At 40.6% G+C, this 144,179-nt stretch overlaps 6 protein-coding genes across 8 annotated transcripts in view; 4 read left to right on the forward strand and 2 right to left on the reverse strand.

The window, feature by feature from the left end:
* Positions 1-12,270: 12,270 nt before the first annotated feature.
* Positions 12,271-34,559, forward strand: LOC139478305 (beta,beta-carotene 15,15'-dioxygenase-like). 2 transcript variants are annotated; one of them, XM_071260728.1, is made up of 12 exons: positions 12,276-12,344; positions 13,035-13,152; positions 14,157-14,266; positions 15,485-15,743; positions 19,203-19,341; positions 19,924-20,065; positions 22,120-22,331; positions 24,196-24,441; positions 24,985-25,087; positions 25,698-25,804; positions 27,483-27,597; positions 28,460-34,559. In XM_071260728.1, exons 3-12 carry the CDS (start codon positions 14,176-14,178, stop codon positions 28,609-28,611), a joined length of 1,566 nt encoding a protein of 521 aa, XP_071116829.1. In that variant the 5' UTR covers positions 12,276-12,344; positions 13,035-13,152; positions 14,157-14,175; the 3' UTR covers positions 28,612-34,559. The 2 variants fall into 2 exon arrangements, with proteins under 2 accessions (XP_071116828.1, XP_071116829.1); XM_071260727.1 differs by lacking the exon at positions 13,035-13,152 and having other exon boundaries at positions 12,271-12,344.
* Positions 34,560-39,071: 4,512 nt separating this feature from the next.
* On the forward strand, positions 39,072-57,928 carry LOC139478294 (beta,beta-carotene 15,15'-dioxygenase-like). Its single transcript, XM_071260706.1, has 11 exons — positions 39,072-39,139; positions 44,783-44,880; positions 45,523-45,781; positions 48,651-48,789; positions 48,995-49,136; positions 51,256-51,467; positions 51,867-52,112; positions 52,333-52,435; positions 52,842-52,948; positions 53,798-53,912; positions 54,905-57,928. The coding sequence occupies exons 2-11, from the start codon at positions 44,802-44,804 to the stop codon at positions 55,054-55,056; spliced, it is 1,554 nt and encodes a 517-aa protein (XP_071116807.1). The 5' UTR covers positions 39,072-39,139; positions 44,783-44,801; the 3' UTR covers positions 55,057-57,928.
* A 1,238-nt stretch (positions 57,929-59,166) lies between these two features.
* On the forward strand, positions 59,167-75,907 carry LOC139478295 (beta,beta-carotene 15,15'-dioxygenase-like). Of its 2 annotated transcripts, none has more exons than XM_071260709.1 (11): positions 59,167-59,792; positions 61,981-62,078; positions 62,255-62,513; positions 62,812-62,950; positions 64,137-64,278; positions 65,648-65,859; positions 66,541-66,786; positions 67,499-67,601; positions 68,838-68,944; positions 69,822-69,936; positions 72,812-75,907. In XM_071260709.1, the coding sequence occupies exons 2-11, from the start codon at positions 62,000-62,002 to the stop codon at positions 72,961-72,963; spliced, it is 1,554 nt and encodes a 517-aa protein (XP_071116810.1). In that variant the 5' UTR covers positions 59,167-59,792; positions 61,981-61,999; the 3' UTR covers positions 72,964-75,907. The 2 variants fall into 2 exon arrangements, with proteins under 2 accessions (XP_071116810.1, XP_071116809.1); XM_071260708.1 differs by having other exon boundaries at positions 59,167-59,760.
* Positions 75,908-76,863: 956 nt separating this feature from the next.
* LOC139479311 (uncharacterized) lies at positions 76,864-78,159 on the reverse strand. The gene has a single exon (XM_071262172.1). The coding sequence runs from the start codon at positions 78,157-78,159 to the stop codon at positions 76,864-76,866; it is 1,296 nt and encodes a 431-aa protein (XP_071118273.1).
* A 4,958-nt stretch (positions 78,160-83,117) lies between these two features.
* Positions 83,118-114,792, forward strand: LOC139478273 (tubulin beta-2 chain-like). The gene is made up of 4 exons (XM_071260689.1): positions 83,118-83,174; positions 106,129-106,237; positions 112,749-113,110; positions 113,971-114,792. The coding sequence occupies exons 1-4, from the start codon at positions 83,118-83,120 to the stop codon at positions 114,790-114,792; spliced, it is 1,350 nt and encodes a 449-aa protein (XP_071116790.1).
* Positions 114,793-132,225: 17,433 nt separating this feature from the next.
* LOC139480411 (uncharacterized) overlaps positions 132,226-144,179 on the reverse strand; it is a 13,663-nt gene continuing 1,709 nt past the window's right edge. Inside the window, exons 2-4 of the mRNA XM_071263475.1 lie at positions 140,926-141,093; positions 135,293-135,436; positions 132,226-132,934 (exon numbers count right to left, since the gene is read on the reverse strand). Of these exons, the coding sequence (XP_071119576.1) occupies positions 132,252-132,934; positions 135,293-135,436; positions 140,926-141,093 (995 nt within the window). The 3' untranslated portion in view covers positions 132,226-132,251. The remainder of the gene's footprint in view (positions 132,935-135,292; positions 135,437-140,925; positions 141,094-144,179) is intronic.

Genomic DNA, 144,179 nt, shown 5'->3' on the forward strand with positions numbered 1-144,179 from the left:
AGATTACTTCATATTCGAAATTTTCTTCTTTTTAAAAACAACAACAAAACGATTCTACTGCAGAAATGTGAAGTATAAAAGATATTTTACAAAATTATAAATTCTTGTAATTCGTGTTACTTAATATGACGTTGTCGTATGATTACTTAAAATCGTACATGACTGGGTTTTCATATACGAATGTGATATACAATATGGATATGTGTTTAGAATACGGCAGCCATTAACATGGAATCCATTTTACATCCGTTTTATATTAGTGTAAGCCCCAATCCGAAAACCCATCTTCAAATACGCATTACTATGTGTCGCTTGTGGCTACCTTTTGACATCCTTTCCTACTTACTACATGGGAAAGTACATTAAAAGAAAAGTATACACCAATGGCATGTTTAATTGAACAAACAACAAATGGTCATGGATGGTGGTGTATTTGATACGGGTATCTAGTTGTGTTCTGGACCTTAAGTTTGCAGTGTTTCGGCGACTGTTTTCAGCCTAGTAATGTTTTGATAACGTGTCCAATGTTTTGGTCAAATCGAATTTCTTTTCCCCTGCAGTTTATTATATATATATGGATTAAGTTACACTTAATTGCATATTTAAGACACTTATATCTTGCCAATTCCGTACAACCCAGCATAATGCTCAGAAAATGAAAGGTGAACATTTCCACATGTTTAGTCAACGTACCTTCTGAGTTTGTGTACTGAAACGTGAAAAAACGTGCCTTGAAAACAAAAATTGTAAACAAGCCGAATATTGTACTCGGACTAAGATGTTAACTAACTGATAGGTAATAGAATATGTGTTAATGTGACCCTCCGGTTATAAACACCCATGCTATAAACACAGTCACTATATTATACTGGCCGAATGTCTATTTCAAAAATATAATTGACAGTCGCAGCTTACTTGTAAGTTTGCCAGCACTAGGGGATGTTCCCAGTCAGCCGATGTTTCCGTCCTTAAACTATGAATATTCATGTACCCTGATGTGTCATCCTTATGTATTATACAATTTGCGATATTTTATGTAACATTTTTCTTCTTTATGCTCCAACTTTAAGGAAATTTAAAGACTATACCTTGAAAATCGGATGAGATTTGGCGCAATGGAAGCCATGTTGAAATGTACTTTTATATAATATTAAACCGTTCAGGATTTTTAGTATGTGTGATTTTGGCATGCAATATGTGTCTGTAAGTAATCACATACGCATGCCACTAAGTTTGACTGATCATTCTTTCTACTGGCGGTTATGTGCAAAATTTTGAATTTTCAAAGAATACCTCAGGAATAGTGTCTTGAAAAGATTACTTTGCTGTCCGGATTATGATTTCATCATTACTATGATTTTAAATTCTTCAAAGTTACAAATACTCAAATACTGTTACAAATTCTCAAATACTGTAACAAATATTCATTTGAAACTTCAATGCTATTTTACTTAAGAGTGAGTGAGTTTGGTTTTACGCGGCTTTTAGCAATACCGCGGCGGGGGACACCAGAAATTGGCTTCACACAATGTCGGGTGGGGAATCGAACACGAGCCTTCGGGGCGACCTGCGGACGCTTTATCCACTTGGCTACCCCACCGCCCCTGACTTCAGAAGTATAAAGGAGTGTTATAGATAAAAGTGAAATACCTATATTATGTTTGGTGGTTCCAACTTTACCGGTGTAATGCTTTCTAAAATACGTTCTTTTGCCTTTTAAGGGAAGCAAATTAAACAAGTCCGCGCGCGCGGAATAGGTCAAGGATTTCAACATTCATACCGTCTGTCATCTCATCACATTAAAGATGAGGCTGTTATCAGTCAACAAGTCAGGACAGGTCGGTCATTATTCAAGATGATATTGAGTCATATGAAGTGGCATTACACTAATTACTATAAGTCAGACTGTGGGGGTATTAACTACTTCGTGAGGTCTCATTAAGAATATTTATCAGACAAACGCCACATGTGTCATCGACTCATTGACTAAGCCACAGAAAGGCGGAAGGGAAAGTTTGATTCCGTGCGCGAACAGTTTCCTTGTCAGAACGAGGCTCGGAAACCCAGGGCGATGGTTATCGTCACTGCTGTATGGCAAACTTCCGGTCGAGAGGTCACGTGGCCCTGACTTTAAATTGAAAGGTATGGCGTCAGGCACGGGTATGGGGACATGTTCTTACATAGAATTTTTGTGTGTGTGGTTTTGGCACCCAACAGGTCCCCATTAGCCCTTACCAAGGATGTATTTTTTTCCGTTTTACGTTTGGCGCATGGGTACAGTGTTTGAAGCCATGAAATGGCGTGAAGAATGCTTAAAACCCAACTCACACACTTCTGCTCAAAGAAGAGCTGAATACGACAGATTGCATTTTCATGATCAGCTGCTAACTTCCAGTTTGTCTTAACTTACGCGTGATCCCTTTTGAGTGTCAGACGTGTAATGTTGTGAGGACATGAACGTAGAAAAATGTAGGTGGAAGATCGTAGACGTGATCAGAGACTACCCGTATTAAAGTGACAGAAAGCCACGTGAAACGCTAATGAGCTACACTACATGGTTCTCACTACAGTTCCAACATGAGTGAGTGAGTATGGTTTTACGCAGTTTTAGCAATATTCCAGCAATATCACGACGGGGGACACAAGAAATGGGCTTCACACATTGTACCCATGTGGGGAATCGAACCCGGGTCTTCGGCGTGACGAGCGAACGCTTTAACCACTAGGCTACCCCACTGCCCCAGTTCCAACATGAAGAAGGTGTCTGTATGGCGGGGTAAATAAGTCATTAAAAATGAAGAAAGGATATAAACGGCTATATAAAAACTGTCATTCTGATATTGCTAGTATTTATCATCATATGTCCGCCGCAATTCGCTGCGCCGAAAACATATGGGTTTGTGGGTTCGAATCCCCAGCCCAGATTATGTTTCTAGGTTTCTAAGCTTTATCAAAAGTGGACTTCCATCACTTTTGGGCAAGTTGACATCCAGTGATATGAATAAAGTAATGCTAAAAACGGCGTTAAACCCAACTCACTCAATCACTGTTGTCAAACGTATAGTATCTGATCGGCAACCTTGTACTGTGATATGTATAGTATCAACGTCGCTTTAAAGTGATACACATCGTATCTCAGCACCCGGTATCGTCATAATTATCGTATCCCCTGTGTTGTTTTTGACACCAGTGTAAGGTGATTATTTTTTGTTGCCGTATCATGATAAATACCGTGTCGGCGCCCGTGTATCGTGATAAGTATTGTATTGGCATCCCTGTATCTTGATAATTCCATATTGGCGCCCCTGTGTCGGGATAAGTTTTGTATTTGTACCCCTGTATCATGAAAAGTATCGTATTTGCATCCCCGTATCGTGATAAGTATCATATTTGCACCCCTATATCGTAATAAGTATCCTATTTGCACTCCTGTAGCGTGATAAATATCATATTTGCACTACTATATCGTGATAAATATCGTATTTGAACCCATATATCGTGAGAGGTATCGCATTTGCGCTTTATATCGTGATACTTGTCACGCCGATACCCCTGTATTCTAGGGACCTTTATAATATCGTGATTCGATATAGTATCGACATTAATTTATCGTGTTACGTATCGTATCTTTTCCTTGTCTGTGTGTCTTGTGCATGCATTGACACTGCTTTTGGCAATGTTTCAGCCCTATAGCAGTTATGGGTTAAACAATAGCTTCGCTCAGTGTGACCATCCGGGGGATAGCGCCCATCTGCATGACGAGAGAATCAAATGTTGCATGTGTCGTAATTAAAAATTAGAAGAACTCGCATGGTTGCATTATTTATGAGCATGAGGATAGAGCGTAGCGTGAGACAGTAGGGACAAATCGTGCACAGAGGGGAAAGTTGATCCCAACACACCGGAAGTAGGTCGCTTCACTCCGGAAGTTGATAAGAACCGGCGAAGTCGCTGCAATTATGCGCATCTGCAATACAAATGCTAACTGATCGCGGTGCAGTCGGACACGATTTTGCATGCAGTTTAAGCATGATAACTACAGGCAGTGACTAGACGCATATGAAAAAATGAAATCGAATAATGCAATACAGTTGACTTAATAATACACACAAGTGTGTAAAAAGCAGGTGGAAGATAAAAGTAGCAACATTGGCCGGATTTCCTATATCAGTGTACAAAGAATATGGTATTTTATCAGTTCATAAAATGCAACATATATATTTTACAATAACAATAATTTTATTTGAAAGGTATATTTTCAGGATGACCGACGTTCTTCAGTAAACTGGGCTGTCCCCATGGTCCTACACACACGCTATGTGCATATTTCTATACACTAGGACGTTCGTCAGTGAGTTAACACCGTTGTGCCTTGTATTATCACGGTGTGTCAGGTTAGTGTTGGAGGAAATCCCACGTGGTGCAGGTCTCAGATGTTTACCACTTTGTTGACATACCAAGGCTAATAATCAGGGTTCGAACACCTACCAGCAGATCCTTGTGGCGACACCAGACCCATACTGATCATATGAAGTTCTTAAAATGTATGGTAACATGTTTGATTATCAAGTGTATTATCTTTTATTCTATTATGATGTGTGTTTGTTTGTTTGTTTTTAACACACACTATTCAAGCTATATGTCGGCAGTCTGTAAATAATCGAGCCTGGACCAGACAATCCAGTGATTGATGTCATGAGCATCAATCCTCGCTTGTTGTTTATCAAAATTACATACTTTCAGAAACTAAGCGTTCGTCTAGCTAATATCCAGATCTAATTTCACAGAGTACAGCGTCATGACCTTCATGCATCAGTCTACCCGTGAAGATTCGGGGTAGAAAAGGTCTTCAGCAACCCATGCTTGCCGTAAAAGGCGACTATGCTTGTCGTAAGAGGCGACTAACGGGATCAGGGAATCAGTCTCGCTTACTTGACAGGTGCATGTCATCGTATCCCAAATACGTAGATCGATGCTCATGATGTCAATCACTGGACTGTCTGGTCCAGACTCAATTATTTACAGACCGCCGTCATATAGCTGGAATAATGCTGAGTGTGGCGTTAAACAACAAACAAACATCATAAATCAGTCTCGTAAAACACCAGTCAACACTTTACTAGATTGAATATACTTTTTAAAGATAAAGCTGCGAATAAGCATTAAACAGGATCTGCTCCCCGGGTACATATATAACATAACCAATGGCAGCTATCAATCAAATTTGGAACTTTGACACTTGGTGTCATTGACATCATTTGGGTGGACGACTGTGTGACCTAGTTACTTGTTGATGACCTAGATAAGTCACGTGATGAGTCAGAGTCTGGCGCTTTGATCATCCTGTAAGTGATGTCTTCAACCCTGGAAATGAGTCAGTGACGACTCGCTGATGATGACTGCAACTTCTGGTCACGTGATTTAAATGACCAAATTGGGAAGTCCACAGTTCAGTCGAAGAGTTCACGGCGACGCTTTGAGGACACTGATGTTAACGATGTTCCAACGCTATTCCGCTTAATGTATTCATTAAATAAGATAATACAAAATGTATGGCTTTCTATTCAATTCGATAAACCGCGTGGGGTTTCCGGGTTAGAATTGGTCCCCAGCAACCATTGCTGGTCGTAAGAGGCGAGGGGCGGTCGGGTAGCCTAGTGGTTAAAGCGTTCGCTCGTCACGCCGAAGACCCGGGTTCGATTCCCGACATGGGTACAATGTGTGAAGCCCATTTCTGGTGTCCCCCGCCGTGATATTGCTGGAATATTGCTAACAGCGGCGTAAAACCACACTCACTCACTCACTCACTCACACACGTAAGAGGCTACCTAATGGATGGGTGGTCAGGCTCGGTGACGTGGTTGATTGCGCGTCATTGTACCTCGACGGTGTGGATCGTTGCTCATAATATCATCCTCTGGATTATCTGGGCCAGAGTCGAATAGTTACAGGCCGTCATCATATAGCTGGAATATTGTTGAGTGCGGCGTTAAATAGCAAATACCTGATGACGAATGGCACTACACATGCAGACATCCACACAACAGTTCAATTATTCAAAGGGGATGTAGGCTCGAGAGATTAAGTTGTCCAGGGACCCACTCCTCAAAGTGATCTTAGCGCTAAGACCATCGTAAGACTATGTTGAAGTACGGCAGGTACGATCACCTTAGCGCTACGACTATCGTAGGCCTATGTTGACGTTACGATGAGTTTTGCGTTAAAATCGCTTTGTGGAACAGGACCCTGGCAAGTTTGTTTCAAGCTCCCCAAGAACAACTCCTTTCTCGACTTTAAAGCGTGTTAGAAAGCCCATGAGAGTCATTGGTCGTTGTATAGACACCCCTTTAGTGTCATGTGGTCGTGTTATAGACATCCCTCGAGTGTCATGTGGTCATGTTATACACATCCCTCGAGTGTCATGTGTCGTGTTATAGAATTCCCTTGCGTGTCATGCAGTCATGTTAAAGACACCCCTTGAGTGTCATACAGTCATGTTATAGACATCCCTTGCGTGTCATGCAGTCATGTTAAAGACACCCCTTGAGTGTCATGTGGTCGTGTTATAGACATCACTTGCGTGTCACGCGCGCAGTCATGTTATAGACATCCTTTGCGTGTCATGCATTCGTGTTAAAGACACCCCTTGAGTGGCATACAGTCATGTTATAGACACCCCTTGAGTGTCATGTGGTCGTGTTATAGACATCCCTTGCGTGTCACGCAGTCATGTTATAGACATCCCTTGCGTGTCATGCATTCGTGTTATAGACATCACTTGCGTGTCATGCAGTCATGTTATAGACATCCCTTGCGTGTCATGCAGTCATGTTATAGACATCCCTTGAGTGTCATGTGGTCATGTTATAGACACCCCTTGAGTGTCATGTGGTCGTGTTATAGACATCACTTGCGTGTCACGCGCGCAGTCATGTTATAGACATCCCTCGTGTGTCATGCAGTCACGTTATGGACATCCCTTGAGTGTCATGTGGTCATGTTACAGACATCCCTTGCGTGTCATGCAGTCATGTTATAGACAACCCTTGCGTGTCACACAGTCATGTTATAGACATCCCTTGTGTGTCATGCAATCCTGTTATAGACAACCCTTGCGTGTCACACAGTCATGTTATAGACATCCCTTGCGTGTCATGCAATCATGTTGAATACAGCCCCTGCCTGCAATGTGGTCGTGTTATAAACTGTCATTGACTCACTACAGCCAAGCAGTGTTGTAACCTTGTCGTGTCGGCAATAAGACGCATGACTCTTGTGTTGTCGTCACTCGTCTCGTCTATTAAACATCCCCAGTCCTCAGAACGGGCGTCTACTGAACTGACGAGGCAGTCCTGGAACTACAGCAGCATGGCCTGATGACCCTGTGAACAAGGTAGTGAATTTACATGGCTACTGCCATGAACTGGGTCGACCTGGCTACCATCACCGACACACAGTTAACACATATTCCGAAAACGAAAAAAATTAAGAAGGAACAAATAAATCTGCTTTGATTAAATAAACATTCGCATTAAAGGTTTTTTTGCGGAAAATGTCAGCGATGACCCCCGCGCAGTAACCTACAAGCATGGTTATGTAATTATGTACATATGAGGTATGTACTTATGACTCCATGGGAGCACGCACACTTGTGATTCACCCTCCTGCAACTGTTGAGAGTTGAACACACATTGTGTACAAGTGGTCAGCTAGCATGTGCATGACCGTCATATGCATGTCAGTGTGCATGTCCGTCACGAGTAGGTCAAGTAAGCTCTATATAAGTGGGTATTTGTCTTACGCTCAATTTGGGAATACCCAAGTCATAGCGCGGCGCGGAGGCCACAGTGTATCTATATGGAGAATCGAACCCGGGTCTTTGGCATGACGAACGAAACCAATATCCACTGTACTACCTAATCGCCTCTGGTTATATGTCAGAGAACACATGGTTGTAGAAGCTGTATCAGACGCCAGAGAGCCTTATTCAATATCTTACAGGGGAAGTTTACCCGATACCCGATTTATTACCGGATCCGCTTGTACAAAGCGATCTTAGCGTTAAGATGGTCGTAACAACCTGGCTTTAACATAGGCTCGCGAAAGTCGTAGCTCCAAGAGAGCTTTGTGCACATGGATCCAGATATGGAACGTCTAAAGCTACAGTGGGGATTCCTGGTCCAGATGGGTCCACGGGATCATTATGCGTGTGTTAGAGCCGACCAGAATAGGGATTGGGTGCTCATGGTCTGTGAATTGACTGTGAGTCAGTTTACCCTGTTATTGCGGGTTCGTCGCTCATGCTATCAACCACTGGTCTGTCTGGTCCAGACACATCTCACATTATGCACAGACCTCTGTGGTATGCCTGAAATACTGACTCCAGGCGTAAAACAACATCCACTCACATATAGAAAAATAAAAATCACTGCAACCAAATGGATACATATATTTGAAGGCAATTGCAGTTTGTGAAAACGATTTGGTTTGTTGTTTTACGCCGCACTCAGTAATATTCCAGCTATATGACGGCGGTCTGTAAATAATCGAGTCTGGACCAGACAATCCAGTGATTTACATCATGAGCATCGATCCACGCAATTGGGATCGATGACATGAATAAACCAAGTCAGCGAGCCTGACCACCCGATCCCGTTAGTCGCCTTTTACAACAAGCGTAGTCGCCTTTTACTGCAAGCATGGGTTGCTGAAGACCTTAAAATGGTTGCCTTAAAATGATACAATATGGCTAACAGTCCCAGAGAACGTTTGATTCGTGGTATAAAACACTTGGGCCCTTTTCACTTATAAATTATTTAATATAATCAGACATTCAAAATATCCAAAATGTATACACCCGAATCACGATGACACCGCAGCTAACAAGTGATCTACCATCTATAATTCATTCAAAGAAATTCCTCATCGACCTTGACCTTTAAGCTATAAAATGACCCTTAGGTGCTCCTCAAACTCAAAACAGGGGATTTACGAGGCCCCTAAATTATGCCAAGGGCCATTGAATATTGGACAAACACCCACTAGCCTCCGACTGAAAGCGGCTAGGTACCCGCTGCAAAGTTCCCCTTGAGAATAATTAGGGTGAAATCTTGCCTCTGCCTTCTGCTAACCCGAGAGTTTACTGGATCATTTTCATCGGGTAGATTGCACGGTCTACAACGCTGCATAAGTAGCTGTTGGGATAGTATTATGAACGGGAAAGTGATCTTAAACCCTTTAATTGACTCAAACAATACAGGCTAAGCACCGGGAGTACTGTATGAGTATGGCAAGTTCCCTCTAGGGGTCTTTTATTTGCTCTCCCGTGTGACCCTTACGGGGAAGCGGGTCTGTCATTCATCCGCAAGTTGTACAGTTTGGTAAACATTCTTGAGACTTTTGTGACAGTTATCACAAGTTGATGTATCTGGGTGTACATTAAAATATCAGATCAGGTGTGAATGACTTGCAAGCAGGTGCGAGGTTTCTTTCGGAAGCTCTGACTTATTTCCGTCACTCAGAGGGGATTACCGTTAGCTGAAGGGAACTCTCTGATGAAAATTAAGAATTTAATGACATGTTGAAGCTGTCCGGCGTTGTTAAATGTTGTTCTTTTTCTCGCATATGCTTGGAGGATTAACTAAAAGTATTGTTATTTTTATTATCTTAGGTTAACAATAACATTCGATAATAAATAAATGGTATCTTTAAGAGTAAAGGAAAAGAAATATATCGGGTTGCGAAAAACTTTATAGAATTTAGGATGCAGGAAAAACAAAGAAACAAGCTTGTCTGGAGCAAAATAGCCTGGGCTATGCTTGCACTGACTAGTGGTGTATAGAGCTGCCGATAGGTGTACAGGGGAAAGTAGCAGTGGGGGCAGATATGCGTCCTTTATGTGTGTCAGAAGCCTATGGTTGGGGGTTCGAATCCCAGAGTCACCCTCATTATGTTTCTAAGCTCCCCAGCACCATACCCGTGCTCATGGGTTCGCCTGAGTGGTGAACGTCTAAGACCTGCATCACTCCGGGCTTTCCTCCCACATCAAGATGACACGCCGTGATATAACTGCAACACAGCTCAATACGGCCTTGATTGAAATTCACTCACTTACACATACCACAAGTTTCACTTTTTGATAGTATAATAAATGTAATTTTAAACTTAAAATAAATTTGATCTTTAGATATAAGTGAAACTTATAACTTGTATTTTCGCTTGATTGCTAAGATGTACGAGTACGGCTTCGCCAGCGTATAATGTTGCAGGACTGACACGATTCTTCGTATTATCCATTCTTGGCGACAACACCCATCATGCAATACGCGATTTTATTGCTTTTGCTTCAATGCAAAAATTATATCTGAACGAGTCGACAGAGCAACGGTTTTATTATAAACGTACGTACGAGCTTGTACAGAAGGACACACAGCCAGGTCCCGAGTATCTGTATCGTGGGTAGAAGTGTTTCGCAACACCCTACATAGATCTGTGCTGACAAAGCGGTACATTTACAAAGGTGTTAGATATAATGCTTTGGGGCAAATTATGTAAAATGTCCTTGCTAAGAGAAGTACAACTAACTTGCGAATCATCTAGCCCGGAAAGTGAGGATTAGACTAAAGCAATTGGACGGTTCTCGAAAGTTTGACACTATGTTTAACAAAATGAACAGAGTCATATTAAGTTTTAAGGGAAAAATGCAAACATATTGTTTTATGTTTGTAAATCAAGGATCGTTCCACAAAGCAATTTCAGCATTACGATGATCGTAAGTCTGTGTTAAATAATGATTTTAACATAGGTAACAGTACATTGATTGGGCTATGATTGCTTTGAGGTGCTAGCGGCCAAAACCTGACTAAATGCGTATATTTTATGAACGCTTCAATATATTTACTTATGCGATTATTTTGGATAACAATAATAGTTCACACCTGTAGCTCAGTGCGTTGAGTTCCGAAAACCCGTAAAACCCGTGCAAATACTTTTATTCACCTGATGAAAGAGTAAGTATATGTTCCTCATAATAAAGAAATTGACATCCATAAATTCTCATCCTTATGTGTATCACTTCTAGATGCCTTTCAAGACTTAAATTCAATGGGGATGATATCGCGAGCAAAATGGTTCATTCTTGAAGAGCGCCTTTTGCAATGTTTTCACTTCTGTATGTAATATTCCTTATCGCCGGAATGGCTTGTTTTCGCCTTAGAAGCACGAGCACACGTGTAGCTGTCTTCGTTAATTAATGATCGCGATATTTTGTGATTTGTGATATGTTAGGTTGGGAGGACAGTGCAATTGTTAGCTTGCTCATTCGTAAACAGATGTTTTTCGATAAAAAACTATTTCACGTGGATTTTTGTCTGGAAATAATTTGGCAATAGTGGATACTCGATTATCTTTCCTTCAATATTTAAATGATTGAATTGCGTGCTCTTTGGAAACATGAATATCTACTACTTTAATTGCTTTTAAGCACTTCGGGGTAATAACACATGTTAGCTTGACATTGTTTTGTTTTTTTAAAGTAGAAAATACCCTCTCCTGCTGGAATTTATAGCTCTGTACACAAGTAAACTTTTAAAAATAACCCATCAAAGTAGGTACGTTTTGAATATGATTATCGAAACAGTAGACACATAGAGAATCTCACCCTCGTGTCTTTTGATATAAAATATATCAACACGAGTTGATAAAAGTGGAAAAATTTCGAGGCTTGCTGAGGATTTTTGCTACTTTTATCAATGAGTGTTGATATATTTGATATCAAAAGACACGAGGGTGAGATTTTATTTATCATCCAACATCATTCTTCCAACTCTTTCAATTTGTAGACAGTAATTAGCAGTGTCTTCGGTGTAAAAAGTACTGCTAACAGCTTCAGTAGCAGAGCCATTGGTGTTGTCATTTGATTGTGATGTCTTGGTAACCAATGACGTCACAATGGTCTGCAAAGCATTGTGATGCAATTTCATTGCAGCGATATCTACAGTGTAGATATCGCTTGATCTAATCCAAGAGATATCTCCTGTGGGGGCCAGTTTTGGATGATAAATACATTTTCACAAAATTGAATATCAATAATGTCATGTGTTTTCTGTTCTCTGTCGCAGGAACAAACGGAAACCAGTCTTTGACGACGACTACAAGCTACAACCAGAAAGTGCTTTGCATTTTTGCACCCGAATTCAGCCTTGCGTGGAGGGTCGCTACCTCACGTGCCTCTGACGCGTCTATTTCTTTCTTTTTTTAGATGAAGTAAGAGTTAACTCCCTTTAACCATATTGACTTCCGGGAAACAGCTTGGGCTTCAGGGAAAAAAGCCAGATACACTCACGGTCGGTTAAACATAAACATACGTCTAACAGACACTGTTGGGATAAATGCACGATAATCAAGTAATATTCTAAACAATGGGTAGATTTAATAATGTGGTTGTCACGAACTGAAATGTCTGTCATTCGCAGGGGCAAGAGATCACCATAATGTTGATAAGAGGCCAAGATTATATTGACAATACAATAAACACTTCAACTGTGAGTGTTGCCACTGTCAGTGTTGAACACAGACCCGTGCGATTATAGAATCTGTTCCCCACCCATTTGTATCATAAAAAAACTATATCTCAGGAAAATATATATATTTGACACTAGATAAGTCTCTGTGTAGCCAAGTAAGAATCTAAGATACTGCATCAGTCACCACATTATGACATCCTATTATTTGCATATCAAATTCTAAATTGTTGAATCTACTGAGTAGTACTACTGATCTAGAGGGTTAAAAAGACACCGTTTTCAGTTTGAGTTTGTCAGAAGTTTCACACAAGACACTAATTGTAGAGCCTATAGGCATGGACCATGCTGTGAATTATACTCACCATGACATGCACAATGACAAACTAATCGTGTTACTGTTAGCATGGTTGATGAATGCTGAATCATATTATATAAATGTGATGCAAACAGATTTTCAGGAAACAGTCCTGCAATTTTTTTTTAAGTTTTCCACAACCATGTATTCTCCAGAAGCAGTTCACCTTTCTATGACCTGTGAAGATCTGGGTTACAACCGGTCCTCAGCAACCCATCCTTGTCATAAGAGGCGTCACCGGGTTAGGTGGTCAGACTCGCTGACTTGGTTGAGGTATGTTGTATCCCAGTTGCATGGATCGATGCTGATGATGTCAATCATTGGATTATCTGGTCCACACTTGATTATTTACAGACTGCCATGATATTGTTAGCTGGAATATTGCTGAGTGTGCCGTTAAACAAGAAGCAAAATTTAAAGTGATAACACATAAATAATTTTAGAAAGTATTTCTACATTACTACTCTTAGTTTCTGTGAAGTGTACAGAAGTCCCAAGGTTTTAAAGTAAAAAACTGATTTAGAAGTCCTTCAGCATGATGACATTCATCTTTGCCTAATGAAGGGCCCTCTTTGCATTTCTTCGTGCAGTCAAGCTACACAGAAGTATCCACCAGTAGTCTGATTATCGGGTGTAAGGCCAGGGTCACACAAAGCCGATTCTGGCTCCCGTTTGAGATCTGACAGCGCTACGACACGTAAAGTGAAAAAGTCGTATTACTATCCTCAATGATCTGGAATGTCCTATCATTGTCTGAACGCAGTCTTATACATTTGTAACAGAATCCTACGGATCCGGTAAGGTCCAGAGAGGTCTGCCAAGCACTCCCGACAGTATGGTGCATCCCGTAACTTTCGGGAAACTCAGCCTATTTTGTTGTTTCTTGTTGATCGAGTCCAGACTGCGTCCAGATCTTGCTGAATGTGAACCATCTTTGTCAGTTCACTGTCCAGTCACTGTCTGATCTCTGTCGGATTGCATTCATGAGAATCGGGATGCTGTCGGGACAGATTTGGTAGTTTTTTACCATGCGAAGGATACAAATCGGATAAGCTTCGGATTGAGAGCAGGAAAATCGGGACGGATTCGGCTGGAAACGGCTGAATTGGGACGCTTCTTGAACAATATCTGATTGTTTGTGAATTTCTGGCCACGAATAACAGGATCTTGATCAGACTTTTGACAAATAGTAATCTGGATTGGTCCTATCAAGGGAGGCAGTAAAAATCCTGAATGTATGACTGAGCCCTAATGCTGACATTGTACCCTTCTTGCAGCTGACACCAGATTGCAGTCATGTCAACTGATGGTCCTGATGAGCTGCCGGGATGGTTGAACTACACACCAGAGGATCAACTTGAGAAGCCTGTGGATACTGATGTCACAGGTAGGGATATCATTGTTTATCATATTATGGGTAGGTTTCTCGGCAGGATAAAGCCAACGGATAAAAACGATATCCGTTGGGGTCATATGCGGATAATGATGCAAATATCAAAGGTCAAGTAGGGACTACTTTCAGTGCTTATAAACAAACATGGCATCGCCCTTGTCATTCGGCGATAGAATCAGAATTAACCATTGGGAATCTGGATAAACTACAGGGATAATTGCTATCATTATTAAAAGAACAGTCCAATACATAGTGTTTTAGGAATAAACTTTATGTATTTAGCTCGCCAAGACTCGCTAAATACCCGGTACAATGTTTATTCCTAATGCAGGATATTTACCATCCCCAAACACACTTGCGTGATAACTTCTATGTATGATTTGTGATGTATCAATAAATTGTGAATGTCAAAACTGTATTGATACAAATGTGTGAATATTGATACAATATTAATAAAATCACTCTGAATGGAATGTTTTCATTTTTTAAAATTACCATGTTTATGATGGACAGTGAGAAGGCAGAAAATACAATTTTTAACATTTAATTGATCAGTGTAGTTCGTACTTAGCATTAAGTGATTAAATGCAGGTCTACACAAGTAATTTGTATCTATGCAAACTTGTTTGTTTTGTTTGTTGTTTAACGCAACGCTCAGCAATATGCCAGCTATATGACGGCGGTCTGTAAATAATTGAATCTGGTCCAGACAATCCTGTGATTGACGTCATGAGCATCGATATACACAATTGGGATTTTATACGATCCTGTTAGTCACCTGTTACGACAAGCATGGATTGCTTAAGACCTGTTCTAACCTGACTCTTTACAGGACCTGTATATTTTCAGAATAATTAAATTAATTATTAATTATTATGTCGATGGTTATCTTGATACGTTATTGTGAAAGTCAGTCTATCAATACTAAAATATCCAATCAATGATGTCTCAAATCATGGGTACATCATTAATAAGAATTGAGAAATAATTAAAAGTTTTTATTTTTTTAACGTCAAGGGGAATAACTGTTATAAAACTGATCCAGAATTGTTCTTTGACTTGTGTTTTTTCATAGATTAGTGTACTCTGGGGTAAGAAATGAATGGTTTTTAAATTGTTATTTTAGGCTAAATTTGAGCTTAATAAACCAATAAATCAAGCTATAAGAAATAAAACATCCTTCTATGGACACAAACTGTTTTGATTGTCCAGGGACAATCCCACAATGGGTGACAGGGACTCTGTACCGGAATGGATCGGGGATGTTCAAGGTAGGGGAGACAACTGTCAAGCACCTGTTTGATGGCATGGCTGTCCTCCACAAGTTCATCATCAAAGACGGAAAAGTTCAGTATCAGAACAAACTCTTGGACTCGGACACCCTTACAAGATGTCTGAAGGCTAATCGACTGGTCGTTGGTCAGTTTTCGACAGCTGCATACACAGATCCCTGCAAGAGCATCTTTGCAAGGTATTTTGATGAGGACGGGTACATTGTAATTTTTAAAGAGTAGGCCTACTCTGTTCTGTGATTCATGCATTATTGCGAACATGTTCATAAAATATTTGACAATTTGAAAGAAATTCTGATTTACACTGCGGTACACACAAGGGCAATTTTTAAAGTACCAGGACATAGACTGTTCTGAAGTATTGTTTCCAAACAATAGCCGATAACCCCCAAGCATACTCCTCAAGAGAAGTTTCTGCTTCAGGGACCAAAACACAGGAATTATACTACCTCAGAAAATAAGAATTTTGAAGAAATTCACATTTTGAACCAAATAGTATTTGTTCCTAATTTTTCTTCCATGGCCTTAATTAGTTTGTATACCTAGCTAAATCCGTGAAAATATTTAATTATTTTTAAAGTTTAAAAAGGGAGCTGCTATTTAATTTAGACACAGCCACTAGTCTATTAGCCTAGAGACCAGTGAAAATCTTCTGACACTAACTGATTTCTCCTACAATTGATTTATTTTACAAAATTTACTTGAACTTCAAGCCCAAAATGAACAGCAGTCTGGTTGGATTTGACTGATAGAGCCTTTTCCTTTGAATATTATTATAAATGATATTGAAACAATCAACTATTATTTAAATCATGTAAATAGTAATGGTTGCTTAAAGTTTGCATGGGCTTTGTAGTTATTTCATATTATATTTCTTTGACATCAAGGGATTTTAAATTTTATTTTCTGATTGTAGCTTTTAAGGGTGTGCGGTATTATGGGTACACCGGTTTATTGTGGTGCAAATCTTCAGCAATACATATTGCGATATGCTTGTGATTGTAGCAATATATTGGGGCAAATATAAATAAGTATATTTATGTGTTCCTAATTGATATGGAGATGGAAAATAGTATCTTTCCGATACAACTTGCCTATGACGATCTCTTTATCAATTATCGTGTACACATCACAACTATCAAGCTCCTCACAGCAATAGCCCATTCGCAGAGCTCTACCGAGAGTATAACGAAGGTGTCACACGCTGGGAAGGAGCTTGTCCTACCATGTGACTGTTTTATCTCCCTTGATCGTTGCGGGGATACCAAATGGCAGATGATTTCAACATCGTCTCAAATAAGTGAGCCAAGGCTGATGTCTGTCAATTCTTTCGCCAGGTCAATACACAGCCCTACTAGCTTTGACCCCTGGTTGGTCGGATCCATAAACCTAAAAATAGGAACATACGAATACTTGACACTTTTTATCCCATGTATTTGCAGGAGTCAGGGTTGTCTAAGGAGGCTCTACAGTTCATTGACACTAATGACAGTGTGGTGTCCTTCAGCTGCTAGGTTTCCCTTGATTATATGCTATGTTCTGTTAACAGCGTCAGTATCATACCTTGCTTGTGTGTTTACAACCTGCATTACTTTGGACTTGGGGCTAGAAGTTATCTGATGTTGTAGGTGTCCAGGGCTAGGAGAATTTGTCTGATGTTGTAGGTGTCCAGGGCTAGAATTTGTCTGATGTTGTAGGTGTCCAGGGCTAGGAGAATTTGTCTGATGTTGTAGGTGTCCAGGGCTAGGAGAATTTGTCTGATGTTGTAGGTGTCCAGGGCTAGAAGTTATCTGATGTTGTAGGTGTCCAGGGCTAGAAGTTATCTGATGTTGTAGGTGTCCAGGGCTAGAAGTTATCTGATGTTGAAGGTGTCCAGGGCTAGGAGAATTTGTCTGATGTTGTAGGTGTCCAGGGCTAGGAGAATTTGTCTGATGTTGTAGGTGTCCAGGGCTAGGAGAATTTGTCTGATGTTGTAGGTGTCCAGGGCTAGGAGAATTTGTCTGATGTTGTAGGTGTCCAGGGCTAGAAGTTATCTGATGTTGTAGGTGTCCAGGGCTAGGAGATCTTGTCTGATGTTGTAGGTGTCCAGGGCTAGGAGATCTTGTCTGATGTTGTAGGTGTCCAGGGCTAGGAGATCTTGTCTGATGTTGTAGGTGTCCAGGGCTAGGAGAATTTGTCTGATGTTGTAGGTGTCCAGGGCTAGGAGAATTTGTCTGATGTTGTAGGTGTCCAGGGCTAGGAGAATTTGTCTGATGTTGTAGGTGTCCTGGGCTAGAAGCTATCTGATGTTGTAGGTGTCCAGGGCTAGGAGATCTTGCCTGATGTTGTAGGTGTCCAGGGCTAGGAGATCTTGTCTCATGTTGTAGGTGTCCAGGGCTAGGAGATCTTGTCTGATGTTGTAGGTGTCCAGGGCTAGGAGATCTTGTCTGATGTTGTAGGTGTTCAGGGCTAGGAGATCTTGTCTGATGTTGTAGGTGTCCAGGGCTAGGAGAATTTGTCTGATGTTGTAGGTGTCCTGGGCTAGAAGCTATCTGATGTTGTAGGTGTCCAGGGCTAGGAGAATTTGTCTGATGTTGTAGGTGTCCAGGGCTAGAAGTTACCTGATGTTGTAGGTGTCCAGGGCTAGAAGTTATCTGATGTTGAAGGTGTCCAGGGCTAGGAGAATTTGTCTGATGTTGTAGGTGTCCAGGGCTAGGAGAATTTGTCTGATGTTGTAGGTGTCCAGGGCTAGGAGAATTTGTCTGATGTTGTAGGTGTCCAGGGCTTGGAGAATTTGTCTGATGTTGTAGGTGTTCAGAGCTAGGAGAATTTGTCTGATGTTGTAGGTGTTCAGGGCTGGGAGAATTTGTCTGATGTTGTAGGTGTTCAGAGCTAGGAGAATTTGCCTGATGTTGTAGGTGTCCAGGGCTAGGAGATCTTGTCTCATGTTGTAGGTGTCCAGGGCTAGGAGATCTTGTCTGATGTTGTAGGTGTCCAGGGCTAGGAGATCTTGTCTGATGTTGTAGGTGTCCAGGGCTAGGAGATCTTGTCTGATGTTGTAGGTGTCAAGGGCTTGGAGAATTTGTCTGATGTTGTAGGTGTCCAGGGCTAGGAGATCTTGTCTGATGTTGTAGGTGTCCAGGGCTAGGAGATCTTGTCTGATGTTGTAGGTGTCAAGGGCTAGGAGAATTTGTCTGATGTTGTAGGTGTCCAGGGCTAGGAGATCTTGTCTGATGTTGTAGGTGTCCAGGGCTAGGAGATCTTGTCTGATGTTGTAGGTGTTCAGAGCTAGGAGATCTTGTCTGATGTTGTAGGTGTCCAGGGCTAGGAGAATTTGTCTGATGTTGTAGGTGTCCAGGGCTTGGAGAATTTGTCTGATGTTGTAGGTGTTCAGAGCTAGGAAATTTGTCTGATCTTGTAGATATCCCAGGGCTAGGAGAATTTGTCTGATGCTGTTGGTATCCCAGGGCAAGGAGAATTTCAGGCTAACCTTTCCTTGTATGTAATCACTATACAGGCTGGTAAATGTTTACTTTCCTGATGCTGTGTAAAGTCAGCATGACATAGTCTAGCCTTGCCTCCATACACTATTGATGACCGAGGTGGCATGTGATACACTGAATACAATACCTACGGTGCTATCATATTTCTATTTTAAGGTTTTTCTCCTATTTCACCCCGGAAATGACAGACAACACAGCAGTGAACATCGTCCCCCATGGCGATATGCTTCTGGCCTTGACAGAGACACCATCTGTCAATATTATTGATCCTGAGACACTCACAAAGAAAGGATCGGTATGTATATGCGAATGGTTTGACACATTAAAGAGACTGAAAAATAACAAAATGTTGTTCAAGCAGATATTTTATGCACATAGCAAACGAAAATAGATTTTCAAAACACATCCAGAATTTTCTGATGGGGGGAGGTAAAATTATTGTTTCCACTTTTCTTCTGGAATAATTTCTTTACCCCAATTCCATACCCCCCCACACACCCCATATAGTATTCATCTTCTGTTTTATCTTCATGTAATATAAACCTCCAGTGACGTCATCCTATTGTTCTCCACTTGGTTAGATCTCATAAGCAGAGATGTTATTATATCCCAGGGATGTGTGTAATATAATATGTTATAACATCCCTGGGATTTTATATAAGATCCTGGGAATTTTATTTATACTTGAATGTTTCTTGCTAGAAATGTTGATAATTGTTGTTTTAAGTTTGTTATTTTGGGGTAAAAGTTAGATAAATCCCTTACCCTCAGGTTTTTATGAGATTTAAAACCCTCTGATGCCCCTTTTGTCCCTTGGATGAAGGTTTTATCCTACACCCATAGTTCCCGTGTCCATCAGTATATATCTCCTTCCAAGATTCCTGTAGACAAGCTGGTTGCAGTTCATATCGCCACGGCTCACCCTCACACAGACTCTGACGGCACCATGTACAACCTTGGCACTTCATTCAACCACAAACAAGCTTACAACATCATCAAAGTACCACCACAAGAAAAAGGTAACTAACTGATTGACCTTGGGTTTCTGCTTGTCGTAAAAGGCGACTAACGGGATTGTATGGTCAGGCTCTCTGACTTGGTTGATGCATGTCATCGATCCCAATTACGTGGATCGATGCTCAATCACTGGATTGTCTGGTCCAGACTCGATTATTTACATACCGCCGTCATATAGCTGGAATATTGCTGAGCGCGGTGTTAAACAACAAACCAACCAACCAACCTTGGGTTTCCTTGTGATAATGAGTGATCAGATTGTCATTTTAGTCGTGTTTATTTGGAAGTATGAATGGGTCTCTTTCACAATCATCTATGGCATTCTTTATCGATGAATAAACTTCTTTTCATTATTGCATCAATTTAATGTCAGATTTGTCAAAATGCAAGTATAACTTATTGTATAATGCATTTTGCTGGGCGCACTTTCGGGGATTTCAGTTAGCACTGTGTAGAGGATCGAACTCATGTTGCCAAGTTGAAGCTAACAATGGCTAAAGAGTTAATCAAACTAGCCAACACTTTACTATAGGACCACTGGCGCTATCGCTATTAATTAGTGCTTGTTTTCCAAGTGATCAGGACCTGTTTATTTGCCTTTATGTGCATGTGCAGTTGCCAATTTCTCTGCAAAACTCGAAACTTGATAAAAATTGTATGGATTTTCCTCAAATTGATTAATTAATTTGTTAAAAGAGATGGCTTACTCATACTATAAGAAACAACTGACCCAAGGATCCTAAAGGGATGCTCAACCCTAAGGTTCAAAAAGGGTGTTGTATTGGCAAGTGGTACCCAACCCTCAAGATCATGAAGGGGTGTTTGATGGGAAATGGGTACTCTAATGATCGTAAAGTGTGCTTGATCAGAAGGAGGAACACAACTAACACTAAGGATCAAAGAGGCATGTGAGATCGCGAGGGGAAACAGCCATCAGCATGAGCCAAGTGCGTGGAGAGCTGTGCTCGGTAAACTGCAATGTTGCCTTGTAATTATCTGAAATGATACATAAAGTCGAGCCTTGTTTTGTCGAACTTATGCGATTCAGGTATATCATCGATGTCATGGTATATATCATAGCTTGAATACTGTAAATCTTGAAAATAATGCGAGCATGAATTAAATGTGAAAAATGTGAGTGGCCTTTGATTGCATTAATGAAACTTTGCATTTATGTCTGCAAAATGAGTGACTATCAACAATAAGACTGCCTCACTGCACGCTTTAGATAGCAGAAATACCAACTTGAATATAAACACAAAGACGGTTTATTGAGCAGCAGTTGTAACAAGAACGTAACATTGTCATTCAAAGAATAGGAATTACACAATTGGCATCCAATGAGTTATCACTGCTGTGGGCAAGAGTTCTTCCCACTCGTGTCAAACTAGGCATCATTGACTACTCCAGTTCAAGGTTCTTGACACCTTATCCGCATACCAATCAGTGAACTGTTGTTGGTTCAATTATTTTATTGCCTTTGAATTTCCTTAATGCCAGTCATCAGAATAAACATATAAATTGTTTATTGTTTTTACGGAAGTGCTAAAAAACAGTGCTATTTGCTGTTTGATTAGATTAAGGCAATGTGTCACTCCACATGGAGTAGGGGGAGTCGCATTGATACTGGGTTGTATTTTCGGCTAGGGATCAGTGGAACGTTATTTTCTATTTTGAACTGTGGGCGTCGACACATAATTTGGATAGTTGGGACTCACAAATAAGTTTTGAGACACATGAATTTGGCACATCCAGTTTGACAGATCCGAGTATTAATGATGATAAATATAGAAGTAAATCTCAGGGACCGGAAGATGAGTTTGAGATAACTGGGAATACGAAACATCCAATTTCAAACAGTGTTCAAATCAGGGGTCCGGAAAATTTGAAATCCCAATCATTTGAACTTCAAATGTAGTTGATTGATTTGATTTGCAATATGAGTAAATCAGTGTCATCGTCACTGCTTAACTTGAGAAAAGAGGCAATTACTTTGAATAGCTTGTCAACATGTACATCGTCAGGTTGTATTTACTTGCCAATTTTCTTGTTCCAGGGGGAGACAACCCCTTCAACCGTGCATCCCTGGTGTCGACCTTTCCTTCTCGCTGGAAGGTGAACATTGGCTACAACCACAGCTTTGGGATGTCGGAGAACTACTTCGTTGTCCTGGAACAGACTCTGGTTACCAACATCTTGAAGCTGCCTCTCATGCCTTTCACCGGAACTGGATTTGAGAGTTGTATGTACAACTACCCTGATGAAAAGGTTAGACGACTGCTTGTTGACGACCCGTGAAGATCCTGGGTAGAATAGGTCTTCAGCAACCCATGCTTGCCGTAAAAGGTGACTATGCTTGTCGTAAGAGGCGACTAACAGGATCGGATGGTCAGGCTCGCTGACTTGGTTGATGCATGTCATCGATCCCAATTGAGTGGATCAATGCTTATGATGTCTATCACCGGATTGTCTGGTCCAGACTCAATTATATACCAGATCATGAAAGTGACAGTCGGAATGTGTTTTCTAATCATGCAACCACGAAATATTTACCACAGGGTATTCCAAACGACAGTTACAGGTTTAATGATTATATCCATATAATCTAGGCCATCTATTAGCCATTCAAGAATATTCTTCTTATCAGTTATAATTTTTTTAATCAAGAATACGTCAAAATATGTTTGAAGTGTAGTCACCAGTTTGAAACTCGTGTCGTAAAGCTCGAAAAAGCTGCCTTCTGATTGGCTAATGTCGATTTCTTGTCAGTCATTTCATTGGTCGGTCAAAATTCGCAAAAGTTTGTTCTGATGTGTCTCGTGATGGGATGTCCTCAGATCTTTGTTTAGCGGTAGCGAAAATTGAGGTCTGATTTTAATAAGATTGATTTAATCAGAAATGCTCATTATTATCACCTGCCTCAAAGTGGGACAGGGGGGATATTGGAATTGAGTTCTTTCGTCCATCCTACCATCTGTCGTTCCGTCTGTCCGCTTCTCAAATGGGGCACATTTTTTCAAAAACTATTTAAGTCAGAGAAATGAAATTTTACACACTGATTTTACTGGTCATGACCTCCAATGAGTTCGAAAATTGGTGTCGCAAATGTTTTAAAGAGTTATGGCCCTTGGTCCGTGCTTTTCAACTTTGTGCATAGTGTGTGCAGTGGGCACCTGTTTTCTCAGAAACAACTGAAGTTAGCTTATGTAAGAGATACTTATCAAGACCGAGTTATAAGGTTGCCTTTTGTGTGTATTAATTTCACATTCAATCAATTTTTCTGATGATATAAAGCGGCCTTAGTGGCTATTTCTTTTTGAAGCTTTATATAACATTTTTTTATGGTTTATATTCACTACTGTATGAACAAACAAAATTCTCATGTGCCCCATGGCGGGGGACAGTGATAATACTGTTTTCTTGTTAATTTATTTATAAAACTGCAACTAAAGTAACCCGATATTGGAATACATCATTGCTGAAAATATAATAGATTCAGATACAATTTCTTCTGATCATTGCATAAAAATACCTTCAAGTTATATTACTGGGTATTCTTTAACCAAGTCACTGGTAGATTCGGGAGAAAATGTGTGAGCTGCTAATCGCCATTTCGAGCTTAGTTTACAAGACAAGAACACATGGTAAACTAAATCTCTGCATAGAAAACAATGCCTAGCAAAACAGGAAATATGATTGAAATGGTACATCATTATGTCCAGTGATTTTAACATTTTCTTTGACCAAGTTTGTAATTGATCTTCTCTTCGTTCCCTTGAAACGATATGATGTAGTTTTTGACTGCGCTTAGCCTAATATTTGAAATATCAGTGAAGGTAATTAACTCTCAGCATTCAAGCATTGGATAAGATTGTTTGCTTGACTACGGACGTCCTCATATAAGAGCATCTGTGCATGTGTCGTGCATCTTGACCACTGCCAGGAGAAATACAGCTTATGGGTGCGGCAGTGATTGTTAATGATAATCTACTGAGGCTTGTCCCTTGGTATATGGCCTCTGGTCAAATCACTCAAGTTGCAGTGACAAATTGATTCAGTTCCTCGAATTGTAGTTCAACAAGAGATCACTATATGAATTAGATCATGAATTGGTACATCCGTTTTTCCATAGGTTCTCATTCATCTTGCTCGGCGCTCAGACGGAAAGACCCTAACGACGCAGTTCACCGCAGATGCCTTCTTCTGTTTCCACTTCATCAACTGCTATGAAGAGGACGGCCATCTTGTCATTGATTTATGTGCCTTTGATGATGGGGGCGTAGTGCATGACCTTTATCTGAGTGATGTCAAGAAAGGAGTCTTAGGAAAATATTTTGCCAAACTGAGGCGCTATGTGCTACCTCTTGATGTTGAGAAGGTAATTCAGAATGTTCAGCTATACTTTCATCAGTATATCACTGTTTTTTTATGTTTTATCACAATTTGCACATTTTCTTTGACCAAGTTTCTTATTGTTCTTCTGTTTGTTCCCTTTAAGTGATATGATGTAGTTTTTGACTGTGCTTAGCCTAATCCTCAAAATATCAGTGTTATGTCAGCACGTGTGCTTGAGAGGAAGGGAAGGGATTTCCCCTCAGCATTCAAGCATTGCGTAAGATTGTTTACTAGACTACGTACGTCCTCAGATAAGAGAATCTGCGCAATATGCCAAATTGAGGAGCTATGTGCTTCCTCTTGATGTTGAGAGGGTAATTCAGCATGTTCAGCTATAGTTGCATCAGCACATCAGTGGGTTATGTTTTACACTTATTAATTCAGAAATGATTGCTGAGTGTAACTTAAAAGGTATTCATATTGAATTGTATAACTGTCAATTTGTCTGACAGCGTTAGAGATGCATCATGCACCTGCATCAAAAGGGATTCTAATTCTGAGTGAAATTGCTTTTTGATCCAAACAGGCAGAGACTGGCAAGAACCTGGTGACGCTACCGGACACATCGGCTACAGCAGTCAAACAGCCGGACGGCTCCATCTTCTGTACCCCTGACTACATCACTGGAGGTGAGTTTGATGTAGCATTTGTTGCTTGTAGCATTAGTTGTTTATAGCAATTGATGGTTGTCATGGTTGTGGCGTTTTGATGCTTGTAGCATTTGTTGGTTAATGCAAGTGATGTGTGTTTTTTTCAAAAATGCACTTATGACAGATGTCAGTGACTTCATACCTGATATGCCTCCTATATATACCTGGGAAATTTTTCCACATGTTATCGGATCACACTGAAGGTCAAGGTCACCTGATACCTGTACCTGTTTCTGATGGGAAGGCGTTAAAGCTGTCAGGTCAAGGTGGTGATGAGGCTGCTTCTCTGTTGCATGTAACTCCTTTCTTCCGGAGGCCCGGTCGTCTAAGGCGCGGCAATTCGCTGTGCAGATTTGCGTCCCTTTGGCACGCCAGAAACCTATGATTGTGGGTTCGAATCCCGGTTCACAGCGATTATTTTTCTAGGTTTGTCGGTACTATACCCGTGCTCGCGGGTTTCACCAAAGTGGTAAACATCTGAGACCTGCATCACTTCGGGCTTTCCTCCCACATTAAGCTGACACGCCATGATATAACGGGAATACTGTTAAATCCAACTCACTCGCTCGCTCACTCCGGTTATTTCCAGATGCATCCAATGGCATAACGATGGAACTACCCAGAATCAACTACGCCTTCAACACAAAGAAATACAGATATTCTTATGGAACGAGATTCTTGACAGACAAACCCATGGTAACTCACTTTGTACCATAGTTCATAGAATAGTGTAGAACAGCCTTAGAAATTAGATATTTGTTTTAAGACTAGTCCAGAGAACCAGTGTCAACCATATTTCACCAGTCTTCAGTGTTTGTAGCTAGTCCTGCTTGAACAAGCGAAATATGTTTACTATGTTTACATTAGACTAAAATCTAGTCTCTGAAATGAACATATCGTACATAAAAACAGTTGTTCAGTTATCTTAATAAAAATATAATAAAAAGGAGCCCAGTGACTCTCTTCATTTTCAGCCTGATACTGCAGTGATCTAGACTCGCCAAACACTATAGACTTGCATGGGCTGTATTTGATATATATTTGTATCAGGGTCTGTAAGACAGACTATGTTTACATTTTCTGTCAGTTTTATTCAGTTCCAGTTTGCAGCTAAATTAAGGCATGGAGAACAGCTATGGAATTATAGGCCACAAATGATATTAGCCAATGAGGACTACCATCATTGGGTTTCGACTTGTTCTCAGCACCGTTTAGCAGTCTCGGGCAAGGGTTGCGAAGGTTGATGACATAGTCTAGCCTTGCCTCCATACACTGCCATCATTGGATTTCATCTTGTTTAGCAGTCTCGGGCAAGGGTTGCGAAGGTTGATGACATAGTCTAGCCTTGCCTCCATACACTGCCATCATTGGATTTCGACTTGTTTAGTAGTCTCGGGCTAGCGGACTAGTGTGAATTTCGAAAGCTGGAACATGTAGATTCATGGTGTAAGCAGGCATAATTAATAGGAAGTCAGGGGCTGAGTTTGTGAATTTGAATTGTCCATGATTGTGCCATGACATTTTTAGAATTCGGGAGTCATTTCTTCAACAGTGGTATCGAATGTAGGCGATGATTTAGTTTGACGATCACTAGAAAACATAATATTTGAAACCAAACCAGACTGGTGTGCTTTTTCAGATACTAATTTACCTAATGTGCTTAATTATTCAAAACTGAGATATACAATGTTTTACAGCAAGTGTGGAAATATGGGGCATGTTTTGTGAACACCCAATGCCATTTTGAAGTGGTCAAATATAACAAATAACACTTTCTTAGTAAAGTAGTTTCTTGTACTTTCCTTTGGGTGAGTCCTGTCAGGGATTCGAACCCATACTGCCAGAGTGAGGCACCTAATCATCCAACCCACTCATCGACCAAGGTTTCCACAAAAATGAAAGTCCGACAACAATTTACACTTGTCAGAGGGGTACACAAAGTACGTGATCAAGACAACCAATTGTCAGACTTTAATTTTTGTGGAAGCCTTGGTGGCTGAGTGGGTTGGATCGGTGACTTTGTGCGCTGGCGATTAGGTGCCTCATTCTGGCACTGTGGGTTTGCTAAGAATGAGTTATTCCAAATATAACATTTCTTTCAACATGTTTTGGTTTTCTGAAGTCACTTTATTCTGTCTGGTTTGGGTCTATGGGAATTCCACGTTACAATAGGTCCCCAGCAACCAGCTTGTCGTTAGGACGATGTAGAGGATGATCAGGCTCGTGATACCCCAAAAGTGTGCTTCATTGCTCATAATATCAGTCACTGGATTGTCTGATCCAAACTTGATGTGTGTTTTTTTTGCCGCCATCTTGTAGCTGGAATATTGTGAGTGCAGAGTAAACAAAAACCAAACAATACGCTCGGTTTCAGCTGACCAAGGTGGACATGAAGACGAGGACCTGTGTCCACTGGACGACAGAAGATGGAGATCAACCTGGGGAACCGGTCTTCATAGCCAGGCCAGGGGGAACAGAGGAGGACGATGGTATGTGGTCGTCATGTTGTGTAGAATCATGTAAACATACAGGGCAGAGTAAGTATCTTGAGAGGACTGCCGGGGGAAGGGAGGAGGACGATGGTATGTGGCCATCATGTTGTGTAGAATCATGTAAACATACAGGGCAGAGTAAGTATCTTGAGAGGACTGCCGGGGGAAGGGAGGAGGACGATGGTATGTGGCCATCATGTTGTGTAGAATCATGTAAACATACAGGGCAGAGTAAGTATCTTGTGAGGACTGCCAGGGGAAGGGAGGAGGACAATGGTATGTGGCCATCATGTTGTGTAGAGTCATGTAAACATACCGGGCAGAGTAAGTATCTTGTGAGGACTGCCGGGGGAAGGGAGGAGGACGATGGCATGTGGCCGTCATGTTGTGTAGAATCATGTAAACATACAGGGCAGAATAAGTATCTTGCTTATCAGAAGGTTGGGTTTGTGTATCATCGAGTCAATGGAGGATTTTTAAGCTATCCTCTGCTTTGGATGTCTTGTCCCGCTTATAACTGATCGAAGCACTTTGATTGTTGTATGACTTATGGATGGGTGTGGCTTGCATTGTGTGTCATTGTACCCCATGAAGTAGGAGCATGATTGTGATCAAAATCAGGTCTCTGCTTTGGGTTGCTGTTTCACAAAGTGAGTTCAGTAATTGTTGTGTCACTGGTTGACCCAGTGGGATGCAAGGGTTCTGAACGTTTTGGATTTTGTCATCAAAATTATTAAGGAAGATATTTTATGGATGTCAACCTCTTTATTATGAAATTCTTCCTTATCCTTGTCTGCTTATGTATATCCTCTCTAAATGCCATTCTTGGTCAAAATTATTATTATTATAATTGTTTCAGGTATAATTCTTTCCCCTGTACTCCCGATGAAACCCGGTCGCAAGGGCTTCCTCCTGGTGCTTGATGGGAAGACATTCAAGGAACTGGCGAGAGCAGAGGCGCCCCCTGGTGTCAAGATGCCCCTCTCATTCCACGGGTCGTTCATACCCTGAGGAAAACTTGAACCAAAGATATCACTATGGCATTGACAGCCACAGTTGGCAGTAATTTCTTAGCTTTACTTCACAATAAGTTGTGGGAATACGTAAGCATTACTTTGTTGATTTTTATTCATATGGTATTGGTTTTATATTTTGTTATATTTACAGTTTTTTTGCATTATCTAACCACTTACTATTCTTGTTGCATTTAAACAGAATCTCAAGGCTTGTTCATGTAGCCGAAAAGTAGACAATTGCTGTAAAAACTGGGTGGAGAAATGTTTTGGCAGAACGTAATCGTCGGTGCCGAGGACGAGAAAGAAAGTTTGATGATGTCATAGGAAGTAGAATTATGATGTAAGTGACGGAAGATTGTAAGAGGAAGTGATGTAATGGAGGTTAACAGAGAGGTGCATTATGGTCTCAATACCGGTTAAACCCATTTATTGAGAAGCAGTGAATGAAATTATACTTATTGCATTGTTAACAGAATCTCAAGGCTTGTTAGTGTAGTTCCAGTCACAGACCATATTAGTACATTGATGTCTTGTTTGCTTCTATTGCACTGCTGTCATAGGGCTGGAATGTTGCTGAGTGCAGTGTTAAACAACAAAGAAACACACCTATATTTAGACACTGGAGTAGGGTTACAGACATATTGATGTCGCTAACAGTGTGTCTAGTTGTGACTGATGTTCCTGTAGACAAGGCTGGGCATATGCTATTTTACTGATACTGATGTATTCACTTTGGATCTAATCTCTTGTATATAACCAACAAACAGCCACTTTGGATCTAATCTCTTGTATATAACGAACAAACAGCCACTTTGGATACAGCAAATCTATGTATAACCACTTGGATAAAATGAAGTAACAACCACTTGGATATAACAAATCTATATAAAACCACTTGGATATAATGAAATAACAACAACTTGGATATAACAAATCTATATATAACCACTTGGATATGATGAAATAACAACCACTTGGATATAACAAATCTATATAAAACCACTTGGATATAATGAAATAACAACCACTTGGATATAACAAATCTATATATAACCACTTGGATATGATGAAATAACAACCACTTGGATATAACAAATCTATGTAAAACCACTTGGATATAATGAAATAACAACCACTTGGATATAACAAATCTATATATAACCACTTGGATATGATGAAATAACAACCACTTGGATATAACAAATCTATATAAAACCACTTGGATATAATGAAGTAACAACCACTTGGATATAACAATCAAATGACATCACTAATGGCTCTGCTACTGAAGCTGTTAGCAGTACTTTTTACACCTAGGACACTGCTAATTACTGTCTACAAATTGAAAAAGTTGGAAGAATGATGTTGGATGATAAATAAAATCTCACCCTCGTGTCTTTTGATATAAACAAGAGTTGATAAAAGTGGCAAAAATCCTCGGCAAGCCTCGGATTTTTTCCACTTTTATCAACTCGTGTTGATATATTTGATATCAAAAGACACTCGGGTGAGAATGTCTATGTATATTGAATCATAAAAGTATGTTTAAAACCCAGACAAATATCGGCTTACAGAACTCTTACATTTGTAGCATATATATATCGAAGTAATTGTAATGAAATTAAATCAAATATTGTTTAATAAAATATGATACTGGGCTATAATCAGTATATACGTATGTATGAAAAGAGTTTAGCAAAGATGCTGTGAAGCATATGTTTATCATAAAACATTTTTTAACAGAACCTTTGATCCCCAGTGCACTTTTTACAATAGAATTGTGATGTCACCATGTCTGTGTTGAAAGGGACAATATCAGTGCACTCTGAAACCACTTGTATTGTCCACCTATTGATAATACTGACTTATCTGTTGAACATGTCGTTGACAATTACCCGGTACAATCTGTGGTAAACTTAAAACTCCAGCCTTATCAAGATAATTTGACTGTCTCATTGAGGGAGGTAAAAAATCAGAGTAGAAGATCTGATTTTGATGAGACTGTTATTATAAATATACTGTATATAATTTTTGGCAATTTTAACTGTTATACTATTCATGGCGCTTGTACACCATTTTTAGCAGTTGTTTATTAACAATATCAGTCAACACATACTTTTTGCACACAGCTTACATATTTTGTATAGAAACTATATCATATTAATATACCAATGACATGGAGGTGGGAAAAGCTTTATTCATTTACAATATATGTATCTTTCAATGTTGTGAGGATAGAAGCAAAATAATTAGAACTATTAATCTGGAAATTTGCAGTATATGTTTTTGGTTAGAACTAACAATCAAGTTTGTGAATGATATTTGAAAGTATGTTATTTCCTGTTTTGCTGAGATTGTACATTACTCTAGACACGAAAGTCGTCCTTGCCATTCTGTGTGGGTGTATTTTTCTTTCCATCACGTAATATGCCACAGTTCATACATTTTTGCCCTTACAATCTCTCCTGGCAAGAGGTACCAGTGCGATTATTTTTGTGATTTCTTACATTAACTTATTGCTTGAGAAACTGCTTGGAAATATTTTCATGTTCGGTAACAGTAATCCGTTGTCTTTACATTTCCTTTTCTAAACAAATATTGATATTCTTTATCTTTAAAGTCCTTTATAATAAAATAACAAAATTACAGTTTCCATGTGTTACTCTAGACCTGTACACTCAAAAATTGTCAATAAGTGAAATATAATTGAAAGATGAAGACTATGAAGATCTGCCTGGAGTGCTGGACAGCTTGACATACATAAGTGATGATATCATTTTATGATACTTTGGCAGCATCAAACAAAATATTCCAAAACTGATGAACATCTTCACAATGATGTAGATAGTGTTCCAGTGAACCTCTTTCTTCATACTTGTCACAAGCCTCTTCCCGAGGCAAGAGAGTTAACTGTCATTAAAAGTCCAGTTTCCACCCTTGCCGAACTAGGCTGGAATTACTGGGCTCGATCATAGCGCCATCAGTGGCCTTTACTAGTTATGTCCCTTCTAAGCCTGTCCTATGGACCAATCAGATTCCACCTCTCGTATCACTTGCGTTCGTTTCACACAAAATGGTGGCGCCCAGTCAGGACGATCTGATCGATAATCAAGATCTATATTGGGTCAAAACGGGTCTTACATCGCGAAATGCATCAAATCACGTGAGCACCTTTTTTGAAAACATGAAAAGATTTGTCAAATATCTGCTGACAACGAGATGGTGGTGCACATGCTTTGCAAATCCTGCAATTGACCGAAATCTGCACGACAGTTTATGAACCGGATTTTGATTTCGGTGTGCGATTTTGATTGGACTATGCATAGACTCGTTAGTCCAGCCAAAATGTAACTTGATAATACCAGCTTAGTTCGGCAAGGGTGGAAACTGGACTTTCATAGTCAGTTAACTCTCTTGCCTCGGGAAGATGGGTCACAAGTGGTCACATGGACTTTTGCATTTATCTCTTAAAGATATTTATTAAATTTAATTATAATATGGCCGCATATGTTAAATTGTACCTGTTTATATGTGTTGTCTATTGGACATAATTCCTTGCCGTCCATCATCAAGCTGTTAGGCCAAAGGGTGTGAATACAGGTAAACCTTCCTTCTTTATGCATACCCTCAATTATCGTTGATCTAGTTCGTGAATACTTGGCTTGTATTACTTATGCATACCCTCAATTATCGTTGATCTAGTTCGTGAATACTTGGCTTGTATTACTTATGCATACCCTCAATTGTCGCTGATCTAGTTCGTGAATACTTGGCTTGTATTACTTATGCATACCCTCAATTGTCGCTGATCTAGTTCGTGAATACTTGACTTGTATTACTTAGATGGTACGTACTTTATTTGGATTCACTGACTCCTATTTTAGTTCTTGTTCATTTTGGATGTTGTGGGTCAATGTAATTATTTTGAAACGTTTTGAATCATATTGCCATGTACCAAATACTAAGGGTGAAGTAATTGAGAAAGGATATGTTTAAAGTTGTGAACACTTCCTGTTATGTATTCTGTTGGTGTGTGTCTTGGTATTTACCTTTGATTTAAGTCTTTAAGACTTTTTAAGTTAAGAAATGAGCAAATCTTTGAGAAAATGTTCTGAAAGTTATCAGATATGTTCATGTGAATGCCAACTTGACTTGTGTAAGTATTTTATCAGCCCATGAAGATTCGCGGTACAATGGGTCTTCAGCATCCCATTATTGCTGTAAGAGGCAACTAAAGGGACTGGGTGGTCAGGCTCGCTGACTTGGTTGATGCATGTCATCCAATTGCGGGGATCGATGCTCGTGATATCAATCACTTGATTATTTACAGACCACTGTCATACAGCTGGAATATTGCTGAGTTCGGCGGTTAAACAACAAATAAACAAACAAACAAACGAAGTGTATTACAACAGTAAATGTATACAAGTAGATGTTAAGCTAACATGTGTCAGAAAGCTGGTTTTAGAGGATTTCAGGAAGCAAATTCTAATATTTGAATATGACCCAAGCTAAGTTTCTTAGGAGATGTAGATAAAGACATGCAGACATATGGTAACAAAAATCATCTTCAGTCAAGGAATTGCTCATAGTTAGATTTCATCTACTTCTCCTTCTTCTGCTGCTCTCTTCAGCCATTCTTGTGTTCCTGGACATAGCAGAAGGTGACAGAAATTTGCAAGTGTAAGAAAAGCCATTAGAACATGTCTGATAATTATTAAACATTATTAAAAAAGATTCTATACCTTTCATATCCAACATTTCCAGTAAGCCAAAAGGGACCTTGTCCGACCTCGTCATTTTTAGTCAGGGAGCTTAATAGCCACTGTTGTATCCAGAAAGTCAATAACTTATCTTTTCTATACACATGTTCATTTTTATGTCTTGTTATGTTCACTTTTGTATAATTATTCAACTTACTGGTGATAAAGTCTTTGAAAGGCATGTAGAAGTGATACACATAAGGAAGAGAATTTGGGGATGTCAACTTCTTTATTATGAGTGAGTGAGTGATTCCAGCAATATCACGGCAGGGGACACCACAAATGGGCTTCACACATTGTACCCATGTCAAAAATCGTACCCGGTGTGACGAGCGAACGCTTTAACCACTAGGCTACCCGACCGCCCCTGGTATAAAAGGAACGATGTACTGTTCATTCACACCCAAACCGTTGGACAGAGGCATGCTAAGATAAACCCTACAACAAAAAGGACAAGCTGTTGGTACCCATTGTACCCATGTGGGGAATTGAACCCGGGTCTTCCGTGTGACGAGCAAATGCCTTAACCACTAGACTACCCGACCGCCCTCTTTATTATGAGAAACACAAAGTTTCAGTGTATATGCTTACTCTTCATCACTTGGTGAATATACTCCGAAATGTTGTGTTCCTCATAATAAAGAAGTTGACATCTATAAATTCTCTTCCATACAGGTGATAGTTTGGGAGGAGGTATATTGGAATTGTTACACATTTACTTAAAGTTTGTGAGGCTGTATCATGAAGTTTTAATCTGAGATGAGATTACTCATGTTTAGGAGCACTGGAATGAAACTCAAATGGGTCACAATACTTGACAAATTGTTTTGTCCTCTCTACCCCACACTCACTCACTCACTCACTCACTCACTTATCCTGTCCTATTTTATTACATTATTATCTTGTTCAGTGAAGTGGGTAATTATACAGACTCAAAAAGCATTTATTTTACATAGATTCATAGATGCAAGACAGTGCAGTCGTACAAACAGCTTTTGTTTGTTCAGCGCCTGACCAGTTAATATTGCCATTTTGGAATCCCTGTTTAGAGTAGGTCCAAAATAATGAGGCACCAAAACTGGACCGGGTGTAATGTAGCCTGTAACATCAGAACTTGTCGAATTTGATGTTTAATCCAAGGTTATTTGTTGAATATCTGTTTGAATGTCAAATGAATAAAGACAACGAATGCCAAATTTTGTTACTTTTTAATACTTTTTATTATGACCCGACCCCACGCCCCTCAATACACATCTGTGCCAGAACCAGTAATGTTTAGGACACCATTATATGGCCTGATTTTTATTGACAAAATACTCTGAAACTCATCGTTGCTCTCTTCCTTCACCCAGAGCTTACAGGTGGGTATAGATTAAAGAATAAACCAAAACAATCTGGTATTTTAAGGAACAAGACTGCCAGGTACTTAGCATGATATTAATATTCTGCACCTAGAACCCAGAACCTAGACTCAGGTCTATGGTAGTCCTAGCATCTGAACAAATCAAGTCACATGTGATTACTTGTTCGCCTTCTAACTGACACTTTATCAACCCTAGGGTTCCGGTTCAGAAAAGGTCCACACAGACCTATGCTGATCGTAAGCGACCATCAAATGGATCATGTGGTCAGGCTTGCACCTGCTATGAATGTACCCAGTTCCATCCGTTCCTCATTTAAAGAGCACAGTTTTGTGGGAAAATAATTGCAAATATCAACATAGATAATGTCGTAAATAGACGCTGCAACCAAGTCTCCATATCAGCCAATGAAAACGTGTCACGAACAATCTTGAAGATTCTAACTATGTCACTGATGGGGGATACAGTTTGTCATCTAATAAAAGTTAAGGGCGGACCATTTGACCAACTTGACCAACGACATTAGTATAAAAGGAGTGAGTGAGTATGGTTTTACGCCGCTTTTAGCAATATTCCAGCAATATCACGGCGGAGGACACCTGAAATGGGCTTCACACATTGTACCCATGTCAGGAATCGGAACCCGGGTCTTAGGCGTGATGAGCGAACGCTTTAACCACTAGGCTATCCGACCGCCCCTGGTATAAAAGGAACGATGTACTGTTCATTCACACCCAAACCGTTGGATAGAGGCATGCTAAGATAAACCCTACAACAAAGAGAACAAGCTGTTGGTATGATGCATCAAGCAGCAATGCATGATCATGTGGCAAGGATTTTTGGCTGTAGCAGAATGACAGTCACCAAGACTGATCTATTACAGACAGACTGAGCGGACGAGAGACAGGCCTAGGAGTGGCAGACCTGTCATCACCACCCGGGAAAACGTTACATACGTATCCTCCAATCTCATTTAAATCAGATATAGGTTCTCGCTGCTGCTAAAAAAAGATCTGAGGACATCCCGTTACGGGTCACGTCAGAACGACCTTTGGCGAACTTTGACCGACCACTGAAATGACTAACAAGAAGTCGACATCAGCCAATTAAAAAGCAGCTTTCTCGAGCTTTACATCACTCGTTTCAACCTGGCGACTTTCATTTCAGACTACGCTTGAAAAATATGTTGACACAGTTCTCGATTAAAATTTTGAAAACTGAACAAACGAACATTCCGAAATGTCGAATATATGGTTGAGATTGTCTGGCAGTGCTTCCCACGTACTGTGCAACGCCTCCTCCGTTCAAATGTTTATCTCACGGAAGAGAGAGATAGACGATAATTTTGACGGAATCAGTCGTACGGGCCGTAACTGCCGTTCATTATACTCCGTGTTAGCGTTTTCGAGGTTGCATGATCAGAAAACACATTCCAACTGTCACTTTCACGATCTGGTAAGCGACGCTCTGATTGGTCGGATGAAAGGTCGGTCTGACGTGACCCGTTATGGGATGTCTCCAGATCTTTGTTTAGCGACAGCGAGAACTAAGATCTGATTTTAATGAGATTGACGTATCCTCCATATTAGGAATCATATTATCACTGTGGCGGCATCAGCTGAGACAGTCATCCTGTCAGTCGCTGGACAATGTCCGGAAGACAATATCAGTCGGTACAATATCAGAGTTTGTAGACCACTACGAGACATAACGCCGTCATCGGAACACAGACCGATAAGCCCAAACACTGCAATGCAGGTAGAACAGAAACTGGTAAAGCGTCATGTTCACAGGAGAGAGCAGTTTCCGAGCAGATGGAACAATTCGTGTCCAACGCCGACGAGGACAACGAATCTCACGTTGTTGATATTCAAGATGTCGAACCGTTTGGAGGGGGCAGCATCTGTAGCCCTGTCAGTGCGACATCATTAGCCCTGTCAATGAGGCATCATTAGTTCTGTTAAAGCGGAATCTGAAGCCAAGTTAATGCGGCATCTGAAGCGTCTGGGGATTTACATTGACTAATCTCTCTACACTGTTCTGTTACCGTTCTTGCAAGAAAATTCCCTTAACCAGGCCTTATACAACATATTGCCCTGACCAGCACAATCACCAGACTTATAACCTATAGAACACTCGTGGGATCACCTTGGTCATCAAATAGGAGGAACAAGACCAGGTCTCCCTTACAACAAGGATCAGTTATTACATGTCTGGAGATATTATCTTCAGCTACAGCTGCATGAGCAGATATATTTTTGTTACAACAGCCTGAAGCATAATTACATTTTTCAAGAATTGTCTGGAACAATTTATGTTTTGTTCTATTTCACAACATAGTCAACAACTGTTTAGGTTATATCACAACAGGGCAAGTGGCGTCAATAACCAAGTGGAAGGATACAACACAGTGACTTGCATGATATGGCCACTTGAATTGGAAGATTGCATGGAGACTCACACGCAAAAGAAACGCAAGTCGAGTATGCAGTATACATGTTATTTATTTTCAACAGTAAAGACAAGAAATACTTATAGGGCTAGATTGACAAAAATTCGACTGAAGACTGAATGGATTAAAAGGCAGATGACATAATTGTTTTTTTCAAATGTTAAGGGCTTACACAGTTTCGGCTCAATACCCAAAATGTCAGTCAATACCTGGTGTGACCACCATTAGCATTGATCACTGCCACACATCTCCTGTACATTGAGTGGATCAGATGATTTTTGGAGGCCCTAGGGATCCTCCTGCACACATCCAGAGCAGCTGTGCATAGTTCATCGGCAGTTGTAGGGACTGGGTGCACATTGTGCATACGCCTTTGAACCTCATCCCACAAGTGTTCGATGGGGGTTCAGATCAGGGCTGAGGGCTGACCACGGTAGAACACGGATGTTGTGTTGTTGCAGAAAGGCCATTGTAGCTCTGGCATCATGGGGACGAGCGTTGTTCTGCTGGAAAATATGTTGTTGATGTTGTGCCAAAAATGGAACAACGTGGGATATGATCACTTGGTCGATATACCGCTGAGCAGTGACGCCGTGTCCCCGACCTTGACCAACATTCAGAAAGCACATGGGTCCAAGTCTCGCATGAAGTCCAATCCCTGCCCATATCATGACGCTAGGTCCACCCCATGGATCCCTTTCCACAACGTTTCTGTCAGCGAAAAGATCACCTCGACGCCGCCAAATTCTGACTCTTCCGTCTGCATGGGAGACACAAAAGCGACTTTCATCAGAGAAGATGGCACGCCTCCACTCACGATGACGCCAATTGTGATGACCCTGTGCCAACTGAAGTCGTGCTTGTCGATGCCGTGGTTGGAGAACAGGACGACGTGCTGGTCGGCGACATCTGAGGTTGTTGGAACGGAGACGTCGGATCACAGTGTCCCGGCTAATGTGTCGATTATGTGTTCCTATGGTCTGTCGAGCACTTTCTCTTGCAGTTTGGAACGGATGTCTCTGGTGTTGACGGGTAATCTGCCGATTTTGTCGAGGTGTGGTGACCCTAGGACGACCGCTTCGAGGAAGGTCATCTGTGGTCTGTGTAGCATTGTATCGATGCAGGAGACGGTAAATTGTGGTTATGTTAACGTTGAAATGACGGGCAACATCTTGGACAGACTCTCCAGCTTCCAAACGTCCGATAGCCTGGTTTCTCTGAACTTGAGTTAGGCGTGGCATTGTTGACCAAGGAGTGGTAGGTCCAAAAATCGGCCACAGTTTTATACCCACTACAGTTCGTGACAGTCCGTTCATTTTCGATTTCGCGAGAAATGGGTGCATGAAACCCACATGTTCATTGAAATGGTGCGTTTTGGCGGTTCGTTTTTTATGTTGCGTTTTTACTCGGGGCTTCCAAAATGCAACCAAAAATATGGATAACACCATCAGGCTTCACTACATGCTAAAACTCGTATCAATATATGGTTCCGTGTTTGTTACCTATTTGCTTAAAACCACTTGCGTTTCTTTTGCGTGTGAGTATATATTATCTAATGTTAATTTACATAAACGTACATAAACCTCTTGCATTTTCTGGGACAATTAAGTTTTTAAAATCCATTCCACCCTTTCACGCTGATGGAAAATAGTCACTCAACCAGTTCATGCATTCTTTGTCAAAGCAGATCAGAGTTGGGGTGTAACCATCAAACAAAACCCACGAATATACTGGTACAACGTGTTTAAGGTGATATTCGATCTTTTTAAGCGTTTTTGAATATAAGCGCTTCGCACTACAAGCTATTTATAGTGATCAACTCGTGTCTGCGGGACACGACCGGTGACCAATGAGATGTATAGTGCATTTTACTGTTACCACCCACCTAACACCGGCTTGCCTCAACAGAGACCTAGACGAAGACTTGAGCACGGTTGGTATAAAAAGGTACTGTAGATTGCATACTCTAAATATCACCGAACATATGTGTAACTTGAACGTACATGGTTGTCGGTGCATTGTAACGTTTATGTGTTACCACTGTGTTGATCGTTCGGTAAGTACATCGCAATATACTGCGCTACACTGTGCAGTTTAATGTTTGATAAGTAAACACCAGTTCGTAAAATATTTGTTTAATGATCAGCTTACATCCTGTCTATTATCTTGTTCAAACCTACGTATATATACTTGCATAAAGTAGGTTTTTATTAATAAATACCACTCTCGCACAGTTGAAGTATGTACTTGGGAAAATCACAAGTGCGGAGGTATATTCTGATCAGTGTGACCACACAGTTAACGTTGATAACAATATGAAGTGTATTACTCCCACTAAGCTGAAAATTAGATATGCATCAGCACTAGAGACACGTATTTCAATTCCAATGTTCCTTTGATAAAAACCAACCATTAACTATGGACCTGACTGTGAGTAATGTGTGCTAAACAACGTGTACATTCACATGTGTTTTACATGAACAGTTCAGGGTATTATTACAAGCGGACATAACTTCTGACTGAGTTTGAATTTACGCCGCTTTTAGCAATATTCCAGCAATATCACGGCGGGGAACACCAGAAATGGGCTTCACACATTGTACCCATGTCGGGAATCGAGCCCGGGTCTTCGGCGTGACGAGTGAAAGCTTTAACCGCTAGGCTACCTGACCGCCCCTCAAGCGGACATAAGACCCCCAGTATCTTGTATTAGTTTGTAATTTATGTGTTATGTACAAGACCTGTCCTCAGTGCATCCAAGTCTTTTCCTACATCTAGTCAAACCCTTTTCACTATCTGTTAGGTCACGTGTGCCACATGCAATTTTATCATATGCCTATGCCAATGCACCTAATTTTGCAAGATTTCCATATTTTACTCAGGGCGGTATCGCGGATATGCTTCAAAATGCACAATTCTGGACAGAGTTAAGCTGAACCAAACAGAATTTCAAAACAAGGTCAAACAGGAAAAAGTAAACTCTGTGTGTTATCGTAATACTATGGCCATGTGATGGTATATGAGCTATGCCATGTGACGTGACGCCTTGCACATTGCATACTGATATCACAGTTGGTAGGTTCAATCGTATGTTGGACAAGGTCGTTCATATCTATTAAGCTGTATACACGGGTAACATAGATAGTTGTGTTGTATAGACATTAATTACCACATCCACCTAATGCTCTCGAGAACGTGTGGGGCGATCCTATCCTATCAATGTATAATGCGGTATGTTGTAGCGCTAAACTTCGGTTTGTTTGTTTGTTTGTGGTTTAACGCCGCACTCAACAATATTCGGCGACCTGTAAATAATCGAGTCGGGACCTGACAACCCGGTGATTGATATCATGAGCATCGAGCACACGCAAATAGGATAGGATGACTTGCATCAATTAAGTCAGCGAAGATCCCGAAGTCAGAAGATTCCCTTATGACAAACATGGGTTGCTGAAGACCTATTCTACCCATGATTTTCACGGATGAAGACACAATTTGGTTTGATGCCCCATATGATTACAATGTGGACGTCTTCACGTACCCCGTCGATATGTTGCTGATATTTCCTAACGCGGTGTTTTTCCGTATCCACTCAATGACTTAGAAAAAAACGCTTCCCGAAAAACACTTTCAACAAAGAAGTTTAATGCTTAGAATAATCAGACAGAATAATTGTACAACCCTCAAGCGAAAATAATTGGGGGGGGGGGGGGGGGGGGGGGGGGGGGGTAGCCTAGTGGTTAAAGCGTTCGCTCGCCACGCCGAAAACCCGGGTTCGATTCCCGACATGGGTACAATGTGTGAAGCGCATTTCTGGTGTCCCCCGCCGTGATATTGCTGGGATATTGCTAATATTGCTGGCGTAAAACCAAACTCACTCACTCATTCATCATTTGGCTCGGTACCAAAGTGCAATAGTTTTGAGTGTTTTTCACTGCATCCGTTGTGACCACACATGCTACGCTTGGAACAATTATAGGAGACATGGTAAGCATGGTAAGCAGTTAAAGCACAATCTATTTTTGGTCACGAAATCTAGTCTCCTCTCTGGAGTCAGGAGTGTGTACTTGTCACAGGTAAATATGGCATGGTCACCAGTGCAGTATTTACAAGGAGGTAATGTTCTAACAGTCTGACTATTGTATGTCACTGGACCTATGTCCTTCAGAGCCTGTACCTTGAAACTTGACACATTGTCCCTTTTGTTCAGGCCCTGGGGCAACTTCTGACTGAAGTCTCTAGTGGTGACACGTGTTCCGAACACTAGGTCATTGGCTTCCAGTGCGGCAGTCTCAATGAACTCTGCCAGTTTAGATATGTTGGGATAACATCCAGTTATCTTCAGTCTGTGTACTGCCTCCTGTACCGCTAAACAAAGATCTGAAAACATCCCATTAGGAGTCACGTCAGAACGACCTTTCATCCGACCAATCAGAGCGTCGCTTACCAGATCATGAAAGTGACAGTCGGAATGTGATTTCTAATAATACAACCTCGCAAACTTTAATATGGGGTTTTCCGAACGATAGTTACGTGGTTAACGACTGAATCCATACAATCTAGACCATCTCTTAGCCATTCCGGAATGTTTTTTTGTTCAGGTTTCAAATTTGTAATCGAGAATTTGTCAAAATATGTTGCGAAGCGTAGTCGCCAATTTCAAATTAGTGCCGTAAAGCACGAGAAAGCTGCCTTCTGATTGGTCATTTCGTTCGTCAGTCAAAGTTCGTGCAAGGTCGGTCTGACGTGACCTGTGATGGGATGTCCTCAGATCTTTGTTTAGCGGTAGCGAGAACTCAGATCTGATTTTAATGAGATTGGGTTGTCCACTTCATTGAGTCTACCCATGGCAGATAAAGTAACGACAAAACTTCACACTGATTCAGCATACTGTCTCAACCGACTGCTGTCATGATATCGTAAGCATGGACCTTCTGTGGCCTTTTCAACCCAAGCCTTGGATACCCATACTGGTTGCCAAAACGTCCCAACAGTAATTATCTTGCCTCTAAATAACCAACGTCTGGGTCCATAACAGCACAACATTCGATGACTGAAAGAGCTTTACCTATGCACAATTGAAGTAGGCGGTTGAGTTTGGCACTATTACATGCAGCTGTGTCCCCGATACTGTTGTCGAATGACCTGATGAATAGCCAGTATTTAAGTGGATCGCCATCAAATTTCATGATCTTAGTCTTGGGAAGTTGGAGAATGCTAATCATTTGCTCTTGCGTGGAGATCATACTATCATCAGTTAAAGATGACCTGTATTTTCTGGCCACCTGAAACACCATCTGTCCTCTCTGCAGCTGATGGATTAAGCTCAAGCTTCCGATTTGACCCCCTGTCAGTTTTGACAATATTGACCTCTTTCTGAGTTGTATGTTTTGTTCCACCAGATGCAGCTGATTTGATAACAGGATTTTCATGTTCACTTAAATTGTATACTTCCTCTTCAGCTATAATAGCTGCAATATCTGTTTCAATCTGCAATGTCTCCTGCAACTGCTCTAATTCCATTTGCTTCAATCTTATATCTTGACTTTTCTTCAAAGCCTCTGCTCTAACCATCAATGCTGCTTCCTTAGCCACAAGTTTAGCCTTACCACCTGTTGAGGATGCAAGCGAAGCCTTCGACGCCCTGGTAACCCGACTCACTGAATCCCCTGAGTTCATTTCTTCTGGTAGTTTAGACTTATCATAACACCAAAGCATAGTACCTGAGCACAACTGTTCAAGCCTGTCCTTCACTTTCAAAAAGTATGTTTCAAGTTCATCACATTCACTCCTATTCTCTGAAACAAATGACTTCCACTCTGGAGTTTTGACCTTTAATTTGTCAAGTTTACAGCATTACTGTCTGTATGTCTGGTTGATATTAACATTTTTAATGCCCTTTCAACGCTCGTGAATGCAGATAATATGCCTGCTCTCTCCCTTGTGAGCTGAAATAACTTTTCCAGCTTGAAAATATCCATATGTTCATCTGTCATATTGAATTATTCTTCATCAAATGTCAAAGAACACTTCTGCCTCCCACAAAGGAAATTTTCTTGAACTACTATTGTTGTTAGCTTGACAAAAGGGGGTTTATCTTGCACTCATTTATTCTGTTGTCCTGGTTGTTACACTTGAACACATATCATCACATGCGTTGTACTTTGAAACGTTCTGAGGCGCCGCAATTAGCTGTGCAGAGTTGCGTCCCTTGACCACCCCAGAAACCTATTTCGGGTTCCACATTAAGCTGACCCGCCCTGATATAACAGTAATACTGTTCAAAGCGGCGTTAAACTCACTGACTCACTCACTGTTGTATAGGGAATGTCGTTACTCAAATTGACGCTCTAGAAGGTCGTGCGTGTGACTTTGAAGTGAAGACATGCTTCTATCTGTATGTTTGGAGGGAAACAGAGTATATGTATAACGTTCAGCTCCAAAATATACATTAACGATTAGCAATATTGTTTTATTATATACTTAAGTGTGAAAGACTGAGTTTTCCGAAATTGAGGAAAGTGATATTTTCATTGCAGTGAACATATAATTGGTATTTCACAACAGTGAACATAACACTTTGACGGAACCATTGACAACTCCCCTCAAATTGTCTTCCATTATTGTAACTGTCTGGCCCGTTCACAAACTGTTGACTTCCTTTTGACGCTAGTTCCACACTGACAAGGCAAAATAAGGACAGATGGTCATTTATGGAGTTAATATCGCCCCATGGCGTTTGTTCTTCTCTTGAAAATGTTCTGTTATAAACAGTAAATGTATCACTTAACTCGTCAATCGAGACCGTTCGATTCGCAAAGCGCCATTTTTGAAACCTGACCAGCGTGTATTCTTTCGCTTCGAACAGCGGTTTCGAAGTTTTCAAGAATATTTCTTGTTAAAGTTGACTTTGTATACAATCATATATATATGATATGTATATGCGACCCTAAATAAGTTTTGTTACTTTTTTATATATATGTTTTTTTTATGCTTTTGCAAACACTGAACTACTTTTTAGTCGCAAATACAAGGGGTGGTGACCCGTCCCTTTGTGTTAGGTAGGGAGAATTTACGTTTCAATGTTTTACGTTTGTAATGAAAAAAATAATTTTCCGGTAGACAACAACACAAAAAGTATATGATGAATGGGATATTTCATGTGTCGAGTGAAATATCCTGTTTCTCTCATCTCGTGTTGGTGGAAAATGAGATAATTTCTCCTACGCCACTCGTGAAAACTTCTCCTTTCCCCCTGTCACTCGATGAGAGAAACAGATAATTTCACTCGACTCATGAAATATCCTCTAGTCGCAAAAAAGAACAAAATTGCCGCGGATTTTCTGCGGAGGCTCCTTGGACATTTTACGAAATGACTTTTGCGTTGTAGTGTATGGTAAAAACAAATTAAACATCATAATCAGCGCAAATCTTGGATTCAAACCTCCGATCTTTGGATCCTAGAAAAACATAAGGGACATAACTCTGCACAGTGTATTATAGCACCTGAGACAACTGGCCCACCCCTGTCGTCAGTTATGAGACAAATTATATTATTCTTATCAAACTTCTGATGACTCTTTGTTTCAGTGGATGGTCAGTTGAAACTATGGCCGACGACTTGCCAGCATGGTTAAACTACACGCCCGGCGACCAGCTTGAGAAGCCAGTGGATACAAACATCACTGGTAAAATACAGATTCACAGCTAGCCCAAACATCATTCTTTTGCAGACTTTTCTGAATCTGAGTGAGTGAGTATGGCTTTACGCCGCTTTAAGCAATATTCAAGCAGTGTCACGGCGGGTGACACCAGAAATGGGCTTTACACATTGTACTAATGTCGGGAATCGAACCCGGGTCTTCGGTGTGACGATCGAACGCTTTAACCACTAGGCTACCCAACGCCCCTTGGGGCCTTTCTGAATCTGATGCCGATGTGATCATGACGGGGAAACAACTAAACTGAGGGACACCTAATTGAGTGACACTGCTACTGTAACTGTACACTTGTTAAAGGTCATCATTAAGGGGAAGTGAAAGACTTCCAGACCTTAACTGAGCTATTTATCTATAAACTCAAATGGTTCATACAATTGTGTAGCTAAATGTCCATGTAGATGTCACACATGACAAAAGGATATTTTAAAGATTTACAGACATAACAGTAAAAGAAAGTATTGAAATACCAGTACATCATTTTCTGATGCAACGTAGAACCTTTAATCTGCCTATCATGCAGTGTGGCTGGCAGATTAGATTCGCTGTATGTCCCATGTCTTGACAAAAGGGTAAAACTCTATCTTCTTATTCACTCTATTCACAATCCAGGGACAATCCCACAATGGTTGACGGGGACCCTGTACCGGAATGGATCAGGGATGTATAAGGTAGGGGAGACAACTGTGAAGCACGTATTTGATGGCATGGCTGTCCTCCACAAGTTCATCATCAAAGACGGAAAAGTTCAGTATCAAAACAAACTCTTGGACTCGGACACCCTTACAAGAAGTCTGAAGGCAAATCGACTGGTCGTTGGTCAGTTTGCAACAGCTGCATACCCAGATCCCTGCAAGAGCATCTTTGCAAGGTATTTTGATGTGGACGGGTACACTGTAATTTAAACAGGGTAGGTCGACTCTGTTCTGTGATTCATGCATTATTGTGAACAATACATATTTGACAATATGAAAGAAATCCTAAGTAGTCTTTGTGTTTACGGGTCCCAGGATTGTCCAAAGGTTCTGCAGCTTAAGGGCGACCCAAAAGAAGGTCTATTTGCGCCCAAGAACATCAAATAATATTTAACAATAATAAATGCAAATCGATTTACTGTTTCAAAGCAATTTACCATGTAAAATGTATTATTTTGTACGCGACTACTCTAATGAAATGACAGGATCCACTGCTTAATGAAATTGATTAAAAAAACATCAAGCAAACAATTTGTTTTGAAAAACGATGGCGCCCTTTCAATGAAATAAAACCCCAGAATATCTATCAGAAAAAGAAACATTAACCACAAAAGCGTTTCCTAAACTCAAAACACTCCTGGCAGTTATGAAATGTTTGATAAAACGTCAATAAGATGATGTCCACGGGCCACAAGACATGGAGCATTCCAGTGGAAAATAGTAAGGAAAATGAGAGCTTCATCCATATTTGTTACCAGCATGCAAATTGTTCAACATATCTCTTGACACATCAAGTTTTTGCAACGGATACATTTTTTGAAACCACCGGCAATGACCTCAAAATGTCATGCAAGGTCATGCAAGGAAATACCTAGAATGAGAGTTACTTGAGCCAAAGGAATAGTAGCAGTTTGCGCTGAATTAGTTGATCATGCATGCTTTATCTATAATGGAACCATCTGCAGAGCAGTTGCAAGAACAACCGGGGACATCATCTGTAACAGTGGTTGTTTCCAGATCATTTGTGTGAACATCTACTGGTGTCTTGTTCACTGGTGGAGAAACATGGCGTGTCACAGCGTATGCATTGGAGGGTGAATTGGTGGCATTGGCAATTCTAGCAGTTTCGGCATAGGACACCTTCTTTTCTAATTTGACTCTTATGGAATACTGCTTTCCTATATTTTTTATACCCTTTATAAGCAGCACTATCTGCAATTTCGACATTTTGAAACACCCTCAACGCCCCAATCGTCAACCTACTAGCCCCACTACTTCTTGTTCATTCAATAATATAACTTTTGCATTGAGATGAAATGGGTTTATAATTTATTGTAGCTCCTTATAAATAAATGGTGGAACAAAAAGACCGAAAGAACGTTCGACCCGTTCCGGAATACCAGGAATTGCAAATGTCAGCAATGCCCTCCGCGCAGTAAAGGCTTAATATCATTCTTCATCGGTAGATGTTACAGCACTTGTATTTAGGATACCACCATCCCCATGCCGTCATCCACCAACGATATCAAGGACCAATGACGAGTTCCCAAACCAGCAGAACTAAGACTTACCATGTGAGGCAAGAAGTCCGTGCAATAGCACAACGACATGCAAAGAAAAACATGGCAAAATATGTCCGTATAATCTGACCGTTATTTAACTTACCTTGGTGACGTTTTCAATCCATTTAATTCCGAAAGAAATATTACAATATCTGATCCCATAAGACCCAAACAGCGAGGGCGACTATCCGCACAACTCAGCTCGCTGACAGCGGAGGCTGTACCTATGGTCCCTTCATTGTGCTTGATCTGCTAACAGTGTCAACACTGTGCCCTTGCTTGAGTGGTAAACACAGGCTGATCATTTCTGCCCTTACATGCCTGATCTAACTGAAATGCATCTTTTGCAGCATCAAACCTACACGCGCATTGATTGATTATATGCTGTCCATACAGTAGCATGCTAATGTCATTGTTATTGGTATCCCAGGGCAAGGAGAATTAGTCTGATGTTGTAGGTATCCCAGGGCTAGGAGAATTGTTCTGATGTAATAGGTATCTCAGGGCTAGCAGAATTAGTCTGATGTTAAAAATTTCCCAGGGCTAAGAGAATGTGTCTGATGTTAAAGATATCCCAGGGCTAGGAGAATTTCTCTGATGCTGTAGGTATCCCAGGGCTAGGAGAGTTTGTCTGATGTAATATGTATCCCAGGGCTAGGAGAAATAGTCTGATGTTATAGGTATCCCTGGCCACATAATTGGACATCGCAGGACGCCCGTCCATGTCAGATCTTCCATCAGCTCTCGCCTGCTATTGGTGCGAACTGTCGTCTTATGATCTTGGAGAGACATGAGGGACATGAGGAACCACGTGCTTTAAGAAATGTTCAATTCCTGATGGTGTGGGAAGACAGAGTGAGTGAGTGAGTTGGGTTTAGCGCCGCTTTTAACAGTATACCAGTTATATCACGGCGAGTCAGCTTAATGTGGGAGGAAAGCCCGAAGTGATGCAGGTCTCGTTTACCACTTCGGTGAAACCCACTAGCACAGGTATGGTGCTGACAAACCTAGAAACATAATCGGGGCGAACCGGGATTCGAACCCACAATCATAGATTTCTGGCGTGCCCAAGGGGTGCAACTCTGCACAGCGAATCGCGGCGCCTTAGACGACTAGGCCACCCGTGCCCCCGGGAAGACAGAGTGACACATGGGTGTCTTTTTGTTGCATGATGCAGCCTGAGAAATTATGTTTCAAAAGGACTGGTGTAGACATTATTTCAAATGTCCTCAGAGTTTGCAACTAGTCCTTCTTGAACGAGACAAAATGTTTATGGTTTACAATTTCTGCCAGTTTTATCCAGTTCCATTTTATAGATGAATTGTAACATGGAGAACAGCTATAGAATTATTGCCTTCAAATGATACTAGTCAATAAGGACTTCAATTATTGGATTTCGACCTATTCTCGACACAATTTAGCGTGAATTGGCATGTGATGTACTGAACACAATACCAACGGTGCTATCATTTTTTATTTTAAGGTTTTTGTCCTATTTTATCCGGGAAACGACGGACAACACAGCAGTGAACATCGTCCCCCATGGTGACATGCTTCTGGCTTTGACAGAGACACCAATCTGCAATATTGTTGATCCTGAGTCACTCACAAAGAAAGGATCGGTATGTATATGCGAATGGTTTGACACATTATTTAAGCTGCCAGACTGAAAAAGATCAAACGTTTGTTCAAACAGACATTTCATGCACAAAGCGGAACATTTTGTATATTTTCTACAATATATTTTTTCAGCACATCCATCATGTTCAGCACCCCCTTCTCTACTCCTCTTCCGTTGTATCGCATCCGTGTGTTTCACCTTTCTAGATTCCGCTAGACAAGCTGGTTGCAGTTCATATCGCCACGGCTCACCCTCACACAGACTCTGACGGCACCATGTACAACCTAGCCACTTCATTCAACCACAAACAAGCTTACAACATCATCAAAGTACCACCACAAGAAAAAGGTACAAACAAACTGACTGACCTTGGGTTTCCATGTGATCATGAATGATGTTTCACCATCTCTATGGCATACTTGAATGATGAATAAGTAGAAACATAGAAAACTTACTGAATGACTGTTTCCTTGTGGAACAGTTTTCAGATTGCCATTTTAGTCTTGTCTCTTTCACGAAGCAATCTCTATGACTATCCTAATTTGCGTACTTCAACAATGAATAATTTTCTTTTCTTATTGCATCAATTTAATGTCATATGGGTCAAGATGCAAGAATAATTTATAAGGGGAGTTATTTTAAGGATTTCAGTCAGCAATGAGCGAAGGGTCGATCTTACATGCCAGGTTGAGTCTAAGCTATGCTAATGAGTTAATGAAATTATCCAACATTTCACTGACGGGACCACGGGTGCTATTCCAAATAACTAGTGTTCGTTTATCAAGTAATCAGCACCCGATTGTTTACCTATCTGCGCTTGTGCAGTTGTCATTGTCTCTGCGAAAATCGAAACTCGATAACAATTTACAGACTTTCCTCGAAATAAAGACGTAAGCCGTTGAAAGAGATAGCTAACTCATACCCTAACACACAACTAACCCTAAGGTTCGAAAAGGGGGACCTTACCCTAAGGATCGTGAAGGGGTGCTGTATTGACAAGTGATGCCCAACCCTAAGGATCGTAAAGAGGTGTTTGATCAGAAAAGGGTACCCTAAGGATCTAAATGGGTGTTTGATCAGAAAGGGGTAGCCTGAGGATCGTAAAGGGGTGCATGATCAGAAAGGGGTACCGTAAGGAACGTAAAGGGGTGCATGATCAGAAAGGTGTACCCTAAGGATCGTGAAGGGGTGCTTGATCAGGAAGGGGTACCCTAAGGATTTTTAAGGGGTGTTTGATCAGAAAGGGGTAGTCTGAGGGTCAGAAAGGGGTGTTTGATCAGAAAAGGGTACCCTAAGGATCTTAAAGGGGTGTTTGATCAGAAAAGGGTACCCTAAGGATCTTAAAGGGGTGTTTGATCACAAAGGAGTGCTATAATGATCGTAAAGGGGTGTTTGATCAGAAAGGGGTACCCTAAGGATCTTAAAGAGGTGTTTGATCAGAATGGGTACCATAATGACCGCAAAGGGGTGTTTGATCAGGAAGGGGTACCCTAAGGATCTTTAATGGGTGTTTGATCAGAAAGGGGTACCATAATGATCATGAAGGGGTGTTTGATCAGAAAGGGGTAACCTAAGGATCGTAAAGGCGTGTTTGATCAGAAAGGAGTACTATAATGATCGTAAAGGGACGTTTGATCAGAAAAGGGTAACCTAAGGATCGTAAAGGGGTGTTTGATCAGCTGCAGGGACGGGCATCATAATTATCGCAAAGGGACGTTTGATCAGAAAGGGGTACCTTAAAGATCGTAAAGAGGTGTTTGATCAGAGAGGGGTACCCTAAGGATCTTAAAGGGGTGTTTCATCAGAAAGGGTTCCCTAAGGATCGTAAAGGAGTGTTTGATCAGAAAGGGGTACCCTAAGATCTTAAAGGGGTGTTTGATCAGAATGGGCTACCCTAAGGATCTTTAAGGGGTGCTTGATCAGAAAGGGGTAGCCTAAGGATCGTAAAGGGGTGTTTGATGAGAAAGGAGTACTATAATGATCGTAAAGGGGTGTTTGATCAGAGAGGGGTAACCTAAGGATCGTAAAGGGGTGTTTGATCAGAAAGGAGTAATATAATGATCGTAAAAGGACGTTTGATCAGAAAAGGGTAACCTAAAGATCGTAAAGGGGTGTTTGGTCAGCTGCAGGGACGGGCATCATAATGATCGCAAAAGGACGTTTGATCAGAAAGGGGTACCATAAAGATCGTAAAGGGGTGTTCGAAGAGAGGATCGAAGAGGCACGTGAGATCAGGGAAGCAGGTGCCAAAGGCGGCTGCCGGACCCATTTAGCGCTATAAGCTGCAGCCCGTAAACAGCAGTGCTAATTATTGTGAAATAAAAAAGTGAATATAATAATTTGATTGATTTGATTTGAAAAGAGAAATGTGATCTTCAATTGGTTAACCTTAAGAAAGGAGACTATTATTTTAAAAAAAACATGTTAACATACAAATTGTGTTTACTCACCTAGTCTCTCATTCCAGCGGGAGACAACCCCTTCAACCGTGCATCCCTGGTGTCGACCTTTCCCTCTCGCTGGAAGGTGAACATTGGCTACAACCACAGCTTTGGGATGTCGGAGAACTATTTTGTTGTCCTGGAACAGACTCTGGTTGCCAACGTCTTGAAGCTGCCTCTCTTGTTTTTAACCGGAACTGGATTTGAGAATTGTTTGGACATCTACCCTGATGAAAAGGTTGGACAACTGCTCGGTTGCTCGTTGTATCATTGTTATTACTGAAATTGTGCAAACTTTGAGTTCTAAATCATCCTGATGTAGAGAGACTGTCAGGCTGTGTGCTTATCAGAATATTTGCAGCCTCTAAATTTGAAGCAGGATTTAATGACACCTCAAATTGGCCTCTGCTTTTATCTGGGTAAAGTATTTTTATGAAGCACTCGCTCGAGTCTCATTTGATGTTAAGTTTGTCAATTCAAATCGTGTAAAGTAGCAGACATTTGAGGCTTACTGAACAATGAATAGGTCAAATCACTCAAATTGCGATGAATATTGACTCGGTTCCTTGAATTGGCATTTAAGAGAGTCTGTTGTATTTTTTTTAATTCTGAGTTAATACATCCGTTTCAACCACAGGTTCTCATTCATCTTGCTCGGCGCTCAGACGGAAAGACCCTAACGACGCAGTACACCGCAGATGCCTTCTTCTGTTTCCACTTCATCAACTGCTATGAGGAGGACGGCCATCTTGTCATTGATTTATGTGCCTTTGATGATGGGCGTGTGGTGCATGACCTTTATCTTAAGGGTCTCAAGGAAGGAGTCTACGGACAGTATTATGCCAAATTGAGACGCTATGTGCTTCCTCTTGATGCCCAAAAGGTAAGTCAGCCTGTTCAGCTATTCAGATTTTCGTCAATACATTAGTGGTTTATGTTTCACACCATTAATACGTAAATTATTGGAAAGTCTGATATGAGAGATGTTGACAGTGAATTGATATGAAATACTCATTTGCCAGACGGTGTTAGAGACACATCATTTGATCTGCATCAAAAGGGATTCTAATTCTGAGTGAAATTGCTTTTTTTTGTCCAAACAGGCGGAGACAGGCAAGAACCTGGTGACGCTACCGGACACGTCGGCTACAGCGGTCAAACAGCCGGACGGCTCCATCTTCTGTACTCCTGACTACATCACCGGAGGTAGGTGGTGGCATTTGTTGGTTTGAGCAATTAGATGAAGCATTTGTTGGTTGTTGGGTTTTATCAACCATGCACTCATGACATATGTCTGAGACCTCATACCTGATGTGCCTCCTATCTACTCCTTTATACTGGGGAATTCTTTTGACATGAAATTGGATCACATTGAAGGTTAAGGTCACTCTGTATTAAACTAAGTGTACATGATCTCTAAAGCGGTGTCTCTATTGCTTCAACTTCTGGGTGCCCTCATTTTAAGGTCAAGGTCATTAGAGGTTCATATTTCATGAAATTGCAGGTTAATTAATAAAAAATATGTTTGCAATCAGTTAAGATCAACTAATATCAGACTCTGCTATACAACACACAATATGCTTCACTGTATTTTCATTGGGCTTGTTTCCAGATGCATCCAATGGTGTAAGAATGGACCTACCCAGAATCAACTACGCCTACAACACAAAGAAATACAGATATTCCAATGGATCAGGAATGATGACAGACATACCATGGGTGGCTCACTTTGTACCATAATTCATAAAATAGCAGAACAGCCTTAGAAATGATATATTTCAAGACTAGTCCAGAGGACAAGTGTCATCTTTATTAAAGAGATTCCTGCTTATTGTAGATAGTCCTGCTTTTGAATAAGCGAATTTTTGTACCATGATTACATTTTCAGTCAGTTTTATTCAGTTCAATTTGTACCTATATTGAAGCATTGAGAACTGGTTCAGAATCATCATCCTCAAATACTACCAGTCAATGAGTGTTAACCTTATTTGGCTACTCCTTAGTTTGTAGCTAGTACTTGAACAAACCAAAAATATGTTTTTCTTTGTTTACATTTTCCGTCAGTACATATTAGTAGTCTGACTAGTGTTAATTTCAAAGGCTGGTAGAACGATAGCGTGAGCAGGAATATTTGATAGGAAATCAGGGTCTAAACTTGTGAATTTGGATCCATGATTGTAACATGGCATTTTAGAATTCAACTAGTCATTTCATCAGTGGTATGGAATGTAGGCAATGACTTCGTTTGATAATCACTAGAAAACAAAATAGATTAAGTGATGCTTTCAGACTGGTGTGCATATTCAGATACAATTTTACCTGGTGTGCACAATTTTGGTTTTCTCAAATTCCTTTATTCTGTCTGGTTTGGCCCATGGGGATTCCAGGCTACAATAGATCCCCGGCAACCAGCTTGTCGTAAGAGACGACATAGAGGATGATCAGACACAGAGACTTTTATCGTACCCCCATAATGTGAATCATTGCCCATATTTGTCACCGGATTGTCTGATCCATATTCCTGAATGCGGACTAGACAACAATCCAACAAAAATTGTATGGTTTCAGCTGACCAAGGTAGACATGAAGACGAGGACCTGTGTCCACTGGAGGACAGAAGATAGCGATCAGCCTGGGGAACCGGTCTTCATAGCCAGGCCAGGGGGAACAGAGGAGGACGATGGTATGTGGCCGTCATGTTCTGTAGAGTCATGTAAACATACAGGGCAGAGTAAGTATCTTGTGTGGACTGCCGGGGGAAGGGAGGAGGACGATGGTATGTGGGCGTCATGTTGTGTAGAATCATGTAAACATACAGGGCAGAGTAAGTATCTTGTGTGGACTGCCGGGGGAACAGAGGAGGACGATGGTATGTGGGCGTCATGTTGTGTAGAATCATGTAAACATACCGGGCAGAGTAAGTATCTTGTGAGGACTGCCGGGGGAACAGAGGAGGACGATGGTATGTGGCAGTCATTTTGTGTAGCATCTTGGTACCGCTTAGATACAGGGCAGAATGAGTATCTTATGGATTGCCGAGTGGATATTACTGTCTGAATTGTCAGCTGGCTGGCTTTGCGTATCATCATACTCCTCAGAGTGAATGAAGGATTTCAGCTATACTCTGCTTCGGTTGACTGACCCAGACCACGTCCCTCTTGTTAAGTGATAGAAGCAATTTGATTGTTTTTGGTCGACCGCTGCAACTAGTGTCTGGCTGGCTGTATAGTGTGTCATCGTACCCGTGAATTTGATGGAGGATTAAGATCAAAATCAGGTAACTGACTTCTCTGGAACTGATGGCCGTTTTACAAAGTGATTGTTGTGTCACTGATCGACCCACGAGGGTGCAGGGTGGCTGAACTGTTATTTAAATACATAACTGTATGCGCCATATTCTTCAAACTTGCCTTCTTGGTTTTGCAGCTCGGTATTTTGTCTACACGTTTTAGAGGGCAATCAACACAATATCTAAGAATCATTAGAAAAGGATTGATCGGCCAGTCAACAAAATCATACATAATCGAGTATATCATCAAAAAATTTATTATTATTATTGTTGTTGTTGTTGAGTCAAATGACAAATGCAGACATATCAATCTGTACCCTGGTCTCTCCTCCTTCAGTCTTTTCACTAAGTGTCAAATCAATACTGAATCTTTCTGTATGTTCCAGGTATAATTCTTTCCCCTGTATTCCCGACGAAACCCGGTCGCAAGGCCTTCCTCCTGGTGCTTGATGGGAAGACATTCAAGGAACTGGCGAGAGCAGAGACGCCCCCTGGTGTCAAGATGCCGATCACATTCCATGGGTCGTTCATACCCTGAGGGAAACTTGAACCAAAGATATCACTATGGCATTGACAGTCACAGTTGGCAGTAATTTCTTAGCTTTACTTCACAATAAGTTGTGGGAGTACGTCCCGCTTGTCCAACTGAAACAGATATTTTGTAAGCATTACTTTGTTGATTTTTCTTGATGTGTATTAAATTTTGTTATATTTGCTTTTTTATGACATTATTTTGCATGACCAACCTCTTATCATACTTATTGCAGTGTTACAATGAGGTGATATTATTTTGCAAGGTCTAACCTCTTATCATACTTATTGCAGTGTTACAATGAGGTGGTATTATTCTGCAAGGTCTAACCTATTCTCATACTTATTGCAGTGTTACAATGAGGTGGTATTATTCTGCAAGGTCTAACCTCTTATCATACTTATTGCAGTGTTACAATGAGGTGGTATTATTTTGTTTAATGCGAACATTATTGTTTGTTTATAACGAACACGCTTATAACGAACTGGCGGAAAAAACGAAATGTGTTTTGATCCCGTCCATTTGCTGTATATATGCTTATACATGTATGTGCTTATAACGAACTATGATTTTAATTAACTAAAATTAGTGGTCCTTTTGAGTTCGTTATAACCGTAGTTTACTGAATATTGTAGCGCATTATGAAGATGCCGAAAAGAAAAACTGTCAAAACTGTCTTCCTTTTTTCCATTCAAAAACCGTGAAATCCAACGCAGTGCCTGGGATGATCCACAAATTTCCAAACATTGACATAGCTCACCATACTGATACTGATGTGCAACCCACAATCTCATTCAAATCAGATCTCGCTACAGCTGAACCAAGATCCAAAATTTGAAAACTGAATAAAACGAATTCTGGAATGTCAAAATACATGGATGATATTGTATGGCGCTGCTCAACAAAGCTCAACAAAGATCTAAAGACATCCCATTACGGGCAACGCTTTGAAATATTGATTCAAAATTTGAAAGCTGAACACAACAAATTCTGGAATGTTAGTTAGATGGATGATATTGTATGGCGGTACTTCCCACGGGCGATGAAAAGTCTCTTCCGTTTAAAAAAAAGTATCCCATGGAAGCGAGAGATAGCCGTACAGCCCGTAGCTGTCGTTCGGCATACTCGGTGTTGATTTTTTCGAGGTTGCATGATAAGAAAACACATTCCGATTGTTACTTTCCCGATCTGGTAAGCGACGCTCTGATTGGTCGAATGAAAGGTCGTGTCTGACGTGACCCGTAATGGAATGTCCTCAGATCTTTGTTTACAGGTAGCGCGAACTATAACATCTGATTTAATAAGTTGGTGCAAACAGGCGATTTAGATGTGAAGCCTAGATACGAGCAAAACGTTACTACTGGATCATGGTTAATTGTGGTGATTATGATCATGTATAAAAGTAATGTTGAAGTGCTTGTCCCATGACACAGTCAATACTTGGTGTAACCTTAAAAAATATATGGTATGACGAGTATGATCCCCGGCCGCATCATAGCAAGAGACAATAAAAGATGGTACTTGTCGTTACCCTTCCTGGCGCTAGACATTAATGGGTTATAATAAAGACTGGTCGGCTCGGAGTCAGTATACTGTGTCTGCGTGGGGTATTCATGTAAAACTGCGGCATTAGTCCGGGCACGCACACGCACGCACGCACGCACGCACACGCGCGCACACACACGTGCATGCACGTCGCTATGAAAGTGTTATAATCTTGAACGCGACGTTAAACTCCATTTCACCTCACCTATAACCTCTAGATATGAAGTTACAGAAATTGTCACAGCAAAGTGATCTATAGCTCCAGCCTCTTATTGATAACCCAGGATAACTCATCTTCCCGAGGCAAGAGAGTTAACTGACTTTAAAAGTCCAGTATCGACCCTTGCCGAACTAGTATAGGCTGGAATTACTGGGCTCGATCGTTGCGCCACCAGTGGCTATTACCAATTGTGTCCCTTCTAAGCCTCTCCTATGGACCAATCAGATTCCACCCCTCGTATCACTTGCGTTTGCTTCTCACAAATGGTGGCGCCCAGTCAGGACGATCTGATCGATAACCAAGATCTGTTATGAGATAAAACGGGTCTTACATCGCGAAATGCATCAAATCACGTGAGCGACTTGATTCAAAACATGAAAGGATTTGGAAAATATCTGCTGACAACGAGTTGGCGGTGCACATGCTTTGCAAACCCTGCAATCGATCGAAATCTGCACGACAGTTTACGAACCGGATTTCGATTTCGGTGTGCGATTTTGATTGGACTATTGATAGACTCGTTAGTCCAGCCAAAATGTAATTCCATAATACCAGCCTAGTTCGGCAAGGGTGGAAACTGAACTTTTATAGTCAGTTAACTCTCTTGTCTCGGGAAGATGGGGATAACTTGAACCAACACACAAAACGCGTTCAAGTAGGCAGTGCACAGATATTTGGGCAGCCATATTTGGTTTGTTACAGGTACAGACTGTAGCGAGGGTGTACGCATGTTGTGCCCGTGCAGGCCCTGACGAAGACATTGACTACGCTCCGGGGTACACGCGTGTTGCTCATAAGACTATTAAGAGATCGATGTGACAAGTCCACAGCACAGTAGAATTCTCTAAAAGTCGTTTGATAGACCTTGATTACAAGCAGATAAACTTGTCAAAGCTAGGTAAGCATAGCCAAATCATACATTCTCATTTATCGATTGTCACAGCACAACTGAACAGTGATTTTACCTTATATAACCTTTTTCACCGAGATTTATTAACGCTTGTGTGAGAAAAAAGTTTATAATAATTTGAAAAACCTGTAACATCCCTCAGGGGTGGATGTTTTTTACTCTGGCAATCAAGAGGTGCTAACTCAATAAAGCTCTTTTTCTAAGTTTCGCGGTGTTTGTAGTTTCAGGAGATGGTCGAACAACCCGTCTTGAGCAGGACTCCTAGCGTATATGGGAGAGGTATACCATGGGATGCGCTATAAAATCTGAGAGCGAAAGATCGGGCGTTCGATCCCCAGTCGCGTCATTCCAAAATACGCTAAAAGATGGTACTTGTTGTTTCCCTGCCTGGCGCTCGGCATTAAGGTGCTAAAACAAGGACCGGTCGACTAAGTCAGTATCATGTGTCTGAGTGGGGTATTAATGTTAAACTGCGGCATGGTATCTCAGTGGGCTAGCACTTAAAAACAGGCATGTGTCCTGACTAGTACAAGCAGCCACACTCACGTGCATGCGCGTCGCTATATGAATGAAACATTAAACCCCATTTCACCTCACCTCACTTCACCTCTGTTGACTTCCAGATATAACGATTGAACGTACTATCTATTCTCTATACAACAAAGAATATTAACAATTCGGGGTGCAACCATCCAACACAGCCAATAATATCCCGGCGCAAAACCTCTTAAGGAATCCGGCATATCAATAAATTTGTCTCTGCATAGGATCCAATTAAGAACTCTTTGGTCAGACCAGTGTGCACAGCTGCTGCACTCGGTAATATTTCAACTACATGACGGCAATCCAGTGGTTGATATCATGAGCAAAGTATACGCAATTGGGATAAGACGACATGCATCAATCAAGTCAGCGAGCCTAACCACCCAATCTCGTTATAGTCGCCTCTTACGACAAGCGTGGGTGGCTGGTCTGAAGTCCAGGTATAACCTGGATGTTCAAGAGCTTTTTCAACTATCACTTTTTATTTTTTGACAAATTACTTGCTGGCAATATATATATGATCACATATCGAGGACAAGCTCAAATATCAATATTAACAATGAAATCGAAACTGTGCTAAAATATCGATTTATATCGATAGATGTAGTAAAATTACCATCAGAAAATAACAGTTTGGTGTGTAATCAACATATGTCATATGCCCCAGCCCTAACAGAAGCTTTTTAAGGTGGTACGCGATGGGGTTTTTAGCGTTTTTGAATATATTATGAGCGCTTCGCACTTCAAGTATTTTCGGGCTCGTGATCAACTCCGGTCTTTCCGGAACCGTGTAGATTACGGAAAGAAGCGAGTGGTGACGAATGGGGTTTAAAGACACATTAGAGTTACCTCCCTTCAGTTAAGTGACCACAAGCTCCTTCCCAGCGCGTGACACCTTCGTTACACTCTCGGTAACATCGCTGCCACCAGTGTGGGCGCGGCCATTTCAAGAATCTTGAAATTTGCCCTCCAACCCCATATGTAGTAACGTTTATACTTTTGTTTATGTCTCTGGGAATGCCATCATATTTCAATTTGAAAAGGTTTACGACTGACCATGTTTTCCAGATGAATTCACTTTGTTGTTTTGATAATCAGATTGGTTCGAGATTGCAGACTAACGGAAAATCAACCAACTTCTCCCGTACATTCTTACTTTATCAATAACGCGATAGTTTTAATGAAACAGAAATTCAAATTGACAAACGAAGAAAGTAATTTAGCAGCGATAAGTGTATTCGGCGTCACGACAGTCGTCACTTGTTTGTAAACATAACGGTCATTCGGTTGCGAGTTCAACTCCAAGCATGGTTGTGGCCACCTATTCACAGTGGGGAGTTTTGACCGGTGGCAGCATATATCGCTGTGAGGAGCTTGAAGTAACCACAAGCTCCTTCCCAGCGCGTGACACCTTCGTTACGCTCTCGGTTGTATTACGGACTATCGCTGTGAGGAGCTTGAAGTAACCAAAACGAAGACTGTCAAGCGTACGGTTAGTTTAAGGCCTACTGTTAACTACATACTGTAAATACCACTGCTGATTTATCAAACTTAAACTGACATGGTTGTCAATGCATTGTTACTATATTTTTATTCACTGTGTTGACAGTTCGGACAGATGCACTTAATAGTTCATCTGTTGAGTGTTTTCTCTAAAGCATGCAAAGGGAAAGAAGAGATCAAAGTTCACTTGTCGAAACTTTCTTTCAAAGCTAGATCTATGAAGGCCACAAGTGTACATTGATTAAGTTAGAGACCATGTACCGGTTTGTGTTTTCTTATTCACAATAGGAAATGTTTACATTGTATTGAATTATTTATGATTTTATCTCCAGATAATAAATGAAATATACAAATCTAATTAATAAAGTGAGTTTGGTTTTACGACGCTTTTAACAGTATTCCAGTTATATCACGGCGTGTCAGCTTAATGTGGGAGGAAAGCCCGAAGTGATGCAGGTCTCAGACGTTTACCACTTCGGTGAAACCCACGAGCACGGGTATGGTGCTGACAAACCTAGAAACATAATCAGGGCGAACCGGGATTCGAACCCACAATCATAGGTTTCTGGCGTGTCCAAGGGACGCAACTCTGCACAGCGAATGGCAGCGCCTCTGACGACTGGGCCACCCGTGCCCCCCTAATTAATAAATGAAATGATTCAATATATAAGTGCATGTATGAGTTAGGTATAGTGAGTTTAGTTTTACAAATTACAGCCAGAGTGAGCCAGCACCTGTTCAGTTTGGGAAAAAAGCTCGAAGGGATTTTGCAGGGGCGAAACTGCCACTGTAGCAGAAAAGCAATTGCTTACACCTGAGAAAAAAAACATAATTTGTTTTTACACCTAACAAAAACACATTTTTAAAAAAAAGAGTGAACTTTAATTTACCATCTATGCTGAAAAGTTTTCATTCAAACTCAACACAGTCGAACATGATATTTATTGACAAACTTGAAAATCGGATTTTTTATGGTCTTAAGGATTTTAGTGGTAGATGGTTTATCATAGCTGTGAAAACACTGGTCAAAATGTCAGTGAGTTGCTTGGGCGCTTCATGCCCTCATAAAATTGGTTTTTCTTACATTTACAGAGCTACAGATAAGTCCCCCCAAAAATATTCAAAACCCAATTACGATCAACTAACTTGCGTACAGAAAGGCATGAATTAAATGAAAAACTCATATGTATAACAACAGCACGGGCCGGGAAAATACCCAATGAAGCTTTTTCAGCATGTGTACAAAGGAGCTAATTTCCGAAACACAATTACGAGTTAATTTATTTTCCGGGCTAAGCCGATATATTTAGAACAGTTATATACATATACATCCCAAGGACCTGTTCCACAAAGCGATCTCAGCGCTACGACTGTTTAAGTATGGGAGTTACGATCATCTTACCGCTAAGGTCGCTTTGTGGAACGGGGCCCTGAAACATTATTTCATTTTTTTTAATCTTAAAATGTTCACTAATTTGGGAAAAACCCAATAGAGTGATGAATAGATGAGTTAAAAAATATTGGTTACCCAATGAAAAATGTAATAACCCATTTAAATTGAAACCCTAGAGTAAAAACTCAATTGCTCAAAACGTTATCTGGAGCTCTGACTTAAAGTAAGCCTAGTTATGCCCCTGCTTTTATGTTTACCACTTATAATTATAACACAAATAACACATGCACAGCAATGGCCCAAACAAACCCAAGTAGCATCTTTTAACGTCTTTTGGGATGGAACCCCTGACCTTCCGCTCTACGGGGGAAGCCCTACCACTAGACCACGAAGGCGGTCTTGAGATGTTAGAGCTGATATTGGAACATAGCGCCTGATGGAAATCATCAGCAGCTCTTTCCTCTCACATAAAGGGGGCACGGGTGGCCCAGCCGTCTAAGGCGCCGTGATTCGCAGAGTTGCGTCCCTTGGGCACTCCAGAAACCTATCATTGTGGGTTCGAATCCAGGTTAGCCCCGATTATGTTTCTAGGTTTGTCAGCACCATACCCGTGCTCGTGGGTTTCACCGAAGTGGTAAACGTCTGAGACCTGCATCACTTTGGGCTTTCCTTAGAGTCCCTTATAGTCTTGCTAGCATCCAGTTAAAGATCTATCAGATCTGTGGCACCTGAGACAACTGGCCCACCCTTGTCGTCCGTGAGTTATGAGACAAATTATATAATTCTTATCAAACTTCTGATCACTCTTTGTTTCAGTGGATGCTCATTTGAAACTATGGCCAACGACTTGCCAACATGGTTAACCTACACGCCCGGCGACCAGCTTGAGAAGCCAGTGGATACAAACATCACAGGTAAAATTAGGGGTGACTATTGGTCTTGAAATCAGACTTCCATACCTACACTGAACTTATTTATCTGTGAACTCAAACTCAATGTCAATGTCATGCAATTGCAGATTAGATTCATTGTACATGCCAAAAATGGTTAAACTATATTTTCTTATTCACTCCCTCCTTTCACAATCCAGGGACAATCCCACAATGGGTGACAGGGACTCTATACCGGAATGGGTCTGGGATGTTCAAGGTAGGGGAGACAACTGTGAAGCACCTGTTTGATGGCCTGGCTGTCCTTCACAAGTTCACCATCAAAGACGGAAAAGTACAGTATCAGAATAAGCTCTTGGACACTGAGACACTTGGAAAATGCCTGAAGGCAAATCGACTGGTCATTGGTCAGTTTGCAACAGCTGCATACCCAGATCCCTGTAAGAGCATCTTTGCAAGGTATGGGAGAAGTTTGAGGGTCAACATTGCAAATGTTACTTGTGTTTTACTGAATTACAGAAGCAAATAAGAGACAAGTCTTTATTCACAAGTTTAGTTTTACTTCATGACAATTGAATACAATATTAAAATACCTCTGAATTTCAGAAAATATGGACTTAACAACTATTCAAAGCTGTGGACGAGAATAATGTATTTCCCCAGTTTGCCAGCCATAGGCACTTAGTTAAAACTCTGAGATGAACCCTGAAGGGCTACAAGTGTTGAAGAATGTTTATTCAGTCTGTTTTGTTTCTAGGTTTTTCTCCTATTTTTCCCCGGAAATGACAGACAACACAGCAGTGAACATCGTCCCCCATGGCGATATGCTTCTGGCCTTTACGGAGTCCTCAAACATCAATATTGTCAACCCCGAGACACTCACAAGGAAAGGATCGGTATGCTGACTTCAAGATAAGGGCATTACAAGTTTCTAGAAGAAATTCTTGGAACTATAATGATAGTTATATATTGACATGCTCATTATTAAGATACCTTATGGGTTCTGTCTATGGTCCATATGTCTTATGAATATCAATGCAATTAAATACTCTTCTCCAAAACTAGGACCGCCTCAGCACCCTAGTGGTAGAGCGTCCGTCTGGGGAGCGGAAGGTCCGGGGTTCAATCCCATGACATTTTTAGATGGTACTTGTTGTTACCCTGCCTGGTACTTGGCATTGAGGGGCTAAAACAAGGACTGGTTGGTTCAGAGTCAGTTCCGGTATATGGTGTATGAGTGGGGTATTCATGTTAAACTGCGGCAAGGTATCTCACTGGGTTAGGACTGTAAAACTAGCATTAGCCTGGACAAGTAGAAGCAGCCACACAAACGCACACACACATGCATGCACATCGCTATAGAAGTGCCATAATTTTGAACATGATGTTAAACCCCATTTCAGTTCAGCTTTTATCACAACATATTACATATATTACTGGTCACAGCAAAGTAGCCTTGCCTTTCGAAAATTCAAAATGGCTCAAAAATATTTAATCAAGCATTTGATTTCTTTGTTTATGATATTTTTTCCCCAGACCAGGGTCAAATTATCAGTAAGAAAAATTAAATGAGACATTTCTGAAAAGAGATCTTGCTGAGTAACAAAGTCAGGTAAAGTAAAGATATCGCAAAGCAAAGGAGTACTTTGCTTCCAATGTGGATCAATTTTGAACATGTTTCCTTCTGAGCTAGTACATGTAGTAGTTAACAGATTTGGGCTGAAGAAAAGACTGTTCTCAGAAGTTAGATTGAATTCAATATTAATGTAATATTTTTGCAGAAACCTTAAGAAATTGAACCTTAGAAAAGTTAATGACCAGGGACAAAGTTCGAGGTCAATATTGAATCTGTTAGGTCCATGAAAACAGGTAGTTCTGCATCAGTGTCATAACACGTGGAAAGCTGTCAGTTAATCAATTTATTTCAGTACTTTTAGACCTCAGCTGTCAAGGATTAAAAGGTGAAATTGACGGGTTTACTAGTGCCAGTGTCTTGGACTTCCACTATTTTCAGTGACTGAAATCAAATACAATAGATGCGCAAGATTTGAACCTGTATGTATTTGGTGTATTCGTAACTAGATACCCCTCGGGCAATTTGTGGCAGTGCACATTGCCACGGCTCACCCACACATGGACTTTGACGGCACCATGTACAACCTGGCAACATCATTCAACCAGAAGCAGGCATACAGCATTGTGAAGGTACCTCCACAAGAAAGAGGTATCTATGTTTTTATGTTTCTAAACCTGTTGATCAGGGTGCTGTTCCACTAACTAATCTTAGCGCTAAGACTATTGTCTTCCATCCTTAACATAGCCTTACGCCAGTTGTAGCGCTAAGATTGTTCTGTGAAATGACTCCCTGATACTTCTCAAAGTCAAGTTGACTCGGTCCAATGTATTCCAAAACAGAGACATTGGAATCACATGCTGATGGTAATAGTGATCCAGTGTAATGTCACCTCATTCTGTAGTAATGCCATATATGTCTCACAACTGTGAGTGTTCACATAGGGAGAAAGTGATAATTACTGATAACTAGTATTTTAGAATGTCGATAAACAATATGTGTTTTAGGTTTGCGGGTGTTATTGAGTACTTGATGTTCAGAGATTTTAACATTTGAAACCTATGGCGGTTCGAATTGAATTTTCCATGATTTGAATCCTCAAAAACCCATGCAAGTACCAAAACACATAACATGTATCTCCTAATTGGAGCATAATCCCTCTTCAAGATCTTCTTGTACAGAAGCTGTAAGTTACCTGATAGGAGGATGGATGTGAACTTGAAGATGCAACTTGACATACACATCTCTCAAATAATGAGAGTCATCTGTATTTAGAGACCATTTATGATTGGATGGGGGTGCACGTGGGTGGGTATGGTCTGACACCACAAAAGATGGGGGTGCAGGTGGGTGGGTATGGTCTGACACAACAAAGATGGGGGTGCAGGTGGGTGGGTAAGGTATGACACAACAAAAGATGGGGGTGCAGGTGGGTGGGTATGGTCTGACACAACAAAAGATAGTGGTGCAGGTGGGTGGGTATGGTCTGACACAACAAAAGATGGGGGTGCAGGTGGGTGGGTATGGTCTGACACAACAAAAGATGGGGGTGCAGGTGGGTGTGTTTGGTCTGACACAACAAAAGATGGGGGTGCAGGTGGGTGGGTATGGTCTGGCACAACAAAAGATGGGGGTGCAGATGGGTGGGTATGGTCTGACACAACAAAAGATGGGGGTGCAGGTGGGTGGGTATGGTCTGACACAACAAAAGATGGGGGTGCAGGTGGGTGGGTATGGTCTGACACAACAAAAGATTGGGGTGGCTAATATGTATCACAGCTATAAGTGGGGGCCATGAAACAATTGCACTGTTCTATTTTTTTTCAAAATAGTTCTGGATGAAAATATGTAACATAAAATGGGGTAGGGGTAGATCAGCAAAATTTGACAAGAGTTCTAAGACCAATCTCTCCCAAATATCCGAAGACCTACCCCTTCCCCCCACCCCTACAATACTTGACCAGTCCCTTAGTGTTGTAAATATTATTACGCAATGACCTTGAAGTTAAAATCATTCCAGGGGGAGACAACCCCTTTAACCAGGCATCCCTGGTGTCAACCATTCCATCTCGCTGGAAGGTGAACATTGGCTACAACCACAGCTTTGGGATGTCGGAGAACTACTTTGTTGTCCTGGAACAGACTCTGGTTGCGAACCTCTTGAAGTTGTCTGTAATGAACATCTGGGGGGCAGCATTTGAAACATGCATGGATAACTATCCTGAGGAGAAGGTAAGAAACATTATGTAGGAGGTTATTTAGTCCTGAAAATAACGTATTGTCATTTTATAATTAGGAGAGCGGACGGACTGTCATTCGATCCTCAGGCCGCCTCAAAAGATGCTAAAAGATTATACTTGTTGTTACCCTGCCTTGTACTTGGCAGTATGGGGCTAAAACACTGACTGGTCAGCTCTGAGTCAGTATACAGTGTCTGGGTGAGATAGCAATGTTAAACTTGCATGCATAGGATGGCATAATGTAGATCTGGAAATTAATGTCTCCAAATTAATACGACTGCTGACCCCTAGCCAAAAATGTGACTCAAAATCAATGCGACTTCCCCCAGTGGAATGATACATATCCTTACCCTAATCCAATCAAACAGCAAATAGCACTGCTTATTAGCCAGGAGTAGAGCACTTCCGTGAAAACAGAAAACAGTGTTTTCCTAAAAACAACACAGAGTATATATGCACAATACACAGGACATTGTTCTGGATGTTGGTCACAATAAATTCATATTGAAACTGTCATTTTGAACAGAACACATTTAAGTTTGAGCTAGGTCATTTAAGCACTCTCTCAGCAACAGTTATGTTTTTTTCTCCTCTTAATTTCATTACATGAGCCCAGGGTATTGATATTTCATTTTATATTAAAGAATTGTTTATTGAAATGACTTTCTTTCAGTCTTTGATTCATCTTACTCGTCGCTCGGATGGAGAGACGGTCACGACACAGTATAATGCGGATTCTTTCTTCTGCTTCCACTTCATCAACTGCTATGAGGAAGACGGGCATCTGGTCATCGACCTTTGTGCCTTTGACAGTGGGGAAGCTGTGCGTGACCTTTACCTTCACTCCATCACGCAGAAGGAGCCAAAGTGGGAAAATGCCAAAGTGAGACGTTACGTTCTGCCACTGGATGTCGCGAAGGTAATGTGTGATGAACAATTCTGGGGGTTTCAAACATAATATGTAATGGTTCGATATTAGTGTTGCTGAATGGCATCTCATTCAGAATTTTTACCTGTAATAAGTCAAGAACACCTTTGGGCTTTAAATCTCATTCAGCATGATCTTGAAGGTCATATGAAGATTCTGGGGTAGAATAGGTCTTCAGCAACCCATGCTTGCCGTAAAAGGCAACTATGCTTGTTGTAAAAGGCGACTAACGGGATCGGGTGGTCAGGCTCGCTGACTTGGATGATGCAAGTCATCTATTCCAACTGCGTGGATCGATGATCAAGATATCAATCACTGGATTGTCTGGTCCAGACTCAATTATTTACAGACCGCCGTCATATAGCTGGAATATTGCTTAGTGCGGCGTTAAACAACAAACCAATAACAAATGTCTCTAGCAAACTCACTGTGTCTGTATGAACAGTATTAGAGGCCACTAAATAATCAGGTGGTCATGTTTACTGACTTGGTTGAAGCATGTCATCGTATCCCAATTGCTTGGATCGATGCTCATGATGCCATTCACTGGATTGTCTGGTCCAGACTCGATTATTTACAGACCACAGTCACAGAGCTGGACTATTCCCGAGTGTGGAATTATACAACAAACAAACAAACTGTATAAACCCTGAAGCTAAATCTGGTTGTATTAGATTGTTTGTTTGTGACTCCCGAATTGCAGGCGGAGACAGGCAAGAACCTGGTGACGCTACCGGACACGTCGGCTACAGCGGTCAAACAGCCGGACGGCTCCATCTTCTGTACCCCTGACTACATCACCGGAGGTTGGTGACATTTTGACTGAGAACTTGCTGTGGGAAATCCTACATCGTTGACAGAAGATAGAGACACTGTGATCATTAATACTTCATCAGGCTGAACAAAATAACAGCATTGGTGCTCAGGCACTGCCTACATCATCATAAAGTCTGCCGCATGTTTCGGTTTTATTTCCATTTTTCCCCCAAATAAAAAAATCATAATACATGTTCTTAAAAACAATGTGATCCAAATATAGCACACAGTTACTTCCCTTTACATGCACACTGCTTTACTGGGCATCTTGTTTTATGGTCATGGCGGCAACAGGAGTTTGTATGCTAGTTTATGTAGGGAGGCCCTTTCACAGGTTGATGCTACACAAATGTTTATTTTCTTACATACTAGTTTGAACAAGCAAAAATAAACCATCGCCTGCCCACACTATATTTTCAAAAGTCATTGCCTGAAAATGAATTCTTTTATTTTTTTAAGCCTAATGATGTCACCAAGGTTTATAAGGCAAATTGTGTATGTTTATGAAACCCGAATTTCATTGTTGATACCCTATGGGGATTCCAGAGAAGGATCCCTCTATCATGTGTGTCCCATGCTGGTTGGCACCCGTGAATACCCGGGTCAGAATAGGTCTTCAGCAACCCGTGCTTGCTGTAAAAGGCAACTATCCTTGTCGTAAGAGGCCACTAACAGGATCGGGCGGTCAGGCTCGCTAACTTGGTTGATGCATGTCATCGTATCCCAATTGTGTGGATCGATGCTCTATGTTTTCGATCACTGGATTGTCTGGTCCAGTGTGACTGGCAGAGTGTGTGACACCATGCCCCTAGGTCGTGCTCATCACTGGTTTGTCTGGTCCAGACTTTATCATATGCAGACTAATGTCATATGGTTGTAATATTGCTGACTGTGTGTTAAACAATGTTCACTCACTCACTTAATGGTGAATAAGCATTATGGCATTATCACCTGACTCTGCTCGCTCTTCCTCTCACAGCTGGACAGTTGTGTCCCTTGGGCATGCCAGAAACCTATGATTGTTGGTTCCAATCCCGGTTCGCCCCCATTGTTTCTATGTTCGTCAGCACCATACCCATGCCTGTGGGTTTAACCAAAGTGGTAAACGTCATAAACCTGCATCACTTTGGGCTTTCCTCCCCATTAAGCAGACATGCCGTGATATTAATGGAATATTGATCAAAGTGGCATTACACCCAACTCACTCCTCCGCTCACTTTTTACAGATTCATCTAAAGCTGTATTAATGGAACTTCCAAGAATCAACTATGCCTACAACACAAAGAAATACAGATATGTGTATGGAACTGAATTCTTGACAGACAAGGCCAAGGTAGAGTGTCCTTGCACGGGTTCATAAAGCTTTGAAAAGGCCGCCAATTATAATTCTGCCTTCAAAAAAGCTTCAGAATGAATAATGTGACTTCTTGAAAAAGGCCTCAAAACCTACCAACAAACCCCATCTCAAATTAATTTCCTAAACATAACTACCTTTGTCATGTTATGGTTTCAAATCTTTTTCGTTGAATTCTGTTAAGTTCAAACAAATTTTTTGTATTCAGTCTATTGTCAGTAGCCACAGTGTTAACTCCATCCTAATGATTGTCTGCCCCTGGTAGAGTCATAAATAGCTGAAATTGTAAAAAATATTAATGTGGATGGCCTTGAATTTTAGGGATGGAGCCTTGGAAGGTTTTTCATTCCATTGTGAATTCCGCTTTCATCACTCGACTATCCCATCTCCATCTCCATAGGGCGGACGCGATTTAACTTTATAAAACATGCACCAGTGCAACCTATGATTGGAAATGCAACCTAATGTTTGTCTACATGCACCAAGTGCATGTCCAAAATATTCATATTTGTGACTAACCCTTACTTGTCTACACAACATCTTTAAACACACTCAACAATATCTCTAAGCTTTATTTACCATACTACCATTCCCCTCTAAGGCGGGTTACACAGAATTTTATCAAAATCACGTGGACCAATCAGATCTCATCATTCTGAAATGGAGGTATGATAAGAACATTTAGAACATCCATTCACTGTTCACAAGAGAAAACTGGACAAACTATACAAATTTACAAATGTTTAGTCGGCTTCATAAGGGTGGAGTGTACACACCATGCACCCTGGAGTGGATCCGTATGTGTAGTGTGAGGTTGGTGTCTGTCCACATCAACCAAAAATACTCGTTACTTCAGCTGACCAAGCTGGACCTGAAGACCAAGACCTGTGTTCACTGGCAGTCTGAGGATCAGGACCAGCCTGGGGAGCCAGTCTTCATTGCTCGCCCTGAGGGCACAGAGGAGGACGATGGTATGTGCTTCTGGAGGATCCTTGGTCCGTCCACTTATATCAGTGTGTGCCTGTCAGTGCAGTCTGAAGGTCTTAATTCCTACATTGATTTGACAGTCTGCCGAACCATGTTTTCTATTTACCTTCGTATTTATTACTTAGTAATGTTTTGGATTTGTTCATCCTCCAGATGTCTGTGTAGTTCTGATCTGCTGATGAAGTCCTCTTTTTTTTTGTCATGTCCTCTGTATGTTTTGGTTGTCTTGTACCCAGTGTCTTCCTGTCTGTTGATACTTCTGTAGGCCATGTCTAACTGCTTGTCTCTCAGTCTTTTTGTTCTTCTGTGTGTCTAAGTGCTTATCTCTTTGTCTTATATTTCTTCTGTGTGTCTACGTACTTGCCGCTATGTCCTTTAGTTCCTCTGTGTGTCTAAGTGCTTGTCTCTCAGTCTTTTATTTCTGTGTCTAAGTGCTTATCTCTTTGTCTTATATTTTTTCTGTGTGTCTCAGTACTTGCCTCTATGTCCTTTACTTCTTCTGTGTGTCTAAGTGCTTGTCTCTCAGTCTTTTTGTCCTTCTGTGTGTCTAAGTGCTTGTCTCTGTCTTTTAGTTCTTCTGTGTGTCTAAGTGCTTGTCTCTCAGTCTTTTTGTCCTTCTGTGTGTCTAAGTGCTTGTCTCTGTCTTTTAGTTCTTCTGTGTGTCTAAGTGCTTGTCTCTCAGTCTTTTTGTCCTTCTGTGTGTCTAAGTGCTTGTCTCTGTCTTTTAGTTCTTCTGTGTTTCTAAGTGCTTGTCTCTCAGTCTTTTATTTCTTCTGTGTGTCTAAGTGCTTGTCTCTCTGTCTTTTAGTTCTTCTGTGTGTCTAAGTGCTTGTCTCTCAGTCTTTTATTTCTTCTGTGTGTCTAAGTACTTGTCTCTGTCCTTTAGTTCTTCTGCGTGTCTGAGTGCTTGTCTCTGTCCTTTAGTTCTTCTGCGTGTCTGAGTGCTTGTCTCTCAGTCTTTTAGTTCTTCTGTGTATCTAAGTGCTTGTCTCTCTGTCTTTTAGTTCTTCTGTGTTTCTAAGTGCTTGTCTCTCAGTCTTTTAGTTCTTCTGTGTGTCTAAGTGCTTGTCTCTCAGTCTTTTAGTTCTTCTGTGTTTCTAAGTGCTTGTCTCTCAGTCTTTTAGTTCTTCTGTGTTTCTAAGTGCTTGTCTCTCAGTTTTTTAGTTCTTCTGTATGTCTAAGTGCTTGTCTCTCAGTTCTTTAGTTCTTCTGTATGTCTAAGTGCTTGTCTCTCAGTTCTTTAGTTCTTCTGTATGTCTAAGTGCTTGTCTCTCAGTTCTTTTGTTCTTCTGTGTGTCTAAGTGCTTGTCTCTCAGTCCTTTAGTTCTTCTGTATGTCTAAGTGCTTGTCTCTCAGTTCTTTTGTTCTTCTGTATGTCTAAGTGCTTGTCTCTTAGTCCTTTAGTTCTTCTGTGTGTCTAAGTGCTTGTCTCTTAGTCCTTTAGTTCTTCTGTGTGTCTAAGTGCTTGTCTCTCTGTTTTTTTGTTCTTCTGTGTGTCTAAGTGCTTGTCTCTCAGTCCTTTAGTTCTTCTGAGAGCTTATCTCTTTGTCTCATATTTCTTCTGTGTGTCTACGTACTTGCCGCTATGTCCTTTAGTTCTTCTGTGTGTCTAAGTGCTTGTCTCTCAGTCTCTTATTTCTGTGTGTCTAAGTACCTATTTCTTTGTCTTATATTTCTTCTGTGTGTCTAAGTGCTTGTCTCTCTGTTTTTTTGTTCTTCTGTGTGTCTAAGTGCTTGTCTCTCAGTCCTTTAGTTCTTCTGAGAGCTTATCTCTTTGTCTTATATTTCTTCTGTGTGTCTGAGTACTTGCCTCTATGTCCTTTAGTTCTTCTGTGTGTCTAAGTGCTTGTCTCTCAGTCTCTTATTTCTGTGTGTCTAAGTACCTATTTCTTTGTCTTATATTTCTTCTGTGTGTCTACGTACTTTCCTCTATGTCCTTTGGTTCTTCTGTGTGTCTAAGTGCTTGTCTCTCAGTCTTTTATTTCTGTGTGTCTAAGTACCTATTTCTTTGTCTTATATTTCTTCTGTGTGTCTACGTACTTTCTTCTATGTCCTTTGGTTCTTCTGTGTGTCTAAGTGCTTGTCTCTCAGTCTTTTTATCCTTCTGTATGTCTAAGTGCTTTCGTCTATGTCCTTCAGTTAATCTGTATATCTAAGTACTTGTCTCTCAGTCTTTTACTTCTTCTATATGCCAAATTACTTGTCTAACTGTCTTTTATTTCTTTTGTATGTAAGTGCTTGCCTCTCACTATTCTTGGTCTTTGTATATCCAAGTTCTTGTCCCTTAGTCTTCCTGTATGTCTGATTTCTTGCCTTCTCAGTCTATTAGGCTTTCTGAATATCTGAGTGCTTGACTCTCCATCTGTCAGGTCTTCTGAACATGAGGTGCTTGTCTCCCAGTATTTAGGTCTTCTGAAGTGCATGCATGCGCTTCTAAGATCAAAGGATGTATAGTGTGAAAAGTTATCTAGTAGAACAATTGTATTTCCGGGACTTGCAGCGGATGTTTTCAAACAGATTATTAGAACTCCATTTAGCGATAAACGGTTAATTATGCAATGAGAAACGTTATGTGCAAATGAACAACGAACAACAATACAATCATGTCTGTGTAAAACTCTCAGTATTAAAAGTGTACATAGATTTTGGGAGCCATGCGTTATCGCGCGTAGTAACCGAGGTAGCGCTTTATCGAAGAGCACAATAGTGAGGGATCACTGTATCTGTCTAAGTAGGAATGTGTTCGTGTTTTGGGGATTAACTCGTATTTGCAGCCATAACAATCTGCACCCTGATCTGTCCTCCTTAAGTCTTATCACTAAATGTAAAATCAATACTGAATCTTTCTGTATGTTCCAGGTGTAATTCTGTCCCCTGTATTCCCGATGAAACCAGACCGCAAGGCCTTCCTCCTGGTGCTTGATGGGAAGACATTCAAGGAACTGGCGAGAGCAGAGACGCCCCCTGGTGTTAAGATGCCCGTCACATTCCACGGGTCGTTCATACCCTGAGGAAACGACTTGGACCAGGATGTTTCCATGGCAGTGTCCTGTTGGCATTAGTGATGGAAGAAAAGTAATAAAATCAGCTTAGAACAGCATTATCTTAATAATTTGATTTGCAAATTCAATTTCCTGGTATTCAATTAAAATAGAAACAAGTATTTACCTAAATATTCTGTCCTCTTACAGAATGTGTATGTAGCAGTAACTGTATCAGGGCTTGCACGATACTGACTTATATTTTAACATTGTCAGCAAGGGAAATACATGTGATCTAAGTTGATGACATAAGTTATCGATAGAAACAAACAGTTTTAGTCCACTAGTCCTTATTATGATAGCATTAAGCAAAACCCTTAAAACGGGCAAATTTCTGCTAGTCCTTATGATACCTTAACTATTTGGCCGTTTTGCAAGGACGATAGGACAAGTGCCTATTGTAAGTATGACCTGAACATTAATGTAATAACCCTTTGTTATCCACACCTTATTGGGCAGTTGGGTAGCCTAGTGGTTAAAGCGTCACGCTGGAGACTGCTCATGTTACTCTGACACTATGCTGTAGTGTTTGTGGAAATGGCAAAGCAAGTTCAGGTTTGTATGTTTTGATACAGCATTATTAAAAGCATCTCATGTTCCACTGACACTGGTGTCTGTAATACATTGATTATGCTGTAGTGTTTGTGGAATCGTTAATACGGTTGTGTTCATTAATTCGGTTATATGATCCTAAACCATATGATAAACAAAATATGTATGTCGGGTTTCAGTATCCAACAAGAATGCCTTCAGTTTAAATGACATCACGATCACAACACACTGAGTTGTATTCAGAAGTGTCATTGTCATCATGTTCGATAGTGCCATAATTTTCAACTACACAAGTCAGTAAAACCTTGTTTATTCAGATGCATTTTGTCTGGAACGGCAACTTCTGATGGAATACTGTTGAGGACATCTACAATCCTCCATACAGCTATGAGTTGTTAATCTTGAATTTTGTAAAGTTGGATGATCATTGCTATGCAGACAATGTTTTGAAGGCCTATGCTGAAGGATTTGATGACTCGGCAGAATAGTACAGCACACAATATTTACTCTTAACATCACAGCCATTCCCTGTTATCGGGAAATATAAGCTTTTCTGAATCTTCAGTTTGTTACAAATTCATAATATTTTATAAAAACAATTGTTGTATACGCTTGTTATGCATGTTTTCAAAACATTTTGATGATAATTGTTATGAACCATCTGGATGAGGACATGAAGCAATTTAAATATATTATGATGTTGGTAGCCATTTGTTCTATTTACAAGTGACCAACTATTTAAGCTCAGTTATTTGTGTGACAATTTGTGGACTTATTGCTGGGGGAAATCACGTTCATGTTAGTTAAAGTGATTATTTTACATAAAGTTTACATACTTTATATTACATATTATTGCTGACCAAAATGGAATATACCCCATATTTTTTAGTTATATTTTACATATTTTGAATTGTAAAACAATGTTAATAATGAAACATGTTTATATTTTTCTTGTTGTCCCATGATAAAGCAACTTTAGTTTTCATATTTGTATACAGCATTATTTAAAGCATTATGTTCCTGATGAAATGTGTGTATTGTAATTGAATATGTTTATTGATTGGCATGTACTATGAAGTGTATGGGGACAGCAGTGACTTGTGTTAGGAATGAGTTAAAGAGGGATGTAAATTGGCCATTATCTTCACGGCGCAGTGGGGTGGTCTAGTGGTTAAGGCTTTCGCTTGTCACGCTGAAGATCCTGGTTTCGATTCTCTACATGGTTTCAATGTGTGAAGACCATTTCTGGTGTCCCCTGCCATGATAGTGCTGAAATACTAACTTACTCATTAAAATGACATGTGTTACTTTTTCCTCTTGCATGAAGATTCAATCTCATTAAAATCAGATCTTAATGCTCGCTACTGCTACACATAGATCTGAGGACATCCCATTACAGGTCACTTCCTAACAATGTTTTGCCAACTCTGACTGACCAAAGACTAACAAGAAGTCGACATTAGTCTATCAGAAAGCAGCTTTCTGGTTCTTTATTGCACAATTTTCAAACTGGTGAGACTTCCATTCCTGATTTTTATAGGCTTGGAAAAATATCTATTCAAAATTTGAAAACTGAACAAACGACAATTCTGGAATGTCTTACAGATGGTCGAGATTGTATGACAGCAATTCAAAAGTCTCGTTCATTGCAAATGTTTATCCCATTGAAGCAAGAGATAGACGATGACTTTGATAAAATCCGTTGTACAGCCCGTAACTTTTGTTTGAAATATGCAGTGTTAAACTGTTCAAGGTTGCATGATTAGAAAACAGTTCCGAATGTAAATAATAAGAGCCATGGCATTGTATTGTTGTGTAAAATGTTATACACCCTGACATTTCTGAGTGCAATTGATTCTACACCCAAAGATGTTCTGTAGTGTTTTGTGCTATCATCGAAATGCCTGAATCAAGGTTGTGTCGAATTGAAGCCAAATTGTTAAGGAAATCTGACAGTAACCCACCCACCTTCATTTAGACTGGGTGCTCAAAATTTAAGGTTCACCTGACACAACCTGTGGAGGGATGGATTGTCAGATCTTCAGGCAGAGAGGTATCATGTAGGAGTAAACATCTGATGTTAATTATATTTGTGCTTTAGTATTGTATTTAATATTTTTAGGAAGGGATCATGTTGGGTGTAACAGGAATTGATCTTGGACACTTTTCTTTACACAGAAACATTCATGGCTCTAGGCTGTTCTACAGAAATCTACCCATTGTTCAATATGTTGAGTCACTTTATGATGATTCCTTGTCAACTTAGTCAAAATCTCAGTTGACTTGGAAAATGACTTCATTGATCAATGACAATCTGTATTTGATACACATCTTTTTTATATTTAATGTTTGTTGTCATAAATATCTGTTGCTTTAGTGTTGCTTTTGTTTTGATTTGCATGTAGTTATTGTTCCTGTAAGTGAGACGTCATATAGCATGAATATTGCTGAGTGCGGCGTTAAACAACAAACAAACAAACAAATCCTGTAAGTGAATGGTGGTTTATTTTGTCATGGATCAGTCCATTGTACTGACAGGTTAACTGTGTCCATTCTGCTGACACAGGGAGTTCAACCCATCATAGATCAGTCCTTTCTGCTGACACTGAGTCCAACCCTGTCATAGATCAGTCCATTCTGCTGACACAGGGTGTTCAACCCTGTCATAGATCAGTCCTTTCTGCTGACACAGGGAGTTCAACCCTGTCATAGATCAGTCCTTTCTGCTGACACAGGGTGTTCAACCCTGTCATAGATCAGTCCTTTCAGCTGACACAGGGAGTTCAACCCTGCCATAGATCAGTCCATTCTGCTGACACAGGCAGTTCAACCCATCAAGATCAGTCCATTCTGCTGACAAGGGGAGATTAACTATGTCACAGATCTATGGATTCTACTGACAAAACACACACCCTGTACAACATGATAAACAAACCTGATGAGTATCCTGCATACCAGCTACAGCTGAGGAGTGCATTACGTCCAAATGTTTTAATGAAGATGCATATTGCACATTCTGAGTGCTGCTGTCTCATCGATGCTGTAATTAGGATACCAGCTGTGATCACCATCACTGTCACATACACATTCATTCCAAAGTCCTATCATAAGGACTGCGTCACTACAAGATCGCCTTCATATTTTTCAAAATATTTGTACATACAATGCCTTAAACTGCAGGGCAAATGAGACCAGCGGCTTAGCACTCAACACATGGAAACATCTTCAGTTTATTTTTTAAGAACAAATAATTACGTGTCTGGTTTTTAAGATCACCAAGGCCGAAGCTGTAGGTGAACTTAACTTACTAGGTCTTCCCTAAACTGCCCATGGTGGGCCTATGGTGGGAGGGAGGTATGGTGGGCCTATGGTGGGAGGGAGGTATGGTGGGCCTATGTAGGGAGGGAGGTATGGTGGGCCTATGGTGGGAGGGAGGTATGGGTGGCCTATGGTGGGAGGGAGGTATGGGTGGCCTATGGTGGGAGGGAGGTATGGTGGGCCTATGGTGGGAGGGAGGTATGGTGGGCCTATGGTGGGAGGGAAGTATGGTGGGCCCATGGTGGGAGGGAGGTATGTTGGGCCCATGTAGGGAGGGAGGTATGGTGGGCCTATGGTGGGAGGGAGGTATGGTGGGCCTCTGTAGGGAGGGAGGTATGGTGGGCCCATGTAGGGAGGGAGGTATGGTGGGCCCATGGTGGGAGGGAGGTATGGTGGGCCTCTGTAGGGAGGGAGGTATGTTGGGCCCATGTAGGGAGGGAGGTATGGTGGGCCCATGGTGGGAGGGAGGTATGGTGGGCCTCTGTAGGGAGGGAGGTATGGTGGGCCTATGGTGGGAGGGAGGTATGGTGGGCCTATGGTGGGAGGGAGGTATGGTGGGCCTCTGTAGGGAGGGAGGTATGGTGGGCCTATGGTGGAAGGGAGGTATGTTGGGCCTCTGTAGGGAGGGAGGTATGGTGGGCCCATGGTGGGAGGGAGGTATGTTGGGCCCATGTAGGGAGGGAGGTATGGTGGGCCCATGGTGGGAGGGAGGTATGTTGGGCCTCTGTAGGGAGGGAGGTATGGTGGGCCTATGTAGGGAGGGAGGTATGGTTGGCCTATGGTGGGAGGGAGGTATGGTGGGCCTATGTAGGGAGGGAGGTATGGTGGGCCCATGGTGGGAGGGAGGTATGTTGGGCCTATGGTGGGAGGGAGGTATGGTGGGCCTATGGTGGGAGGGAGGTATGTTGGGCCTATGGTGGGAGGGAGGTATGGTGGGCCTATGGTGGGAGGGAGGTATGGTTGGCCTATGGTGGGAGGGAGGTATGGTGGGCCTATGGTGGGAGGGAGGTATGGTTGGCCTATGGTGGGATGGAGGTATGGTTGGCCTATGGTGGGAGGGAGGTATGGTGGGCCTATGGTGGGAGGGAGGTATGGTGGGCCTATGGTGGGAGGGAGGTATGGTTGGCCTATGGTGGGAGGGAGGTATGGTTGGCCTATGGTGGGAGGGAGGTATGGTGGGCCTATGGTGGGAGGGAGGTATGGTGGGCCTATGGTGGGAGGGAGGTATGGTTGGCCTATGGTGGGAGGGAGGTATGGTGGGCCTTTGGTGGGAGGGAGGTATGGTAGGGCGATCATGTGAGGGAGGTGTGGCCGGCCTTTGCATGTGTTTTGGACGGGTACCACCGTTTGGGTAGGATATGCACACCTTGTACTCACGTGATACCATGACTGTTTGAGAGTGCATTATAAACACATGCTCAAGATATAGTCGGAATTGTACAATAGACTCTGCTTTTGACAGAAATGTCTTATGGGAGTAGTTATTGTAGCTCTTATTTGAGAAATATTTGAGTGGGAGTTGTTTATCACACAGTAAAACACTGCAGGGAGAATAAATCATGAGGGGCGCATTGTACGAGAAACAACGACCAGGTTTATTTGTTTATTTCTTACATGAAATTTAAACCTGTACAGCCTGTTTATGTATGCTAATAAAATGTACAACGTTTAAAAAAATATCTACACGTATTTAAATAACGATGACTTCCTGAATACAATCCGACGTCGTCCAATTTACGATGTCATCTTGTTGGGAATGCATGTTCGAATATCCAGAAATGACGTCATGATATTTTACAACGTATCGTTTTTCATTGTTCTTTGCGATTTAGCGCGTAGCTATCTTATATATATAATAATGATATATGAAAGTGACTTAAAACTTCCCATAACCAATGAGGCATGCCTACACAACCCTACTTGTTTCATGAATCTCCCCTAATATTAATTAACCTGTACAACAGCATTGTTATTAATTGGACCTCTCTGCAATTATTGTTCCCATTATATCAGAGCTTGTCATATCCCATTGGCTTGCCTTTCATGGTGTTTTAAAGAATTATCTCCCCTCGCTCACTGGGTATCAGGTCCCCTATATTTCAATGATAACATGTGAGTGAGTAAGGGAAGGTCGGGAAGCCTAGTGGTTAGAGCGTTCGCTCGTCACACCGAAGACCCGGGTTCGATTCCCGACTTGGGTACAATGTGTGAAGCCCATTTCTGGTGTCCCCCGCCGTGATATTGCTGGAATATTGCTAAAAGCGGCGTAAAAGCAAACTCGCTCATTATGAGTGAATAAAAAATTAACATCGCATCAGCATTATTTCAGCCATATAGCGACTATGATACGCATATAAACTACAGTACGTGTTTTTGTAAGGATTACAAATTAATCTTCTTAAATATGCTGTTTGAAGACTTTAATTTGGGCCAAACATTTGTGGTTATCTATCTTGAAAATTCTCGATACTGTATTTAAATTACAAGATATGAGACATAAAAAAACCTATAGCAAGAGAGTTAAATGACCTTAGAAGTCCTGTTTCCACCAAGTAAACCTTTCAATCTTTGTGGTCCGTCTGGCTCGTAGCAGAATATGACATGTCAATCTCCACTATGTATAACCGTAACACCCGTAAGATGTAAGTGGAATGGAACATGGAGTCTAGCATTTCTGTGCAACCAGTGTTTTTGTTTCGTTGCACCGGTCCTATTCGCTATCTGAAAACGATATACTTGTCAAATTTGAAAGCAGACTCGATTCGTAGCAGATAAACGCTTTGACAGTAACTCTTCACTTATCTCCCGCAACATGTAAATGAATTGCAACGTGTATAGATTTGTTTCATCGTTTCATTGCCATGCATGTAACCAAAACCTGCGACAGTTCCTTCAAATGAATTTGCAATCTGATATCAATCTTGTAGACGGATTTCATGTTTCATAATGAAACATATGTTAAACAATGTTTAAGCCTGATGTAAGAATATTCATGACGATTTGATCCTGTTAATTAGCAGAAGTAATAATGTCCTTGCCCAAAGTTAGGATAATCAAATGCACATATGTCTTTCAAATCAATGAGTCCACGACATACTGTCACCTTTGCCATAACACAGTAACCCGGTAGGGTTCATTTCGTGAATTAAAAGTGTTTACAGTTGACCTGTCTTTGCATGTGTTTGGGGCAGGTAGCTACGGTGGAGCAGGATACGTTCACCTTTTACGTGAACATCTGATATCATTACTGTTTGGGATCGCCTCCGTGGTCTAGTGGTATAGCGTCCGCCCGGAGAGCGGAAGGCCCGGGGTTCGATCCCCGGCCGCGTCATACCAAAAGACGTTAAAAGATGGTACTTGTTGTTACCCTGTCTGGCGCTCGGCATTAAGGGACTAAAACAATCACTGGTCGGCTCGAAGTCTAAGTGGGGTATTCATGTTAAACTGCGGCATGGTATCTCAGTGAGCTAGCACGATGAATCGACATCAGTCCGGACTAGTACAAGCAGCCACACAAACACACACACGTGCATGTACGTCGCTATATAAGTGCAATAATCTTGGACGCGACGTTAAACCCCATTTCACCTCACCTCACATTATTACTGTTTGATAGTGATTCATGAACATATGCTTATGATATAGTCGGAATCCTACACTTAATTTCTTATGATTTAAGACAGGGTAGGTCCGCCTTATTTAAAATGGTGTTTACAAGATGAACTGTGTTTGGGCGCCCCTTATCCTTTCTTCGAGACCGCCTCCGTGGTCTAGTGGTAGAGCGTCCGCCCGGAGAGCGAAAGGTCCTGGGTATGATCCCTGGCCACGTCATACTTAAATACGTTAAAAGATGGTACTTGTTATTACCCAGTGTGGCGCTTGGCATTAAGGGGCTAAAACAAGGACTGATCGGCTCTGAGTCAGTTAACTGTGTCTGAGTAGGGTATTCATGTTAAACTGCGGCATGATATCTCAGTGGGCTAGCATTATAACTCGGCATCAGTCCGGACTAGTACAAGCAGACACACGCACACACACACACGTTATATAAAAGTGCATAAGTCCATTCCACCTCACCTTTCGTGGATATGTCCCGCTCCTTTTGAAAATGTGTGTGCATTTCAGTTTGTTGTTGCATTAATGTCAAGTTGCACAATTGTTTGTAAATTATTACATACACAATAATTTATGTTGCTTGTTTACACAGTAGTAGCGGTGACACTGCCTAAAGTAATGGTAACATGAGTTACCCACAGGGGGATTCCTTATTAGAATTGGGCCCAAACACCTGTCCTTATCGTACTAGGCGACTACGTGGATTGGGTGGTCAAGACCGATGAATGTGTGTCATCGTATTATTGTTCATAATATCAGTCACTGGATTGTATGATCCAGACACGATTATCTACATGCCACCGTCATATAAGCAGGATATTGTTGACGTTAAACAACAAAAAATACATTTTATTACAGTAGTAACGATAACATATAATTTGTAGTAAAACATTGGTTCTAGTTATATACATAACAAAAAGCAATAATGGTGATATTAGTTGCATGTACAGTGACAATGGTGACATTTGTTGCATGTATAGCGATAATGGTGACATTAGTTGCATGTATAGCGATAATGGTGACATTTGTTGCATGTATAGCGATAATGGTGACATTAGTTACATGTATGCCGATAATGGTGACATTAGTTGCATGTATAGCGATAATGGTGACATTTGTTGCATGTATAGTGATAAAAGTGATATAAGTTGCATGTATAGCGATAATGGTGACATTTGTTGCATATATAGCGATAATGGTGACATTAGTTGCATGTATAGCGATAATGGTGACATTTGTTGCATGTATAGTGATAAAGGTGATATTAGTTGCATGTATAGCGATAATGGTGACATTAGTTGCATGTATAGCGATAATGGTGACATTAGTTGCATGTATAGCGATAATGGTGACATTAGTTGCATGTATAGCGATAATGGTGACATTTGTTGCATGTATAGCGATAGTGGTGACATTAGTTGCATGTATAGCGATAATGGTGACATTTGTTGCATGTATAGCGATAATGGTGACATTAGTTGCATGTATAGCGATAATGGTGACATTTATTGCATGTATAGTGATAATGGTGACATAAGTTGCATATATAGCGATAATGGTGACATTAGTTGCATGTATAGTGATAATGGTGACATTAGTTGCATATAGCGATAATGGTGACAGTTGCATGTATAGCGATAATGGTGATATTAGTTGCATGTATAGTGATAAAGGTGATATTAGTTGCATGTACAATAAAAATAACGGTGATATTAGTTGAACCAATAGTAATAAAAGTGACATTGGCTGAACCAATAGTAGCAGTGGTGACATTAGTTAAAAGAATAGTAATCATAGTGACATTGATTGAACCAATAGTAATAATGGTGACACCAACTGAAACAATAGTAATAATGCTGATATTTGTTACACGAATAGTAATACTGATATAACGAGGGTTGCATGAATAGTGTTAATGGTTATTGGTTAAAATCAATAGTAATACTGGTATGACGTTGGCTGTATGAATAATAATATATTAATGGTGACATTGCTTGCACCAATAATACTACTGGTATAATGTTGGTTGCATCGCTAGAGATACTGATGCCATTGGTTCTAGGCGTATTAAACGAGGCTTTATTTCCAGAAGTAATAATGCTCTGGTGAAATTGCTCGTGGTACTAGTCAGTGCTACACGTGGCAGTGCATTATCGCCTTCATCCATTTGACATACCTATAACTACGGTGAATGAGAGAATCGTTGCTTCATAACTGCAAAGAATATTGTCAAATGCATCGAGCAGTTTATATCATCAACTGTTATCTCATATCAAAAGTAGCGTCAATGTACCCTGGCATCCAATGGGATACCACCTGGTAACAGTGTGTGTAACATGGAAGGTGAGCTGCAGAACTAGTAACCAAGGTATATATTCATGTTACAAGTAATAATTGAATCCCTAATGTAATAAACATTCGCAAAATGTGTGCAGGTTACATATACCATTGGCACTAGGTGTAACTAGGCAGGGATCTTACTGAGCCATTCGCCAGGAACTCGCCTTCATAAGAATCTCTGCCAAGCGTAGTGATACCACCAGACTCAGTGCCGGGGATCCAGTAAACGGTCCCTGAATGACAGCACCCTCCGAGACATAGAAGTGTGGCTGTGTTTGAAGCAGGTTCCAGGGTTTACCATGAGAGAGATTGTCCACATACAGGTTGGCCAGTGCGGCAATCGGATAGGTTCCAAGGTAGGTTTTATTACTTTATCTGTTTTGTATTCATATAATTTGGAGAAAAAAAATCATGAAATTTAATATTGACTTGAGACTCTGATTACATGTTCCGATTAAATGAGTGTCTGCAAATGAAGAAACAATGGATACCGTTATTCCAGGAAATATTATTTTAGATTTAAAGCCAGATACTGTTTATGTAAATAATTCTTTTGTGGCCGACAGTTTTGATTTATTCATTATTTGGTGTTAAAACAATGTCATTTTGTGCATCAAACAAGATTATTCTCAGTACTTCTTTGTCTGTCATTTTTATATAGCCGGATTTGGTTAATACAGCTCGACAAACATGCATGTGACATATATTCACTTTCTCAAACACAAACATCCATTCACAGCGTTATAATTTTATTGCACTGCATTCATTAATATGCGTATGTACCTGGCTTTTACGTCAATCAAACAACACTGATTGACATGTGTATTCCGAAAATGACATGTCGGTTACCTGTCCTTTTCCGTACAAAAACGAGTTCTGCATTTCCTCATCACAGTCGGGGAGGTATTTAGGTCGATAAAGTTCGCGCTCTGTGGACATGAATTGCACGGAAGTGTATCGAATGCACACGTGGTGAATTTGTGATATTCTCCAAGCTGAGCTGGTACATGTGTCTTAGGCACAGGTAACACATGGTGTGTGAAAAGGTGGGATGTCAAGAAATTGACAGTTGTTGAAATGTTTATGCAGTGACCTTGAGTGCGTTGTTCGTTCCAAATGTCCCCTTCAGTCTGCATAAAACATTCCCCGGTACAAAGTGCAGAGGGGAAAATACAGTTTTTTGTTTTCCCACCACGAATACGAAGAAACACATTTGGGCCACACTGATTTGTATCATTAATACATTATCAGTTTTTAGCATGTAATTTTGTAGATAACGGAGTACGTTTCATATAAAGCGGGAAATGTGAACATATAATTTATTTGCATTATTAATGACTGACTGATACCCCGCTTCTCTCGAGGTAATTATTCAGTGACATTTAGGTTAACTCGAACTCCTTAAACTCGATATATCGCTCAAGCCGTAACGTTATGGTACCGATATCTGCGCTATGGTCTAATGTTGACACTCCGCTTCAAGGTAAATAAACATGAATATTAGGTTGACTCGAACTCCGATATCTCGATATATCGTTCATGACGTATCTTTATGGCATCGGTATCGGCACTGTGGTCTAAAATTGACACTCTGCTTGTCTCGAGTCATCTTTCAAATGACGATTAGTGATCTCGAACTCCTTTAGCTCGATAATATTTTTTAAGGCCGCAATTCATCGGTCCTGGCAGAACCCGTATCACCATTGTGTACTGACACGCCGCCTGTCTCGAAGTACGGATAAATCGATATATAATGAACAAAATAAGTTAGGGATCATGTGAAATATGAAATTGCGTGCTCAGTCTTTAATACAAAATAATATCCTCCAATATATTTATGATCCCTAAAACAGTATATTATCGACGGTCCAGTAGAATCCGAGTTAACGAGATTTCACTTCTTTAGATTTTAATAATTATCAAAAGTATTTTGTATAAATAATAACAGGAATACAGTTATTTGTTCAAGGGGTGAATTGTCAGATAAGCAGCGTGGTAAAACAAATATTTCGATGTATTCAGTTCTCTTTATCACATCAATCTTTGATGTCATTTAGCGCAGTGTGAACGATAAACGGCTCAGTTGAATCATGTCATGCACATTTGAGACACATCACACATGACCCCAGGGGTAACAGAATGACATGGATCTTCTGATGACAAAAGTCAATATTTAGCTTACCCAAAGACTTGAAGTTGCCTTGTGTTGCGTAATAGTGTGAATGAGGAAAATAATGGCTCGATGGCACGTTATCATTAAGGCCTAGCCCTAATTGCTAGTTAAGGTAATTGATGTTTACAGACCCCTTCTTGTAGACGTGATACTACGCAGGTTTAAGATCCATAGAGTGAGTGAGTGAGTTTGGTTCAACGCCGATTGAATGATATTTCTCAATGAGAAAATGTGTCAGCGTGATGAGAGAAACGCCCGAAGTGATGGATGTTATAGATATTTACTATTGGTGAAAGCCACAACCACAGGTGTGGTGCTGACAAACCTAGAAACTCTATCAGGACGAACCGGGATTCGAACCCACGATCTTTGCTCACAGTACGAGAAAATCTGAAAATGACGCATAAACAACAATCTTATCAAAATCAGATCTTTTACTCCGATATCTCTCTCTGTGCAGAGTAAAAGATCTTATTGGAATGACAAAAAACATGACACATCATTAAAGTTTACAGGCATGTTTAAAATTGGACCACACTCGCATACACTACAGGTAAGAAAATGTGAAATGTCAATTGAAATGTCAAATTTTAACGTTACGGAAAACAATGAAATACATAGTTTTAAAATGGACAAGTAACCTTATCTTTGATACACTTGCAGGTCTGTGATCAAATACATAGTATGGCTACATGTACAAAGCTGATCTTCCAAACTTCAAGTGAAAGTGGTTCGACCCGATTATGTTTCTAGGTTTGTCAGCACCATACCCGTGCTCGTGGGTTTCACCGAAGTGGTAAACGTCTGAGACCTGCATCACTTCGGGCTTTCCTCCCACATTAAGCTGACACGCCGTGATATAACTGTAATACTGTTAAAAGCGGCGTTAAACCCAACTCACTCACTCACTCACTCAAGTGAAAGTAGAACTAAAAGAATCCGTGGACAAATATGCTTTTTTAATGTTTGGACAGTCCTGGACTTACTGGTCGGTGCGACAGGTAGAGCAGGACATGGTGTCTTGTTGTTGTTTAAGTGAAATATATCAACATACTCGGGGCGAACAAACAATGACTGCGAACAAAATTTCGTTGTCCTCGTAAATCTAATTTTATTCCGTTTTCCTCGTAACTTTAATTTCATTCCACTGTCCTCATAATTCTAATTTTATTCCACTGTCCTCATGTTTGTAATTTTATTCCACTGTCCTCACAATTGTAATTTTATTCCACTGTCCTCAAAATTGTAATTTCATTCCACTGTCCTCATAATTGTAATTTTATTCCACTGTCCTCAAAATTGTAATTTCATTCCACTGTCCTCATGATTGTAATTTTATTCCACTGTCCTCATAATTGTAATTTCATTCCTCTGTCCTCCTAATTGTAATTTCATTCCTCTGTCCTCCTAATTGTAATTTCATTCCAATGTCCTCATGATTGTAATTTTATTCCACTGTCCTCATGATTGTAATTTCATTCCACTGTCCTCATAATTGTAATTTTATTCCACTGTCCTCAAAATTGTAATTTCATTCCACTGTCCTCATGATTGTAATTTTATTCCACTGTCCTCATAATTGTAATTTCATTCCTCTGTCCTCCTAATTGTAATTTCATTCCAATGTCCTGATGATTGTAATTTCATTCCACTGTCCTCACAATTGTAATTTCATTCCACTGTCCTCATGATTGTAATTTCATTCCACTGTCCTCATAATTGTAATTTCATTCCACTGTCCTCATGATTGTAATTTCATTCCACTGTCCTCATAATTGTAATTTCATTCCACTGTCCTCATGATTGTTATTTCATTCCAATGTCCTCGTAATTATAATTTCATGCCAATGTCCTCGTAATTGTAGTTGTAATCCACTGCCCTCATAATTATAATTTCATTCCACTGTCCTCATGATTGTAATTTTATTCCACTGTCCTCATGATTGTAATTTCATTCCACTGTCCTCATAATTGTAATTTTATTCCACTGTCCTCAAAATTGTAATTTCATTCCACTGTCCTCATGATTGTAATTTCATTCCACTGTCCTCATAATTGTAATTTTATTCCACTGTCCTCAAAATTGTAATTTCATTCCACTGTCCTCATGATTGTAATTTCATTCCACTGTCCTCATAATTGTAATTTCATTCCACTGTCCTCATAATTGTAATTTCATTCCAATGTCCTGATGATTGTAATTTCATTCCACTGTCCTCACAATTGTAATTTCATTCCACTGTCCTCATGATTGTAATTTCATTCCACTGTCCTCATAATTGTAATTTCATTCCACTGTCCTCATGATTGTAATTTCATTCCACTGTCCTCATGATTGTAATTTCATTCCACTGTCCTCATGATTGTTATTTCATTCCAATGTCCTCGTAATTATAATTTCATGCCAATGTCCTCGTAATTGTAGTTGTAATCCACTGCCCTCATAATTATAATTTCATTCCACTGTCCTCATGATTGTAATTTCATTCCACTGTCCTCATGATTGTAATTCCATTCCACTGTCCTCATAATTGTAATTTCATTCCACTATCCTCATGATTGTAATTTCATTCCACTGTCCTCATGATTGTAATTTCATTCCACTGTCTTCATGATTGTAATTTCATTCCATTGTCCTGATGATTGTAATTTCATTCCACTGTCCTCATAATTGTTATTTAATTCCATTGTTCTCATATTTGTAATTTCATTCCACTGTCCTCATAATTATAATTTTATTCCACTGTCCTCATACTTGTAATTTTATTTCAGTAAGGATCGGCGGATCTGTGCGACAAGTAGTAAACAAACAAACGCCAAATTAGAAATTGATTAAAATTCCCTACTTAAATAATGATCTACTTATCCATTCGCTTTCAAAATCAGATCTTCCCAGTCCCCTGCCGGAGTTCAAATTTGTTAAAGGAACTACGTACTGTAAACCCGGCGCCCCGAAATATGCACAAACCGCAAAGATATTTTATCAACTGCCGTGTATTTCTGTTGCCGCGTAACTCAGTATGTGTAAACATTCCGATGTCTTGGTGTGCTTAAAAAACCAGTTGGCCTGACAAAGAACATACGTTATTGATGGAAAGGTACACCACATTGTGTATATTTCAGAGTAAACGGAAACCGAATTTGCTCAAGATATAAAGGTATTATCATTTCGGGTTACTGATAAACCCGTACGCTGAGATAACAACCCTGAAATAGACGTCTTATCGTATGCAGTAGGTATTGTCTTCAGCAGACCATGGTTTATAAACGAGTAGGAGCGTTGTTCACATTATATAAACTCTCCAAAGATTCCATTACTCTTCAGTCAGTCTCCACTCACCAGGTCACTCTGCTTTAATAGGATCTCCGTGGATCTCCGTGGATCTCCGTAGTCATTAAGCTGAATAGCCAAGGATAACAGCATCTTATTTCCACTCAACATAGACATAAGACAGAACTTCAAATTTAGCTTACCACTTAATCTGAAACCATTATTCTAACAACGGCGGAACCTGCCTCTTAACCCAGGAATAGCATTGCCCAGAGTGGCTTAAATGTGGTCCTGTTACACGAATGATTAGATCCTCATTTAAGGAGGTGTGTTGGTTTAGGTTCGCCTATGTTAAATGCTGCTGCTGATTTTACTTGGGTTGATTTATGTAACTGTGATGGTCATACGAGGAATGGTGGGTTGACTTGATTTATTTAAGAGCACATGCGCATTCGGCGTGACATAAGTGAAACCTCGTTATTCATAACCCCGATACTCCGGACACCCTGCTTTCAGGGCGATGACTGTGGGCAACGTATGTATATATGTTACAGTCAATGTGTAAATCAAGAAATGTGAAAACTTTTCACTTAGGCAATTTACAAAACGCCTATATTTTTCATGTATTTTAAAAATTAACTGAAAAAAATGTCTATTTATTTTATTATGATGAGGAATTCAACATATTGATGTTTAATTTCATTACTCAGTGTCTGAAAATGATTAAAAGAAAATGAAAGTAGATGTATATACATTTGTTTGCCCCTTATCCAAGCATAAGTAGTAAATTGATATTTGTAAATCCCTTTGAACTTCTTAATAGTTTCATATACAGTTGATCACGTTGCTAAGTAACGATGATTCGTTAATATATTCGTTGACATATAGTATACATGAAGCAGCATTCAACTTTCACGCGTATCGAATACGTAGGCAGGTTTAATAGTAGGAGACGGACTGTTAGGGATATAAGTACATAATCGCGTACGTAGCATCTCGCGGGATATATTGTTTAGTCGAAGTCATTTTTGACACCATATCGGTACACCGTTTGTTTCGAAGAACGGGTAAATCGACATACTTTTGATGGACCCTGCGACTCCTTGACAACACAGTTTCACTCTCATCATTAGCAATCTGTAGATGACAGACTATCCCTGTAACATTGTGTGTGTTTTTAATTTGTTTGTTTGTTGTTTAACGCCGCACTCGGCACTATATTTCAGCTTTATGACGGCGGTCTGTAAATAATCGAGTCTGGACCAGATAATCCAGTGATTGACATCGTGAGCATCGATCCACTCAATTGGCATACGATGAAATGCATCAACCAAGTCAGTGAGTCTGACCATCCCGACCCGTTAGTCGCCTCTTACGGCAAGCAAGGCCGTGTGCGTGCCTGCGTGCGTGTGTGCGTTCGTGCGTGCGTGCAAGTGTTTATGTATATATACCAGTCTCAAGTAGGTCCTTCATTCCGCGACCGCCTCCGTGGTCTAGTGGTAGAGCGTCCGCCCGGAGAGCGGAAGGTCCGGGGTTCGATCCCCGACCGCGTCATACCAAAAGACGTTAAAAGATGGTACTTGTTGTTACCCTGTCTGGCGCTCGGCATTAAGGGGCTAAAACAATCACTGGTCGACTCGGAGTCAGGATACTGTGTCTAAATGGGGTATTCATGTTAAACTGCGGCATGGTATCTCAGTGAGCTAGCACTTTAAATCGGCATCAGTCCGGACTAGTACAAGCAGCCACACAAACACACACACGTGCATGCACGTCGCTATATAGATGCAATAATCTTGGACGCGACGTTAAACCCCATTTCACCTCACCTCACACCTTCATTCCGCTGCATTTGTTGCTCCTACGCCAGCTTTCACAGTTTACATAGACCCGTAGACTGGGCTCGAGCTACCGGAACTAGCAATCCGCCATATGCCCGGACAACCATTGCCCAAAGACGAAGCCCCTTGATATAGAGCTAATTAATCTTTAACCTATGACTTCGCTACGTTGAGTGTTGACAACGTAAATTACCTTAAATTACGTTTTAATTCAAACCGGTTTTCAAACCCTTCCCAAACCAACTTAGAATATGAACGATTAATTGTGATATGTCCAAGGGAAGCTGCAAGTGCATAGATCAGTTGCAGGGTTGCATTTATGTGCTTGTAAATTCCTCAAATAGTTCCTGACCAAAATCTTTGAAAAGGCATTAAAACGTCTCTCCTCCTGGTTTGACTTTGCAATTATTCTCATGCATAGAAAAGTACATCAGTCTAGTGGAATTAATTAATTAATTCCACTAGATTATCATTCATCAGCCGCTATGTTAAGCAGATTTCGAAAGTTCAGATTGTTGAATCAGTTTTAAATGTAACATCATAGGATGCTTGAAAATTCTGCAGAGGTGAGTATATGCCCTCAACTAAGTGATTTGGGTGAGTGAGTTGGGTTTAACGCAGCTTCTAACAGTATTCCGGTTGTATCACGTCGTGTCAGCTTCATGTGGGAGGAAAGCCAGAAGTGAAGCAGGTCTTAGACGTTTACCAGTTCGGTGAAACCCATGAGAACGGGTATGGTGCTGACAAACCTAGAATATAATCGGGGCGAACCGATCATAGATTTCTGGCGTGCCCAAGGGACGCAACTCTGCACAGCGAATTGCTGCGCCTTAGACGACTGGGCCTTCAACAGAAGGGACGTCAACGCGGAGCGACCTCTGGTTTGGGAGTGAAGGTTTGGGGACACCACGTCAAGGCATAAAAAATGTCCCTCTTGTCCAGCGACAAAATATTTTTATGGGGCAATAGGCATTTTTTGTGAAGTTAACATCTTAAAAAAATGTTTAACATGTATTGCACTATCAAACAAAGAACATTTTAACCAACAATGATCGTTGAGCATAATTAGTGTGAGTGAATGAACTGCCTTCCTTCTGATGATCGATGAATTACGATCTTTCGGTGTGACTGTAAACCGACACACCAGCAACAAGCACGTAACCTTTCAATCGAGGGACTCAAACACAAGTGACGCAGTGCAGGCTTTCACAAGACTTCATTTTTCTTTGTTATCTTTGTTATGAGGCTTCCGACAAGCAGAGATTAGTGGAGATGGTGGTGAGATGTGAGGGTTAGAAACAGATGCAACAAAAACAACAGCAACTAACACAAACACTCCGCAGCAAAACAAACAATTTATCAAACTAATGAAGATGAATTAATTGCTTTTAAAAACAAAAACATCTTTTAATACCGACAAACGTAAAATAGGTGTTTGGCCTCAACGTGTGTATTTGTATTATTTTAAGATGTATTTAGTGCAGAGTATTTAACTACTTCCGTTTAAAACATGTTTAGTGAAAGATTACTTTAAACGGGATATTAGACATGAAAGATTATCAGAAAGCTGAGCCTTAAGGCAGTATGTTTTTTTTGTTTTTTTTGTTGTTGTTGTTTGGAGCCTGAACAATATTCCAGCTATATGGCGGCGGTCTGTCAATAATCGAGTCTGGACCAGACAATCCAGTGATTGACATCATGAGCAACGATCCACACAATTGGGATCGATGACATGCAACAACCAAGTCAGCGAGCCTGACCACGCGATCCCGTTAGTCGCCTCTTACGACAAGCACAGTCGCCTTTTACGGCAATCATGGGTTGCCGAAGACCTATTCTACCCCGGATCTTCACGGGTCTTAAGGCTGTATGCTATATCATCAATAGACTAACATTAAGTCCAGAAATACAGTTATCTTATTTGTTAATATATATCGAGAAAATATATAATAAAACCAAAAAGGAGTCAAGAACAATGCTAATTTCAAAGCTGAGGCAACCTAGACTTGCCAAATCATTATAGACTTGAGTTGGATTCGTTTTATAAAGTTTATTCTCTAGAGGGTGTGAGACAGACAACATCAGAGTGTTAATTTTAAGACAAATGTTGGTTCTCAACGAACGACACGGGGATCTTGTAACGTGTAAAATGAATTATGAAATCATGCTACACTTCCGTTGTCCCCAACGTTTCATATATAACACCGGATTTATCTTTAGTGCTTTTCTTTCAGATGAGACATGGGCCTTTAATCATATCCCTGTCTATATCACCAAGCTTCATCGGGTGTAATAATCTATATACACACAACCATGAAAAAGAAGCACATTTAGATAAGAGGGCGTATGGCGGTGGCAGTTAATTACGATAGTGTCGTGAATATGTTACATAGACATTCTTCATGATAAGTCTTGTTGTGCCTCCATTACAGAGGATCAAGGAAACGAACGTAAACATATGGCTCCCTCGCTCAACCCATCTCCAGCTTCGACTGCACACATTAACACGGGCTTAACGGCTATATATATTCACTCAGAGCAACGGTCGGGTCTCTGTTGAGAATTGCAACAGCGACATGGGGCAGCTCGACTTTAAGACAAGCATAACTTGCCCTGGTACTGTAGCTGAGGTTTATTGCTGAATATCGCGTTTTCGCGAACACCTGGTGTCATCACTTATTTTCAGTGATCCATTTATATAATTTTTATGCGGTCTTCCCCCAACGGGATCTATTTCGGCAGATACTCTAGACTGATTATTCTCCAGTGTTGACGTTTTAGATGTGGAATTTCGTCAGTGGGACCTTGTTTCTGCTGGAACTGTACATACGGTACCCTACCTATTATGGTAACCCTAAAAGCCGGACGATTTGTGAATTCAAAGAAACCGGACTGGAAACACCTTTGAATAATTTTAGTTTGATTTGTACTGCGGAACTCTAAGTCGGATCTTCAAGATGAAATTTCAAATCTGTAAAAAACGAACCGGGAATACAAAAGGTCTACATATCAACAAAATGGTTAAAAGGGTTGCATTCTTAAATTTAACGAATGTTGTCCAAACCAGTCACCACTCTTGGCCTGGTTTTGTATAATTTTACTAAACCCTGAAAGACAAATTTGCCAGCTGTCATAACTTTTGAATCTTTCAATTCATTTCAGAAAAAATTGCCATGCCTTGAAAATTGTCAGTTTGAGTTGTGGAAGAGGACCCTTTTGTACCTTTGTACTGTTATGATTGTCACGTATTTGTGAGGAGTACTGTACAGTCTCGCATGGGGTAACTACTGTTTGCTATGGACGGTACCCACACACATTCATCTGATTAAAATTCTGTTATAAATTGAAACATACTTGACCTCGGTAATTGAGGCATTTCTAAACATTAGCATAACGGTAATGTCCTGCTTCTGAAGAGTTATGGGGCGCTGTTTATACCGTAGTTATTTTATCGGATGTGCTTTACCATTCCAAACTTGAAGGGTTCCTCATAACGGGATGGGCGCGTGGCCCTTGACCCGGCTGTCAAGGTCTGTAATAGCACATTTCCACTCAACGTGATGCTATAGACTACAGACGCCCAGCTGGGGGTTACTTGATAGAGCCAAACCTCGTTAATCCGTACTCCGTACTATCAGACTTCGCATTTATGGCGATCATAGACAGACAGACAGACAGATAATTTATTTAAGTCTCACCTCACAAGTACAGGGTAAAAATATGCTATGCAAAATACAATAAAAAGTGAGTCACCCTTTAAGGGTTACGAGAGACTATATATGAACTAAAACTGCACAAAACATAAAACTATATACACATAACTGGTACAGCGAAAGGTGATTAGGCCATAATCCATAATCCATTACTGTACGATCATTCAAAGCTGGTACCCCTGAAAGCTCGCTAGTCTGGACCCCGTTATTCCAAGACATCGCAGTCATGGCGGTTTCAGACAGGGAGATACTATGCAGTATCAACCGACTCAGAACGTTTTGAATGAAAATGATAACCTTGTACTATAATCAGACATGTCACTAAACGAGAAAAGTGAGAGAAAACATTGATCACCATTCGTTCACATATTCCATTTCATATTTAATTTGCCATTGATTTTTCACATTGGTGGTATCAAGCTAGCCCAACATATAGTCCCCTAAAAGACTGAGTGAATATGGATTTTAGCAGTGTTCCAGCAATATCACGTCGGGGAACACCAGCGATGGCCTCCACACATTGTACCCATGTGGGGAATCGAACCCGGGTCTTCGGCGTGACGATCGAACGCTTTAACAACCAGGCTACCCCACCGCCCCTCCCCGAAAAGAATTACCTGTAGGTGATACCTATTAATTCTCTAAAGTGGAGATGTTACGCAAGGAATTGCTGCGCTTCGCACGCGTGTCTCAATTATTCCATGAAGAAACCCCCGAATGTCGTAATTTCAAGCCTAGATCCGAAAACGGGGTGACTATAGCTGAGAAAGGGAATTGGGGGCGGGCTGGGGTGGGTGTGGGGTTGGGGGTGGGGTAGTGTTTATCAAGCAACATAGTTCCATGTGCAAACGACTGGGTGTGGACACGTCAGTAATTTTTTTTTTTTTTTTAATGCAGTTGTAATCATTGTATTTGACTTGCCTTTGCATGTGTTTGTGACAGGTGCAAACGGTGGGACAGGATACGCTCACCTTTCCGCAGACACCTGGTATCATCACTGTTTTATAGTGATTCATAAATACATGTTCATGATACCCGTGCGCGTGGGTTTCACCGAAGTGGTAAACGTCTGCGACCTGCATCACTTCGGGCTTTCCTCCCACATTAAGCTGACACGCTTTGATGTAACTGGAATACTGTTAAAAGCGGCGTTAAACCCAACTCACTCACTCATGATATAGTCATAAGTACAATATAACTCTGTTTTTGGCGGATATTTCTTATGAACATGGTATGGGTTTTGTGGCTATTATTTACATAAATATGCACCTCATTCTGCATCATTCCTCGATAGTTACAATCATCCTGGGCATCGTTCTGATAGCAGTCATCAGCATCCTCATACCTTGCTGCATGTATCCTCATCACTATACTCCATTTACATCTTCACTCTTCCTGTTCACTACCACCATCAGCAGCTTTATCTGTATGATACCAAGGGTCATAGAGGCTTGAAAGAGCCTGGAAATGTAAGGTCCATCTTGAAAAGCCTAAATTTGTTGTGTCAACTTTGAAAAGCCTCGAGAATCACAAAGAATTCATGGCAGACTTCATTTATTATATTTGCATACTGCTTTATAGTAATCAGTTACGACTAATACATGGCATGTTGGATTTAAAGAAAATATTGGTAGACTATCGCTGATAATCCAACTAAAAAGCCTTGAAAATGATAGTTGAAAGTCTTGAAAAGCCTTGAAGAGGCCTTGAATGTTAGTGTTCCATATCTGTATGAACATTAGATACACCTTCGGTATCCCGGGTACGAATAAATCCCCAGAACCCCATGTTGGTCGCTAATTGCGTGGCACGTTGCTCATGGTATCAATCACTAGATTATTTACAGGCCGTCGTAGGTGGAATAGTGTTACATCTTACGAGTTCGATTCCCAAAATGGTACAATGAACGAAGCCCATTTCTAGTGTCCCCATGTTGATGATGCTGGTATATTGCTGAAGGCGGCGTAAATTCATACTCACCCGCTCAATCATCATCAGCATTTTCATCATCATCATCATCATCATCATCATCATCATCATCATCATCATCATTCCCTTCGAACAGGTTTCTCACCATCGTGAACGGCGATAGTGTTGTCATTGTGACTGCTGTCACGGTGTGCACCATTAAATTAGGTCTGCTCTAAACTAATTTTTTTCTTAAATTGTCGTTTTATATATAATAGAAAGGAGCCCAGAGAATCCTCAAAATCTGAAGAAATCTAGACTTGCCAATACAGACTTGCTTGTGAGTTTTCGGATATATTTGTTTCCGGGTCTGCATGAGAGACCAGCTCACCATCCTCCATTCATCTTGAACCTCCCTGAAGGGTTTTCATATATGCATTATCATGTAATTTTTCACAACTTGTAAAGTTACTTCTTGCTTACTAAAAAAGAAAAACATCTATATCCCTCTGAAGAAATTCAGTATCTCCAAATGTTGTCTGTTGACCAGTATGTCTTCTGAGTCAGAGTGACGCAGTTTTTGACAAGCAATTCAGTGTTGATGCAAACCGAACATCTTACTCTACTTAGTGAGCTGTCAACCTCTGTATCCCGCCTGGAGGCCAGTAGACTTGCACAAGTCTATAAGGAAATGATTATTACTTGAAATCATAATTCCTAGTTTATATAAATAATAAAAACACATTTTTCCTATTTAAGACTGGCGTCCACAGATGTCGGCTCATCTAGACTTGCCGATTATAAGGACAATACATCCATGTCCTTCTAATTCAGTATAGACTTGTAGTGAGGCTACCTCTCCAGTGTAAGCCACTTTACTGTTAGAAGGAATTGAGCCATTACATAACGGTTAAATCGTGCTATATCTGATTCCTGTTGCACGTGTAAAACATAACACAGCATTGTATAAATACTGTAAACAACCGATAACGAAATAGAACATCATGTTTGTAGTTTTTATATGTTGAAGTGTTTCTGCCTTAATGACAGTGTCGTGTAGTTTGTATCAAGTTACGTTGCTGCAAAATACGTTATATACATTAAACTGTGCTCGTCAGGAGTGACAGAGTACCCGGGCGGTTAGATGGGGAGATAGCGGTAAAACAAGTTACGGTGATTATTTTAGTGTTTTATGAATGATGGAAAATACACCTTTTCTGCCACCGAATAAAGACAGGTTGAGTAAAGAATAAATTGGTCGGGAGCATAATTTGACGTCGGAATAAAGAACTATATCCTCGAGTCATTTATTCTAGTCTTTGTGTAAACTTGGTAATCAGTGCCCTGCATTGTTTATGCTACTGATAAGAATTATATACTATTCAACTATTGACAGGGGTTCTCGGGTAATTCCATTAAAGCGTTGGCTCGTCACGCTAAAGACCCGGGTTCAATTCCCCACATGGGTACAATGTGTGAAGCCCATTTCTGTTGCTAACACTAACAGCTCCTTTTCAGGCTGAGACAAATTTGGTAATAAGAAGGCTTTAATCAAGAACATAATTGTAAAAAAGAGCATACATTACTTATGGTTTTATTTAATTAAAAATGCAGTAAGTGATCTGTAAATGTTATGAATACCGACAGTGTCCTGCCCAGAGTAAACACAGGGACACAGTATAGTGTTTGTTTTAATGTTGAGGTCACAACATGCCTTCAAATTCAATTACATTAATATTTCACCTCTCAAGGAAATGTATTACGAATAATACAATCTGAGAACTGATGAATAGGATTGTTATTTGACTTTCCAAGTTATAGCAAGTTAATATTCAAAATATATAGTAGATATAATGGTGAATGAGATTGCTCTGAAAGTATTAACGCCTAAACAAACCAATGACCTACAGATAGAGACATATGGACACATGATCAGCTGTACATGACAAGCGTCACGCTGACAGTAAGGCAATTACCTACAGATAGAGACATATGGACACACGTTCAGTTGTACATGACAAGCGTCACGCTGACAGTAAGGCAATTACCTACAGATAGAGACATATGGACACACTTTCAGTTGTACATGACAAGCGTCACGCTGACAGTAAGGCAATTACCTACAGATAGAGACATATGGACACATGATCAGTTGTACATGACAAGCGTCACGCTGACAGTAAGGCAATCACCTACAGATAGAGACATATGGACACACTTTCAGTTGTACATGACAAGCGTCACGCTGACAGTAAGGCAATCACCTACAGATAGAGACATATGGACACACTTTCAGTTGTACATGACAAGAGTCACACTGACAGTAAGGCAATTACCTACAGATAGAGACATATGGACACACTTTCAGTTGTACATGACAAGCGTCACGCTGACAGTAAGGCAATTACCTACAGATAGAGACATATGGACACACTTTCAGTTGTACATGACAAGCGTCACGCTGACAGTAAGGCAATCACCTACAGATAGAGACATATGGACACATGATCAGTTGTACATGACAAGAGTCACGCTGACAGTAAGGCAATCACCTACAGATAGAGACATATGGACACACTTTCAGTTGTACATGACAAGCGTCACGCTGACAGTAAGGCAATTACCTACAGATAGAGACATATGGACACATGATCAGTTGTACATGACAAGCGTCACGCTGACAGTAAGGCAATCACCTACAGATAGAGACATATGGACACACTTTCAGTTGTACATGACAAGCGTCACGCTGACAGTAAGGCAATCACCTACAGATAGAGACATATGGACACATGATCAGTTGTACATGACAAGAGTCACACTGACAGTAAGGCAATCACCTACAGATAGAGACATATGGACACATGATCAGTTGTACATGACAAGCGTCACGCTGACAGTAAGGCAATTACCTACAGATAGAGACATATGGACACATGATCAGTTGTACATGACAAGCGTCACGCTGACAGTAAGGCAATCACCTACAGATAGAGACATATGGACACATGATCAGTTGTACATGACAAGAGTCACACTGACAGTAAGGCAATTACCTACAGATAGAGACATATGGACACACTTTCAGTTGTACATGACAAGAGTCACACTGACAGTAAGGCAATTACCTACAGATAGAGACATATGGACACATGATCAGTTGTACATGACAAGCGTCACGCTGACAGTAAGGCAATCACCTACAGATAGAGACATATGGACACACTTTCAGTTGTACATGACAAGCGTCACGCTGACAGTAAGGCAATTACCTACAGATAGAGACATATGGACACACTTTCAGTTGTACATGACAAGAGTCACACTGACAGTAAGGCAATCACCTACAGATAGAGACATATGGACACACTTTCAGTTGTACATGACAAGCGTCACGCTGACAGTAAGGCAATTACCTACAGATAGAGACATATGGACACACTTTCAGTTGTACATGACAAGCGTCACACTGACAGTAAGGCAATTACCTACAGAAAGAGACATATGGACACACTTTCAGTTGTACATGACAAGCGTCACACTGACAGTAAGGCAATTACCTACAGATAGAGACATATGGACACATGATCAGCTGTACATGACAAGAGTCACACTGACAGTAAGGCAATTACCTACAGATAGAGACATATGGACACACTTTCAGTTGTACATGACAAGAGTCACACTGACAGTAAGGCAATTACCTACAGATAGAGACATATGGACACATGATCAGCTGTACATGACAAGAGTCACGCTGACAGTAAGGCAATCACCTACAGATAGAGACATATGGACACACTTTCAGTTGTACATGACAAGCGTCACGCTGACAGTAAGGCAATTACCTACAGATAGAGACATATGGACACACTTTCAGTTGTACATGACAAGAGTCACACTGACAGTAAGGCAATTACCTACAGATAGAGACATATGGACACATGATCAGTTGTACATGACAAGCGTCACACTGACAGTAAGGCAATTACCTACAGATAGAGACATATGGACACACTTTCAGTTGTACATGACAAGAGTCACACTGACAGTAAGGCAATTACCTACAGATAGAGACATATGGACACACTTTCAGTTGTACATGACAAGAGTCACACTGACAGTAAGGCAATTACCTACAGATAGAGACATATGGACACATGATCAGCTGTACATGACAAGAGTCACGCTGACAGTAAGGCAATCACCTACAGATAGAGACATATGGACACACTTTCAGTTGTACATGACAAGCGTCACGCTGACAGTAAGGCAATTACCTACAGATAGAGACATATGGACACATGATCAGTTGTACATGACAAGCGTCACGCTGACAGTAAGGCAATCACCTACAGATAGAGACATATGGACACATGATCAGTTGTACATGACAAGCGTCACGCTGACAGTAAGGCAATCACCTACAGATAGAGACATATGGACACACTTTCAGTTGTACATGACAAGCGTCACACTGACAGTAAGGCAATCACCTACAGATAGAGACATATGGACACACTTTCAGTTGTACATGACAAGCGTCACGCTGACAGTAAGGCAATTACCTACAGATAGAGACATATGGACACATGATCAATTGTACATGACAAGCGTCACGCTGACAGTAAGGCAATTACCTACAGATAGAGACATATGGACACACTTTCAGTTGTACATGACAAGCGTCACGCTGACAGTAAGGCAATTACCTACAGATAGAGACATATGGACACATGATCAATTGTACATGACAAGCGTCACGCTGACAGTAAGGCAATTACCTACAGATAGAGACATATGGACACACTTTCAGTTGTACATGACAAGAGTCACACTGACAGTAAGGCAATCACCTACAGATAGAGACATATGGACACACTTTCAGTTGTACATGACAAGCGTCACGCTGACAGTAAGGCAATCACCTACAGATAGAGACATATGGACACACATTCAGTTGTACATGACAAGAGTCACACTGACAGTAAGGCAATCACCTACAGATAGAGACATATGGACACACTTTCAGTTGTACATGACAAGCGTCACACTGACAGTAAGGCAATTACCTACAGATAGAGACATATGGACACACTTTCAGTTGTACATGACAAGAGTCACACTGACAGTAAGGCAATCACCTACAGATAGAGACATATGGACACACTTTCAGTTGTACATGACAAGCGTCACGCTGACAGTAAGGCAATTACCTACAGATAGAGACATATGGACACACTTTCAGTTGTACATGACAAGAGTCACACTGACAGTAAGGCAATTACCTACAGATAGAGACATATGGACACACTTTCAGTTGTACATGACAAGCGTCACACTGACAGTAAGGCAATTACCTACAGATAGAGACATATGGACACACTTTCAGTTGTACATGACAAGAGTCACACTGACAGTAAGGCAATCACCTACAGATAGAGACATATGGACACACTTTCAGTTGTACATGACAAGCGTCACACTGACAGTAAGGCAATTACCTACAGATAGAGACATATGGACACACTTTCAGTTGTACATGACAAGAGTCACACTGACAGTAAGGCAATTACCTACAGATAGAGACATATGGACACACTTTCAGTTGTACATGACAAGCGTCACACTGACAGTAAGGCAATCACCTACAGATAGAGACATATGGACACACTTTCAGTTGTACATGACAAGAGTCACACTGACAGTAAGGCAATTACCTACAGATAGAGACATATGGACACACTTTCAGTTGTACATGACAAGCGTCACACTGACAGTAAGGCAATCACCTACAGATAGAGACATATGGACACATGATCAGTTGTACATGACAAGAGTCACACCGACAGTAAGGCAATGACCTACCATCATGCAATATATGCACATAATGTAACACGTTGATATTTGTGGAAAATATGCATGCATACAAGGATTGATTAACGCAAAGCAGGCATTCAAAACCACCTATATAAGCCGTACATTTACAACTTATTCAATTGTGAGCACATGCTTTGGTTTTACGATGCGTTTCGCATTATTCCAACTTGTTCACAACGTGGAACACCAGCCACAGCCTCTACACGGTATATGACTTGCAATAGAACTTATATTGGTAGACGATTTCTAATAGGTTTAAAGGGGGTCTATCTTTTATTGCCTGTTTCCCCTCCCAGTGGGTATCTAGAAGATGTAAACAGTGCAATGTATTCAACGGAGACATCGCTGTGAATGTAGATGAATCGCTACCCATATTGAGACATAATAACTTATATTATTACAGGACAAGTAGGGTAACCTCCCTTTTGGTCCACAGGATCCGCATAATGTAAAAAATAGAGCAACATTTTTAGAAATTGGTATGACAGTTATCAGATATGTTCACACGAATGAGAACTGGACTTTGTTCATTTCAAGATATGCAGGGTTTGAACTTATAACAACACTAAATGTATATGTAAAGCTAACTTGTGCCAAAGAGCCTGATTTTAGAGATAATGGTTTTCAGGAAGCACTGCTAAATATTTAAACTAAAGTAAGCCGACGCTGATATTCCAAGGATATGTAGAAACATAATGTACAAACATAAGGTGGAAAAATCAAACATTGCCCTTATCCTATCTCCTCCTCCTACCTCATAGGATGTACGGCACGCTTGTCAGCACCGTTATGGCCTTCCATGCAAGTTATACTAAGACCTCAGGTTCAAGGTTAACAAGCCGGGGTAGCACCTTTGGTTTTGACATTTACACCGAAAATCCTCAGTCAAGAATCAGATATTTATAGATTCCAATATATTGATAAAATACTTTTTAACCCGCCTTGGAGGGTAATAAATTTCTCAGCGGGGGTATAAATCTCCTATACCCCACCACGTGCAATATTATTTCTAAAGGTTTCACGTGGATTTCTGATAGGCAGAGTAAAATCCCTTAAACCCCGCTTCAAAGCAAAAAGCCGCACGCTTTGTTTTCCGGGTCAATGAAAGTCACGTGACATAGCACATGTTAACCTCAGCTCAATCAAACAGCTGTTTTCTATCAATTTTGAATTTGTTTTAATTCTTTTATAATGTCATTAAAACATGTCGGTAAGGTGAATCATTGTAGAAGGATCGCTCGGGGTACGTGGGGTTTTATGTATTCCTCGTTAGGTTTTATTCCGGCTCGTGGTATAAAACCTAACGCGGGACGCATAAAACCCCATGTATATCTCGTGATCCTGTAACAACTTATAGTGTTTGTTGCCTAACGTCACATCAGTGCTCTTGCCATACGGCTGGGGCACGTAAACAATCGAAACTGGACCAGCCATGCTATAATTTGCTATGCTAATGCTAATGCTAATGCTTATGCTCTCCTATACAACAGAATGTAATTTCCCATCTCCAGTTTTCGCCCTATCTATGATCAAACATAACACCTATGTGGCTTTCTGGAAAGATGTCTGCCACATTTAGTCTCGTCTCGTCCCACATTACGCTGACACGCCGTGATATGACTGAAACATTACTGCACCTGGCGTTATGCTGAGTCTTGATGGGTTAAAGCTCTTGTGCCTATACCTGATTGTAATGTATAAAACAAAGTATAACAGGTGAGCTGTAATAACCTCTCGTGTTCCGTGACATCCCTGAGAGTGTTCTCTGCCAGCTGATGCTACCAGCCTGAACATGTGACAGTCTACCATTTTGCCATGATTTTTTCATAGACAAGGGGGGTAACTCTTTCCAAATACAATATTTTGTGTTATGAAGCGTTATTAAGAGATATACGAACCTACGAGACCAACCTTCCTTGACAATATCACATAAACCCTTGGCGGCAGATACGTGCGTATTAGCATTACAAAGGAGGACTGTGACACGAGGAACACCTACATAATTAATACATTACAGTTGAATCAAATACTTGAATTAATTCCAGTGTATCCTCTAGCATCATCGAGTGCTAGGTTTGTCGGCACCATACCCGTGCTCGTGGGTTTCACCAAAGTGGTAAACATCTGAGACCTGCATCACTTCGGGCTTTCCTTCCACATTAAGCTGACAGGCCGTGATAAAACTGGAATAGTCACTCACTCACTCTCTCACTCTCTTTATCTAAAAGTAAGCGTTATAATTGAACAACCAAGTGATCGTACATGTAGAACATCAGACTGTATTTGAACTACTCACCTGTACGATCGGTTTCAACCTGCCGGATTGCACCATTACCAAATGTCATCTCGGACAGCGCGACGTGGACTGATTGTATTAACACCCAAATGTGCGTGCATGCGTACGTGCATGCGTGCGTGCCTGCGTGCGTGCCTGCCTGCCTGCCTGCCTGCCTGACTGCGTGCGTGCATGACTGTGTGCTTGTTAGGCACACGCAACACGAGTCACATGTAGATTTAAAATCATTCACCAAAATCGCCTTGAAAACACTGAAACCAGCAGAATGGAACTAAAAGATGGATATCCATCTGGTTGTTTAGTGTAGGGGAGATAACTCCTTCATTACACGGCCCACAAGGATTGGAAATCCGCCATAGACTTTGTTGTCTTAGTAAATATTTTTTTAATGATAAAACCTTTATATTATTTCTCCCAATCTGATCTGAAGTGCCACAACTTCTGCTCAATGCATTGCTATTCAACGACATGAGTCGATATTGTTTAAAAGGTAATCATTTCAAAGTAACCTTTAAATGTGTTTTAACATTGAGCAATCCATTACCCCGCGATATAAGGTTACCCCTGACGGCTTCCTTCCCAACACGATGCAATAACTCTGAGTAGAAAGGCAGCTAGTACATCATGCGCATGACCGGCGCTGTCCCAAAGATTGATATTTATGATGCGAGTTGTCTATATGCCACATGCAACAAGTTTATGGTTACTAAACCTTAATGAAAGTACATATCAAAAACTCAAACTTTTGTTTCACTGTTATGTTGTCCTCTAGACTTCGCATGTTGATCCACGAGATTAGGAAATAATGGGGCACGTCACTTCTACGCTGGACGACAAAATATAAAAGTTGCGACTTTGACACATGACCGTTCACCTACACTTCGCCTCTTTCCGTAAATATTTAGCAGGCTCATTTATTTATTTATTCTTTTTTTCACACGGTTTCCACATATACACAGTATGTAATGTTAAATACTCTCCAAGGCTGCAGAAGATTCGGGCTAAAAATACACGTGGTGTAAACTCTTCGTGTGGACTGTGATACAGTACTGCTCAAACATATCCCACCCACAGATATGTGTGTGTTAATCACAGTATGATGTCCTTGTCTTTGTTTCTTGTTAAACTGGGGGGCACGGCTGGCCCAGTCGTCTAAGGCGCCGCGATTCCTGAATTGAACAATCATTAACATTAATGTTTCAGAACACAGGCGTCATACCAAAAGACGTTAAAAATGGTACTTGTTGTTACCCTGTCTGCCGCTATGCATTAAGGGGCTAAAACAAGGACTGGTGGGCTCGGATTCAGTATACTGTGTCTGGGTGGGGTATTCATGTTAAACTGCGGCATGGTATCTCAGTGAGCTAGCACTTTAAATCGGCATCAGTCCGGACTAGTACAAGCACCCCCACACACACACACGTGCATGCACGTCACTATATAAGTGCAATCATCTTGGACGCGAATTAAACCCAATTTCACCTCACCTCAGAACACAGATATTAACGGAGGAAAAAGTTGAGGCTTATTAAGTATAATTCAGTTTGGGTTCATTTAGTTAACAACGTCCTTAGTTCAAACGTGGTTTTTTTTTTCTTTTCTTATATGCAGCAGGTTCTCTTCACTTGTACACGACATACGTAATTCAAAATTAACATATCGTTTTTAGTTTAAACAAAATCAGTAAAGGTGCTATCGTGTGACTGGATTTCTGGTCTATCACCTGATTGCCTTGTATGTATAACAGGTTGCGTCGAGGGGCAAATTAAGTGAGTTATACCCCGCTGAGAAATTTATTACCCTCCAAGGCGGGTTAAACATTTTATCAAGATCACCAGTACCAATCAGATCTCATCATTCTGACATGGAGGTATGATAATTACTTTTGTTATGAAAATTGTGAGTGGCGGGTGCTACCGGCAGGACATATTTACCCTTTTCACGAACACCTGCTGTTATCACTGATTTTCAGTTATCCATACATATATTTTACCCCGCTATTTTGCCTTTTTCGCACTATGGAATCTGTTTTGTCGGAAAATTGTGACTGGTTATTCTCTCGCGTTGGCGGGTTTTTATTTCTTTGAGTGGCATTTAGAAGTTGGTGTGATGAAGTAAGACGAGTTCTATGGATGAACAACTTCCTTATTTACAATTAGTGCGACGGTTCGGTGTAGATCCTAACACCTTTATCAAGCAAGGGTTTTTATTTGTTTTGATCTTTGCAGTTCTGGGAGGAGATCGCTGAGGAGCATGGCCTCGACCCGACGGGCGCCTACCAAGGAACGGACGACCGGCAGCTGGACCAAATCAATGTATACTTTAACGAGGTGCGAGGTGGGTACCTCATGGTTTTATGAGTGAGTGAGTGAATTAATAGCGAGAAACGTCACAGTAAGCAATATTACAGTAATATCAATGTAGCCTGTAACTAAAATAAGTTATGTTAGTGGGTGAGTGAGTGAGTGAGTTTGCTTTTAGCAATATTCCAGCAATATCACGGCGGGGGACACCAGAAATAGGCTTCACACATTGTACCCATGTCGGGAATCGAACCTGGATCTTCGGCGTGACGAGCGAACGCTTTAACCACTAGGCTACCCGACTGCCCCACACTGTTAGTGGGACAGATATAGTGCAAAGTATAAGGGTATTGTTGCAATTTTACATAAATATTAATATTGATGAGTATATTGTGAAAAAGAACGTTAATCACTGAAAATAGAAATTTCAAGATGGCCGCCATTTGTCATTGTGTATTTGTAACATAGAAATTCATAGAATTATCCTAATTTGGAGATCTTAGTGTTATATACATGATGTAACCGGAATGTTGTTGAAAACGGCATTAAACCTATCAGTCACCCATTCGCTCAACTTTATTGTCTATGAAATATCAGCTGTGTTCATGTCACCGAGACACACAACGATACCTATTTCAGAATATGAGCTTTTCTGATAAATCAGTAATCCTTGTATATACCATTATATCTACCAATTCAGATTGAAAGTACTCATCTCGATCATGTCAACCCATGTATACACATTAAATGGACTTAGTGTGTGCTAAACACACAGAAGTGGAAGGCAAACACCCATTTCAGGTTCAAGGAAAAAAAGCTGCTGTAGTTATGTCTGAAACACCTTAATATTGACAAACATTCAAAAATACTTGTTTAAGAATAATATTTTTATAGATTCCAATATATGGAAGGACAAGATGAATACTGTTATACCCAAGGTTGAAGGTTGTGAGTGAGTGAGTTTGGTTTTACGCCGCTTTTAGCAATATTCCAGCAATATCACGGCGGGGGACACCAGAAATGGGCTTCACACATTGTAACCATGTCGAGAATCGAACCCGGGTCTTCGGCGTGACGAGCGAACGCTTTAACCACTGGGCTACCCGCCCTCCCCGTTTCAGGTTGTGTCCACCTTAGGCTTCCGTAATGAATTAAGGGAAGTAGCTGCCAGACAACGATGGACTTTGTATTGGTCCATTTGCATTTTCTCTTGAAGAATGGTTGCGGTGGGGTAGCCTAGTGTAACAGCGTTCGAACGTCACACCGAAGACCCGGGTTCAATTCCCCAAAGTTTGCATGATTGCATAGCAGCTTACCTCGTCGTGGCCAGATTTATGTGGTTAAAAATGATGTAGCAGTAAGCTGCTTCAACCGTACCTACAATAACATTTCAGAGGTAACATTGTGTCCCCCGATTCTGTCTAGAAGTCAGTTCTACTTGGATTTGGACATAGCAAGGTGCCGGGGTAAAATGGGTCTTCAGCAACCCATTCTTGCCGTAAAATGTGACAATGCTTGCCGTAAGAGGCGACTAACAGGATCGGGTGGTCATGCTCCCTGATTTGGTTGATGCATGTCATCGATCCCAATTGCGTGTGAGGAGCTTGTGTTTGATAGTGTTTCATAAACACATGCTCATGAACAAGTCGGAATCGTACAATCGACACTGCTTTATGCAGATATTTCTATTGGATGTGGAAAGGACTTGGACGCTTTATTTACACATTGTGTCTTGCATAGAGACAACATGTAGTGACATAAAACTACAAGAACACATGTCGCGTTCAGCCGCTCTGCCGTGACACGTCTATATGGCATCATACATAAACCACAACATCATGCTATATGCTAAACGTGATACGAGAGACAAGGGTTCCCCGAAAGGCAACTGAAACAGAAAAAAATCTTTGTTGACGCCTCATCACCGCCTTGTACGCGCTCCAAACACCTGAAGGCACGTTTCAACCACGTTGTTTACCGGCAGTGCCAGTAACGTATCAGAAGTTAAATGCGTAATGAAGGTGTCACGATTTGAGCTTTACGTCCCATAGCACCAAGGACACCAAACAAACCGGAAGTAGCATCCGTGGGTTAAACGAATAAATCATCACTCAAGCCTGAAACTCAATAAATATACATTCAACCTTTCCGCGATATATCAATGTAGACGTATATTCGATATTTTCCGGCTATCATGATGTCCGACAATTAGTGGTAACTCAATCTTCATGATATTGGCACCTGTGACCCTTTCTGGTCTTTGATGTCTGTCGGCCACAGGGCAGATATACACCTTTGACTAATTAGATCCCGGTAGTCTACAGAAATATAACAATCACTCTTCACCTTTAACATATGCTCTCAGGGATGATATAGTTTCTTTGGTTCAAAAACAGTTGACACTGGATATGTTTCGGATGGTTTATATGTACACTGTGACAGCGTGACTTGTGTGTCATTAAACAACGCATGAACTATCAGGTGCAAGATACAGTTTAATAACCAACCACAATAGTAATAATTGTAATAGATTGTCCGGATTGATTAATGTGCTTCGGCATATGATATAATAAGTTGTAGCAGGTCTACGAAGGATACATGGAGTTTAATGCGTCCCGCGGCAGATTTTATACCACGAGCCGGACGCATAATAACACAACTTGTTACGTTTTTAAAACTGTATAAGTCTGATAACTTGACTTGTTACGTTTTTAAAACTGTATAAGTCTAATAACATGACTTGTTACGTTTTTAAAACTGTATAAGTCTGATAAATTGACTTGTTAAGTTTTTAAAACTGTATAAGTCTGATAACATGACTTGTTACGTTTGTAAAACTGTATAAGTCTGATAAATTGACTTGTTACGTTTTTAAAACTGTATAAGTCTGATAACATGACTTGTTACGTTTTTAAAACTGTATAAGTCTGATAAATTGACTTGTTACGTTTTTAAAACTGTATCAGTCTGATAACATGACTTGTTACGTTTTTAAAACTGTATAAGTCTGATAAAATGACTTGCAACGTTTTTAAAACTGTATCAGTCTGATAACATGACTTGTTGCGTTTTTAAAACTGTATAAGTCTGATAAAATGACTTGTTACGTTTTTAAAACTGTATAAGTCTGATAAAATGACTTGCAACGTTTTTAAAACTGTATCAGTCTGATAACATGACTTGTTACGTTTTTAAACAGTATACTTCTAATAGAATGAATTGTAACGTTTTAAACAGTATGCTTTCAATAACGAGACTTTGTACGTTTTTGTTAAACTGTATGCTTCTAATAACTTGACTTATTACGGTCGGGTAGCCTAGTGGGTAAAGCGTTCGCTCGTCACGCCGACGATCCGGGTTCGATTCCCGACATGAGTACAATGTGTAAAGCCCATTTCTGGTGTCCCCCACCGTGATATTGCTCGAATATTGCTAAAAGCGGTGTTAAACCTCACTCACTCACTCACGTTTTTTAAACTGTATAACTATACTGCCATGACTTGTTACGTAGCTTTAAAACTGTAGGCTTCTACTAACATGTCTTGGTACGTTATAGTGCGAATCGTTCACAGGACTCTGATCTTAGCAGATATTTCTTTTCACTATGGACATTTTTACGACACAATATATGACGATCAAATGCACTGCATAGAAAAATAATTAAATAAATAATAAACCAATAATAAACCTCTGTGTGAGACAGAGAATGTGTAGTGTGTGTGTGTATGTGAGTGTGAGTGAGAGAAAGAGTGTGTGTGTGTGTGTGTGTGCGTGCGTGTGTGCGTGCGTGCGTGCGTGCGTGCGTGCGTGGTAACCACGCTTTTCAGTTTGAATATTGTTCTGCCACAACAACTACTTCAGGGAGAACGGGTGGCTCAGTCGTTTAACGCACAGCAATTCGCTGTGCGGAGTTGCATCCCTTGGTCACGCAAGAAACCTGTGATCGTGGGTTCGAAATCTGGGTTCGCCATCTTAAGTGGTAAACGCCTGAGACCTGCATCACTTCAGGCTTTCCTCCCACGGTTAGCTGACACGTCGTGAAATTAGTGGAATAATGTTCAAAGCTGGTGTTCAATCCAACTTTCTCACTAAGACGATGGTGTCATAATTAACACATCTCTAAATAATTCGCATGAGTCAGACGAAGACTAGGTGAATATCGAAGATAAAAGAACATTTTCGCTTTGATATCGCTACGCGTGTTATACCACGTGCCATCCATCAACCACTGACATGATGTGATCGTGGTGTCTTTGATTCTTCATAACAAATTAGATACTATACTCATGATTGATAAAGAATAATATTTTAAACATAGGAATGCCCCATGTGTTGATATTATGCTGCCATCTAGGCAACTATGAGGCTGATAGATTGATCAAGCACCTGCAAAATGATTGATGACTTTAACAGTGAAACGTCTAGAAGCACGCGGGCACATAACGGTCATGACTCCAGTTTGTGGTGAGTTGTTCACATGATCAATTAAAGCAGGTGCCACGAGGCCATTAGGCTATTTCCACGTGTGCACAGATTCAACGGGGAAAAGGCAGAAACAACTGCTCATTCTATACATGTAGTAAACAAACACACTGCAAATTTGAATTGTTATCTTGCTTAAAGTCACCAGTTGTTTTCAAGTCTCCAAAGCCTCTCACCTGTTTAATAATATATATGTTCCTCATGACAATGCTAACACAAGACAAGTTTGCATTTTATATATTCCTTGTATGTATTTCTATATGTTTCTAAGATTCTAAGTGTAATGGTTTACGTTCTTATACAACGGTGGTGGAATATCGGTTGGCTCGTGGATTAATGCATCTGTTCACTTCCACAACTTTCCACACGCCTATATGACAAGAGTGAAGACTATTATACGTTAAACGGAATCTGTTACGTCAGATAACCGAGAGCGGTTATTCTGACGTGTTATATTGAGTTCTCCCTTTATGTCGAGGAATATTACAGCCTTTGGTGTTTGTAGTTTATATTGGAAGTACCATCGAGTCTGCTTTATCTATGAATATGTCAAAGAGCGATATACGACCCCTACTCAAAACGGCCCAGTCGTCTAAGGCGCCGCGATTCGCTGTGCAGAGTTGCGTCCCTTGGGCACACCAGAAACCTATTATTGTGGGTTCGGATCCCGGTTCGCCCCGATTATGTTTCTAGGTTTGTCAGCACCATACCCGTGCTCGTGGGTTTCACCGAAGTGGTAAACGTCTGAGACCTGCATCACTTCAGGCTTTCCTCCCACATTAAGCTGACACGCCGTGATATAACTAGAATACTGTTAAAAGCGGCGTTAAACCCAACTCACTCACTCATATTACATAACAGACATAGTCTTTTACCTTTTTCAACAACATATAGTCTACCTACGATTACGGCATTGTTTTCACACTTGTTCCAAAATGTCATGGAGGAAAACATTAAAGCAAAATGCACGTGCAAGTTATGGCATTCGTAACTCGTGGTAGAGGCTATAAAAAGGCAAGCATAAGCCTATAATTTGTCATTCAATCGTCAACATTTTTCAAGTTCGAAAATGCCGAGACTCAGCGCTGCCGATCGGAACATCGCCATAGGACGTATCCAAAGGGGGGAATCGCAGTTTTCTGTTGCACGCCACTTCAACGTTTACCACAGAACCATTTGCTGCCTTTGGGACCGATAAACACAGTTCAATTCCACTGTAGAGAACCGGCCGACCTAGAGTTACCACCCCTGCATCGACAGCGCCGCTTGCGTTGGTGCCATACCTTACAGCCTTGGAATTTGACAAACTGGAGACGAATGTGGTTTAGCGATGAATCACGATTTCTTCTTCACCGGCGAGATGGAAGACAACGTGTTTATCGTCGTCGAAATGAGCGTTTTGCCCCACATTGCGTGCGTGAATTCGACAATTTCGGTGGCGGTAGTGTCATGGTGTGTGTGGGGGGGGGGGGGTCATATCCTACAATACGAGATCTGACTTGGTTGTTGATCAGGGAACTTTGACAGCAAATCGCTACATGAATCAAATTCTTCAACCTCACCTTCTTCCAATCATTGACCGCCAGAGCTGTTTCAACAGGACAACGCTCCACCGCACACAGCTCGTGTCACGGTAGACTACCTGCATAATGCCAACATCAACGGCTTACCCATCGAACACCTCTGGAATGAACTCGATCGACGTGTACGTCAACGTCAGAACACGCCGCAGACACTCCTACAACTGGCCAACGCGTTACAAACAGAATGGCGCAGAAGTCCGCAGGACAGAATTCGTACACTTATCCAGTCAGTGCCGAGGAGATGCAGAGCCGTGATTGCTGCCTAGGGAGTTCAGCGCCACCTTGTGGCCTTATGTAACATGACAATGTACAGTTTTCAATACCTTTACAACGACAACATGTGACTATCGAGCTCCAAAATCTGTATCTATTATATTAAATTTAAATATATCGACTTTATACATTTACTAAAAATCTACCTGTGCGTTTCATTTTTTTGAAGAGTGCATATTAATTTTAATACATAATCTTTATACACAGTTCCAGCTGCCAAGTATGTTCCAAGAGCCATACTCCTAGACCTGGAACCTGGATTGATTGATTCGATATCGTCAGGCCCCTTCGGTTCCCTCTTTCGACCGGACAACTTCCTGTGTGGCCAATACGGTACGGGGAACAATTGGGCTAAAGGCTACTACACGGAGGGAGTCGAATTGGTCGACATGACCATGGATGTTGTCAGGCTAGAGTGTGAGAGTTGCGACAGTCTGCAGGGATTCCAGCTAACTCATTCCTTAGGAGGCGGGACAGGATCGGGGATGGGAACGCTACTCATGAGCAAGATAAGGGAGGAATATTCCAACAGGATCATCAGCACGTACTCTGTGATGCCATCTAATAAGGTAAATCATTGTATTCTCTAATAATACTTGATAAGTATTAAATTTGTAAGCTTATTCTTTTCAGGTTCTTCTTGTGATATTTCGGACTGTTTCTGATTATGACTCGTTGTTAGTCATCGTTATACCCGTGTGTTTAACACAAGTGATAAACTCCTACGATCATTTTGGGCTAAGAGAATGGTTGTTACGGTGCCTTGTCATTGCCATAAGGTGGCCACGAGTGGCTCAGTCGTCTAAGACACCGCGATTCGCTGTGCAGAGTTGCGTCCCTTGGAGACGCCAGAAACCTATGATTGTGGGTTCGAATTCCGGTTGGCCCCGATTATGTTTCTAGGTTTGTCAGCATCATGCCCGTGCTCTTCACCGAATTGGTAAATGTCTGAGACCTGCATCACTTCGGGCTTTCTTCCCACATTAAGCTGGCACGCCGCGATATGACTGGAATACTGTTAAAAGCGTCGTTAAAACCAACTCACTCACTCACTCTCATTGCCATAAGCCGCTGGGCAAGAGAAAGTATAGACCCTTGTTTGCTTTTGGCTAAAAATGAAAAGAGCAAGAAAGGGTTAGTCGATGGTGATGTATTTGATATGGGAATCATGTTTTGTTTTTTGACCTTACGTTTACAGTGTTTCGGGAACTGTTTACACCCAAGTAACTTTTTTGTTTTGGTCAAATCCATTTTTAAAGTCAACACTTTCTTATGTCAGGCAATTTATATGTGCGTTTTCCTTAAAGAATCGAATGGAAAGGGCGAACATTCCTGGACTAACAGGGTCCATATTTTGTAGAAGTGCCACTGTATACAGATGAATAATGTCACTGCGAGTTAATATCTGTTGATGCTATTCTCCCATTAGGTATCTAACACTATAGTGGAGCCCTACAATGCAACCTTGTCAGTCAACGAACTTGTTGAGAACACTGATGCGACCTTCTGCATTGACAACGAAGCTCTGTATGATATCTGCTACAGGAACCTCAAACTGACCAAACCTACCTACGGTGACCTCAACCATCTTGTCTCCGCAACTATGTCAGGCGTCACAACTAGCCTCCGTTTTCCCGGTCAACTGAACGCTGATCTCCGCAAATTAGCAGTCAACTTGGTCCCCTTTCCTCGTCTTCACTTCTTCATCCCCGGATTTGCCCCCCTTACGACCAGAGGAGGGGAGCAGTACCAAGCCTTGACTGTTCCAGAACTCACACAGCAGATGTTCGACTCCAGAAACATGATGGCTGCCTGTGATCCGAGCCACGGTCGCTACCTGGCAGTGGCAGCGATATTCCGGGGTCAGATGTCCTTGAAGGAGGTTGACGAGCAGATGCTCAACGTCCAGAACAAGTACAGCTCCCACTTTGTTGAATGGATCCCAAACAATGTGAAAACGGCCGTTTGTGACATTCCTCCAAATGGGTTGAAGATGTCTTCAACCTTTGTTGGCAACAGTACTGCCATACAAGAAGTCTTCAAGCGTATCTCTGATCAGTTTTCGGCTTTGTTCAGACGCAAGGCTTTCCTCCACTGGTACTTTGGCGAGGGGATGCATGAAATGGAATTCGCTGAAGCCGAGTCCAACATGAACGACTTGGTTTCTGAGTATCAACAGTGCCAGGATGCTACAGCCGAGAATGGCTACGAATACGGGGAGGGGGGATTTGAGGAGGAGGGTGAGGAGTGATGTCCCCATTCTCTGTACGTTAAAGAGGCAACTGCACTCAATTCTCCATCGGGTATCTTACTTGCTTTCAGGGTCCACTGTACAATTTGTGATGGTTAATGTCCATATACATATTTATGTTGTGTCTTGTCTGGAATGAGTCATTCTGAAATATACATTTTGGGTAGATTTACGTGTGTCTTATTGCGGTTGAATTTATGGTTGCCTAAGATGTGGTTGTGTTAAATGGAACAGTAAGGGGTCTCACCATCTTCCCTGTAATATAGAGTTTATAGAGTTTAGAATCTTCAATTAGGCAACACTGTTTCGATGCATTTTTTATATCGAGTGGCTTTTTATTCTTTCTTCTAGATGTAACACTCGTGTGTTTTCTAGTTTTGTAATTGTCTGTTTTTCTAAAGTGAGCGAATAAGTTATTTCGAAAATTCCGGCAGTAAATAACGTAATTTTTTAAAAAACCTGATACCACTCTACAACTCTCCCTGAGATTATTCAATGAATATGTCAACGGACAACTAGGACACTTCAGCTAATCTCAATCAATGACAATAAAAAAAAACCACAGTTTCCAAAGGAGACCCTTCTGTCATACTGATTAATAAGAAGTACTCGAACTGTTTCCTCCGCTGAAGAGTAAGCGATATGAACAGATGTCCATGACCGGATGAGTGAGTGAGTATGGTTTTACGCCGCTTTTAGCAATATTCCAGCAATATCACGGCGGGGGACACCAGAAATGGGCTTCACACATTGCACCCATGTCGGGAATCGAACCCGGGTCTTCGGCGTGACGAGCGAACGCTTTAACCACTAGGCTACCCGACCGTCCCCATGACCGGATGAACCTTGTATCCGCATCAGGAAACCCTGCACAGTGTCCACTGACAAAACTGACACTTCCTGGGTTATTTATGGCGATTCTGCAAGCGTTTTACTCTGCACCCATGTGTTTATATGTTTTCAAGTGTATATCGAGACCTACTCTTCAAATACAATGTCGTGTTGCTATGGTGACTTTATGTGTCACGCCTTTCCGGGCATGACAGATGAACTAGTTTCTGACCAATGACAAGCAAGAAGCCAAAAGTGCCTGAAGGTAGGTACGGACAATGGACTATGTGATGTATAGATGACAATGTGTGCGGGAGCTAGTATCAAGACTCACATAAATATACTTTCTTTTGGTGACGCTATTAATTATACCTTCCTGAATGCACATTATACAGCTAATTACTTGACAGCGATTGGTTTACATAATATACAGCTTCATGTAAAAACCAACATTAGAGAAAATGTATTTTATGAAATGTTCACTTACAGACACTTGCATATTTGCCCTAACAAAGACACATATTGCCTCTATCGCCGCGAATGCCTTAATGATAATGCATCTACTTGCAGAAAACACATGGAATTTTCATCTTATGTTTTAAGATATAATGGTTTTGTGTATTTATATCTTTTTATATGCAGCCTTCCATTTAAAAGTCGCATGGTGACGGTGATTTCATTTTCAATAAACAATGTATCTGAACGTGTTATCTATTTTAAGTGTTTTCTTTGTGTCGGTATACAATAGGACGTTTGATACTCAGAGAAATCTATTTTGTTATATTCGTCTGAAATCTGGGGATATTCTAAGATGGGAATTATTGAACGATTTCATATTAGATTTTGTAAGTTTGCATTAGGAATTGGTACTCATGTCACAAATGTTGCTGGGTGAATGTGGCAGATGAGGCTAATTTATTGATTATCATAAGAAATGTACTAAATATTGGTTCAAACTGTTATTAATGCCAAAACATACACACCCTTACTAATGCCACCTTCTATTAAAATCATTAGATCAGTGTGATCGTTAAACATGGAGCATTACATATGCCAAATAACTACTATTTACTTATCGAACTGGTCATGTTTGGATTTCACAGGAAGTTGAAGACAAAAGACTGTTTATCATAGAGTTGTCCAACGAGTTAAGGAATCAGCAGGATTGGAGTTGTAATGTATCTGAATCAAACAAATTAGTAATGTATAAAGAATATATATGTTAGCTGTTAGCTGCTGAACATTATCTGTCCACTCAATTTCGAGAATATGTTATTGCTATATGTTGTTGAAAAAGGTAAAAGACTATGTCTGTTATGTAATATGAGTGAGTGAGATTGGTTTAACACCGCTTTTAACATTATTCCAGTTATATCGCGGCGTGTCAGCTTAATGTGGGAGGAAAGCCCGAAGTGATGCAGGTCTCAGACGTTTACCACTTTGGTGAAACCCACGAGCACGGGTATGGTGCTGACAAACCCAGAAACATAATCGGGGCGAACCGGGATTCGAACCTACAATCATAGGTTTCTGGCGTGCCCATGGGACGCAACTCTGCACAGCGGCGCCTTAGACGACTGGGCCCCCCTCATGTGATATGAAGGGAGTAGAAATGAATTTCACTTTTACTAATATATCCATGCTTTAATTTATTGAGACAAAAATTCATACCACGATATTATGTTAAATACCCAGATAAATACAGCTCCTTGGTATCATGCCACATACACAATGTTATCATTAACTGTTGTAGCTATGTAAGGGTGACTTTAGCTACAAGGAATGCATTGTTACTATAAAATATAACACTCTCTTGTACATTTCATCCGTCGCATTTTGTCGCATTCATATTATATTAAAATGACATATTTGTACGTGGGCCAATGGCCTTTCTACTGAAATAAACACTCTCAGCAGACACCCGGTAAAACGGACTTGGGGTTTCCATTTGAATCCGGATTAACGAAACATGGATGTTTCGCGAATTAATTACAATTACAATGTCTAGTTCTAGACTGAGAATTGTCGTCAGACAGTGAGATATAGTTACGTATTAGTAACGTTTAAACACATTTATCATCAGTGCGTGTCAGTCAACATACCTTCCACCATACATGAGTAAGAGAGTGAGTATGGTTTTACGCCGCTTTTAGCAATATTCCAACAATATCACGGCGGGGACACCAGAAATGGACTTCAAACATTGTAGCCATGTGGAGATTCGAACCCGGGTTTTCGGCGTGACGGGCGAACGCTTTAACCACTAGACTACCCCACCGCCAATACATAAAGAATATTTGAGAATTATTGCTAAAAAGACGAAATGAATTGTTAAATGGAGTAGCTATTTCTTATGACTATGAAAACGTTTTTTGTCTCTTTTATCATTTTATATTATATGAAAAGGGTCGTTACCGGACTGACGGTGTCCATGCTATGGAGGTGATACAACTGATTCACACATGTGTATGGTGTCACACCTCCAGTACGAGGTCGGGATGTGCTAGGATGTCTCACCATTAGTCACGCCAACGTAAACATCGCAGAGCATGATACAGGAAATTCACGTTCTAAACGTTGTTTTATTTTGGTCGCTGGTAATTCATTTTCGATGGCATGTGTCCCGTAGCAACAAATATATGTAGCCCACGTCCCTCATTCATTGTAGTTTGCATTTAGATACATGTTTTGGGGTGTTCCGTGATGTCGACAAATACCTGACATACCACTGGCGTGATCTGTTGTTTCAACAGGTTGGTGTGTGTAAGTGTATGGGGATGTGAGATGGGGGTTCGGGTGGTTGTGGGTAGGGGGTGGGGGGGTGGGGGGGGGGGGGGGGGGGGGGGGGGAGTGAGGGGTCGCTTTAGACAACAATGTCACAGTTACGAGCGCTGGTCCAAAAGTTCTATGCCTAACAAATAAAACCAACAATTGTGAAATTGTTTAATTCTATTTTTCAACCGAATCTCCCTGTTTTTCAATACACTTCTCATATCGATAATGGAGCTTTTAAATTCAAATCAGGAAGAACTTTTCTGAAGCCAACCTGTAAAACCCATTCATGGCAACTCAGAGGTCATCGTTGTCTCCGTGAAGGTGTTCGTTCAGTTTAGGAAATTACTTGGGGCCAGGTGTGGCGTGTATGGAAGGTGAGGAAGCTCTTCGAACCCACATTGTCGCACAGCACCCTTTGCAAGACGAGAGGTGTGAGACAAGGCATTGTCATGAAGTAGTAGAACTCCAGCAGTCAGCATTCCTCGCCGCTTTTCTTTGAAAGAATCTCTCAGGCGATGAAGCAAGCCGGGGTAGTAGGCATCGGTAATCGTCTTTAGACTTTCGAAGTAATAAACTTAGATCACACCCTTTGCATCCCAGAATAAAGTGGCCATAACTTTCTTCACTCACCTTGAAGACTTGAATTTCTTTTGTGCTGGAGAAGTGGAATGGCGCAATTCCATGGATCATAGTAGAAGACCCATGTTTCATCACCTGTTACTAATCTCCTTTTTGAATTTGACGAAATCCTCCTCAATTAGCTCTAAAATTTCTCAGGCAATGTCGGTTATTTTTACCTTAAGATCAGAATTTAGAAACTTTTGCAGATATCTTATTCATCTGTAATGTTTATGAAAAGTAGGTTCAGCGGATCCATGGCTTAGACCAGTGTCTTCCTCAAGCTCAGCAATAGTAATACGTCTGTCTGACTGCATAATTTTTTCTATCTCCTTGATTGAATCTACATTGATGGAAGTTGAGGGACGCCCAGACCTAGGGTCATCATCCGGGCTTGTTCTCCCAGCCTTAAACATAGCTGCCTAACGTTTAACAGTGGAATAGTAAGGGCGCTCATCCCCATACACTTGTGACATGCGGTCATGAATCCCTAGGGGAGTACTTTTCTCTAAAGTCTAAAAACTAAAAACTTGATGACTGCTCGGTACACGTTCTTTTCCATTTCTGTGTCCACTTGGACCCCTATCACGTTCAACTGGCTGTCACGAATATACGAACGGCCTCAACAGGACAAATACACTTGCAATGAACTACTCAAACAATGTACTACATTGACTAGTTCACTTTGTTATGGCCCATAGTTGACATTTAGTCAGACTTAAAACTTTTTTACCAGCCCTCGTATATGACGAGTCTGGTCCAAGCAAACTTGTGGTTGATATGTCAAGCAACGAAGATACATAAACTACGGTTATAACGAACTCAAAGGGACCACTGGTTTTAGTTCGATATAACCGTAGTTCGTTATAAGCATATATACTGCATATAAACAGCAAATGGCCGGGACCAAATATATGTTCGTGATATCCGTCATTACGTTATAAGCTTGTTCGTTATAAACGTAGTTATAAACGTAGCATACTTCTTAGCAAAATGACCATCTGACCCTCATGTCAATAAAAGGCTGCGGTACTGGGGGCTTATTGTGCCTCAGAATCCTCAGGATTATGATATAAAACTTCAAGTAGTGTTCTTTGATGATTTGATTTTTTTCTGTAGCGAGTTGTGCCCTTTTGGGGTAAACATAAAGGCCAGTGTTTGGAGATGCACTAAATGGACCTGACGCGAACATTTCGCTCTTTGGGATGATAGATTCACATCTCCTGCATTTCCGTCTTAATGCATCTTCTTAGAGAACATACATGAAATGAACAGAAAAAAACATTTGAAGCTCCCATTACCTTTTCTAGAAAGCACGACCTTATTTAAAGAAATACACGCTTTGTCATTCTTGTACAGAAATACAATATGTTTCTATACCGTTACTTTGAAGTACCATTTGACCCCGGGGCCAATGGATGAAGCTTGCTTGAGGTATTTTGTCTCCCGGATGAACAATTTTTGTCACTTCGCTGAAACACATCATTGGTGCAAAGGAAAAGAACTCTTTGAATTCCTAGTGAAGGTGGGATGAGGTGAAATGAGGTTTAACGTCGCGTCGAGGATTATGGCACTCATAAAGCACGTGTGTGTGAATTCCCAGTGAAAGATCTTTCATATATCAAGATACATTATGGTAGTATCAGTACATATCCACACAGAAAACAAACAAATTTGGCTTAAGTATTACACTATAGCCAGAAAAAAGACATATGGAAGGATACTGGCGGCCATCTTGGATTACCGATGGCTGTAGTTTGTTAGTCAACAATCTCTCAGACAACCAGCCAAGCATATATATATATATATCTTAATCGCCATTTAGGAGACATATATATCGATATATTCAATGCCACTTGATGTCTATGCAAAACCTACACAATAAACAGTTATTTGATTATATATATTGCCTGCGATACATCGCGGATGGGAGGTGAGTAATGTTTTGCTTAGGAGTTTTCTTGGAGCAACCCTTTTCACACAAAATGTAAAACTTCACTTCATATGACTGAATACTGACGTTTGACCCCGGGTGAACGCTGTTCTCGCGTATGCACCAAAACGGCGTCCACAAATCACATGTTAAAAAGCTGTGGAAATAATTCCACTGTCAACACGTGATGCTCCAGTTACTTATTCGGGCAACCTTCTTGTAAATGTAATTCTGTAACACGGAAACGCCTAACTGTGGGTGACAGTTCTTTCTAGATGGCTTCAACAGGGATCCCTGCCCTGCACCGGTAGGTTGCATCTATCATTCTACTTCTGTACACGACTCTGGGTGTCATCCACTCGCAAACAACACATGTTGCATACCACACCAACACGATATGCATATTGGGGACTCGTGCGGAAAACAATAAAGAGAAATAGTTGGTCTTAAGATAAGTCTCCAATCCGGAATTTTTAGAAAGTTTTATTGTTTTATTTAATAGCAGATTTCAAAATATATTTTTTTTAGTTTGGAGATTAAATTTAAAACTATTATGACCCAGTCCTGAGCAAATTTATCAGGCTTTTTGTTAAGACAAATTCGATATTGCCGTCGGGAATTCAATTGAGATTTTCTTGAAAAAGACTTTGTCGTTAAACATAATAACAGTGACGCAACACAAGCTCAGCCATAAACCGGTCTAAACGAAAAGGTTCATAACCCATTCGTTATGATCTCGGCAGGGATGTAGGATTGGTGAGTTTAGCATGAGATCAAGCGGACTTTGCGGCTATAAAATATTTAAATAAACAGATTTTGCGGCGATAACAGTTTACTGTTTCTTGTGTTTCGAACCCGAGCCTTCTACGTGACCAGCGAAGGCTTCAACCACCAACGCCCCAACGAGTTGGTTACATAAGCAGCGACAATGGAGTACCCATATTCACACATATCTACTTCTGTACGACTGTATACTGGCGTTTGACGAAATAACGATGATGCATTAATCTTCATCACCTCATCCGTCAAAATTAGCAATAAATGTGACCCTGTGCCTACATGGAAAGTCACACCATTCTTACTATCAATAACTATAAATGTCTTGGTTTCGGCTTCTGAAACTTGATTCCAAATGACGGAAACACATCCATCTCCTACATCGTTAAACTGCTGCCAGGCTCAGTAAAAGGCAGCACATTGTATTCTCAGATGTCATCAGTCAATGTAACAAGTTTACTGCTTCATGCTGTGATGTCCAAGAAGATGCCGATCAATAGACTAGTGAGAGATATAACATTCATCATCGTTATTATGTATATATATGATCGTTTACTACAGGAAAATGGTTTTATTCGGTCGATTATAAATAAATGTCACCGTCTATCAACCTTTTTTATCGGGGACATCAGCACGTTGGTGCGAGAGGAATGCTTAGTGTTATTGAATGCTTGTGTTCACGCCCTTGGTCATAAGGAAGCGATTCTGAAACTGATATTTTCAATAGTATTTTGAAGTGATATATGAGTAATGTATTCTGGTAGTATTGTGAAGTGATGGACGTTCATTTTTATGTCAAACTTAAATGAAGGATAAGTAGGAAGGTAGTAAACCCATCATCCTGAAGTACTTGGTACTGTTCTTTGTCACGTGGTAGTACTTTCGGAGATTTTATTACATATAAACTCCAATATTCATTTCGCTGCTGCGGAGGCTACCATATCCTGTGCGGCAATACTGAAATAAAAGTTTGAGAACATGCATATAAAACTACCTTCTGTCACAGTTCATCATGTGGTAATATCATGTTTTTAGGGCAGGACATCCTTACCCTTTTCGCGAACACCCGGTGTCATGACTGATTTTAGGTGGATTTTAGTGGTTAAAAGCGTTCTGTCGTCACACCGAAGTGAGTGAGTGAGTGAGTTGGGTTTAACGACGCTTGTCAGCTTAATGTTGGAGGAAAGCCCGAAGTGAAGCAGGTCTCAGACGTTTACCACTTCGGTGAAACCCACGAGCACGGGTATGGTGCTGACAAACCTAGAAACATAATCGTGACGAACCGGGATTCGAACCCACAATCATAGGTTTCTGGCGTGCCCAAGGGACGCAACTCTGCAACGCGAATCGCGGCGCCGTCACGCCGAAGACCTGGGTTCGAGTTATAAATAAAGTGAACCATTGATACATTGCAACAATATAGAACATGTAGTGTTATGTATGGAATTCTAAAATGGACAGTGTCGCGTTGTCGACAGTGTCCTTTTCAGGATTCCATACTTTTATTACATTTGTCTTCCAAACCATACGCACGATACATGCACAGTGTATAAATGTGACGCAAATTAATACGACAAGCATCTTTAAGTTGGTTGATAAGAAGCGTATGCGTCGGTGATCCGTTGTCAGGCCCTCAGTGCCCCAGGCACTGCAACTGACGTCACAAAGCCTCGTTAAAAAGGCACATCTTGGGTCAAAGTTCATCCGTGACATAGCCGGAGCCGATGAATGCGTGAGTGAAAATAATTTGAGTTGATATCTTACATGAAGGTTACATACGTGTCAGGTGACGGCTCGTTTTTGTTTCAATTCTGATTAACCCCAGAATCTAGTGACCCAAGTAGTACAGAGTTATGCGTATACGAATCCCCGATATTCGCTCATAAAGGACCTTATCAGCGCCATACCCAAATCAAGGTTATATCGTCTATTAGGTCTTCCTCCTGAACGCTGTTCAATGTTAACACCGGTCTCACTCAAAAGCCTCACAGGTGTGTGGGGTATCTCAGTAGCCCAAGCATTCGCGCCTCACGCAGGTACAATGTGTGAAGCCATGTCTGGTGTCCCCAGTCGTCATATTGCTGGAATATTGCTGAAAGCGGCCTGAAACATTAATCCCTCATAAGCTCATGTAGCAATGAGCGTGAATTATTTCGATATAAGCAGTGGAAATATGATTATCACGTTATATATCATGGACAACCTGGCATCGAAACCCACTTGCTTGTTCGAAGAATAATAAGGGTGCAAAGAAGTATGTAGTGAACCCTCATTAATCCAGACGATGAAAGCGTCTTGAAAATGGATTTCCGGATTAACGAATCATTGTGTAATGTGCTTTAACATGAAATAAATATATTGTTTGAAAGGTATTATTTCAATCTCATTAAAATCAGATCTTTGTACTCGCTACCGCTAAACAAAGATCTGAGGACATCCCTTTAGGGGTCACGTCAGAACGACCTTTCATCCAACCAATCAGAGCGTCGCTTACCAGATCATGAAAGTGACAGTCGGAATCTGTTTTCTAATCATGCAACCACGAAATATTTAACACGGGGTATTCCAAACGACAGTTACAGGTTTTATGGTTATATCCATACAATCTAGGCCATCTATAAGCCATTCCAGAGTGTTCTTCTTATCAGTTTTATTTTTTTAAAATTGAGAATACGTCAAAATATGTTTCGAAGCGTAGTCGCCAGTTTGAAACTAGTGTCGTAAAGCTCGAGAAAGCTGCCTTCTGATTAGCTAATGTAGATTTCTTGTCAGTCATTTCATTGGTCGGTCAAAATTCGCGAAAGGTCGTTCTGACGTGACCCGTTTGGGATGTCCTCATATCTTTGTTTAGCGGTAACGAGAAATAAGATCTGATTTTAATGAGATTGGTATTACTTTGATGACGGATGACAAAGTAGACACAATTTATGGATAACAACTTTTTTATTAACTGTAACGGGCTTGACAACGGTATAAGGATCAATACCGAAACGTCGCCTTTACAGTAAATAAAGAAGTTGTTATCCATTGTGTCTTCTTTGTCAAATAAATACAATTGACAATGACCATTTCTATAAGCATTAGAGTCCATTTTACGACAAAAACTATTATAAGCATGACTCATAAACACATGCTCGGAATCGTACAATGGACTCTGCTTTTAGCTGAGATTTCTTATGAATATGGAAAGGTTTTGCAGCTGATATTTATGAATCACTATCAAATAATGATGAGACCAGGTGTTCGCGAAAGGGTGAGCGTATCCTGCCCCACCGGTGGTACTCGTCACAAAAACTTGCAAAGGCAAGGCAAGTGTTCACCTGAAAAAAACCACGGGAACATATGATACAAGTCGAAATAGTGAAATCGGACATCATTTGTGTCACTGATGCGTCAATTTTGGTAATGTCCTCCACATGTCTACACCTCATTTTTTAAACCTGTACGAGGCACTCAATGTTGCAGTATAAGTAATACAGCGTAACATGGTTTCACTGTATCGTGTGAAGATAGAAGCAGAAAGTCATGTTTAAATGCTCTTTCATATGATAGATTTAGAGGCATGTGATTTGCTGAAGATTATTTGTCATTATTGCCTGCACACTGTGATTGGTTGAACGTTTATAACGAACACGCTTGTAACGAACCGACGGATGTAACGATGTTTTGGTCCCGGCCATTTGCTGTATATATGCTGTACATATGCGTATAACGAACTACGGTTATAACGAACTGATATTTGTGATCCCTTTTAGTTCGTTATAACCGTAGTTTACTGTACGGATTGCAGTGCTTTGTGTTATATAGGAAAGTGGCACGTCCATATCACACACTGATAACGCAGGATTAGGTCACAGATAACTACATGTACCATAAGAAAACACTGTGAACGAGCGACCATTCTCCATCACAGAATGTAACATCACATTAATGACCCGTAAGCCGACGGGGTGGATCGTTGCTAATGATTGCAATCACTAGTTTGTCTGGTCCAGATTCGATATTTACAGACCGCCGTGATGTTTTGTTTTTTGTTTTTTGTTTAACGCCACACACAGAAATATCCCAGCTATATGACGGCGGTCTGTAAATAATCGAGTCTCACCAGACAATCCAGTGATTGACATCATGAACATCGATCTACGCAATTTGGATACGATAACATGCATCAACCAAGTCAGCGAGCCTGACCACCCGATCCCGTTAGTCGCCTCTTACGAAAACAATGGATTGCTGAAGACCAGTTCTAACCCGGTTCTTCACGGTTCCGCCTAATATATTGCTATAGAGTTAAACAACGTTCACAAACAACATGTCCCAAAGACATCTGCCAAATTTCAAGTAGGCCTTTCTTATCCGGTTTAAGATATACTGGCCCATTCTCGTGTATTTGTTCCCCCAGTGCGTCATGTTCAACAGATGCCAAAATTTCTTAAAAAATGTTTCGATAAATAAATGAGCTGACGTAATTCAGGATGTTTTGTAAATCATGAAATGACACTCGCGTAATTTATTGCACAGTAAAAACACATGTACATATATAATTGCGGTGTCCTCTATGTGTGTCATTGTGAGTAAAATATCTAATAAGGATTCATATGGCACCAAGTGGTTCCTGGCTCCAAGTGTTTCCTTTCCTGAAATATAAATTAACCCTTCAATCCAAGCAATAAACACAGATGTGACATTATAATTCACAGCTAATAATCGTCACTGCCATATGGAAACAACAAGGGTTAACACTGAATTAGCTTTGTGCCAAGTTACCCCAGTCCACCTGTTTACAAACCACACTTCTATATGCATCAGTTAACTGCAACATGGACAACAAGGATTTGTTCCTAACTCTCTCTTTCCTATGATGTATTGCCTCCGTCATGTTGTTTATCAATGTTCATTCCGTGGCGATAAAACTGAGACGGTGACATTTCGTGCTGCAGTGAACATGCGCTGTGTGTGGGAGTGGGACCGCGTCAACACCATGTCCGAAGGCGGGGCGAAGATTGTAGATCTACCTTAACACAGAACCACGACTTTGCTACATATTTGTGATTAATATGTAATTGCATGCATTTTGTACATTGATTTGGAAAATATTTGACGATTTATAAATATATTTTTGAAACTAATTTCATTTCACCAATAACATTGTGACGGAAGAAACAATGGCTATAGGTGTTGCAATTATTCTCAAACTTTGTCTTCACGTTACCAAGATTGACTACAAATTCAAACTAGGGTTGAAGTGTTTTTTCTTCGAGTTTTACTGTTTGTAAAAAGCATACTTCCTATCAAGTAAAAAGAAACAGACAAATAATTTTTCCATTAATTTTTATTAAATTCGGTTTAAGAAAAGGAGAGATGGATGGGACCTTGGTTCAGGTAAGTCACCAGTAATACTGCTGGTCGTAAGATTGGATTGGATCGGTGACATGGTTGATTGCGTGTCATCGTGCTTCGAATTACTGAGTGAGTCAGTGAGTGGGTCAGTGAATCAGTGAGTTAAGATTTATAGTCACATCGGCAACTGTCCAGATATTATTATTAATAATGATACATTTAGAATATAAAACCTGTCGACAATGTACATGTACAGTAAAGCATCATGGTGCATGAAGGCGTGAGTCGGGGCTCACAGTAAGCACTGGCATAGACCCTAAGTACGTCCCGCTGTGATATTGCGGAAATATTGTTGGCACCAGAGTAAGCAAACCAAGAGAAATAGTGACTTTAAATTAGCAATATGTCGTTACACGACCAAACGTATCTACGCCTTGAGACGAAGAAATAGTGTATTTGTTGCAGTGTTATATACGAGTATGACAAGCTGGGAAGTCCAAGATAACTAATCTTCTGTCACGGCTGTTTGACCCCTTATGGCGATTATCTCAAATGTCTGGTGATAACAAGACTATACCCTGTGCCGTTGAAAGAAACCAAACGGCTGCAGCAACTTTAGTTGATGGATGGGTCTACAAACAGCAAGAACCCATGGTATCGACTAGTGAGTGTAGTTCTTGGTATTGCTTTGAAACACGTTCCACTTAGTCAGAGAAATACCGCATGTTCATAAATTTGAAATTTGCAAAAAGCGAATTGATTCTTTAAACTTAAATAACATGCTAAGACAAAAATATGTTTCCCCAAATGTCTCCACACTATTTCAATTTTCAGGAACCACCAACAATTTTCCTATTTAAACACAAATCCCATCCAATTTGTCCAATTAAAGGAAGGTATTGCAGCTCATGATGTTAACAGCTACCAAGAAGAAAATACTCTAACTGTTGGTCATATAATCACAGGTGACTTCTTCATTGTTGACATTAACGACCTTCGTCAGTTATTCAAATATGTTATTTTTATTCACAGACAACATTTGAGACAAATGGAATGAATACCACGAACATTCTCATAAACTCAAAGGATTGCAATCTCAGAAAAGAACCAAGTGCAATTCTGTCAAAACGTTTGATTTTCAACATTGTACACAATCTTAAAAGAAAACCCCATTCCTTGATCCATTGGGCGTTTGTCACTAAACGTGGTGACCATAGATAGAATTACATCTCTATCTTTAACATCATGACAATTTGTCAAAAATGAAAGCATTTATCATCTGAAGTTTTCTGAGAAAACAACATGTGAAATACTGGACTTCGTCAAGGATCACATCTACATGTATGTGCAATATGTGCAACAAGGCGATAGGGCAATTAGGCAAGAAGTGGGTATCCTCTAGGGCCCCATACTCCTCTCCTCTCTGGTCAGATTCCTGATGCATACACGTCAGAATTCGCCTCTTGGATTGCCAAAATCAAAACAAGGAAATTTGGCCAACTTAAGCTTCAGGTACAGTCAAACACAACACCTTTGTGTCGAACTTTGATGTATCGAAGTAAAAGCATGGTCCCTGCGTATTCCTGCTCTATTTGTTTTCGGTTGTGTCGAACTTCGGATAACTTGAAGCATGAACGTAGGTTTCTTCAACTTCGACCTGTGAAACAGCCTGATCTGTTACATATTTGATAGTGATTCATAAGCACGTGCTTATGATACAGTCGGAATTGTACAACGGACTCTGCTTTCGGACAGATACCTCATGATGATGGAAAGGACTGTATCGCATTTAATAAGTCAATGCTGTAATGACAATAAGTGCGTGTGTGTTTTAGTTTTATTTATTCATAATCAAAATATGTACACAATAAAAGTACTATAAACAAATACATTTCAAACATAAACCATCAAATGACGAGTGTGAAGTACAATTACCTACTAAGGTATCAGAATAAAAACACATACATATTGGCTATCTAAGTTGTATACGATGTTTATTACGATTAGTAAGTAAACAATTAGAATACATGGGAATATAATAAAAGTATATATTTTGGAGAAAAAAATTATTCCTAATACAGGAAACATCTATTTCTTTTAAAATCTAAATATAAATGTTGCTTGTAGTTTATTAATGAGTAAAACCTACCGTAGGCGAGTGTCATAAATTCGATACCAATCCCACACTGCTACACTGACATATGCTGATGGTATAGAGTTTACTTTGGAAGGACGAGGTAGAAGAAGGGCCGTTTTTGGCCCACAGCAATGTCATATTTTTAAAAACTGAGACAAATTATGTACAAATGGCTGACACAAGTTTGTTTTCTTCCTTACACATGCAAGGTTTGGACTTCCGAGGTGATGAAAATAATACATAAATACGCCAAAGATGATTGAAAATGACGATTTTTCTAACCTCAAATGAAAATCTTATTATGGGCAAATCCGGGACCCAACATGAATTTGTTTAGATGTTTGAACTGTTTTTATCTACTTCTCCTATGAAAGTACGCTTTGGGAAAAGATTTGCTCATGCTCAAATATTAAGAAAACGCTTCCTGAAAACCTCTATAAACCTTATCCTTATCTATGCATTAAGTGTTTCATACTAATAAAGGTTTTCCTCACTGAGATCATGTGGGTCATCTACCATTAACCAACCCCGTATTCCTAATATAAACGCCTTATTCCCTTCAGTCTCAACCGTACGTTTGACTGCTGCTTACTACGGCAATATTTTTGTATCAGATATCGAAATGATGACGAAACGTCACTGACCTGGTCACAGGGATTTTTACCTTTGCAAAAACTATAATAGCAATCCTGTGTCGTTAACATTCCAAATTAGCACATTAATGATAACGAGAGACTAGGTCCAGATAGTCACAAAGCATATGTTAGCTTTAAGCAAAGAATTCTTTATATTATTGTTAGTTTGTTTGTTTGTTGTTTAACGCCGCACTCAGCAATATTCCAGCTATATGACGGCGGCCTGTAAAAATAATCGAGTCTGGACCAGACAATCTAGTGATTGACATCATGAGCATCGATCAACGCGATTGGGATCGATGACATGTTTCAAGTCAGTGAGCCTGACCACCCGATCCCGTTAGTCGCCTTTTACGACAAGCATAGTCGCCTTTTACGACAAGCATAGTCGCCTTTTACGGCAAGTAAGGGTTGTTGAAAACCTATTCTATCCCGGAATTTTCACGGGTCCTTTTTATTATTGAAAGGGGTTTGTCGCTTTTATTTTCAAGAATACGGTGATTGGAAATGAATACCGGAGCTAACATCACCTTAACGTGAAATAAAAACTTCTTTCACTGACGGATATACAGAGGTAGATTATATAATAAAAAGTAAACTCACATCTTTTTCAAATACAACAAATTATGACATTTATTTGATAATATATACAAAGTTTACCAAGATATATTATCTGTTCATATGGGTAATATTGGCAATCTTAACAGCGTGTTTTCACCCTGAGATCAATACTACAGTACCAGTCGAAACAAACCTCTCCTCGAATGCAACCGGGGGGACGTTGGATTTGAAGGCTGAGATCGTTTGGAAGCTTATTTTGTCTTTTAGTTTACAAACAATCCTACCTCAGAGCACGCCTGTCTCGCTATCGAGGAGACTTTGTTTGGAACAGTACTGTACATTCTGTAAATTATGTAAAAATAAAAACAATACGTAGCTGTCGATACGATCAACTCACTTAATACACATGAACTATTTACATGTGACGTATTTACAACTCCACTCCCGCCCTTGTCTGTACGCTACACTAAACAATACATAATGGCCGTTCGAAATTGTGGTTTGGTAGCATGTTTCCTCACCTTCGCCACCCTGCAGTCAAATGGGTTAATCTCTAGGTTAAAGCCCTTTGTTTTGCCTTGCTTGTTAGTTGTCTTCCATTCCCCATTGCGATACGGTTGCCGCGTTACCATACAAAACTTTAACTCATGAACGATGAAACATTTTGAAAGAATTGATGCATATTACAGAAAAGGCTTGTACTAGAATGTGCATCACGTGTCTGTGATGATCAATCATTTTGTCAACTGTTGTTTCTTCTCAATTCTCCAGTTCCACAGACTTCATAGTGATCTTTAAATTTATTAATTTGTAATGATAATTTTTTGGGGGTCGAGTTGTGGACACTTGATGTCTTATACGCACTTAACTGCGTGTGTGAAACCTCAATGGATATGGTCTTCATAAAGAGCCACCTCAATACATATCGTTACCTCCTACTTCGAACGGCTGTAGTATCACCACATCCCATTATTTAATTGTTTGTTGTTTAACGCTGAAATCAGCAATAATCTATCTATATGACGACACAACCTGTCACATGGTCATGGAGTATATGCATATGTAACAATAGGAAATTATCCACGTTTAGAAAAGTGTTCCCTGATATGCGTCTCTAGGAATGCACAAAATCATTGCATCAATACAGGTTTCGCGTCACACAAAATCATTGCATCAATACAGGCTTCGCGTCACGCAAAATCATTGCGTCAATACAGGTTTCGCGTCACACGAAATCACTGCATCAATACAGGTTTCGCGTCACACAAAATCATTGCATTAATACAGGCTTCGCGTCACACAGTCACACAAAATTATTGCATCAATACAGGCTTCGCGTCACACAAAATTATTGCATCAATACAGGCTTCGCGTCACACAAAAGCATGGCATCAATACAGGTTTCGCGTCACACAAAATCATTGCAATAATACAGGCTTCGCATCACACAGTCACACAAAATCATTGCATCAATACAGGCTTCGCGTCTTGCAAATCACTGCATCAATACAGGTTTCGCGTCACACAAAATCATGGCATTAATACAGGCTTCGCGTCACACAGTCACACAAACTTATTGCATCAATACAGGCTTCGCGTCACACAAAATCATTGCAATAATACAGGCTTCGCGTCACACAGTCACACAAAATCATTGCATCAATACAGGCTTCGCGTCACACGAAAGTGTTGCATCAATACAGGCTTCGTGTCACACAAAAGCATTGCATCAATACAGGCTTCCCGTCACACAAAATCATGGGATCAATACAGGTTTCGCGTCCCACTTTTCACATTTTGTCCTTGAATGGAAACATTCCCCTGAGTAGAACTGTGAATATTGAAGCAAACGCTAGGAGACCGCCTTCCTTCCAATGTTCAAGTCCAGTTTGAATTTACGGAATATTTTCAGTTTATGTCCAGGCAGTTTTCTTATTTCAATCACATGATCGTCACTTGAGGGTTTGTTGATTCCGTTTGTGGTGAAACTATCCTTCGTAATGTCATTTGAAAGATTAATCACAGTGTCATTACCGTGGTGCTTGTTATTTGTATCATTCGTGTCAATAATATCAATATTAAACTCATCACTACAAGTCTTGCCTGAATCGATCTTCTCGGGAAAAACGTCATCGGAAAGAGTGTCTGGAAAATGACTTCCGGTCACAGAGGTCAGAGGGAGGTCACTAGAACTACTTCCGCCGGAAGTCTCGCTTTGACCTGAATCTTGCCTTTTCTTAGGCAAGCCACACACCATTAACTTCCAAAAGCGGTCTAGCTTCTTGGAGTTTTCTTCCCCGGGCCAATTAATGTATGTAACAGTGTTGAGAATCTGCTTTAGATTCTTATCCATGTGCTTCATCTTAGACATGTCCCCAAACACGATTGGAAGAATCCTATGCTTCATCTTCAGCATCTCATGTTGAGCTTTCTGGTACTCCAGCATACACCATTCGCTCTCAACATACGCTGGCGACAGGATAATGATAGTTCGTCTACTGCTTTCAACAGCCTTCATTATGTTGTTGGCAATGGCTGAAACATTATTTAAAAAGATGGTGAAGTATCTGAAGAAGACAATTTGCGGGAAGGGAACAGGTAATTTAAACAATTTGAAAGGTCCAGGTTTTTTTTTGTTTAATGTATAAATCAGTTTGGGTGTACATTTTTGTACCCTCGATTGTAATAAAGTCTATGGTGGCATATTATTTTAAAATATTTTTTTAACTTATTTTTCAATAAAATCTAATTTCATATGTATAAATTTCAACTGAGAAGCAAAAGAAATTATACCTCTCAGTTGATTTTATCATATGTTCGATTTTCAAAAGACAATATTGTATCTTAAGTTAGCGATATTATATTAGTGAGTGAGTATGGTTTAACGCCGCTTTTAGCAATATTCCAGCGATATCACGGCGGGGGACACCTTAAATGGGCTTCACACATTGTACCCACGATATTATATTTAAAAAATGAACGGTACTGGCGCTTAGTCGGCACTCAAAGATAACTTCTACATGGTTTCAATATTTAGATATAATTTGATATAAATCGTTTAATTTTTCTTTCGCATAATACACAATTGCTGATGGGTATCTTAGACATGGCGGAGGTCAGCTGTGGGTTGCAAGTTCATTTCTTGCCCAGTCCTCATTGTACCAATTTATTTTTAAGATTACTCAGATTACATTTTTCAAACTATCGCAGAAATGAGTGATACATCACCCATTTAACAACAACTCTTTCAACTCCCACTTACATAAAAACAATCTCTGTATACTGCCCCTCAGTTAATAATATGACACAAAAATCATCAATCAAATCAATAAATGTAAAAAGATTTTTAAAAAGGTAGTGAGAAAGTGTCTCTCTGTGTGTGTGTGTGTGTGTGTGTGTGTGTGTGTGTGTGTGTGTGTGTGTGTGTGTGTGTGTGTGTGTGTGTGTGTGTGTCTGTGTCTGTTTGCGCGCGTGCGTGTGTGTCGGTGTGTAGGGGGGGCGTGTGTGTGTGTGTGTGGGGGGGGGGGGGGCAAAATGGACCAAGTTTTGAAGAGTGTCACCGACCGTATGCAGTATGTGTTGTACTCAGTGAACACTTCACATTCCCTTATGACTCATCAGTGGTACCTGGTGCCCGTGTTTGCCTTCCCAGTGTCATAAGTTTTCATAAACGTGCCCAGGTCGTGTTTCAGCATCTATTAAATTCCATTTTTTGGGGTCTCCAAGTAGAAAGTTATTAACTCGGATGTTTAATCGGCGCAGGCCGATGTCTTGGCGCCGTACGTATTTACATGTTGCGTGTCATAAATAGTTCTCCTTAATAAATTGAATATAGTGTGTATGGTTTGAGGTGTATATATTCGTATTTGCAATAAACCTCATTATTACTGCTTTATTATTAAAAAGGGTTTCTTTATAAGATATATTGCCTGCTCGGCAATAAAGTGGAAGATTAATGGTTCATAGTTATACACGTAGGCGTGTCTTACTGCCTTGTCATTTATGTCAAGTGTGTAATGGTTAACTTAATTTTAGTAATGCCTTCGTCTTAAAATCTATGCTACGGAACGACACTTTTCAAACTTGTTCCACCAGTCTCTTATATTGAGACCACATTGTGTTGATCATCAATATGAAACAAAACAATGCATGACGTCTAGATTGAAATACAATAACGCCCTGTATATGAATATAATATATACATGTAATGACTTCATTCCGGAAAACGAAATATACATGACTCGTTTTTATGGATATCAGCTTCTGTATTCTTTGTAAACGAATTTCATGACTACTTGTTGCCCCTTCATCGCGCCCTTCATCAAACGAATGGCAGTCTTGCCCCTTCCTCATGTTCATCTGATGAAGGGGGCGGTCAGGTAGCCTAGTGGTTAGAGCGTTCGCTCGTAACGCCGAAACCCATGTTCGATTCCCGACATGGGTACAATGTGTGAAGCCCATTTCTGGTGTCCCCCGCCGTGATATTGCTGGAATATTGCTAAAAGCGGCGTAAAACCATACTCAATCACTCATCTGATGAAGAGGCGAGAAGTAGCCCCGAAACGTCGTGTCTCAAGAATAAAGAAGTTATCATCTATTAAAAAAAGTGTTCACGTATATTTCGTTTCATTCCGGAATTACGTCTGTATATCTATATAATATATTCATACACAGGGCGTTATTTTATCTCAATCTAGACGCCATGTATTGTTTGGTTATTTTTTGATGATCAACACAATGTGATCTCATGTTCTTCCAACTTCTCAATGCTCACCAAAGACCAAAGACTGGTGCTTAACCATATTCGGAGTGTAACAAGCTCATTGAAAATATAAGACCATCTCCATGTGGATCATCTAACTTTATACCAGTATTATCTTAAAGACCACTCACTTTCTCCAGGCAGGAAATCCCGGAAGTGCATGCACAGCTTGAAGTCCAGCTCCTTCTCCAGCTTGGGGTACAGCTTGTGAACCACGAAGTCCTCATCCTCCTTCGTGGACTTGTACGACACAAATGCATCGAACTCCTTTCCATCTGTGAATGAAGCAGTGAATCGGTAATACGGAATGAACGCTATTAGCAGAGCCACAGTGTCGTAGGTGGCACCACCAAGTGGCACCACGCCAATATTAATATCATGATTAGAAAACTGCCACCTGAACGAATAGGCTGACAGGTTGTGATGAATCAGAATATGGTATGTTGTTGCCACCTGCATTGCCGAGGATGAGAGATAGAACAGAACCAAGACTGGTAAGATATCACTGTCGTGTGTTTATAAACGTGTTTTAAATAAAATTACGATTATTCTGCTTGAAATGGAACAATAGCTCTATGTATTCCCGAATCACCTGTATAGTGACTTCGACGAGTTCTACTGGAGGGGGCGGGGGGTCCGGTAATTGAATCGTGTCTGGTATAATTTAACCCCGTTTATCCGACCGGGATTCGATCCCCGGCCGCGTCGTACCAAAAGACGTTAAAAAATGGTACTTGTTGTTACCCTGCCTGGCGCTCGGCATTAAGGGGCTAAAAAAAGGACTGGTCGGCTCGGAGTCAGTATACTGTGTCTGAGTGGGGTTATCCTGTTAAACTACTACATGGTATCTCAGTGGGCTAGCACTTTAGAATCGACATTGTCCGGATTAGTACAAGCAGCCACACAAAATTAACATTTTTTTTTACTGTCAACAAAGTCAGTAAATGAGCTATCATGTCACTGGATTGTCTGGTCAAGATTCGATTGTTTACAGGCGACCGTCGTAAGGCAGTAGTATTGCTGTGATACCTCAAGAACAGACACTAATTTTTTAGGCGAAATGTGTGAGTAGCTGATGCTGCCGACTGAGACATGTTTACCTTCTTGTCGAACACCTGGTGTCATCACTGATTTTCAGTGATCCATTCATATGATTTTCTATATTGCCTTTTACACCCAATGGAATCTGTTTCGGCGGATAATCGAGACTGGCGTTGACGTTTTATATACACATTGATTAGTTGGTTGTTTGTTGTTTAACGCGGCACTCAACAATATTACAGCTATATGACGACTGTCTGTCAATAATCGAGTCTGGACCAGACAATCCAGTGATTGATATCATGAGCATCGATACACGCAATTGGGATAGATGACATGCATCAACCAAGTCAGTGAGCCTGACCACCCGATCCCGTTAGTCGCCTCTTACGACAAGCATAGTCGCCTCTTACGACAAGCATGGGTTGCTGAAGACCTATTCTACCCCGGATTATATACACATGTAGTCATGCCAAACAGAAGCGTCGTGGATACTGGTTTCCGAAGTCTCCGGGTTCGGACTCACGAAGTTTCATTGTGTGTATAGCCTTGCTTCTATCTTTATTAGACTTTATATTCATAAAAGGGGTAATGACATATTTATGATTTAAGACAATGACATCTAGATCTATTGTGTTTTATGTGTGTCATCATTCATTTTGCTCCAAAACACTTCAGGTGTTTCTTTCCTTGAACAATACTGAACAAGTTACTTTAAACATTAAATTTTGGTTAAAAAAACAATGTATCCGATCTTGTGATACATATGAGTATCGCATTGTCAAGTCTCCCATTCAAGGTTCCAACGGGCATTCACATATCGCGTGACACAAGGTGATGGATCACAGACGCTCAAGCAGGAAGTCATTCAGTCGTTAATTGGCATTGGGTTTTCATCTACAAAGCATGTTAAGCACTGGTTGAGAGACGAAACAGGGAAGCGACCTGGATTTGTCCAAAAACAAAATCCATATTTCAATGAACATAAATTAATTAGCATGTTTTTTTGTTTGGTTGTTTGCTGTTTTACGTCGTGATGGTCCACAGTAATCCATCTACACCACGGCGACCTGTAAATAGTCCAACTACACCACGACGACCTGTAAATAATACAGCTACACCACGGCGACCTGTAAATAATCCAACTACACCACGACGACCAGTAAATAACCCAACTACACCACGGCGACCTGTAAAAAATCCAACTACACCACGGCGACCTGTAAAAAATCCAACTACACCACGGCGACCTGTAAAAAATCCAACTACACCACGGCGACCTGTAAATAATCCAACTACACCACGGCGACCTGTAAATAATCCAACTACACCACGGCGACCTGTAAATACTCCAGCTACACCACGACGACCTGTAAATACTCCAGCTACACCACGGCGACCTGTAAATAATCCAACTACACCACGGCGACCTGTAAATACTCCAGCTACACCACGACGACCTGTAAATAATCCAACTACACCACGGCGACCTGTAAATACTCCAGCTACACCGCGACGACCTGTAAATAATCCAACTACACCACGGCGACCTGTAAATAATCCAACTACACCACGACGACCTGTAAATAATCCAACTACACCACGACGACCAGTAAATAACCCAACTACACCACGGCGACCTGTAAAAAATCCAAATACACCACGGCGACCTGTAAATAATCCAACTACACCACGGCGACCTGTAAATAACCCAACTACACCACAGCGACCTGTAAATAATCCAACTACACCACGACGACCTGTGAATAATCCAACTACACCACGGCGACCTGTAAATAATCCAACTACACGACGACAGTCTGTAAATAATCCAACTACACCACGACGACCTGTAAATAATCCAACTACACCACGGCGACCTGTAAATAATCCAACTACACGACGACAGTCTGTAAATAATCCAACTACACGACGACAGTCTGTAAATAATCCAACTACACCACGACGACCTGTAAATAACCCAACTACACCACGACGACCTGTAAATAATCCAACTACACCACGACGACCTGTGAATAATCCAACTACACCACGGCGACCTGTAAATAATCCAACTACACCACGACGACCTGTAAATAATCCAACTACACCACGGCGACCTGTAAATAATCCAACTACGCCACGACGACCTTTGAATAATCCAACTACACGACGACAGTCTGTAAATAATCCAGCTTGGGCCTAGTGGTTGATATTGTTAGCTTCGTCTCTAAATCGTCGGTTACGATGACACACAATCAACCATGACACCCCACCCGTAACTGAACCGAGCTATATTATGACGCCCAGGCCACAGTCTGTGGTATAGGAGGTACAAACTGTACAATGCAATTATAAGATGTATTATTTACAATTTATGCACATGTACAGGTCTGCACTTGGTGGTTACACATATATACTCACAAAATATTATAGAATATAGAGTAAAACAGTGTTTTCCTGTCATACAATTCATTTTCTAAATGTAGCCATAATTTTATTGCAAAATTTAGATACTTTTCTTAGTGTTTCTAATTTTGAGCTATTTAAGAGATGATTAATTTTGTATACATTTGGTTTAACATAAAATATATTTATGAACAAAACACTTCCTATCTTTTTTAAATGCTTGACATACAAATAGGTAATGAACTTCATTTCCGACGTCATCGAGATTGCATAGGTCACATTTCCGGTCAATTTAGCTGATATTTTTCACTTGATTACGGCTGTTGACTTTTCACAAGAGTAATTCATCAGTAAGAAATGTTCAGCTACAACGCGTTACACGTAAAGGTAAATAAACTGCGGGGCAATAGAAAATATACACTTGAAAATTAAATTTGACAATATCTAAACGTTAAAAGGCTGAAAACAGTCGTCAAAACACTGTAAAGGAAAGGTCCAAAACACAACTGACATACCCATGTCGAATAACCATTTCTTGTTTGTTTCTTTATGCCTTCCGCGTTAGGTTTTTTTATACCACAAGCCGGAGGCGAGTGGTATTCAACCTAACGAGGGACGCATATAGCCCCATATACGCCGAATGATCCTGATACAACGAATTTGTCTTACCGACATGTTTTAATGTGACATTATAAACAAAAATAAACAAATTCAAAATTGATAGAAAACAGCTGTTCGATTGAGCTGAGGTACATTGTGCTATGTCACGTGACTTTCATTGACTCGGAAAAAGCGTGCGGATTTTTGCTTGGAAGCGGGATATAAGGGATTTATTCAGCCTCTCAGAAATCCACATGCATATAAGGGTATAAGGGATTTATTCTTCCGCTGAGAAATAATTTCCCTCCAAGGCGAGTTACATAGTGTTTTATCAAGATCACGTGGACCAATCATATCTCATCATTATGACATGGAGGTATGATGATTTCATTTGTCAGGCAGATTGTCATTATTTATTTATTTACAGTTTATGATAGTTTCAGACTGGTGGCGTGGTTCGCTGAATCAGTATGACAGCTGACATACCGTGATGTAAGTGAAAAATTGTTCACATTGACGTTAACCCTATCTCACTCATTCACTCACGCACTATGTCTCAACTCGTGTGTATTTTCCTACTCTATACAGAGACACCTTTATACCCATACTGACCTGTCCGTAACAATACCACACGGGGTTGCCAGGGACGTTCTGGGGACTATACAAATACAGGAGCCCATTCCACAAAGCTACCTTAACGCAAAGGTGATTTTTTCTCCTATTCTTTAACATAGCCCTAAGGTATTCGTAGTGCTAAGGTCTCTAAGTGGAACGCGGCGCATTAGTTCGCATTATGTGATGTACCTGTATATAGACTTAATGGAGTTGAAAAGGACGCCATCGAGTGATATCCAAAGGCTGGACGACCTAAAGTAACACGTGATATATATAGGTTATAGTTCCATTTCTATACCATAGGACAGTTCTATAATAACAAGAATTTATTTGAGCTGGTGTGTGTGGAAATAAACGTGAAGAAATAGTACCATAACAGAAGCCTTGTGGTGAAATGTAAAACGTCCACTCCAGAGAACTCTCAATTATCCGCCAAAACCGATTCCATTCAGCGTAAAAGGGCAAAATAGTGGAGAAAATATGAATGGATCACAAAAAAGGGTAAGCAATGTCCTGCTCTACCGGTAGCACCCGCCACTCTCACAATTTGTACATAAAGTAAGTAAGTGCTTGGTGGTTGACCCCGCACTGTATAGTTATGAGCCCAGCAAAGCAGAGCACCGCGCTATGGTTGGTTTGTTGGTTAACGCCGCACTCAGCAATATTCCAGCTACATGACGGCGGTCTGTAAATAATCGAGTCTGGACCAGATAATCCAGTGATTGATATCATGAGCATCGATTTACGTAATTGGAATCGATGACATGTATCAACCAAGTCAACGAGCCTGACAACCCGACTCCGTTAATCACTTCTGACGACAAGCATGGGTTGCTGAAGACCTCATTCTACCACGGATTATATACACATGTAGTCATGCCAAACAGAAGCGTCATGGACACTGGTGTCCAATCTCATTAAAATTAGATCTAAGTTCTCGCTTCCGCTAAACAAAGATAAGAGCACATCCCATTACGGGTTACGTCAGAACAACTTTTCGCGAACATGGGTTGCTGAAGACCTATTCTGGCCCGGATCTTCACGGGTCCACAGCGCTATGAATGAGAGTTCGATGACTATTTTAACCTTGGTAACTCACCATCATCCTCGTACTGCTGGAAATAGTGGACCAGCTTCCTCATGGGCAGCCAGCGTCTCCGCCACGTCCAGTAGGGTATGATGACCAGCAGCAGAAACAGTAGGACAAACAGACCAATGCAGACCCCGATCACTGTCCAAGGCTCGGACTTCACAGCTATTGTGTTAACTGGAGAAAAAAATATAATATGTCTGTCACCTTAATAGGATATAAATTGAACAATGGAATTAAACCACTAAAAAAGGTTAAAAGACACCGGTTCTGCCAAACCTTGACAGATTAACTATAGTAATTTGAAAGGTGTTCTTTAACTTCTTTTGAGTAGTGTATAACACACCTCGAATTAAAGGGCTATGCTTCCCTGTCTGTTTCCTATTTCTGGTCCGTGTTTCAATATTGTAATTAAGGCATGTGGGGAATTGGGACTGTATATGTGTATAATTGGGGTCATCGTTACCGGTTGGCTTGATATTCCGCCTTACGCTTGCGTAATCAGTCAAAGTGTTTTTTTATAGATTGATTAAGCTTACTAAGAAGGCCAATTGTATCGAACCTAGATCCTATTTAGAACTCGTTTATCATCTCAAATAGTCGCTTAACTAATCAGCCAGAAAACTGAATCTATTTACAGTGTAACCGTTCTCGTAAGTGTCTTACATATCTGTCATGTTTCGATTATAACCCCGTGGGGATTTCCATAATATTATAGTGAGTGAGTGAGTTAATAATTAACGTCACATCGGCAATACTGCAGCCATTTCGTGACGAGACAAAATTTGACTTTAATAATATACCATAATATTATACGTAAGTCCTGAGCAACCTTTGCTTCTTTTAAGAGGCGACTAAATGGACCGGGTGGTCAGGCTCAGTGGTTTGGTTAATGCACGTCAGCGAATCCCAGTTGCCTGGATAGATGGTCATGGTGTCAATCACTGGATTGAGGCAGCTTATTTGGATTGGGTGGTCATGTCTGATTTAGTGTCACCGTCAGCTGATGGCATGGACCGTTACTATGATGTCAGTCACTGGATTGTCTGGTCCAGGCTTGATTATTTACAGCCCGTCGTCATATAGCTGGAATAGTGCGACGTGAAACAATATTCACTCCGAAACTGAGGCGCAAACCTATGACGTGTACAAGCATATTTCCCGAAGGTATCTGTCCAGTTTCGAGTAGGTCTCCAAAGAAACGTGCATTCATTCTTAGATGCCGCTACCACCCCATTGCTTCATGTGTAACATATGGCATGGCTTCCTATGAACTGGGTGGTCGGGTAGCCTAGTGGTTAAAGCATTCGCTGGTCACGCCAAAGGCCCAGGTTCGATTCCCCCATAGGTCTAATGTGTGAAGCCTATTTCAGTGTCCCCGTCGTGATATTGCTGGAATATTGCTGAATGCGGCGTAAAACCATACTCACTCCTATAAACTATTTTGGTAATTTTATGTGTGCTAAGACGCTCTTTTGAAAATCACAAAATGACGCGCGTAATTAATCGCACAGTATAATCTCGTACATATATGATCGTATGACAGCACAAGTCCTCTATATATGTCATTGTGAGCATAAGATGTTTATAAGAAAACTAAAAAATATGGCTCCATTTCTAAGGATTCATATGGCCCCAAGTTTTTCCATTCGTGAAAAAAAATAATGCACATCTATGGCATTTTCATGTATACATAATGTTTAGAAAATATCAGTCTTAGATAACGTCCTACACGTATGGCGTTTTTCCATACATAGGTAAAGAGGTAACGTACCATATGCAAACCCCAGACAATGTACACACATTGTTTTCAAACTTATATATAAAGGGCAAATTGCCATTCGCTTGATCTAATCCATACATAATCTTAAGTGTAAAAGTATAATAAAACAAATGGGGTTAGAACATGCATTTGTTATAATATAATAATATATAATATAACTTGTTCACTTTAAGTTATACTCCTTCATGTACATCGGAAAGATTTCAACCAAAACATCACCTTCCTTCACCAGCTTACCATGTACTATTTACACTTTAATTATCCAACCTTTTTCGCAAACGTTTTGGAATATTCTTTTTCGATTAATGCTTAACATGTCTATAGCTGTGTTCATTGGACAAACGGAACTATATATTGTGGATGATACAAACATAACAATACAAGTATATTTGTTACATGTACATGTTTATCCGTCGACGTTTTTTTGTGCGAGATGTAAAGCTTTCAACTGCATAATAACAAAGGCTTTTGTTTTCAAAATTGTCAGTATTTTATTGCCAAACCCCAGTCAACTTTTGAAAGGCGACTAACTTATGGCAACCTACGTACAATGAAAGTTCTGAATATAAATCAACACAGTTACTGTTATTAAACAATAAATGTCTTATTATTCAACACATTTAAACCCATGTGTCGTGATTAAGCATTCTGAACATCAAGAGACAGCCTACTACGTCATCTGGTATGATTTAAACTCATCCCTGTATGACCTTGCGTACATGTTTATCCGATTATAATATTAAATGTAAAGTAAAAAACATGACATCTTTGTGGATGTATTTATGTTACATCATCTCGTAAGATAACATTTCTTCCTTTAAAAATAATGTAAAATATATCATTCTAAATAAACAAACCAAACCTAGATGGAGAAAAATGGTGGATCACTATTACGTCAGTATCTCCACGGAGATCTGCCTAGAAGCGACAGCTGGGCTAAAAAACACTCCTTCGGCTTCGAGTAATTAATTATGCCGTAAACATGTCCCGTCAAGACAGTATATCACTTGTAAGTTTAACAACTGTTGATGCTGGGGATCCCGTGTGTGATGCATATAAATGTATTAGTACACCATATGTAATGGGCAAGAACCTTTCTGTGAGCGTGCGACTATCTGTTCCTTCAGGCGACGTCCTTTTAACCTTTCCTAGTTGTTACCCATGCTATTGAGGTCGTCACATGACTGATGATTTAGCTTGCAGGTTATAGTCTAGTGGTTGTATACATGACTGAAGCATTACTTTATACAGGTCAGTCCTGATGCAAGTTTCCTGTTTGTCACTGGGATTGTTTGTCTCGATTACCTATAGCTATTGCAAGAATCACCTATTGCATTTTAAATCTGAATATTTTACTTAAAATATATGTTCATGCAAACATTTTAATAGATATATAAGTGTTTCATTACGTTAAGTATAAATGAAAAACAGTATTGACAGTATATTCTTATAAGAAAATGATTCACTCACAATATGTGAC

Source organism: Haliotis cracherodii, unplaced genomic scaffold (assembly GCF_022045235.1).
Source record: "Haliotis cracherodii isolate W230 unplaced genomic scaffold, xgHalCrac1.p SCAF_4, whole genome shotgun sequence".
NCBI lineage: Eukaryota > Metazoa > Mollusca > Gastropoda > Lepetellida > Haliotidae > Haliotis > Haliotis cracherodii.

What these genes read in the sequence shown, in the direction of transcription:
- LOC139478294 (XM_071260706.1), top strand. Translation starts at nt 44,802, where the DNA reads ATGGCCGACGACTTGCCAGCATGGTTAAACTACACGCCCGGCGACCAG. An exon ending in CACTCACAAAGAAAGGATCG is followed by an intron (nt 48,790 to 48,994) that starts GTATGTATATGC and finishes TCACCTTTCTAG; the next exon opens with ATTCCGCTAGACAAGCTGGT. An exon ending in TTCCTCTTGATGCCCAAAAG is followed by an intron (nt 52,113 to 52,332) that starts GTAAGTCAGCCT and finishes TTGTCCAAACAG; the next exon opens with GCGGAGACAGGCAAGAACCT.
- LOC139479311 (XM_071262172.1), bottom strand. Translation starts at nt 78,159, where the DNA reads ATGATCGCCCTACCATACCTCCCTCCCACCAAAGGCCCACCATACCTC.
- LOC139478305 (XM_071260727.1), top strand. Translation starts at nt 14,176, where the DNA reads ATGTCAACTGATGGTCCTGATGAGCTGCCGGGATGGTTGAACTACACA. An exon ending in CACTCACAAAGAAAGGATCG is followed by an intron (nt 19,342 to 19,923) that starts GTATGTATATGC and finishes TCTCCTTCCAAG; the next exon opens with ATTCCTGTAGACAAGCTGGT. An exon ending in TACCTCTTGATGTTGAGAAG is followed by an intron (nt 24,442 to 24,984) that starts GTAATTCAGAAT and finishes TGATCCAAACAG; the next exon opens with GCAGAGACTGGCAAGAACCT.
- LOC139478273 (XM_071260689.1), top strand. Translation starts at nt 83,118, where the DNA reads ATGAGAGAGATTGTCCACATACAGGTTGGCCAGTGCGGCAATCGGATA. An exon ending in ATACTTTAACGAGGTGCGAG is followed by an intron (nt 106,238 to 112,748) that starts GTGGGTACCTCA and finishes CTTTATACACAG; the next exon opens with TTCCAGCTGCCAAGTATGTT. An exon ending in CTGTGATGCCATCTAATAAG is followed by an intron (nt 113,111 to 113,970) that starts GTAAATCATTGT and finishes TTCTCCCATTAG; the next exon opens with GTATCTAACACTATAGTGGA.
- LOC139478295 (XM_071260709.1), top strand. Translation starts at nt 62,000, where the DNA reads ATGGCCAACGACTTGCCAACATGGTTAACCTACACGCCCGGCGACCAG. An exon ending in CACTCACAAGGAAAGGATCG is followed by an intron (nt 62,951 to 64,136) that starts GTATGCTGACTT and finishes ATTCGTAACTAG; the next exon opens with ATACCCCTCGGGCAATTTGT. An exon ending in TCTTGACAGACAAGGCCAAG is followed by an intron (nt 68,945 to 69,821) that starts GTAGAGTGTCCT and finishes TCGTTACTTCAG; the next exon opens with CTGACCAAGCTGGACCTGAA.